The sequence below is a fragment of the Equus asinus genome, chromosome 21, assembly GCF_041296235.1.
Source record: "Equus asinus isolate D_3611 breed Donkey chromosome 21, EquAss-T2T_v2, whole genome shotgun sequence".
Classification (NCBI taxonomy): domain Eukaryota; kingdom Metazoa; phylum Chordata; class Mammalia; order Perissodactyla; family Equidae; genus Equus; species Equus asinus.
Window position 1 is genome coordinate 95,722,617 of NC_091810.1, and position 144,179 is coordinate 95,866,795.

The following is a 144,179-nucleotide window of genomic DNA, read 5'->3' on the forward strand; positions in this document are numbered from 1 at the left end:
TCTGGCCAGCACCTCCAGTACTATGTTGAATAGGAGTGGTGAAAGTGGGCACCCTTGTCTTGTTCCTGTCCTCAGAGGGATGGCTTTCAGCTTTTGTCCGTTGAGTATGATGTTTGCTGTGGGTCTATCATATATGGCCTTTATTATGTTGAGGTACTTTCCTTCTATACCCATTTTACTGAGGGTCTTTATCATAAATGGGTGTTGGATCTTGTCAAATGCTTTCTCTGCATCTATTGAGATGATCATGTGGTTTTTGTTTTTCATTTTGTTGACGTAGTGTATCACATTGATTGACTTGCGGATGTTGAACCATCCCTGTGTCCCTGGTATAAATCCCACTTGATCATGGTGTATAATCTTTTTGATGTATTGCTGTAATCGGTTTGCCAAAATTTTGTTGAGGATTTTTGCATCTATGTTCATCAGTGATATCGGCCTGTAGTTCTCCTTCTTTGTGTTGTCCTTGTCAGGTTTGGGGATCAGAGTGATGTTGGCTTCATAGAATGTGTTAGGGAGTTCTCCATCTTTCTCAATTTTCTGGAACAGTTTGAGGAGAATGGGTATTAAGTCTTCTTTGAATGTTTGGTAGAATTCTCCAGAGAAGCCGTCTGGTCCTGGACTCTTGTTTTTGGGGAGGTTTTTGATTACCGTTTCTATTTCCTTACTTGTGATAGGTCTATTCAGATTCTCCATTTCTTCCTGATTCAGTTTGGGGAGATTGTAGGAGTCTAGGAATTTGTCCATTTCTTCCAGGTTGTTCAATTTGTTGGCATATAGTTTTTCATAGTATTCTCTTATGATCTCTTGTATTTCATTGGTATCTGTTGTGATTTCTCCTCTGTCATTCCTGATTTTATTAATTTGCGATTTCTCTCTTTTTTTCTTGGTGAGTCTGGCTAGGGGTTTGTCAATTTTGTTAATTCTTTCGAAGAACCAACTCTTTGTTTCATTGATCCTTTCTATTGTCTTTTTTGTTTCAATATCGTTTATTTCTGCTCTTATTTTTATTATTTCCCTCCTTCTACTGACTCTGATCTTTGTTTGTTCTTCTTTTTCTAGTTCTGTTAGGTGTCGTTTGAGGTTGCTTACGTGAGCTTTTTCTTGTTTAGTGAGGTGAGCCTGTATTGCAATGAATTTCCCTCTTAGGACTGCTTTTGCTGCATCCCAAATGATTTGGTATGTCGTGTTCTCATTTTCATTTGTCTCCAGATAATATTTGATTTCTTCTTTAATTTCTTCAATGATCCATTGTTTGTTGAGAAGCGTGTTGTTTAGTCTCCACATTTTTGCACCTTTCTCTGCTTTTTTCTTGTAGTTGATTTCTAGTTTAATAGCGTTATGATCAGAAAAGATGCTTGATATTATTTCAACTCTCTTGTATTTATTGATGTTTGCTTTGGTTCCCAAAATATGGTCAATCCTTGAGAATGTTCCATGTGCACTTGAGAAGAATGTGTAACCTGCTGTTTTTGGATGAAGTGTTCTATATATATCTATTAAGTCCATCTGGTCTAATTTTTCATTTAATTCTATTATTTCCCTGGTGATTTTCTGTCTGGATGTTCTGTCCATTGGTGTTAATGGTGTGCTGAGGTCCCCTACTATTATTGTATTGTTGTTGATGTCTTCTTTTAGTTCTATTAAGAGTTGCTTTACAAATTTTGGTGCTCCTGTGTTGGGTGCGTATATATTTATAAGTGTTATGTCTTCTTGGTGGAGAGTCCCTTTTATCATTATATACTGTCCCTCTTTATCTTTCTTTATCTGTTTTGCTTTGAAATCTACCTTGTCTGATATTAGTATAGCGACACCTGCTTTCTTTTGTTCGTTATTAGCTTGGAGTATTGTTCTCCATCCCTTCACTCTGAGTCTGTGTTTGTCTTTGGGGCTGAGGTGTGTTTCCTGGAGGCAGCATATTGTTGGATCTTGTTCTTTGATCCATCCTGCCACTCTGTGTCTTTTGATTGGGGAGTTCAATCCATTTACATTTAGAGTGATTATTGAGACGTGGGGGCCTTCCACTCCCATTTTGTGTCTTGTTTTCCGGTTTTCTTCAGTTTCCTTTGTTTCTCGTCCCATGGTTTAATCTGTTCTGATGTAGAGCTGCTACTCTCTGTTGTTGTCCTTCTACTTATCTCCTCTGCTCTTGGTTTTGTAGCCCCTTTCCTTTTTTGGTTTTTTCAGGAGTGAGGGTTTTCCTGAGGATTTCCTGAAGAGGAGGTTTTGTGGCAATAAACTCCCTTAATTTTTGTTTATCTGGAAAAGTTTTTATTTCTCCATCGTATTTGAAGGATATTTTCGCTGGGTAGAGAATTCTCGGCTGTAGATTTTTGTCCTTCAGATTTTTGAATATATCATTCCACTCTCTTCTAGCCTGTAAAGTTTCTGCTGAGAAATCTGCTGATAGCCTGATGGGGGTTCCTTTGTAGGTTAGTTTCTTTTGCCTGGCTGTCCTTAATATTTTCTCCTTGTCGTTGACTTTTGCTAGCTTCACTACTATATGTCGTGGAGTTGGTCTTCTTGCATTGATAAAGTTTGGAGATCTATTGGCTTCTGTCACCTGCAGATCCATCTCCCTCACCAGATTTGGGAAGTTCTCAGCCATTATTTCTTTGAATAGGTTTTCTGCCCCTTTCTCCTTCTCTTCTCCCTCTGGTATACCTATAATCCTTACGTTGCATCTCCTAATTGTGTCTGATAATTCTCGGAGAGTTTCTTCATTTCTTTTAAGTCTTGCTTCTCTCTCCTCCTCTGCCTGCAACAATTCTATATTGCCATCTTCCAAATTGCTAATTCTTTCCTCCATATTATCGGCCCTACTGTTCAGAGCATCTAGATTTTTCTTAATCTCCTCTATTGTGTTCTTCATTTCCAATATTTCTGTTTGGTTCTTCTTTATCGTATCAAACTCTTTTGTGACATAGCTCCTGAACTCGTTGAGTTGTCGGTCAGAGTTCTCTCTTAACTCATTGAGAATCTTAATGATGGCTGTTTTGAAGTCGTCATCATTTAGGTTATATATCTCATTTTCTTTGGGATTGTTTTCTGTGTATTTGTTACCTTCTTTCTGTTCTGGAGATTTAATGTATTTTTTCATATTGCTTGATGTTGTTGATTTGTGCCTCCGCATGGAGATAGAGTTTAGTTGCTCCTTTCACTTGTTTCAGCTGCTGTGGTGGGGGGAGCCGCTGTTTATACTTCACCAACCAGGAACCCTGTCCGTAGTTGCTAACTGGGCCTGGGCCCCTCTTCGTAGCCACAGTGGCCCTTTGTATTCCCTCCTCTGCCGTGGGGGCCGTCACAGGGGGGCTTCAGGCTGCAGGTGCCTACTGTTGCAGCCCACCTAGATGTGCTCTCTCCTTGGGGTCTGCAACGGTGTTATGGGCTTTTCCAGCGGCCAGGGGTGGGATCACTTATATTTGTTGCTCCGTTGCTCTCTGCACCCACCAAAACTCACTTGTCCTCTATGGGTCGCAGGAGAGCTATTGGCATCTTCTACAGTCTGTGGTTAGTACACCTAGCTATGCTGCTTTTGCCCTGGGGTCTTCCAGCCTTGTGGCTGGCGGCTGGGTGCCTTCTACTGGTGCTGTGCAGAGGCTTTCCCTAAGGCTGCTGTGAGCCTGTAGGGTTTCCCACTAGGCTACTAAGCTGGGTCTCTGGAACTCTCTCCAGCCCCAGTCCTCTCTGAGATCTCCGGCAATCCCTAGCCTCACGGGGCGGGCAACGGCAGCTGGGGGTCGCCCCGCCCTCAGGGCTTCTCTCCGGGCCTCTGCCGGAAGCCCTGAATGCTGGGCGTGGCCCCTCTGCTAATGGCAGACAGAGAGTTTTGTCTGCTGCCTGGCGGAGCTCCGGCGCTTCCCCTCCGGGTCGCAGGACCGGCCTTTGAAACTTCCCCCCGCCCCGGTCCTCTCCGAGATCTCCGGCAATCCCTAGCCCCACGGGGCGGGCAACGGCAGCTGGGGGTCGTCCCGCTCTCTGGGATTCTCTCCGGGCCTCTCCCGGAGCCGTGAATGTTCAGCGTGGCCCCTCTGCTAACGGCAGACAGAGAGTTTTGTCTGCTGCCTGGGCGGAGCTCCGGCGCTTCCCCTCCGGGTCGCAGAACCGGCCTTTGAAACTTCCCCCCGCCCCGGTCCTCTCCGAGATCTCCGGCAATCCCTAGTCCCACGGGGCGGGCAACGGCAGCTGGGGGTCGTCCCGCTCTCTGGGATTCTCTCCGGGCCTCTCCCGGAGCCGTGAATGCTCAGCGTGGCCCCTCTGCTAACGGCAGACAGAGAGTTTTGTCTGCTGCCCGGGCGGAGCTCCGGCGCTTCCCCTCCGGGTCGCAGAACCGGCCTTTGAAACTTCCCCCCGCCCCGGTCCTCTCCGAGATCTCCGGCAATCCCTAGCCCCACGGGGTGGGCAACGGCAGCTGGGGGTCACCCCGCTCTCTGGGATTCTCTCCGGGCCTCTCCCGGAGCCGTGAATGTTCAGCGTGGCCCCTCTGCTAACGGCAGACAGAGAGTTTTGTCTGCTGCCCGGGCGGAGCTCCGGCGCTTCCCCTCCGGGTCGCAGAACCGGCCTTTGAAACTTCCCCCCGCCCCGGTCCTCTCCGAGATCTCCGGCAATCCCTAGTCCCATGGGGCGGGCAACGGCAGCTGGGAGACCTCCGTGCCCTCCGTGTCTCTCTCTGGGACCCTCCGGGCGCCCCGAGCACCAGGCTGGGTTTCCCCGCCAATGGCGGGGAGAGACTCTCCCCGCGGGCTCAGGTGTGCAACTCCAAAGTTTCCCTCTGCATTTAGGAGTAATTGCGGGGGGTTTAGGTAGGGTTCTGGTCACCTGTTTCCACCGTCGCTCCTCTGTTGTGTTCTCGCTCCTGGCCTAGATGTGTGTGGATCCTCTGGGGGTGTCCGTTGGAAGAAAGCCGCTTGCGGGTACTAGGCTGCCCGTCGGGGTCGGAGAGTTTTCACCTATTTCCACATCCTCCCGGAGGAAAGTCCATCCGCCTTCCGATGTATAGTCGCGTGGGTGTCTCAGACGTCCTGAGATGTTGTCTGGATATTCTTTGTCAAGCGATGTGTCCAAATAATTGTAGACTCGAAGGGCGAGAGACAAAGAGGACTACTCACGGCGCCATCTTGGACCAGCAATGTCTTGGTCCCTTTCATTCCTAATCTCTGCTTGTTCTAGTTTGCAGTGTGGGGGATCAGATTTGGCCACACCAAAAGGTCTCTTTGGTTTGATTATTTTTAAGGACAAAAAGACTCTGAAAGAAACTTTTACCTTAACTGCCTAAAAGAATTTAAGATGGGGAAGTCCTGTTCTACGAAGGAGCTAATACCATAAGATAACATTGTCTATACATGGCCCAACAAACACTTGGTTAACAAACATTTACATTTCTATCTCCATGTAAATTGCCCTCCTCCTTTTTTCGGCCCAAAACCACTACCCCCAATATCCTCCTTTGTCTTTAGCTGAACATGGTTTTTAAGGTGGTGGCTTTGGCCATTCTAGTGAGTTACTCAGTTTTCCTGAGTTTCCCCCATGTAGACATGTTGTAAACCTTTGTTTGATTTTCTCCTGTTAGTCTGTCTCATGTCAATTTAATTCTTAGACCAGCCAGAAGGACCTAGAGGGGAGAGGAATTGTTGTCCTCCCCTACACCAGCTACTATTGCTGTTTTTGGATTGGAGACTTTCCCCTCTTTAGCCTCCTTAGACCTTAATGAATCAATTTGTTAGAATGTTTGCTAAATGCCTACTACAAGCAAAACACTGTTAATTTGAAAGAGCATGTCCAGAAACAAATATAACAAATGAAAATGTACAATATGTCAATGCAAATAATCCATAATCAATCTATAAATCAAAATTTGGGTGAGTTTATTATGAGCCAGATCTGAGGTCCAGCCTGGGCCCTCCCTTCCCTAGGGGCACCAAAGAAGTAAGATGTACAGAGTGGCTATGTACCATCTTGGAACAAAGAGCATACATCACACATGATAGGAATGTCCCTTTTACAATTGTCACGAGATGCTTAGCTCACCGCAGATCAGTGGTCAGCAGGTCAGTGGTCACAAAGTGAGTGGTCACAAGGTGAGCACAGCAGGTCAGTAATTAATCCTTAGTTTAGGGAGAGATACTTATCCTAAAGGAAATGACGATACGGGGGCCGTTATGTCCTTATCTTTGGGGGCATCATTCTTGTCTTTGTAAATGTTTAAAGCAGATGCACAGTGTATGTTGAACAGACCATGTCAGGCCCTTTTGGAAAAACAAGGTCAGGCTGAATTAGTATTAAATCAAATGGCTTCCTCATATACTCCAATATATCCTATTGCTTTTCATTTATTTATCAATTAGAATGGCCAAAAGTCCTGGTTTGCCCAGATCAGTCCTGGCTCATGCCCATTTCCATGGTGTGATTAACCAGTTTTACTCCCACAATGTCCCTGTTTTGATAAAGATTACGTGGTCACCTTTGCTTTCTGAGGGTAACTGGAACACATGGGGAGAATTACCTCACTCATGTCTGGAAGACAAAGGGGTGACTCTTCCCAAAGGGCTGTACTTGAGAACAGACCATATGGTGAGGAGACCTTTGCCTCAGGTGTGGGGAAATCACAGGCAGGTCCAAGGTCATGGCAGCTTGAAAATGTGCGAATGCCTGGAAGGCTTTGCAAATCAGAGGTGTCTCTCTCCACTTCTAACTCAGGAGTCTGTCAACTTTTTTACAATTCACTGAAATCATAAATATCTCATTTCAACCTGGCACAGCACCATCATGGTTTGTGATATTTAAGATTTGATAACATGGTGTTACATTTATATTAGGCTTTATAATTTGTATTTCCTCTTCCCAGAGGTAGATTTTATTTCTATATACAATATCAGATTTGAGAGAATTTTAGTACTGATTTCATTCGTAGTTGGAAGTACTCTCTGATTTTTGGTGTCATAGGTTGACGTGTAAATTGATGTGAGACTTTTCATGTTCAGTTTTGAACTCCAGACAAGAAATATCCAGTTCCTGCAGTTCTGAAGGGCCTCGAGGTAAGCAAATCTGGGAGAACGGTCTACCCCTGAGTAGCAGAAACAAGTCACCTTTGGACATGATGTTTTCTGGTATCTTACACCAAAAATATGGATACAGATTTGTGGTAAGGCTTCCCCCTCTCAGATGAATGAAATTACTGTGTACTTCTCTCAGAAACAAGAGCGGATATCAGAAATCACGTGAAAACTTCCTAGTATTATTAGTCATTAGGGAGATATAAATTAAGCAATGATATACTGTGATACAGCTACCAAAATGTCTAACATTTTTTTGAGAGGCCATACCAACTATTGGCATGAATGTGCAGCAACCGCAGCTCTCGTATGTTTCCAGTGGGAATGCAGAATGACTCAGCTGCTTTGCAGAACAGTTTGGTAATGTCATATAAAGTTAAACATACACTTCCCATATGACCCGGCAGTTACACTTCTAGTTATTTATTCAAGGTAAATGAAAGCATACGAATGCCTGAGTACACCGTTTGTAAGAGCTTTGTTCATAATAGCCCAAATCTGAAAACAACCCAAGTGTCTCTCAGCTAATGAGTGGACAAACTGTGGCACATCACTCTAATGAAATATCACGCAGTGACACAAAAGGGGCAAATTGCTAGGATACAATAGCATGAGTTAGTCTCAGAAGCATTAGTCTAAGTGAAAGAAGCCAGATACAGTAGTATACATAGGGTATGTGCCATTCTGCAAAACTATAGGGAGAAACATCAGATGTGTTATTTCCAGGAGATGGGTATGTGTGTTAGGGGTAACGACTCCTAATTGGCAATGAAAAAATGTTATATGTCATTTTGGTGGTGGTTACACGAATGCATGTTTGTAAAAACTCATTCAGCTGTACTGATGAAAAGGGTGAATTTTCCTGGATGTAAAGTATCCTTCCAGAAATCTGACTTAAAATTTTTAAAAATAAAATACTATAGCTTAATATTTCAAGATGAACTAGAAACATTAAGGAAATGATAGAAGAGATGAAAGAAAAACAAAACATTATTAGAAAACAAAGACATGAGTTGAGAGAACTCAAAGAATTTGAAGTAAAAAAATTATTTTGGAGTTGAAGACTAAAATAGAAGCAAGAAAAAAGAAAATAAATTCCATAAAATAATTTTGTAAGGGCCAGCACAGTGGTGCAGCGGTTAAGTTCACATGTTCTGCTTCTCTGTGGCCTGGGGTTCGCGGGTTCGGATCCTGGGTGCAGACATGGCACCACTTGGCATGCCATGCTGTGGTAGGCGTCCCACATATAAAGTAGAGGGAGAGAGGGAGATGGGCACGGATGTTAGCTCAGGGCCAGGCTTCCTCAGCAAAAAGAGGAGGACAGGAAGTAGTTAGCTCAGGGCTAATCTTCCTCAAAAAAAAAGAAAAGAAAAAAAAGTAATTCTTTAAGAAAATAGAAGGCCAAAAGGAATAAAATTTTTAAAATCAAAGAGATAAGAAAAAGTATAAAAATTTAAGGCAAAACAATAAATATAGAAAACAGGACAAGAAAAATAATATACAGAAAATGGAATCCTTGAAACAAATAATTCAAGAAATCATGAATTGAAAGCAAAAGTATAATTAAAGAAATCTTTCTGAAATAAAAAAAATATATATTTGGTTGTGCTTTTCGGCTCACCAAGAGACAAACCCATTGAGTTTGGCTAAAATACCAGACAATGTTAAAGATTTCTGGGGAGTAATGATCAGGGATCTCTGTCAGTGCACATATGGTAGAGTTCCTCCCCTGTTCCCTTAGGAGTGGAAGGCCTTGTTGACCACAAATGAGCGCATGCAGACTTTCTAGTGATTTGCATTTTGAAAGAGTCCCTTTAGGATAAATCCGGAAAATTATGTTAGCCATAGTAATATGTTTACTTGACTTTGTGCAAAGTAGAGGGCAACAGAATCCTTGCTCCTTATGGTGTATATGTCTGAGTAGAAAGATAGCATGTATTGTGACAAGGTTAAAGGAAATGGTATTGTTTCAGAGGGAAGATTTGAGCATTGTTGAATAAATTGATCAAGTTGAAATTTCAGTGACCACCTATACGTAGATTGCTGATGTTTCCTTCTGCTTGGTATTTGTTTAGTGCCCTTACTAGTCAAAGTTTTCCTCTTGTCCATTTTCAATTTTAAGTTGCTGGATTTCAGGGACTTTGTGATTTGGATAGTAAAGAGTATCTGAAAGGCTCATTAAAAATAGGCTTTTCATAAAAAGGAAATAAGTTAGAAACAGTATTTTTGAGCTCCTTTCGTGTTCTAAGTTTTCTGTGTATGTCCCTCTGTTTCCCACTATCCTCTAAATAGATTTGAAAGTTTATAGAGGAGGAAGCTGAGATGCAGAAGAGGTTGCAAAGCTAGAAAGTGAACCCATGTCCTTTCTGCCAAAACAAACCAATTCCTGTAGGGTTTTGGTTTTTAGGATCGTGATGATGGGAGACTAAAAGGAGAAGTCAACGATGGAGAGTTGTTGCCAGTTAAGAGCGAGGACAGTACCTGGAGACAAACCAGGGGGACTAGTGTGCTGGTAAACGTTTAACTGACTCTCCTGAGTAGTGTTTACTGGTTCTGTGCTGTACACACTAGATCCCTGGCTGATTTCAAACGGTCAATGTGATGTAACTGAATCCAAAGTTGGGAACAGATGTGCAGTAGCACACCATTGCATATTTTTTCTACCATGCGTTTACAAGAGACATAAATAAACCCATGAGCATAGATAATAATACATGTCATAAAATTAATCAGGAAGTGATCAGTTTTAAGTATATATTACCTTTGTTTTTAATATAATTTAGTTGTAAGTTTATATAATTTCACTTTTTGCGATGGCTGTGTTTAACAACTGGCTTGCAAAATAGCTGAACATTTACAGTCATTTCTTGCCTGCCAGTCTGAGCTGGCTCCTGTACCTGCTGCCCTGCCTCCCATGAGAGATGGCAGTGCGTCAATCACATACACCGAAGGTCCACTGTCTGCTGAGCCCCTTTTTTCCTAACTGCTTTTAGTGCCTCACCTTCTCCCTGTGCATCGCTCTCACTGACACTGCTGCACCTGGATTTAAAGGGCGTGGAAGAAGTGAGTAAGCAAGTGACGTTCTCACAGAGAAACTGGTAGGTTGTCTCCCCTGATTATCAAATGTGTCCTTAAACTTCAGAGCGACTGATGTTTATTTTTAATTTTTTCAAAAAAATTTTATCTTTTAGAGCAGTTTTAAGTTCACAGCAAAATCAGGAGGAAGATAAGAGATATCCCGTGTATCCCACACATGCACAGCCTTCCCATTAACAACATCCCCCACCAGAGTGGTACATTTGTTGCAATTGATGAACTGACATGGATATATCATAATGGCCCAAAGTCCATAGGTTACATTAGGGTTCACCCTTGGTGTTGTATATTGTATGGGTTTGGAGAAACATATAGGGACATATATCCATCATTATAATATCATACAGAGTATTTTCACTGCCCTAAAAATCCTCTGAGCTGCACCTGTTCATTCTGCCTATCCCCATCCCAATCCCTGGCAATCACTGATATTTTCATTGTCTCCATCTTTTTCAAGAATGTCATATAGTTGGAATCATACAAGATGTAGCCTTTTCACATTGGCTTCTTTCACTTAGTAACAGGCATTTAAGTTTCCTCCATGTCTTTTCACAGCTTGACAGCTTGTTTCCTTTTAGTGCTGAGTAATATTCCATTGTCTGGATATGCCACAGTTTATTTAGCCATTCACCAACTGAAGGACATCTTGTTTGCTTCTAAGTTTTGGCAGTTATGAATAAAGATGCTATAAACATCGATGTGGAGCTTTTGTGTGGACATAAGTTTTTAACTCCTTTGGGTAAATAGCAAGGAATGCAATTGCTGGATCGCATGGGAAGAAGAAGTTTAGTTTTGCGTCTGTTTATTTCTGGTAGTGAGGTGTCAAAGTCTCTAACTACGATAGTAGATTCATCTATTTCTCTTTGCAGTTCTGTAAGTTTTTTTGCTTTTAATTTTTTTATTGAAGCGTAGTTGACATTCAATATTGTATTAGTTTCAGGTGTACAACGTAGTGATTTGACATTTATATGTATTATAAAATGATCACCAAGACTAGTCTAGTAACCATCTGTCACCATACAAAGTTATACGGTATGATTGACTTTATTCCCTATGCTGTACATTGCATACATCCCATGACTTACTTATTTTATAGCTAGAGGTTTGTACCTCTTAATCCCTCTCACCTGTTTTGCCTGCTGCCCCACCCCCTTGCCTCTGACAATCACCAGTTTGTTCTTTGTATCTATGAGTTTGTTTCTGTTTTGATTTGTTTGTTCATTCGTTTTGTTTTTTAGATTCTCCATAGGAGTGAAATCATGTGGTATTCGTCTTTCTCTGTCTGACTTATTTCACTCAACGTAACGTCCTCTACATCTGTCCACGTTGTTGTAAATGGCAAGATTTCATTCTTTTTTTGGCTGAGTAATATTGTGTTGTATACATGTACCGCATCTTCTTCATCCATTCATTTATTGCTGGGCACTTAGGTTGCTTCTGTATCTTGGCTATTGTAAATAATACTGCAGTGAACATAGGGGTGCATGTATCTTTTTGAATTAGTGTTTTCATTTTCTTTGGATAAACACTCAGGTAGAATTGCTGGATCATATGGTAGTTCTATTTTTAATTTTTTGAGGAATCTCCATGCTGTTTTCCATAGTGGCTGCACCAATTTACATTCCCACCAACAGTGTACAAGGGTTCCCTTTTCTCCACATCCTCACCAACACTTCTTATTTGTTGTCTTTTTGACAATAGCCATTTTGACAGGTGTGAGGTGATATCTCATGGGTTTGATTTGCATTTTCTTGATGATTAATGATGTTGAGCATTTCTTAAGGTATTTGTTGACCATCTGTGTGTCTTCTTTGGAAAATTATCTATTCAGGTCCTCTGCCTATTTTTTTTTAATTGTTTGTGTTTTTTTGATATTGAGTTGTTCGAGTCCTTTGTATATTTTGGATATTAACCCCTTATCAGATATATCATTTACAAGTATTTTCTCCCATTCAGAAAGTTGCCTTTTCTTTTTGTTTATCATTTTCATCACAGTGCAAAGCTTTTCAGTTTGTTGTAATCCCATTTGTTAATTTTTGCTTTTGTTGTCTTTGCCTGAGGAGACAGACCCAAAAAAATATTGCTAAAACCAATGTCACAGAGCTTACTGCCTGTTTTCTTCTAGGAGTTTTATGGTTTCAGGTCTTGCATTTAAGTCTTTAATCCGTTTGGAGTTTATTTTTGTAAGTGGTGTAAGCGAGTGCTCCAGTTTCATTCTTTTGCGTGTAGCTGTCCAGTTTTCCCAGCATTATTTATTGAAGAGGCTGTCTTTTCTCCATTGCATGCTCTTGCCTCCTTTGTCATAGATTAATTGACCCTGTAAGCATGGGTTTATTTCTGGGCTCTCTATTCTGTTCCACTGATCTGTGTGTCTGTTTTTGTGCCAGTGCCATACAGTTTTGATTACTATAGCTTTGTAGTGTAGTTTGAAACCAGGGAGTGTGATAGCTCCAGCTTTGTTCTTCTTTCTCAAGATTGCTTTGACTATCTGGGATCTTTTGTAGTTCCATAAAAAGTTTAGGATTATTTTTTTCTAGTTCTGTGAAAAACACCATTGGTATTTTGATAGGGATTGTATTAAATCTGTCAATTGTTTAACAGTATTAATTCTTCCAATCCATGAGCATGGAATATCTTTCCATTTATTTGTGTCATTTTCAGTTTGTTTTATCCATGTCTTATAGTTTTCAGAGTACAGGTATTTCACCTTCTTGGTTAAATTTATTCCTAGATATATAATTTTTTTGATGTAATTGTAAATGGGATTGTTTTCTTAATTTGTCTTTCTGATTGTTCATTATTAGTGTATAGAAATGCAACAGATTATTGGAAATAAACCTACCAAGAAAATAAAGCATGATTATAGAATCCATTATTTTAGATACTAGCATACAATTAAAAAATAATTAAGCCATGTATAAAAGAAGCTGACAGTATAGTGATGGGTTTCAAATGAAGTTACTTTTTTTTTTTTCTGTAAAGATTGTCTCCTGAGCTAACAACTGTTGCCAATCTTCTTTTTTTCTTTTTCTCCCCAAATCCCCCCAGTGCATAGTTGTATATTTTAGTTGTGGGTCCTTCTAGTTGTGGCATGTGGGACACCACCTCAGCATGGCCCAATAAGTGGTGCCATGTCTGCGCCCAGGATCTGAACCAGCAAAACCCTGGGCCACTAAGACAGAGTGCGAGAACTTAACCACTCTGCCACAGGGCCGGCCCCAAATGAAGTTACTCTTATTCTGAAACTCTAAGCATTTGAGATTCCTCCAGAGACAATGGTAATGCGCTACTTTGTGCAGTAATGTCTATATAGTTTTATTTGGAATTAATATTCATAAAATATTTCTTTCCTTTGCTTATTTTCTCCTTTCCTTATTTATTTATTTTTTATACGCATTTACTATGTTCATTTTTTATTTGTTTTCTCTTTGATAGGCTTTTTTTTTTTTCAAAACATGACTCTTATAATTGAGTGTTGAGATAACAGACCGTATAATGGAATTGGGAAAAATGAAGTCTTTTTGGGAAAAGAAAGGTTTTGCATTTAGCTTCTCTGAAAGGGAGGTTAGAGCCAGGTATTAGATGGTTAAAAATGTTAAAGGCAATTTCCTGGAACTCTTAAGGGGACGCTGGGGTTAGGACTATTCCCACCTGCTCGAGACCTTTTCCTTGGCAGCACTCCTTCCCCAGGAGGGTCCCCAGGGCTGTGGCTGCTGCTGTGCGAGCTGGACCAGTGTCATTAATCTGCGACCAGCTAAAGTGTCGCTGCTGCCTCTTCATGCTGCCCGTCCTGCTCCATCCTGGTTGCAATTAGTAGAAGAAAACTTTGATGTTCTCCCTGTGCTGCCTAAAAAGATTTAAAGCCACTTTTAATCAATGCAATGGCCTTTGGAGGTTCATCTTCATACTGTTAGTTCTCTCTAAGTTCTGTGAAATTTGCTTTTGAGGAAATAGGAGTTCAGTTGTCCATAAGCAACTGGAGTTCTTCTCTTTCAAGACTCTGACACCAGGTCTGGTCTTGGACAAAGCCTTACCTGAATCACTAGAAGAGTCTAACTGTGGTGCCAGTTATAAAGAGCTTCCTCTCCAAATGACTGTTAGTTGTGAGATGTTCCAGAACTACCACAGATTTCACTGGCAGTTCTCTTTGTCTGATGCACTGGAGTCTGTCACACGACTCCAGGTAGGTGCCCTGCCAGCTATTGTCTGACTTGCCCTTTGGTGGGAACTGAGTAGTAACTTCCATCGCCGTTCCTCAGGCTGTCAATGTCTCAGGTTAGTGCAGGCAATTTGAAGCCCCTTTGTGTAGCCCTCCCATGTGAACAAGGGCCACTCAAAGTTTCCCAAATATCTCTGAAGGGTTTGGTATTCGCCCTTAGATAACCCATAACATATGGTCTGTTCTGGAGAATGTCCCATGTGTACTGGAGAAGAAGATGTCTTCTATTGTGGTTGGGTAGAATGTTCTGTATATGTTTGTTAGGTCTGGTTGGTTTATTGTGCTGTTACAGTTCTCCATTTTCTTACTTGAACTGTCTATTTCTCTCTTCAATTCTGTCCATTTCTGCTTCATTTGTTAGGAGAGTCTGTTAGTAGATGCATAAACATTTTTAATTTTTATCTTCTTTTGCTATAAGGAAACTGTTACTAATATATAATCTCCTTTTTTATTCTTGTAGCTTTTTGGATTTAAAGTCTATTTTGTCTGATATTAGTATAGCCATACCAGCTGTCTTTTGGTTATGATTTGCAGAGAATATCTTTTTTACGTCCTTTCACTTTCAACCAAACCTTGTGTCTTTGGATCTATAGTGAGTTTCTTGGAGACAGCATATGGTTGGATCAATTTTTTTCTTTATGGAATTTTTATTTTATTTTATTTTTCCTTTTTGTCCCCAAAGCCCCCCAGTACATAGTTGTGTATTTTTAGTTGTGGGTCCTTCTAGTTGTGGCATATGGGACACTGCCTCAGCATGGCTTGACAAGCGGTGCCATGTACGCTCCCAGGATCCAAACTGGCGAAACCCTGGGTTGCCAAAGTGGAGCACGTGAACTTAACCACTTGGCCATGGGGCTGGCCCCAGTTGGATCAAGTTTTAAAATCAATTCTGCCAATCTCTGTCGTTTGATTGGAGGGTTTAGTCCATTTATAATTAAAGTAATTACTAGTAAGAATTAGTTCTGCATTTTACTATTTGTTTTCTATATGCCTTACAGTTTGTCTTTCATTTCCTCCATTACTGCTTTCTTTTGTTTCATTGATGTGTTTCAAAGTGAAACATCATAATTCCCTTCCTAATTCCTTTTGTGTATATTCTATAGATACTTTCTTGGTGGTTACCATGGAAATTATATTTTAATATTCTAAAGTTATAAAAATCTGTTTTGAATTAATACAAACTTTTATAACCATTATTTCTTCAAATAGTCTTTCTGCCCCTTTTTTCCTATTTTCTTCTTGAATTCCCATAATGTGTATGTTGGTCCTCTTGACAGTGTCCCAAAGCTCCCTTAGATTCTATTCACTTTTTATTTTTTCTGTTCCTCAGTCTTGATCATTTCAATTGTCTTATTTTCAAGTTCATGATTCTTTCAATCTGATTTTGGACCCCTCTAGTGAATATTCCAATTCAGTTATTGTACTTTTCAGCTCCAGAATTTATTTTCAATTCTTTTTTATAATTTCTACCTTTTTAGTGATATTCTCATTTTGTTCATAAATCATTTTCCTGTCTTCATACATGTTTTCCTTTAGCTCTTTAGGCAGCTTTAAGATAATTGTTTTAAAGTCTTTGCCTAGGAAGTCAATATCTGAGTGTCCTTGAGGATAGTTTCTGTTGATTTATTTTGTTCCTTTGAGTGGGTATGCCTTCCTGTTTCTTTGTATATCTTAAGTTTTTGTTGTTGAAAAATAGACATTGCAATCTTATAATGTAGTAACTCTGAAAATCAGATTCTCCCCTTCCCCTGGGTTTGCTGAGCTTTATCTGTTTTTGCTTTTAAATTTTTCAGGAGAGTCTCTGTGCCAAGGATCAGCCTGAGGAGAAACTTAAGGTCTTCTCAGGTGTTTTCTAAGCCTACATCTTTCTCTGAGTGGAGACCTTCTAAATTCCCTTGTATATATGGTTGCTTTTGATTAAATGTTTGGCTCCTGAAATTGGAAAAAGGGAAAAAAGAATGGCTTCTTTAAATCCCCTGGAGACTGCCTCACCTATTGGGAGTTGAAAGAATGACAACTAGTCTCTGTGTCATTGGAACACAGAACCCCAGTATTTGAAGGAAAGTATTCTTAATGTCTACCCCAGCTCCAGCAAGCTGCACTGGGAGTGCTGGCATAGCTGCTTCCCCCAGGGCTGAGGAGTGGGGAATGGGTAGCCACTATCGCACAAAAGGCTAAAATTGGCCAAAATTAACCACAACCAACTAGCCAAACTTGCTCCTGGAAGCATCAAGTATTCAAGTAGACATGAGTTCCCAAATAGGTACTCCAGAAAGGCTGCCAGTACAGTTGCTTTCTTGGTAGAGAGATGGATTCCTGGTGCTTCCCATTCTGCCATCTTCCCTGACATCACTTGTTCCTTCATTTTTAAAGGATAGTTTTGCTGGGTCTAGAGTTCTCATTGAAAGGTTTTTCTTTCAGTATTTTGAGTATTTTGTCTACTGTTTTCTAGTTTCCATGGTTTCTGATAAGAAATTAGCTGTTAATCTGATTGAGGATGCTTTGTTCTTGCTGCTTTCAAAATTCTCTCTTTGTCTTTGGGTTTCACAGTCTGATTTTGATGTGTCTAAGTGTCTGAGTTTATTCTACTGGGAACTCACTGAACTTTTTGGATGAATAAATTAATGTAGTAAATCAAATGTGGGACATTCTCAGGCATTATTTTTCAAATATTATTTCTGCTCATTTATCTGTCTTTACTCCTTCTAGGATTCACATTATCCATATATTGCTATAGTGGATGATGTCCCAAAGGTCTCTGAGGCTCTATTCATTTTCCCATTCATTTTTTCTGTCTGTTTCTCAGTTTGGAGTATCTCACCTGGCTTATCTTCAAGTTTACTGATTCTTTTTTCTGCTAGTTCAAATCTGCTCTTGAGCCCCGTAGTGTTTTACATTTCAGTTTTTGTACTTTTCAATGATAGAATTTCTAATTTTTTTTTTTTTTTTTTTGAGGAAGAGTAGCCCTGAGCTAACTGCTGCCAATACTCCTCTTTTCACTGAGGAAGACTGGCCCTGAGCTCACATCTGTGCTCATCTTCCTCCACTTTATAGGTGGGACACCTACCACGACAAGGCTCTTGCCAAGCAGTGCCATGTCTGCACCCAGGATCCGAACCGGCGAACCCTGGGCCACCGAAGCGGAACGTGCGCACTTAACCGCTGCGCCACCGGGCCGGACCCAGAATTTCTAATTTTTAAAAACAATTTATTTCTCTCTATGTGTTCTCCATTTAGTGAGACCCTGTCTTCATACTTTCCTTAGGTTCTTTAGACATGGTTTACTTTAGTCCTTTGAACATATTTAAAATATCCGATGTAATATCTTTGTCTAGGAAGCCAATATATGTGCTTCCTCAGGGAAGGTTTCTATTGACTGATATTTATCCTGTGTATGGACCATACTTTCTTGTTTCTTTATACGCCTCATAAATTTTTGTTCAAAACTAGACATTTTAAGTAATAGAATATGCCAATTCTGGAAATAAGATTCTTCCCTCTTTCCAGTGTTTGTTGTTGATCTCAGATGTGGTTGCTGTTTTTTTGTTTAATAACAAATGGGGAAAATGGCAATTAAAGGATTAAAGTATAAATAAATTGTGATCTATGAATACAAGGACATATTACTAGATGTTATAAGTCACAGATAGTAGACAACTGTGGCTTGAAGTCTGAGGTCAGGAGATGTTAACTGCAAAGAGGCTCAAGGAAATTCTGAGGTGATGGAATTGTGGTATTTATTTTTTATGGTACAGAATTATACAGGCGTATGTATTTGTGAAAACTGTTAAAATTTATACCTAAATGAGTAAAATTTGACATAAATATTTGATTTAATTATAAAATAAAGGCAGATAATTTTGAAAACTGATGAAATCCATAAAGCAGGGTAAATAAAGATGCTCTGCTATACATTTAATATAACTACAGAAAACTAAAGTCAGAAATAATAAAACACACAGACAAAAAAGTTAACCTCCCAGGAAGCAGTAATTAGATGAGCTCACAAAAGAAAAAAATAGCCACAAAGTAGTGGAATAACGTCAGTGCTGAAAAAAATAGGTGTCCACACAGAATTCTACACTCTTTACAGCATATTCTTCAAGAATAAAGATGAAATAAAGATAATTTCACGGGAATAAAAATAAAGAGAATTTTTCACTAGCACACTCAGAATAGGGACATATTAAAGGATGCTCTTCAGGTCCAGATGAAAGCACAAGGATACAAAAGAGAAAAAAGTATGAATATATTTATATTGTATGTAAGCAATGTTACAAATTACCATATTTATCTTGTATGTAAGCAATACTTATGTTTTATTTGTATGCCTAGTAGGCATCATGCATGAATGTCAGTGTTGTTTGGGGTTTTTCTGAGTCCGTTCTGGCTGCTATAACAAAATACCATAGATTAAGTAGCTTAAACAGCGAACATTTATTTCTCACAATTCTGGAGGCAGGGAGGTCCACCCAAGGTGTCTGCAGGTTTGCTCCGTGGGGAGAGCCCGCTTCCTGGTTCCTAGACAAGTGTCTCTTTGCTGTGTCTTCACATGGCAGGAGGTGCAAGGGAGCTCTCCGAGGTCTTTTTGTAAGGGCGCTATCCAATTTATTATGACCTAATGACCTCCTTTGGGTGCCACCTCCTAACCACCTCCTGGTTGTTAGATTTTCAACATGTGAATTTTAGGGGGACACAAACATTCAGTCCATAGCAAGGTTTAAAGGAATATTCATGTGCCCGTATCATTAAGAGGTCAAGATTCATGCCTGCTATGTAGATTCAGTTTGGTTACTGGGACTACGCTAAAAGTCTACACTTCTTCAGGAGAAGGTAAAGAAATGGAAATTGATTAACCTCACTTGTTAGGGATCACAAAAAGCAACATAGAAGGGATTGAGCTGAAAATCAAAAGCAGAAAAAGTATTTGACAAGGGGGTAGGATCAGAGAGAAATTGAGGGGGCTCATTCTAGGAAGAGAGTTGTAACAAAAGCTCCAGAGGGCTTATATGGCTTGTTGTGATAGGGTAACTTCCTTCCAGCACTTGAAGTTGGCCTGGGTTACAAGATAAAAGGAGCGGCACTGTGAAGATGATTGGAAATGTACAATGCTCTCATGAGGAATTTGGATTTCATCTGGGAGGAACTAGGGAAAATATTTCTTACTATAAAGGTGACATGGATAGAACTGAGGTGTGGGAAGGGACCTCCACAACTCCACAGATATTAGTCGACTGATAATGACACTGTGTGATGGAAACCTGTGGGGAATGAAATAAGCACACTCTGTCCTGAACTGTGCGCGTGGTGCTTTATAACCTCACAAACCAAAAGCCCCAAATTGACAAACTATCATGCACGTAAAGGCCTTATCCTTACTTCATTTAGCGAGTGAAAAAAGATAAACATTAAGGGTGACCGTAGAACGATGCTGCTGACAGCTCTGTGAAGTAGGAAAAGACCCACAGCCGTGGAATCTGGGAGAAGATGGGGTGAATTTCATCCCTTCTTTGTGTTGTGCATCTGATCTGTTCTCCTTCTGTACTAAACAATGGTGACCCAAGGGACGTGTAAGATTGTGAATGTAAGAGACCTTCAGCACCCAGGGCTGAACCTCAGGAACTTCAAAGTAGACAAATTCTTCGGACGTGTTTTGTCTGCACCCCTTTCTCTAGGTCCCCAGGTGCTTTTGACCTGTGACTGCGGTTGGGGATCTAAAGTCCCCCTGGAATCCCACTATGCAGTCCTGGACCTTCTTGAAGGGTCTTATGCTTTCAAGTTACCTCTTTTCTGTGACCTCAGCAATAAGAATAAAAATAATATTCACAATAATAATGACAATGACAGTAGGTAATATTTCTTTTTTTTTCCTAAAGATTGGCAGCTGAACTAACATCTGCTGCCAATCTTCTTTTCTTTTTCTTCTTCTTCCCAAAGCCCCTCGTACATAGTTGTATATTCTAATTGTAGGTCCTTCTGGTTGTGCAATGTGGGATGCCACCTCAGCATGGCCTGATGAATGGTGCTAGGTCTGTGCCCAGGATCTGAACTGGTGAAACCCCGGGCCACCAAGCGGAGCGTGCAAACTTAACCTCTTGGCCCTGGGACCGGCCCCAACAGGTAATATTTCTTGACTGCTTACTATGTGTTAGGCAAACTGCTCTGGTCTGATTAAGTAATTCAGTCTTCACATCACACGCCTCTGCTCATCTTTCCAAACATGAGAAGAACAGTGTCAGCCACATGATATGTGGCTTTTGATAGATTCCATATACCTTCTCTAAACTTCTTGGTATATATTACTTGGTATATATATATATACCTTCTCTAAACTACTTGGTATATATATATTAGCAGTGTATCTGCTAAATACTTGTGGTTAGCACCTCCTCCTTCTCATGGCTATAGCAAATATTTAGCTTCCTAACCTCATTCCTCTTTCTTCTCCAGCCCCAAATTCCGTTCATTTGCATGTGTGTGGGTGTGTGTGTATGTGGTGGTGTGAAGGCAGAGAACTTATCTTCACCTTAACTCTGTATTTCTCTTGCTCCTGTCGTCACTGACCATTTCTGATTTTAGTTTCCATATGCCGTTGCTGTTGACGGATTTGAGATTTCCTCCTTCTTAGTATCCACAAGCGTTAATTAATCACTTAACCAGGACATCCATTAATTTATATAAAATGTACATCTACATGCAGAGCATTGAGCACTTAGAGTTTACAAGGATAAAAAAAGTATGATGTCTTCCTTCCTTGAGAGGGCAAGCATACAAATTAAACTAAATTGAAAGAGTTAGAATTAGGTTAAGACTCTATGTCCCAGTTTGTCCAGGACAGTTCTAGTTTATCTGAGTTATTATTAACAGTGTCTCTTTCACTTTTAACGATGTTCTACTTTGAATGATAAACTCTATTACTAAGTTATGCCTAGGGGATTCAGGGAAGACTGCAACATAGATGAATAAAAATAAACTTTTTTTTTTTTTGGTGAGGAAGATTAGCCCTGAGCTAACATCTGTGCCACTCTTCCTCCATTTCGTTTGTGGGTTGCCACCACAGCATGGCTTGATGAGTGGTGGAGGTCCACGTCTTGGACCCAAACCTGCAAACCTGAGCCGCCAAAATGGAGCACGCTGAACTTAACCACTACGCCATGGGGCCAGCCCCCAAAATAAACATTTTAACAATTAAGTTTATGATAGACTTCGTAGTTAATATTTCTACTTTCAAGAGATCCAATATATACTTATATTGGACAGCTGATTGGATTGAAATCTATCACTAAAAATTACTTCCCGTAAGTACTGCTTCCTGGTTGATGAGCTTGAGAATTGTGGGTTTATTGACCTGTGACTGTTCATTTCTTTACTAGGTCCTGACATATCAGATGGAAAATCTCTAGTTTTTGCATCTCTAAAGAACTTCCAGGTGATCAGCTTCATGCCCAGATCTCTCTCAGGCTCACAGTTTGTGGGAGGCATGAGTCCAGTATTTGTCCTTGATGTTTCCTGACACCCTAGGCTGAGTTTTTGATGTAGATTAATTTGAAATATTTACCACTTAACCATATGAATGGAGTCACTATGTAATCCTTTAAAAAAACAGTGTTTTCTGAGACACTGATACCAAACCTTGTGGTGCTTCAGTCTATGAAAAAGTTCCAGTTTGATGATGATGGAACTTAGACAAGACGCTACACCCCCTATCTTTTGGCCCAAAGCTTGGTCCACCACAACAAGCAGGGTTTGTTAACATGGTTAGTAATCCATGCTAATGGCATTAGCCTGGAGTTTGACTAAATATCAGCTAAAGTTTTTTTTGAACTTCTTGCAAAACGTTGCAACCCACCAATCACAAAATTTTCCTCCATGGCTTCTTCAGCACTGTCATTTAGGCTCTTGTTTATGTCTTAACAATCAGGCTGTTTCAAAATGACAATGGCATCCCAGGTGAGGAAACATTGTGCAAGTTTTTAATCACCTGCTAATAATACAGGCAAGAAGTGACAAATTACACCACCTGTCTCAGAGTCTATATAGTTGCAAAACAAGTTACTACTGAGCTGTAAAATTTGGATTGAAAATTAGCTGTCTGTTGTTCAGAAAACCATACTACCCAAAAGGGTTCCCAGTCTGTGTTTGTTCTGCTCTTTATTTAGTACTCATAGAAAAGTTTTAATCTCGGCCCTCTGAAGAGGCTGGAAGAGGGATATCATGACATTCAAAGCTCTCTGTTTGGGGCTGCTTTGTGTTCTCTTTGCTTTTTATATTTGTGTACCTGTACCAGGCAACATTGAAGAACCCTGGAAAGTAAGGGCCTTGGATGCATTTATTAAAACTATTGATTTTGTGGTAAGTCACATTTTTTCTCCTAGATATTGGGATGCCTTGTTGACTAAAAATCAGTGCCTATGAACTGTCTGTTAATTACTGTTTTAAAATAATCATTGCTTGTTTCTTTGTTAGCATAAATCAGTTACATAAAATTAAGTAAATAAAACTTGCTGCATCTGTGCAAAACTGAGTGAGATAGATTTCTTGTTCCCAAGGACTTTATGTCTAAATGTAAATACCCTGTATATTGTGCTATGCATAAAATAAATGGCATTGTTGAAGGGAAAAGCTTTGAAGTTTATTTGATAACTTGGCTTAGATTTGAGTGGTCAGGGACAACCTAGTCCTGTAATTATCTTATAGTGTACAGGTAAGCATTATTAATGTTTGTACCTGTTTGACATTCATGTAGGGCTCTTACTATTTCAGTGGCTTCCATTGTGCATCTTCAGTTTTTAATTGCTGGATTTCAGGGATTGTCCGACTTGGAATATGCAGGATGGATTATGAATTCAAGCAAAAATAGCTCCTTAGTAAGAGGGAGTATGGTTAGATACTAACATTTTTGAGCTCTTCAAATGTATAGGCTTTCTAGAATATGTACCTCTTCTTATCCCCACTATACTCCAATTATTTTTACCAATTTATGGAGAAAGAAAAAGAGGCTCAGCAGAGCTCATGCAGCTAGAAAGTGACAGCTCCAGAATTTGAACTCAGGACTGCCTCATTTCAAAACCATGCTCTCTGCCAAACCGGGTGGCTGCCAGGAAGGTTCTTCCATGGTAATAACAATAAGAGGCTGAAAAGAGAAGGGAACACCAGCAGCAGATGATCGGAGAAGAGAGAGCAATCCATGGAACAGGAGGGAGGGGCTGTCCTGTGGTGCTTTGTAAGCAGATGACAGTTCTGTGAAACCACAGCCAGCTCCTGTCTGTGTCTGCTGAGTCTTGATATTTCTCTTTCTGATCACTTCTAGAGGCTCTTCACCATAACTTTCTTTCTCAACGCTCTTACTCCTTGAATTTACATAAAATGAAAGAATATGTGGATAAGCAAATGTCGGCTCCACAGAGAAACTGCTGCTATCTTCCTTGATTATTTCATACATATTTAAAACTCAGTGACTGATATTGATGTTATCACCAAAAATATAACATTAGCATAATATCCAACTCTAAACTTCTACTCTTACTTTCTCAGCTACAAATTGTTCTTACCATTATCCATCTATAGTAAAATTATGCAATTGATGTATTTGATATTGTATATGCATTACCCTTTATATTAAAAAATATAATAATAAACCACACACATAGTTACTTTAAAGATTATTCTACAGTCTTTGGTTCTATGGAAAACAATTTTATTCTTGTCAGTACTGAATTTTGTAACTCAAAGTTGTGATATCTGTAAGAAAAGTTAATTTTTCAACATATGAAAGGGAAGTGAAAATTAAAGTTCTTGATAAAGTGGCCTTCAAAAATGAATGCATTACTTTGCAGTCGTGTGTTAAATCAGAAGGTGGGGCTGGGTAGGAGAAAGCATTCCAACCCTGAAAAATTTCCTTTCCCCTTCATTGTATGTTGTTTACCTATAAACAGGGATACTAATAATAAATGCTTTGCAGGATTGCTCTGAAATTAAAGATCATGTATGCTAGAAGAGTACAAAATAATCTGTAAAGTGGTAGTTTTTGTTATGGTTTTAAAAATACTGAAGTGTCTGCTCAAGATAGAAAATATCTGAGAAATGACGAACAAGGCAATTTGGCAAAAATCTTTTAAAAGCCACTTCACCAAATGAAAAATTAACCTAATTTACCAAAAACTTGCTTTCAGGGGTGCTCTTAAATTGATTATATTCAATTAGCATGAAAATACTTAAGAATTCTTCTTAGCGAAGGAAACTTAAGAAAAGATTTATTGAATCCTGACATGTGCCAGGCACTCTTCTACGGGTGGTAAAAGTCCTAACTCACTTAACCTCTACTACAACCCACTGAGGGATTTCTTACTGTTATTACAGTTGTGTAGATAAGGAAACTGAAGCACAGAGAGCAAGTAATTGGCTTAAGGTCGTGCAGGCAGTGAGTGGCAGTACAAGAGGCTGATCTAGGAAAATGGGTGCAGATTTGGCTTTGACGCTTACTGGCTGCAACTGAGAGCTTTTGATTCTCTCCCTATCCTTAATGTCTAGGGGTTAGAAGTTCCCTAAGACCGTGTAACCTAAAACTTTTTGGAATAATTGTAGTATTGCGGCAAGAAAAGTTGTTTAATATACTATCGACCACATAATTTTTAGAGTTTTTCTTTTGAGTAAACTGTCCGGTGACATATCACAAAGGTCCTAGAGAAGCTGGTTAGAAATACCAAGGAGAGCTTTCTTCAGTGATATCAAATATGGGATTTTGGGGGGGGGGGGCGTGTGCAGCGGGGGAACGAAGGACACAAATGTATTTGGAGTTGAAAACAGGATATTTGAATCGTTAGTAGTGTGGTCACAAATGACTTAAAATTTTGGATTAAATAAAATGAACAATAAAAAAAGGAAAATATGACAGCATGTCTGCAAAAAAGAAAAGATGTTATAAGACATGGAAAATTTTCAAATAAGAATTTACAATTAAGAAATAATTACAATACACATAAAAACTGCCAGTAAATTGAAAGCTTTTGAATGACATCGTTATCTAAAATACAGGATACTTGAGATTTTCAAAGGCAATAAGATTATGCCATAAGATCTATACAGTATGATTTGGAAATAATTTTTGCAAACATTCTGTTTATTTATTTTGTTTGTTTTTTAGTTTTCTCCTTATATGCATTTGATGTTATTTAAAGATGGAAATGTTTAATTTTGTTTTGCTCTTACAGGCCACATGTTTTGAAAATGCAGGTATTATGAAATATGAAGAGTTTGTATCAATCATATTCAAGCTGGACCATACCGACCCACTTTCAGATGAACACGTCACAGTGATTGAGACAGCATTTGCTGATATTCCAGTACGTTTGTACACGCCAAAGAGAAAGTCCGAAATGCCACGACGAGCTGTAATCTATATTCATGGTGGCGCTTTTTGTTTTGGAAGTTTCAGTAAGTTTACTGTATAAGGAAAACGTATAACTGGCTGTATGTTTTTGCTGTAAGAACTATTTTATATAAATATCCATACTTATGTATACAAGCATATATACCTACTCATATGTGTAAGCAAAGCTATAAATATTAGATATCTAATAGAGAGAGAGACATAGACAGATTTGGCGAAAAAATATTATGGAGATTATGACTTCTGTTTTTGCTTTGCTTTTTGGTAATCACTTTCTTTCTCCTCAGGTTTTATATTGAATAGAGTTACATCAAGTGAAAGTAGGACGTGGACAAGTCAGTTAGTAAAACTTTTTTCCTTTGGGATCAGAATATGTTGAAGAGCAGAAACACTGAAGTGATGGGGATGTTGGAAACGGTCATTTGGGATCACACGCTGTTGGCGCTAAAAGATCAACTTTGTCATTACTGATAACGATGCTCACTGTGGTAAAGCGCAGAATGCTTGCTAACCTTGCTTCTAAAAGGAAAACACAAATAGAACTAGGCAAGAATAAGCTCTTCCCAGGAAGTCCAGTTTCCTTACCCATCTCTGGCGATGATTCTAAGAGGCATAAATGGCAGATTCAAAACAAAAATGTGGATAAATATACCTTTATGAAAACTCCATCATAGAATGCTGGCATATGAGGGCCACTGTTCTATTTAATTCACATCATAAAATTAAATGAATAGAACTGAAGAAAGCCACACAGGTAATTAATGAAATTTTTTTTTTTTACCTTTTCTCTTTCTCTAAGTCCCATTTGGTTCCAAATAGTTTGAGAACCTTATAAAGATATCTACAATATAACAAGCTACACTTAACCAAATATTAGTAATGAGTAATCAAAGAGAAGATAAATATGGAAAATTAACAAGGCACAAAGACTCAGATTAATGTACAAAGCGCTAAAATGGTTTGGCTGCAATTGTGGCTTTCTAGTTTTCCTCTTCCTAGCTTTCTGACAATTAACATATGGGAAAAAACCATAATCAGTTACAAATTTCACAGTGACTTTGTCAAAAGAAAATGACTTAGGTGACTCTAAAAGAGATTAAATACTTTCTTCAGGTGAAGAGCCTCAGGGAGCATTTGAAGACCACGTGGCTCCTCAGTTGAAGAAGGGTTATGGATTTTTTGTGGGCTGGGAAAAATTGAATGCAACCCCCTGCAGCTTCAGCTTAGGCAGCAGTACTCAACTTTGACAAAAACTCATGGTTGGGGGTCACTCCTCTGTTCATGTCCCTTGCTTGGATTGGTTGGTAGAATCCTGAAAACCATCACAAGAGTATTGCTTTCCACAAGCAATCATAATCACAATTACAAGAATATTGCTTTTGCGAGCCTTATGTCTTCTCAGCTGCTCAACATTCACAGTGTGGGGAAGGTAGCTAGCCATAGAGTAGAAACAAGGGGCTAAATGTAGAAGGCCAGGGGAAACAGGGAGCCTCTCGTGTTTGTTTTATTCTTTTTACAGTCTACAAGGTGAAAATTACAAAATATAAAACTGGATAATTTGCAACACTGAGATGAGAAATCCAGCTCTTGTGCTTTAGAAAAAGACTTTCTATTCTAGATAAACATCTTAAAACTCTTCGTACAGTTAGCTGTTGATTGTTATGATCATTCTTATAAGTATAGGCTGATAGCATGACTCCAAGGCATTCTTCTTTTCAGTTGCTTTCCTGTCTGCAGATTATAAAAGTAACCAGCCCCAAATAATCCTCATGCCAAAGAGATGTATCTTGGGGTGGCCAATTCCAGGGCCCCACAGGCTTTAAACATGAAAGTCAGGGGGTTTTTATATCTTGTACCTTTTGGCCTTCATCTATGCATGGACTTTCCTTGCAAATTATTGACGCAATTTTTAATGAAAACATTATTTTTCTACTTAAAAGACTAGGTCATTTACTTTTCTGTTTTCAAGGTTGTTACACAGCTGTATTTAATTAGTTTTCAATTTGAAGTTTTGCTACTATGTGAGAAGATGCCTTGGAAAAGTTTGAATTTGGATCACAACTCTAGAATTCTCTGGATTTCCAGAATCTTATAATAAATAAAGTCATAGCAGATGTCACAGATTTGCCAAGGTGTTGTTGCTGGGGCACTGATAAACTGGTGAGAGTACCTGGGGAGAGAAGTGTGTGTGTGTGTTTGTGTGTGTGTGGGTGTACGTGTGTGTTGCAGGGAGAGCTGATGGCTTGTGTGCCAAGCATGCCAGAATGCATATGATGAGCATTATTTTAGGCTGGTTACTTTTAAAAATTGCAGATGGGAAGGAGGCTCTGAAAAGTAGAATTTACTTACCCTTTGTTAAGAGGCACTTACATTGTAAAGGAAATCTCCATCTGTAAAGGTGTCTCCCTCTCTGTACCAGGAAGAAGAGGGGATGACCTTATCTCTAGAAACCCTTAATCAATGCCAAAGGCAGGGACTTAAATCTGCATTTCCTTACTGTTCTTGTGTGGTAATCTCCCATGATGACTCCCCCTCCACTCCCAACATCCTCCTTTGTCTTTAGCTAAAAATAATATTTAAGGTGGGGGCTTCAGCCATTTACTTAATCTGGTTTGATTCTTATCTAAGACCACTCAATAACCAGACCCCACCTGCACTGATACCATTTTAACAACTTATTTTTACATATTCTTTCCTTTGTCTTGTAAAGAGATAACTCACATACCTATGCCTTAAATTTAGCCCTACCCTCAACCCATGTTTGCAGCAGCTCTTTACTGCCCATGGGTCTTGTCCCCATGCAATTCCACACTATTCTCTGAATAAAAGAGCATTACTGCCAGACCTTGAGAGTCCAAGAAATCTTTCTTTTGACTCCGTGGCTCACCCACCCCACATCAGATAAGTACATCTAAGTGCACACACTGACTTGTCAGAGGCTCTCTCAAGATCTCTATCTTAAATGCCAAGGTTGTTGGACCATTTCATAATGTGGGATATTTAAAGAAAATGGAGGTTTTGAGGAACCATGTTATTGAGTGTTGCAGTTTGAGAGAGTCAATGCATCTATTAGTACTTTCTTTCTCCCCTGAATTCTAAACCAATTGAAAGATTATACATGGAATTCAAGTAAATGAAAGTCAAAACATGACCATTCTTTTATGAAGGCTTTGGAGAATGCATGTGTAGGTGTTGTTGATAGTCAGTCACCCTTGCACTGGAGAGATTAATCCGTCTGTAGTGGCCAGTGCTGCTGCCTACATCCTCTGCCTCCTGCTTGTGACACTCATTGCCTGGAGGAGCTGAGGAGAGTGGAATGCCCCAGGTGACAAAGCATTCTTGGGAGGATCATTGTGTGCAGACAGCAGAAGGTAAGAGAAAATTAGAATGGGCTGAACCTAGTTTTTCCTCCCCAAAATACTGATGAGCCATGTTATCTTCCCACCCTTGGAAAGAGTGGCTGAAGAGACACTCCTGCAGACCATGCCATGCTGATTCCGGTCCCTCGCGTAGAAACGGGTGGGAAAAAAGATTCCTTGTAATAATGACAAATCACATTTGTTTCCAAGTTCATAGTTATAACATTTCTATTGTTTTTTAATTACAGGGAGTATTTTGATTTTAATTACAGGGAGTATTTATTTCTTTACTTCAGAGCAGATGTCTTTTGACTTCCTGAATAGATGGACAGCAAACAAACTTGATGCTGTTGTTGTGGGACTGGAGTAAGAAAATGATTTTCTTTGACCCATGTGATTTTGCCCTTCACCAAGTAGGGGTTTGATTTCCAAATCAAGGCAGTTATGCCTCAAATACAAATTTTTTTAATTAATACATTTTATTTGTCAGCATTGCAATCCTCAAAGGGGTCAGTATCTCAATATTCTCCTGTGATTGTGGGAATCTCTTAGTGACAGCCCAGAGCGATCGTTTTTGGAAACAGTGTTGCTCTAGACACACAAAACTACTAAAAAACTAAAGGCCTACTTATGCCCCAAGTAACATAGCTAGACAGGAGGAAATAAACGATTACAGATTTTTGGATGTTAGGTTGTATTTGGGCTAAGAGTAATTCTTGTCTAGAAGAATGTAGAAGGTAAAGTTTGAGATCAGCTGAGAATTTTAAGCCACTCTCAGGAAAAGTGATCTGACATTCTGGATTTTGCTACGACATACTAGAATGTCTTAGGATGGTCCAGTAGTTTCTTACACTAGTATAGTTTGGATTTCTGAAGCTGACATCCTCAGGAGGATTTTTTTTCTCCCATCTCTTCCATAGTAACAAAAGCATAATTAGAGACTTTTAATCCAGTAGTTTTTAGAAGACATTCTGACATAGTTTTTTGTTTGTTTGTTTAGCTAGGAAGCTATGGAAGTTTAGAGAAAAAAACCAAAGTGAAAATTTCATCCATTTAAAGAGTGGTTGCCATCATTGTCCTTATGGTTACTTACAGAACCTAGAAGGACTTCCTGTTTTTAGGGATATTTCTAATTTATAATATTAGACTGTTGTCCTTTTTACCTCCATAGTTTTTGAGGTAATCTAAATCTTATCAGTTTAAATCTTTTTTAATATAGTGATACGTTTGTGCATGGCTTATATATTCTATCAAATCCTTAGATTTGTGTTGTTTTTTGCCCTAAAAAGTCTAAATCTACTACATTTAAAGCAATAGATACCAACCTCTTTTTGGTACATACCTGTATTTAAATTATACTTTTTAGGACTTTCTCAATACGTACAGTTTATAATAAAATTTTAAGGATCATCTCCCCAACAGTTAATGTAAAGTACAGTTATTTATGACGTTTAGCATTCTGAAGATCAGAAAGGAAGTTAGCCCTGAGAATAGATAAGAGAGGTATTCTCCTGTTTTTACTGGCCTAAATATATAGGGGAAAAATCCACTTGTATCCATTAAAAAAATGATGTGATAATGTGCCTTACACATGAATCTACCAGAAACAAGCAAGCTCCCTAGCATATTTAAATGTTATTTACATTTCAACATTTTTATCTAGAATCAACTCCTCAGCATTGTCTATGATGAGGTATGAGCATTGCCAGCACGTAGAATTTTTATCTAAGTGATCTTGAAAAAAATAGGACACTGCTTAGAATATGCTCTCAGATCTGCAGCCTTCAAAAATCCATGGTGCTTTTCTAATACTGTTTTTCAATGTTTCGATCGCCAGTTACACTGAGAGTATGATGTAAGCTACAAAGCCTCTCTGATCCAGAATGTAGCTGGACTAAAAATTACACTTACGACCTCAGGGAGTTCTCAACATTCTCCTTACTCCTCACACGCAATGCCACCTGTGGATCTGAGACACGAGGTTGACAAGCTGTATACCAGTTTTCGTTTTTTCACAAAATAGGAAGTTAGTAGAAAGCTCAAGTTTGATTTTTGGAAGATTAAACAACAGAACCTGGTGTTAAATTATGTCTATTTGGTATTTGAAAGCCACATAAATGGTACTTTTAAAAATTGTCTAAATCAATTGTTCTTTTTTTAAAGCTATAGACTAGCTCCTCAACACCAGTTTCCTGCTCAGTTTGAAGATAGCTTTGCTGCAGTCAAGTTTTTTCTTCAGGATGAAGTTCTTACAAAATACGGAGTGGATCCCACCCGAATCTGTATTGCAGGAGACAGTTTTGGGGGCACGTTAGCAGCTGCAGTGACTCAACAGGTACATAATATTTATCTTTGTGCTCTGAAGTAGAGGTTGGAGATCCTTTTTTTCTCTCATGCAGATACCCAGTTCTTCCAGAGACACTTGTTGAGAAGACTGCCCTTTCTCATTGGATTACAATGATGCTTGAATCTAAAAATCAACTGACTGTAACATGACTATCTCTTTCTGAATTTTCTCTTCTGTTCCATTGATCTATGTGTCTCTCCTTATGCCAATACTGAGCTGACAATAGTTTTGTTCTTTTTTCTAAATCCATGTCTTTTCCATCAAAATATTAGGCTATCTTTTCAATTTATAAAAAATAAAGGCTAATTAGATTTTGATTGCTATTGTGTTGTGTTGAATCTATAGATTTGGGGAGAATGGACATCTTAATGATATTGGAACTTCCAGTTAATGCACGTGGTATATCTCATATTTTATTTAGGTCCTCTTCAATTTCTTCAGTACTATTTCACTGTTTTCAGTGAGGATGTTTTGCAAATCTCTCAAATTTATTCCTGAGTTATTTTGGAAAATTTCATTTAAAATAATATTTTCCAAATGTTTATTGAAGGTATATAGAAATACATTTGATTTTTACATTGGTCTTTTACAATCATGTCCTTGAAAGATTCACTTATAAATTCTAGTAGTTAAATTTTTTTTACGTTTCCTAGGATTTTCTTCACAAGCAATCATATCTTCTGCAACTAGGAACAGTTTTAATTCTTCCTTTCCAATCTTTATGCTTTTCTTTTCTTAATTAGCGCACTGACTAGGGCCTTCAGTACAATGTTGAATGTAATTGGCTTCCTCTGTATCTTAGGAGAAAATTGTTTAATATTTCAACAATAAACATAATGTTAACTGGAGGCTCTTCATAGTTGGCTTTGTCATGTTAAGGAAGTTCCTTCTATTTCTAGCCTGCTGAGAGTTTTTGCGTAAGTGGCTATTGAATCTACTAAATGTTTTTAATGCATTTATCGAGGTGATTGTGTGATTTGCCTCCTTTATTCTTTTAATGTGGTATGTTATATTAATTGACCTTCAGATATTAAATTAGGCTCACATTCCAGGCACTTGGTCATGATGAATTAAAATTTTTATACGTTCCTGTTTTCCACTTGCTAAAATTAAAGATTTTGTGTTTTTTGAGGGATTGATTTCCATGTTTTAAAAATTCTTTGTTCAGTTTTGATATAAGCCCTCATTAAATCATTTGGGAGCATTCCAACTCCTCTTTTTAAAAAATATCTTTCCTCTTAAGCATGAAAATAAAATGCTCAGAATTGGAGCACTTAGAGGAAGATTATACATGCACACACAGACATATATTTATTTGTTTGTATACGCCTATGCACTTGCCACTGTATACACACACACACACACACACACACAAATAGATCTATATAAGTACATATGCATATGCTTTATGTGTGTACTAATCTGTAACACACATGCACATGCAAAGCTCTTGTGTGGAGCCAGAGTGGCAGTGGTGGCAAAGCTTCACATGTCACTCTGTACCCTCGGCCTCCTTCAACCCCACATGCTCCACTTTAATTCCCTTTCTGTTTAGAGTTCTATATACATTTTCTTAGGGGAAAAAAATAAAATAGAATTTCATCACCAAAAAGAAAGTTTACAAACCGTTAGACTTGTTGATTCCTGAGGCCCTTTCAACCTGAACTAATTTGCTGTGTATTTGAAATAATGTCTCTTATCTGAAGGATCTTGCTGGGGTGGAGTGGGGAGAGTGACGGGGAGTGAAAATTGGAGACTGTCTTGCTTTGAGATTTTTACGCTAATTGCTCTGCCGAGTCATATAGCAATCTGTGATCTTGAATTTTATCTAAAACTGGTTTTGTGGATGTAGAGATTCTGAAAACTGTCCAACAATTTCCCAGTAATCATCATGCACCATCTCGCCACACTATAATCTCGGCTTGCGCACTGTAATGTTTGCTTGGCACTATAAGTGAAGAAAGCTTTCAAAATAATGATTAGATGGTAGCCATAGAAATTTATTAAGAAATTTATTAAGAATTTATTAAGATGTGAAGACTGGCCTTACAGTTTTCTAGCAGGGCAATCCTGAATATTAACACAGCCACCGAAACCCGACACAATTCTCAATAAAATTTGTAGGGCAGTACAGATTGTTCTCTGGAAGTGAATTAAAATTTGACATTATTCTATTCTTTGAATTAGCTCATTAAACAAGAACATAGTATCTATTTAACTTCCTGATCTATCTGTTCGACGAGATTGTTACAGCTGAAAGTACGACATCAGAACTCAGTGTGCTTAGTGTGCTTACATAGCACAGAAAGGTGATTTCCATTATCTTTTCTTATTTATTTTTATGGTCACATTCTAAGTTACTTGTTCTTCTTGATCTGCCAGACTTTCTACACGAGTTATATTTTCATCCAAAAGTTTTATTCCCTGCGCTAGGTTTGTGCTTGATCTGGGTCACTAGGATCAACTTTTACTTTGTTATTATTATAAATCTTTTTTGTTTTAAAGTCTCATGACCCTATGATTAAGAGTATGTTATAGATTTATGGCTTGAGGAACTCAGTTTGAACAAGAATACACCACTGAGAGATCAATATTGTTGTGGACTCTGAGAAAACTTCAAGAGAATATATTAGATTTGTTTTCCTATACAGATACAAAAAAAATCACTCATTGTCTCATATAGAATTCACAATATAAAAAGATGTTCTCATAGGTTAGGAGGATGAGTAGATCTGTAATTTTCTTTTGAGGACTTTGTCCACTTTTAAATTATAGTCCCATTATTAGAAAGTATGAAAATCATCCGAGATCTTCTGGAAACCTCATATAAAGTATTCTAAAATCCTGATGTTGTTTGCCTGTCATGATGATCTGGACAGTCACTACAGGAAAGGAAACTTTTCTGGACATCGTTTCTTAATCTTTAATTAAGAGGAACAAATATTTTTAGTTTAACCATAGCATTTAAATCCAATTTCACAGCCATCTCATTCAATTTTATTTTAAAGTAATCTCTGCATTGCTTTTATTTATTGAGGATCATAAATATCTTCTTCACTTTGGAAAATAATGTGAATTGATTTTAGACTCTGAAGTAATTGTGAAGTCCCACTTTCCTTAATTTTTAAAAACTATGTATTTCAGTATAGTTAATTTATAAAGGAAGCTATGATATTAGCTATCTGTATTTGCTAAAGTTTATAGTTTTGGTCTTTCTAAATACCCTATTCCTGCTAATTTGGATCATTTGTCATAACGTGGTAATGTGGACTTGTGATCTGATTTCGACAATATTTCTCTGGCATCTCACTACCATATTTCTCTGGCCACAAAAGAGCTTGCATGTTTGACACTTCAAAGATATTTAAAAATTTTCTTTAAAAAACAGTCTTAATAGTAAATATTAATAAGACACTATAATTCATGATGATACTTTAAAAAAAACTTTGCTGACGCTCACCACCCTTGGACATGGGATGATTTTCAGTAGTATGGATGCTAGTTTCTGCCATTTTTGTTGCTTCTCTCTGTGTTATCACAACATCTCAGTGTTATACAGACTACCTGAAATCCATTGAAAGCAGAAACATCTGTCCTCTGTTACTTTGAATCTTGCCTCACCACTGCTCTGGAAGCTTCTATCCGTCTGTACTAACCAAATCAAGATGAATTGCAGAAGCCACTGTGTAGTCCCGGGATGGTCTCTGTCACCATTTATTAGATCTTGAACTGAGTAGCCCTCTCCTAGGATTGAGAGAGCTTCCTCAGCTCCTCTCTTATGGGTCAATCAGCAATATGTTAGTCAAGTGGAACACTTGTCTTAGGAGGTACCCCTCGCCTTCGGTAAAAAGATACCTCAGTAAGATTGCTACATTAAAGAAAAGATTGGCTAGCTTCTTTAGTCTGTAGAACTCACACACCCTTATCAGTAGTGCAAGTTAAGCCTGTACTGTATAGGGCTTTGGAATTATTACCTTTTAACATTTGAAGGCTGTTCCTGATACACCGTGGCAGCAAAGTTGCCTTATCCTGAAGTGACAGGTGGACGTCAATTTGGTAGATAAGAAAGTTGTTTTGTTCCAGCCTGACATCAGAAATTCTGTTTCACTGCCACCAAATTTTGGATTCCAGTTGGTCCATGATTATGTTGAGGATGGTTTTAAGGAGGCACTGTTTTCCTTAAGTAGCCAGGGTTTTTGTTTGTTTGTTTTTTAAGATTGGCACCTGAGCTAATATCTGTTGCCAATCTTATTCTTTTTTTTTCCTTTCTCCCCAGAGCCCCCCAGTACATAGTTGTATATTCTAGTCGTAGGTCCTTCTGGTTGTGCTGTGTGGGATGCCGCCTCAGCATGGCTTGATGAGTGGTGCCATGTCCACACCCAGGATCCAAACCAATGAAACCCTGGGCCGCTGCGGCAGAGAGCGTGAACTTAATCACTCGTTCACGGAGCCGGCCCAAGTAACTAGCCAGTTTTTTGCATGGAAGTTTAAAGGTCAGAGACATTCATGTTAGCCAGATAAAGAATAATGTGTTAAGAATTTCTCTCTATCTCTCTGTCTCTGCCTCTTTCCCTGACCTCCCTATCGCCTCCAAAAGACCTCCAACTTGAAATTCGTTTTGACTCAAGTCTATTGTCTATGAAGTGAAATGTATTTTCTTAAAGAGGTAATGAACAAATGGGCACCAGACATGCACTGCTTTTAAATCATGTATTATTTCCAAAACCAACAGACAAATCAACCAACCATCAAAGAAATCTCCTCTGTGTAAGTTCGCATGTGTACTGTCTTCTCTGTTTCTTTGACTACCTAAATCATCCCGCTACCTCTGCTAGATCGGGGCCCTCCCACCTCCCACCTCCCACCTCCTCAGGGATCTTTCGCTGGAAGTTATTTCCTTTCTTTCCGCTTTCTTCAAGATCTCTAACTTTATTTGCTCTTTCACGTCAGCATGTAGTCATTTCTAGGCTTTCTCATCTTAAAATCAAAAGAAAAAAGAAAGACAAAGCTAACAAGCCTTTCTTAACCCTTTATCCAATCTTCCATGCTGTCACTAGTCTTTCTTTTTTTTTTTTTTATTAATGTTATGATAGATTACAACCTTGTGAGATTTCAGTTGTACATTTTTGTTAGTCATGTTGTGGGTACACCACTTCCCCCTCTGTGCCCTCCCCCCACCCCCCCACTAGTCTTTCTTTTTGTACTCAACTTCAATGAAAAGAAAATTATACTCTTTTCCTACATACTCGAATGTGCACCCTCCTCACTTTGTCACTGTGTTCTGCCCTCCCCATTCCTTTCCAATTGCTGTGGCTAAGTTTGTCAATGATTTCTTTTTTTCTAAATCCAAGGGTGTTTTTTGTTGCTGTTCTTTTATATAGCTTCTTATCCTCATTTAAAACGCTTGCTGAATTTTGTCTAAGAAAGCTCTTTCTTCCTGTGAGGTCTACAATAGTGCTCCCTCCTTGTTCTCTTCCAGTGTTATGTGAGACAAGCTCCTTCTCTGTATACTCCTTTAAACCTGGCATTTCCTGGGGCTCATCTCATGCTCATTCTGTCTTTTATCCCACTCTCTGCCCGGTCTCAAGGCTTTAGCTCTGATTTATCTGCTGAAGGCTCTCAGATCTGTGCCTTCCACTAAGACCACTGTCATGGGCTCAAAACCCAGATATCCAAATGGATTTCTCCACTTTGATGTTCCCTAAGCTCCAGAAACATCTCCAGGCAAACCTCTTCTATGCTGCATCTACATTACCTGAAGTAGTTTATACACAGTTACAGTAGAGAGATTATTCTATTGTTTGTTGCTTGTGCATATCCCCAACTAGAATCTAAATGTTTTGGAATCTGGGACAATAATTTTTTTTAATCTTTATATCTCCAAACCGTGACATCGTGCCTGTACTCCTCCCATCTTCTTCCTCTACCCTTCAGAATATCTCAGGGTTGACCTCTGCCTCTCTTCAACATGTTTTACCTGATTAGCTACTTTCTCTAAACCTGTCCCATTGCATAACAGAACACAGTCTCACAGATTATCCTTAATTTGTCTTTGTGGAAAAAATTTAGAGGTTAAATAAAGACACTACCGTGCACACAGCTGGAATGAGCAGCACCCAATTACTCATCTTTGGAATCAGGTTGGTTTTGCTGTTTTCTTGAGAGGAGTGTAGGTGGATTCATTTTGTCCGCTCCCTGTTTATGTAGTCACTGTTTCTTCCCCTGGATCTTGGTGCAAATAAAGGAAAGAAGTCCATAAACGTTACATCAGAGGAAAGGAGGGTGAGCAATGAGGTACGAAATGTTGGCAGGGGCATGTCATGGAAGGGCCTTGTGAGATTCTTTTACTTGACTCCAAGAGCATTGTGAAGTCATTGAAAAGTCTTAATCACGTTTGTATTTTTAAAAAATACTATTCTCACAAAATGGAGAATAGATTGGAAGGTGAGAAAGGATGGAAAGGAGAGCATAGGGAAAGAATTGCAATAGTTTGAGCAACAAATAGAGTGTTGTGGATCCGGATGGCCGCAGTAGGAATGAGAAAAGCGGACAAATTAGTGAAATAAAAAGCGATGGAATCGACAGCCTGGAGGACTGTCAGACTGGGGACTAATGAATAAAGAAGAGTCAGGTAGGTTGATGGGAAGTGGGTTTTAGTGTTCCGTGATATATGCAAGAGGAAATTCCATGTAAAACACTAACCAGAATGTCTCACTTGTAGCAATTGCTCGTTGAATATTAGCAATCATGCTTTCTCGAAAAGTAGGTGGCTTCTGATCCAAAGTAAACTTCTGGGAGCTAGGTTTGTGTTTGAAAGTGGAGGTCAGGCCAGTCAAAAACATCTAATCAAGAGAAATAAGGGAAATGAAAGTAGGAAGAACTAGATAACAGACTAGATTAAACAAGTGATTAAAATGGTGAAAAGAAGCAGTGTATGATGATGATCCTCCATTTTACAGCAAGACTTACGTGGGGGAGCCGCCCTGTGGCCAAGTGGTTAAGTTCGTGCGCTCCGCTTCTGTGGCCCAGGGTTTTGCTGGTTGGGATCCTGGGCGCAGACATGGCACAGCTCGTCTGGCCGTGCTGAGGCGGCATCCCACATAGCACAACCAGAGGCACTCACGAGTAGAATATACAATTATGTATTGGGGGGCTTGGGGAGAAGAAGAAAAAAGAAAAGATTGGTAACAGATGTTAGCTCAGGTGCCAATCTTTAAAGAAAAAAAGACTTACATGGAGTTCGGGAGCCTATGGTTTCAGAAGGCTTCTGCGGTCTGAGCCAGGGTTTGTACAGGAGTTATTAAAGTGTTTTTCCAGGTCAGACACCGCCTCTGCATCCTCAAACAAGATGGAGCTGAGCCAATATTTCCTATGGTTTGCCTGCTGGAAGATCAACAAACATTTTCTGAAGCATTCCAAGGATAGGCTGTTGGGTTCCTTTTACATTTGTTTCAATGACAATAAGAAGTATAACTAGAATTTACTGAGTGTTTACTGTATGCCCAGAACTGTGCTATAAACGTGTTATCTCACCCCCACAAAAACCATATGCCAAATTTACTAAGGTCACATCAATTTTAGCAATCAGGAAACTGAAGCTTTACAAGGTGAAGCAACTTGTCCAAGGTCATAGAGTTAATATGTTATAAATCCAGGGTGTTTACCTGGACACGGGTATTGGGTATTGCACCTGGACATGGTGTTACCAGGAATCTAGTCTTTTTGAGTCATACAATCTGTCTCACTGTCCTGCTTCAAATTGGGTGGTCTAATAAAGAAGGACAGTGAATAATTTACGTGGGAGAATTTTACTTTAAATATCATAAATTTGAGATTAATGGTGTTTAAGTATAAAAGGAAAGTTCAAATGCATCATATCCATTGTGTTCTCATTGAAATAATGTTATTTACTGAAAAAGATTAAGAATAAGGATGGGCTTTGTTGAATATCTTTCATAACCGTTTAATGACTGAGTTACTCAAAGGTCTTTATTATACTTAAAAAGTAATAAAAAATGTAAATGGACAATTTAAGTTTAGTCACATGTTTCTAAACCTCAAGGATATTTCCACAAGCAGGATACGTTCTCTCAACTTTGTTGATTTTGTACTTTCATTCTTATTGTTTCAAAGTAATAACATCCTGAGATGAATGCCTTGTACATATATATTTTTTGCTCTCACGTACATATGAGTTGCCTACAAAATGAGGAATACAAATCCATTCATGTGATATTCATGTCCACTCTATATGATGGTCCATTCAGGGCTTTTTCAGTACTAATGTTGATGGTTCAGAATTAACGTTTATTTACATCTTTGCTCTCTGAATAGCTAGTTATCTTTGAGTCTATGTGAATCTAGAAGTAAAGAACTAAGCTATTGATAGTTCAATAATTTAGAGTTATTGTTGGGGCCTACTTGTTATATATACCTGTTACTGCTTCTTGCATCTTATGACTTCTGGTTCCAAAGATAGTGTCTTCTTAAAAGAATTATAAACTGAAAGCAATATTCATTCACTCATTTTTCTATTTTTTCACATTCTATTGAGCACTTTGCTATCTTAGACCCACTAAGAGAGATGATAACTTAGATATTGAGTCAGCGTTTATAGTATTCAAAATCCAGTAGAAAGATCCATTATGTACATTTTTATAAGAAAAGGGGAAGTGATATTGGCCTGAAAGAGGTAAAGAGTTTTGGAAGTTTAAAGTAGACAAGAGAAAGGTAAGTTAACTTTGATCAGGTATTTACATGCATAATCACACATATATGGTTATAAGTATATATAAAATGTGTAGAAAGTATCTGAAAAGATTCACACCAGACTGATCACATAGTTATTCGGACTAGGGCAAAACTGCCAGATGTGCAGGATCCGATCAGCAGGTGTTCTTCCAGTATCTGGAGGGGCGGACTTTGAAATGAGTTTTGGAGGAGAGCGGAGAGAGAAGTAAAAGTATTGAATGGTAAAGCGACAAATGACATCATAGGGACAGCGAGCTGACAAATAGTGGCACTTTTGTGGGAAAGCGATTTATTTCACATGACATCCCAGAAAGGAAGGTCAAGCTAGGTCAGGGGTGGGTGGATTCTTTTTCGCCCCACCCCTGGGTGTGTGGTCGCTGTTTGTTTCTTTTCCTGGGTTTGGGACGTTTTCCGAGGGTGGGATGTTGATAGAGGACTTTTGCTCAGTAAATCTTCTGCCTGAGGGCCTTTGGGAGAGACTTGCCATCTAGGGGAGTTTTTGTCAGGAAACTTTGTCCCAGCTCATTCTCATTCGAAACTTGTGAAACCTCTAGCATCTTGGGCGCTCCTTGGGGAGGTGGTAGGTTGTCATTTCCCGTCCGAGGTGCCTCTTGGATTTCAGTTTATTCCCTCCTCGGGGTTCAGCCAGCGCTGTGGTAAGAGTTTGACTTAGAGACACGTCCTCCAGTCTTGGACTTTTCACTTGGAGCTGCACCGGGGGTTTTTCATGGTCCAGATGCCGTTTTCTCAGATGTCACCCTCCAGCTGACACACTTACTCCTTGGAGATGATTTCAAGGTTCTGTCCTGCAGTCTGCAGGGTCATCAATGAGACCTCAGGACACCCTTCACCTCTGGAGAGGAAAAAGGGCTCCTGGTCAAATATGCCTCATTTTCTTCTTACGCATCAAACTTAGTGAATCTCAATAAGGGTTTTTCATAGTTTTATCCCTTTGTTTCTCAAACACTTCACTATTTTTTCAGAATGTAAGTTACAGATCTGTTGGCTTTTTTTTGTTTTATATGCTTTTGCGCTTTGATAATGTTTCTTCAAATTTATCGTATTATGTTGGGAACTTTTGCTTGATAGCCAAATAACATTATTTTAAACTTAAATTGTAGTTTTAATACTATTTATTTTGAATTTCTTAGATTTTAAAATGAAATATTATTTTAATAGTTGTATTTATTTATTCTGTTAGCTTCGGTTACTTTCAGTCAAGAATTTTTGCAAACCTGTTATGTACTGTTGATTTCCCCCAGGACTATTATGTTTAGGTTGTTTCCATTGGTGATTTTTGACACAAACATCATTGCATGTATTTATCTCCCTCTCTCTTTCTCTTTCTATTTTGCCTCCTTGCCCGCTGTACCAAACTCATGCTATGCACCAACTCAACTGATGTTAAGGCACCGATTTGTTAAAGCAGATCGAACTGTGCTTTACGCCATTACTGTGGTCATGGAGCCAGCTTGCTGCTATTTCTCTCTCCACCTTGGATTGAGGAGCTCACTGTGGCTGCTGCTTCCCGACCCCCAAATTGTTCTTGAGTATAACCCAATAGTGCCTCACCTTCAGCTATATGCCTTTTAAAAAAAATTTTATTGAGGTATAATTGACATATAACATTAGTTTCAGGTGTACAACCTAATGATTTGATATATGCATATATTGTAAAATGATCACCACAATAAGTCCAGTTGGCATCTATCACCACTTATATTTACAATTTTTTTTCTTATGATGAGAACCTTTAAGATTTACTCTCCTAGCAACTTTCAAATATACAATACAGTAATACTAGCTATAGTCAGCATGCTGCACATGACATCCCCATGACTTATTTGTTTTATCACTGGAAGTTTGTATCTCTCTCTCTTTTTCACACACACAACCAAAATTTTTTAAACTTTACTGTTGAAATGAGCTTCACATTTTTTCATGCCACTGAAAGACATCATCAATATTGTGAAAATAATTATAACATCCAACAACTTATGTAGATTTGTTTACCTCAAGATTGCTTAAATTATTAAAATTAACTCTCCTTGGTGTTTTGGAAGTCTTTGTCTTATCATCATGTTTTTTCAGGTGCAGAATAATCTTGAAATACAACATAAAATCAAGCTACAAGCATTGCTTTACCCTAGTTTACAGCTGATTGATTCTTACTTGCCGGCTCACCGAGACAATGAGTATGGTTTAATTCTGACAAGGAAAACAGGCATAAAACTCATAAGTTTATATCTCACTGCCAGTGAAACATTATCCCTGGCAGTCCTGAGAAACCAACATATGCCTCTGGAATCAGCACATCTCTTCAAGTTTGTTAATTGGAGTATTCTCTTACCCAAGAAGTACAGAAAGGACTACGTTTATACTGAACCAGTTCTTGGACGATGTAATCATTCACTTCCGGCATTCATGGATATCAGGGCATCACCTTTGCTGGCCAATGATTCCCAGTTACGGAATTTGCCATCAACCTATATTCTTACCTGTCAATATGATCTCGTGAGAGATGATGGCTTTATGTACACTTCCAGACTTCAAAATGTTGGAGTTCAAGTCACTCATGACCATCTTGAAGATGGAATTCATGGAGCTTTATCGTTCATGACATCACCACTGCATTTACATCTAGGCCTCAGGATAAAAGACAGGTATATTAGTTGGCTGGATAAGAATTTATAAGTATCTTTTATAGAAAATATATATAGCCATCACTTACTGGGTTGTAATTTTTGATATTTGTAGTTGTAAATGCAAAGAACAGCGTCACTTGTGTAAATTGATATTTGAATCACAACGGTCTCCGTGTTTCCTTGAACTGGTTATTAATTTCTCTGACTCACAGAACCTGCATGTGTAAAATGTATATAATCCTGTTTATTTGGCCTTTACTTAGAGTTTATTATAATTATGCTGGTCTCAATAGAGACCAAAGCTTATTAAACTTGAGAAATAAAAATAGTTACTGGCAAGTTAGCAAAGATAGTTTCCAGACAGGTACAGAAATTGTAGTAGTGGGTAGAAAGAGGAAAAATAAGGGAAAAAACTGCAAGGTAATTGTATTAGTTTTCTGTGGCTGTTGTAACAAATTACTAAAAATTTGGTAGCTTAAAACAACAGAAATTTATTCTCTCAGAGGTCAGGGGGCCTGAAGTCCACAAGGAGTATCACTGGGCCAAAATCAAGGTGCTGGCAAGAGCCACGCTGCCTCTGGAGGGGGAGGTCGAGCTCCTTGCCTCTTTTATCTGGTGGCTGCCATATTCCTCACTGTAGCCACATCACTTTAATCTCGCAGGCCAGCATTTTCAAGTTTCTCTCTTCTCTATCTTCACAGGACTTCTCCTCTGCCTCCATCTTAGAAAAATATGTGCGTTTGCGTTTGGGATCCACCCAAATAATCCAAGATAATCCCCCCATCTCAAGATCCTTAATTTAAGTACATTTGCACATCCCCCCCTTTCTTCCCATGTAAGTAACATTTACAGGGACTAGAATTTAGGTGTCTTTTGGGAGGCCTTATTTTTTTAACATTTTCAGTCAAATTTAATTTTTTAAAAAAGGCAACAGATCAACATTACAATCATTATAATTCAATCTAATCTACATCTGAACAATGTAGCCCATCTGAGTATGGAGTGAGAAAAGTTTTCCCAAAAAACTGTCAAATACATCATCTCAAAATACTCAAATAATAAATCACTTCTGCCAGCATTTTGTTGAGTGTAATCATAAACTAAAAACAAAGGTTTATTGCTGTAAAAACAAATCTGTACTTTGTAGGATGAATCTTGAGTATTAAGCGTAATCAGTTGAATCAAGTTAAGAAATTAAAAATGCAGCAAGAAATGTATGTGTGTGTCTGTGTATGTATGTGTCTGTGTGTGTGTGTATGTGTCTGTGTGAGAGAGTGTGTGTGAGAGTGTGTGTGTGTGTGTGTGTGTGTGTGTTGGGGCGGGATCTACAAGCCAGTTGACCCAAGAGCAGCCCAGATATCAAACTTGTTCAGTTGAGACCAGACGTTATGTCAAATCTCCTTTTCTCACAAGGCAATTACAAATGGCAATTTTAACTGTCCGCAAACCACATACATTTTTTGAAATGTAGAAAGAAATGAACTATTTAAGAAGAACCACTTTTCTTCAGCTCAATATCAGCACCCAAAGGATAAAAAAAGCATACATGAGTATCACAAATGAAAACAAAATGAATGTCACTGGAATCAGCTATGTTTCCCCAGTTAGGCTTGCAAAACTGATACAGAAATTTGATACCATAACAAATTATATTTTCATAGTTCTGATTTAATTTCCTTTAAAGTCTTTTAAAATATATTTTTTGAGTTATGAAAATGTTTTGTTCATGATACTGAATCTTTTTGATTCAATACTCATTTGAATATTATGGTCAAGCCATTAAGTTTGGAAACATCCAAGCAAAGGTCATCAGTTATTGGCAGTGGGGAAGACCTGATTACATCCCATATCATGACCGATAAAATTTCCAAGCTTTTCGTTATCTTTTCTAGCTGTGTTATCCAGACATTGATGTGTTTCCACATTTCTTATCTCTCCCCAAAAGAAATAGTGACATGGAACTTGAGAATCAGGATGAATATTCTCTGGGTACCAGGAAAAGGGTTTGCGTTGTGGTTTGTGTCTTAGACCAAATCTTGTTGATCTAGCTCTGTAATCTACTTTTGTAACATCTGGGGAAGTTATATACAAGAATTTCCTGATTTCATCTATCCAAACTCTGCAGGTTATCTGTTATTTTTATTGATAATCTTCCCTGTGCCTCCCGGAAACATATAAAGTGTAGATTTCCAAAACACATATCCAAGGTGTAAGCAAGTAACAATTTCCAAAGTATGTCAACAGTGTCCAACACTAAAGGAAATTTCTAGGTTTTCTCCTCCTCAAATATCCATTCCAGCACTGTATTAATTTGCTACGACTGCCATAAGAAAGCACCACAAATTGAGTGGCTTAAACAACAGGAATTTATTGTCTCACTGTTCTGGAGGCTGTGAAGATGTAAAATCAAGACGGTCCCAGGTCATTCTCCCTTTGAAGGGTCAGGTGATGTGTCTATTCCAGGCTTCTCTCCTAGCCTCTGGTAGTCCTTGGTTTGTGGCAGCTCAACTCCAATTGTCACACAGTGTTCGCCCTATCCAAATTTTCTCCTTTTTATAAGAACACAAATCATATTGGATTAGGGCCCACTCTAATAACCTCTTTTTAACTTGACTGCTTCTATAAAGACCCCATCTCCAAAAGAGGTCAGAGTCTGAGGTACTTGGGGCTAGGACTCCAATTGATCTTTTATGGGGGACACAAGTCAACCCATAGCAAGCATGATATATTCCAATTTCTTAAAAGTAATTGTTACCAGCTACAAACATAGGTTTTTACCCACCACACAAGAGGGGCCAAGTAAAAACTGGAACACCAGGCCTATGGCAAGGAAAGAGTTTTTATTTTGGGTGACATCAGCCGAGAGACAAGAGTGAGACTTGTTTCATCTCATCCCCCCGAAAGAGAGGAGGTGAGGGGTTTTAAAGGTTTGTGAGGAGTGTGGCTGCTTATGGATGAGGAGGATCACTGGCCTTGCTGGTTGGAGCTTTTCCACCAGCCTGTGTTCAGCCTTGGGACACTGCTTACGGGGAGGGAGGGGATGATATGGAATCTGGGTGCTTATCCTTGGCTGTCTGTCTCCATGGCGGATAGTGCATTCTGGGGCCAGGGAGCCAGGGAGTAAGCAGGGAAAGAGTGCTTTGGTTTTAACCCCATATATGCTGGGTTTAATGTAGGGGAACTGATATCAGGGCCAGCATCTATGATCTCTGATAATCTCTGTCTATTGAAAAAGGGCTCTTGCCAATGATGATGGTCTGACAGGAAGAATCCGATCAACTCTCCTCAGTCCTCCTTCTCTTTGGGGAACAGGTTGTCAGCAAGAATTGAGCTTCCAGTTGAATACAATGTAGGTCACATCCTAGCCTGCCATTTATTCCAAAGTATCCGTGATGTATCACCTCATTGATAAGACATACTGCCATTGTCCTGTCATGTCTGATTCAGGCTAAGGGAGGCTGCAGCCACCCTGTTGTACGCTCACAGCATGAAGGTGATCCTTTGCCTTTTAGACACCGCAGCTCCTTTTTAATCTAGCTCTGACCAATCCAGAACTTTGTTCCATTTGGATTACATGAACCAGCAGTTTTTAGTTTTTTCACAGAACTCTCTAGAGGTTCTTTCGAAAAGTCTCTCATTGATATCAGTGACCAGGACAATTTCTTCTAGCACGTGCCTTGGTGAGCGACTAATGGCGCTATGGACAGGAGACTTCTGCAGAAGGGTGCTCCAGGCCTTGTCTCTGGAAGCCATCACCAACCAGCTCATAGGAAGATTAACTGGGTACATGTTTGTTTGACACCATCTCTAGCGGGAAGCTCTCTCTCCTTTTTTCCATCCCATGTGTTGTGTTCACTGAAGTCAAGCAGCAGGAACCTGTGCAAGAGTACCCAAATCAAGGAGGAGGCTGGGTCCACCTTGTGATATGCAAATTTTCTCATGTCACTTTAATTCAAATGTAAAATTTAGACAGATGGTCCTGACTTACTATTTTTTGACTTAACGATGGTGCGAAAGTGATAGCTTTCAGTAGAAACCATCCATCACAGTTTGAATTGTGACTTCTTCCTGGGCGCACAGTATGTGATAGGATCCTCTCTCCCCATGCTGGGCAGGGCAGCAAGCCGCAGCTCCCAGTCCGCCACACAATCACAGGCTTAAACAGCTGATACACTTAAAATCCTTCTGTCCCACACAACCCATTCTGTTTTTCCCTTTCAGTGTAGTATTGAGTAAATTACAGGAGACATTAACACTTCCTTATAAAACAGGCTGGTGTTAGATGATTTTGCCCGACTGTAGGCTCAAATAAGTGTTCTGAGCACCTTTATCAGGACTAACCCCAGGTAAGTCTGAAACTGAGGATGAAGGGGTGAAAATTTCCCTGCATTAGGGTAAAACTGTGCCTTGTGCCCACAAGGTTAATGTGGGAAACAAAATAACCCAAGTTTCTGAGCTTACCCTGCAGAACAGCAGGAGGACGGCTGATAGAGAGGAACTTTCTAACAGCCCCCTACCTGGCTAAGCATCTCGTAGCAACCTTCAGAAGCTAAAATGACCAATTGTGAACTTTAGACGTCAAAGACTGAAAATCTACCACATGCAACACAAGGAGCAGGCAGTCCCACCTGTCCAGAGGACTCAGAACTCCAGCCCCCAAGGCCGCATGCTCCCCATCCCCTACTTAAATCCCCAAATAAAAACCCTTGCTTGTGGCTCTTCAGTGAGTTCAGGATGCTGCCCTTTCTCCTTGCTCAGCTCTTTGCAATAAAATTCCTACTTTCTTCCACTACATCCAGTGTCAGAGATTGGCTTGCTGCAGGATGGGTGAGCGAACTCACTTCAGGTCTGATACCAAGTTGAGGAAGATCTGTATATTGACATGTATATGTATATACATATGAAGCATGAAAAATACAACTATACAAATATCATCATTGAAATCATTATTTCATCGTTATTTCCATTCATGATTTCATCATTAATTCAATCCACTTGCATCGGAAACCACTTTCCTGCACCATCCCCGGGGGCAGCCCGGTCCTTGCAGTGCTCTGATGCCTGCGTGCTGGTGGGGAGGCTGCCCAGGCTTGGGTCTTTGTACCTAGCATGATAGTTGTCAGGAGGGCATCGTTATGCTCCCTTCAAGTCTATTTATGCTTCAAAAGCATTCAGGTTAACTGCTCTCAGTGTGACATCGCTTCAACTTTTATGTAAACTCAATGAGAAAATTTGCTTTCAATTGTATAACTGTGCTTTTTGCTTCATCTCAAAACATGTTGTGTTCACTAACCTTCTTGCTGTTGTGCACTGATAAGTCAGTCTTCAGACTCAAGTTCTGAGCTGCTGCGGCACTGCAAAAAGGCTTTGGTTGACCTATGTTGTCTTTCCTATTAGTTGTCACAAGGTACAGTGAGCATGACAGGGTCAAGTGTATAAGATTTTGTATTTCATCACCTTTGAGGCTATTTATCATTCCACCTTCTTCCATTAGTGTGACTATTTTGGTGTTAATTTTATCATAAGATACGTAAAATATTTCCATAGAGACTAAAGGGAAATATTTAACCAAATTGCTGGTGTCATAGTAATGTTACAAATGTTTATATATTTGAATATAAATGTGTCTGTGTGTACATATATAGTATTTTGGATATACACAGAAGTGAATATCCTTTAGAATGTTTCCCTACAATTAAAATATGGGTTGTACTTTGCCATTTGTGAAAAACAAATGAGGGATAAACAAATCAAAGATGATAATTTTTCTTGACCAATAAGACAAATAAACCCCCCTCCTAGGTTCATAAAATAAAGAAAATGCACCATTAGAAATGAAAAAAGACATAGGAAATGTTAAAATAATTAAAAGTGACTGCTACATGCTAATGAGGGCAAAATAGTTAAAAACTTAAGAGGGCATGAGTAAGATATAAACAGGTTAAAAAATAACCCTCCCTCAATTTGTAAAGTTGGAAACAAATTGGAAAATCAACCAATCATACATCGCTAGAGAAGACATCAGGGCCAGATGGATTCACAGTAGGGTGAGTTTTATCTAAAACTAGTTAATTTCAATGTTATTAAAATTATTCCAAGTGACAGAAAAGCAATTCAAGTCTCCCTGTTCCTTTTAGGAAGCAATCCAGCAGTGTATCAACAGAAGCGTGTAATTTGACCAAGCACGCTTTCTTCAGGCTGCCATAGTGACTGAGCACGAGAATATGTATCAATGTAATTTATTATATCAAAAAATTAACCCAGAAGGACCAAAAGCGCAAAAGACTTGAAAAAGGCATGATAAAGTTAATAACTGGTCCTAATTGATATAAATCTAAGAAAAATAATAAGTGAAAATTTGTTAACACAATAAAGGCTAAATTGCCAAATGAGAGAAAAGATTATCATAAATAATAAATCGCTGAAACATTTTCAGTTGAAATTGTGAACAGGAAGTGATGCATATTGCCACTATTACTGTTTATTCCTTGGATAAAATACCTCATGACTATTTCCAATTCAAAGCCAGGACTGCAGGGTGTTTATGAACATTTCCACTTGACACCTCTGTCTCCTTTTCGTCACAGCGAGATTCCTGGTTCTCATGTACATGGGAGATGACAGAATTATAATTATATTATATAAATAAAATAAACTATATTAAATATAAATAACTATATTAAATACATATATATATATCGTTTCATATATATCTCGTTCATCTGCTTTATCCCACATTACACAAAAATCGTTTCCAGACTAACATCCTACCACCAGCAATGTGGTTATTGAAAACAGTTTGAAATTTTTGGTAGGTTTTCTTCCTATTTGCTTCCCATTTTTAAAACTAAGCTTTCTATTTTGAAATAATTTTAGATTCTCAGAAAAGTTGCAGAGATAGCACAGAGAAATCCTGTACACCTCTCACCCATTTTCCCCGATTGTTAACATCTTACGTAACTGTGATATGTTTATCAAAACTAAGAAATCAACATTAGTATATTACTATTAACTAAACTCCAGACTTTATTCAGACTTCACTGCTTTTTCAAGTAATGTCCTTTTTCTATTGCAGGATCTAATCCAGGATACCATATTGTGTGTAATTGTCATGTCAGTTCGCTCTTCTCTGCTCTGTGATAGTTTCTCAATCTTTGTTTTTCATGACCTTGACAGTTTTGAGGAGTACTGGTTAAATAGTTTGTACAACGTCCCTCACTTTGGATTTGTCTTCTGTTTTCTCATAAGCAGCCTGGATTATGGTCCTTTGGAAGGAAGATCACAGAGGTGAAACGTCCTTCTCATGTCATCATATCAGGGGATACAATGCTGTCAACATAACTCAGCTTATGATGTTAACCTTATTCATTTGGCCAGTGTGGTTTTGGTCGGATGTCTCCGCTGTAAAGTTACTTTTTCCTCCATCTTTCCATACTCTATTCATTGGAAGCAAGTCATTAAGTCCAAATACACTCAGGAAGCAGGGAGAATTAAACTCTACCTCTTGTTGGCAAGATCTACATAAATTATTTGGAATCCTTCTGTGAGGAAGACTTGTCTCTTCCTTCCCACTTGTTTATTTATTCAATCATTTACTTGTATCACTGGGGACTCACATATGTTTGTTTGGTATCTGGGGTTATAAACCAGTACTATGTTATTTATTTTGGCACTCAAATTGCTCTAGCTTTGGTCATTTGCAGCTTGTGTCCCTTTGACACATCCCTATCCTTTTCATTTTGAGCACTTCCTTATTTCTGGCACCGCAAGATGCTCCATGCTCATCTTGTATTTATCCTGCCCTAGTCCAAGAATAAGCCATTTCTTCAAGGATTTGGATAACAGTATTTAGGAATAAACATCTGGCAATGGGTATGCTCATTGCTACTTTTTAAAATAGTTGTACTCTAGCTGTATTTTCAGAGCATGTAGACCTCGCATGCTATACTCTCTCATAGCCCTCATAGTTCCACGTGTAAATACATACTTAATGCTCATCACGAGTTTTGTTTTGTTGTCTCCCCAGCAATGTGTCTGTTTGATGCTTCTTCAGTGCTGTCTGATGCTTTCACGTTGACTTCCAAAGGAAGAACTAGTGAGGATGATATTTCTGGCGTTCTTGGATAGTGATGGTCATTTTTCTTCAGCCTTTATACTTGAAATTAATTTTGGCTGGATAAAAAATCATTGAGAGATATATATTTTTTTCCTTTTGGCCTAAAAATTGCTATAAAATATCTGAAGACCTTTGGTTTTTTCCCCCATAAGTTATTTGATTTTTTTTCTTTACGTGCGAAAGATTCTTATTTTTTTTCTTTAAAGTCTAATAATTTTTACTAAACTATGTCTCAGTGTTGGCTATTCTGATTTGATTTTTCCCAGGTATGTCATTTACCTTATCGATATCTAATTTCAAATGTATGTATTTTTAATTTTGAAGACGTCTTCTTGAATTACAGTTTTTAGGAGTTGTTCCCTTCTCTTGCTTGGGTTTTTCTTGGGTGGGAAATTTCGTCATATCGGGGTTGGTTGTTCTCTCCCTGTGTTAATTATTTGTTGGTTTTGAAAATCATTTTAGGGGCCAGCCCAGTTGCCTAGTGGTTAAATTCACATGCTCCACTCGGCAGCCCAGGGTTTGCGGGTTCGGATCCCGGGCATGGACCTACCCACGGCTCATCAAGCCATGCTCTGGTGGCGTCCCACATACAAAAAATTAAGAGAAAGATTGGTGCAGATGTTAGCTCAGGGCCAATCTTCCTCCAAAAAAAAAAAAATCATTTTACTCTTGTTCCCAATCTCTTCTTCACATTCACTTTTTTACATTTCCACACTATTCAGTTCACTATATTTGCTGTACAAGCCTGTGTGTTCTGACAAATGCATGCCCTCCTGTAGATTCCTCCAAGGAGGAGGCATAGACAGCTGCATCCCCAGACATTTCTTCCTGCAGCCCCTGGTTCCCAAAACCTACTCATTTATTTTCTATCTCTGTGAGTTCACCTTTCCTGGAAAATCATATAAATGCCGTCATATCATATGTGGCCATTAAATTCCTTTTTATTTTAAACTTTTTCTTAATTTTCAGGCTACATTTCCGCTATGACATTTTCTGTATTCTTTGTTCTTCTTTGTGTCCATTCTGGTCTAGTCTTCATTGTTGAGATGTTGTTTTGTTTCCTGAAATATTTTTTGGGTGTTAGTAATTAATTTTTGAGTTTTTATAATTTTGGATTATGTTGCTCATTAGCATTGATGATCAGTGTCTAACTAACTTTAGGCAATTTTAAAATATGAGGGTATGGTTTTCCTCTGATTTTAGGGGAGTTTTTCTGCTTTGCTTTCATTGCCCAGAGGGACGTTGTTCTGCTTGCTCTTATGTTAAATCTGAGTGGTATTTAACTCCAGTCATTTTCTGATGCTCATTTCTACATGAAATTGGTCATCTTAACTTTTCAAAGGGGGGGTGTGATTTTATATATTTTCTGACTCTGTGACTCTCGAGCTCCCTTTTCTGTCATTCTTGTGAAATATTCCATTTTGTCATTTAGTCTACACTGTCTTTCCCCAGTCCTGCTCTGTTCCCTGTGGTCCCTCCTCACTGTGGAGGTCTGTCCTGGAAGAGGCTTGGGCTGCTTAACGTTGAGGGGTGGTCCGGCCCGCTCTCCCGGCCCCTTCAGCTCTAACTGCAGATGGCTTGTACTCACCTACTAACAGGATGCACAGATCCCTGCCAGTGTCACCTGCTTTCCAGATTTGTTCCCAAGGTGCGTGGTGAACACGTGCTGGTAAGCTCTGGGCCTGTCATGGGCTCCCTTGCTTCCCTCTGTTTCCTCCTGCACAGGCACTCCCGCCACACAGGCCTCCGAGGGCTTGGTGGGTTGTTCCTGCCACTCGTACTGGGAGGTTTGTGCACAGACTTTATATTCTGGCTCATATTTTCCTTCATCTTATGCTGTCCATAGATTTTTGGTTTTATCATCCAAGTTTCTCTGTGGGTTTTTATGGGGAGATTTGAGGATTTTTCGAAAGTTAAGGACCCATAGTGGAAGATTTTAACTCATTTATTTTCAGTGGCTGATAGAAAAAACAGACGAAAATTAATGAGAGGATTTCAACAATGCAATTAATAAAAATAATTTAATTTACACATTGAACCCAGTAGCAAATGATGTCATAATGCACATTCTTTTCAAGTACACATGAAAGATTAGAAAATATTCTTGGCCATAAAACAGTTATTATCAAATTTAAAATGATGGGAACCATGTAGAGAATATTCTCTGACTACAGTGAAATCAAGCTAGAAGTTAATAACAACATGGTAATTAGAAAATCAGCAGTTTGAAAGTAATAAACATACTAAGAAATAACTTATGGTCCAAAAACTTCACTATAGTAATTAGAAAATACTTTGGATTGAATGATAATGAAAACACATACATATCAAGACTTGTGGGATGCAGATAAGCTGGTCTGAGAAGGGAGTTTATAACATACATTATAATTTCTAATGCATACATTAGGAAGAAGCAATGTCAATCATCAATTAGCTAATGATCCATCTGACAAAGTCTTCAGCTTGTATTTCACAGAATCCCCTCTGCCTTTCACAGTCTAGTCATCAAAATACTTCAAGCCCCCCAGTCAAACCAGACTGTCATGCCTATGGGCTTGTGCTCATACATACCCCTCTGCTTAGAAGACCGTCCTTTTAGCTTCCTCCTTTGCATCATAAATTGACTCCCTGTTCACGATCTAATCTCAGTGCAGGACTTATTGATACCCTTTATAAATGATTACTACTTTTGTTTCGCCTCCATTTTTGCTGTACAGACTTCTGTCAGTCGCTGTAGTGTTTTAATTATTTGTGTAGGGGAATATGGATCTCATTGAAGTAGTTCCATTCTTTTCAATCTTTTCTTTTTCTTTTTCCTTTGGAGCTGGAGGGATAGTTTGGCTGAGCAGCACAGGGGTGTGGGGTGGGAGAGCGCCTATGAGAGCATGAAGGCCATGAATGGCCTCTGTGTCTGGCTCCCACCGATTACAGATGGCCTGTGCTGGTCAGGCGTGAATTCATGGGGCCGGCCGGGTGGCACAGCAGTTAAGTGCGCACGCTGCGCCTCTCAGCGGCCCGGGGCTCGCTGGTTTGGATCCTGGGTGCGGACATGGCACCACTTGGCAAAAGCCATGCTGTGGTAGGCATCCCACATATAAAGTAGAGGCAGATGGGCATGGATGTTAGCTCAGGGCCAGTCTTCCTCAGCAAAAAGGGGAGGATTGGAAGTAGTTAGCTCAGGGCTAATCTTCCTCAAAAACAAAACAAAACAAAACAAAAGAACTCTTGTTCACCATGTGACTGTGGGCAAAGTCCTTATTCCTCCCTGATCTTCAGCTTCCTCATTAGTGAGAATTGGTAAAATAATACACACTGTTAGAGCAGTTTAAAGTTGAATGAGGAAATCACTGTAAAGCCCGTAGCACTGAACCTGGCACATCGGTGGGCTCTCTTCAACCATTGCTTCCCTTTGGTCTGGGTCTCGAAGTCATTTAATCCTCTCCACTACTCTTCCCAAGTGAACACATGCACAGAAAAATTTCAGAAGTTAAGTTTATTGCCAGGCAAACTATACATAGTAGAAAACAATTGCACTGGGTAATTTTCTGAGGGGAAAAAGTCAAAGTCAAAGTTCAAACTGAAGTGTTAGAAAGGAAAGGGAGAATAGTTCATGGAGATAATGGTAATTAATGATTAATTAATGATTGAAATTAATTTGTGATTATGATATTTACAAAAATAATTAATGATTGCAAACTAGGTCAAAGGGTAGGACATATGAGTCCACAGGTCTGTACATTATTGGTTAAAACAAGTTTCATTATTCCTTGGTCCAGAAATAAAAATCTTCAGTTACTGTCAGTAAGAATCTGACTTAGTAAGTTTATTGAGCTCTTGGTTCTTTCAGAGCATTAGTGTTGGAACAGTTGATGTGAAATACTACAGCATTTAGCAACTAATGCTCTAAATTGAAAGTTTTCATTTTACACCACCCCTTTTTCCCTGTGAGAATCTCTTTAGTGGAGCAGAAAGAATGGTCATCCAACTTTTAGACAGTAAACACACAAAGTCCAACCAATAAGGATCACTGCAATACACAAATGGAAAAGATAACGATCAGCCACAGTTGTATATTAACTGAGATAGAACTTGATGTATGAAAGAGTTAGTAGTTAGATATAAAACTGAGAAATTTCCCTAAATGTCTTTATTTTAAAATAATTTTAGCTGGAAAATGTTTTTTTTCTCTAACTCACTAGCCCATCACCCTTTCCAAAACATGTGGCTCAATGCAACCTATGCTGTAAACCTTTACGATTTGCATGTTAGTGTTCAGCTCTTCTATTTATCTACATAAAGCCTTCTATAGGAATTCCCTCAGCCCCTCACTCCCAGCTTCAAGGGGGCGTGCTGACTTAAATGTGCTCCCCGATAGGATATAAACTCTTTGAAATCAGAAAATGTATTTTCATCTTTGTATTCCCAGCACCTCACAGCAAGCCAATCATATGGAAGGCAGCTGCATCAGTGTTGGCTGCTGGAATAGGGTCTGGATGGGTCTTGAGAGAACGGCACTTGTTTAGAATAACCAATGTGGAAATGGAAAAGAAAGCTGATCAGGGCAAGTCAAAAAATCACTGACCAGTGTGTTCATTAATTATGTTTGAGACCACCCTGAGATTTTCTCCCTAGGATTCCCAGGTAAATTATAGACATATCAAACTATCGCAGGAGGCTGTCTGTAAAGAAAGAAACAGAATCACATCATTTGTTAATTCTCAATAATACTTTGATTTTATTTTTTTTTATTTGAAGTCTTTTTCGGTATGATCTGTCAAGATGGACAGTAGACAGACTTGAGGTGTTGTCAAGTAACTTCAGGGTTGGTTATCCTCTAGGCCAGGTGCCCTATTGACCAAAATACTCTCAGTTTTCTTGAATACTTTATTATGCCCCAAATAAATTTGTCTCCCAGATGAAGCTGAGTGTGGAAAGAGAAGCTGATGTCAGTACCTGCCCAGTGCTGAGTTAGAGAGAAAAGGCAGAGACAGGTAGGAAAAGGGGGATGCAGGTGCTGAAAGTTCAAGCAACAGTTCAAATAAAACTAAACAGTGATGCTACACGGATGTAACTAGCTCCTGGGAATTCCCACATCTCATTAATTTGCAGACTGTTGAGAGTAAAGACCTTAGAGCCAGAGGATCCAGGCTAACACAACAGCTTTGGAAACATGTAATGATGTGACCTTGGGAAGGAAAGCAAACGTCTTGTCATGGTAGTTCTTGCCTTCCACTGGTGACGTGAGGACTGAGTGATACCATACATTCGACACGATATGAGGATTAAGTCATACAATACTTGAAACTTGGCATAAAACTTACTTGCTCCTTAAGAAAATTCTTAGGGAGTTTGAGCAACTGAACTCTTGGGTCACTCAGCAATCCAAAGGACCTGTATTTGGTGATGCCACCGTTTCAAAAGATAGTCTCCAGGTTTTGTGGATCTTAACTACTTCTGTCTGGAAGTGACACACATGAACTTCTGTCAGATCCCTTTGTCCAGCACTAGTCCCATAACCTCACTTAACTGCAAGAGCAGAGATCTAAAAAGCACAGGGGGGCGTGGACACTCAGTGAGCAGTAAACGTCTCTCACACTACTACTTGTTTTCGTAGGACCTTGACAAGTTACTTAAGCTTCTGATCTCAGTTGCTTCTCTGTAATCTGAGACTAATTAAACTCTGGGACAAGGGCGGTTGAATGAGCGCTCACGGAAGACTGTCCTGGCTTCGCTCTGTACTGCTGAACGAGCTCGTACAACTCTCTAGACGTCCCTCAGTCTCAGCTTCCCTCTCTCCCGTATGACAATAATCCTATTGAGGATTAAATAGATTGAATTGGTTTAGCACACTGCTTGGGGTACAGAGTAAGTGCTCAAAAACTGTTAGCTGTCTCTATGATTGTTGTATAATTTTAACATAATTAGTATTATTCATTGATTATCGTAATTGTTGGAAGACAATAAAAGATAATATAAACTACATGCGACCAGATCCATCTTACGTTGTAAAAGCTCTCAATAGTTTTACAACGTTTGTTTGCCTTCCTCCACTCTGAGGTTTGTTATTTGAATTTTTCTATGGCCTTTAAAAAAAAATAGTTAAAGTTTTCTGCATCTAGCAGTTGTGAAATGAATGTTTGTTTTTGACTGCCTAGCAACAACCCAAGGGTGTTGGGTTTGACAGAACTTCCAGACAGCAGGTTCTGTTTGTTTTGCATAGTCCTTCCTTTGTGCTTTGACTAAGTTTAGTTATTTCTGGATGGCCTATGAAACGACAAACTGACCAGTGAACTTTGTGTTCAAGAAATTGGGTAGCACTATGATCTCTACTGGGTATAAAATAATCTTTCAATGTTTCAGAAGCGCACTTCCTGTGCTGCCAAGTAGAAAGGGCAGAGAGAAACATCATGGGAAGAAAGACTATTTTGCTCCTGACCATGGGCATCCTCGGGGCATATTACGTCTACACCCCTCTACCAGATAACATTGAGGAACCATGGAGACTGGTGTGGGTGGACACGGTTTCGAGAAGTATAAGAAATTTGGTAAGTATAGAATTTTATCGACTCTGAATATTTAACAGTTTAATCAGAAGAAAAGTAATTTTCTGTTTCATTATTTTTTAGAATTTCTACTGTCTTGGAAATTCTGCTCTTAAAGTTTGCTTGCTGATTGTAAAAGCTTTTTTGCAATTTAACTCTTCCTTAATGCAGACTCCTAACAGAACGAATATGGAGGAAGTAGTCAATAGTTCTGATTTTAAATATTAAAAGGCAAAACATGCTGGCTGGGAAAAACAAAAGGTCTTATTGTGAGTTTTACGGCACGAATGCTGCCAGAATGCGGCATTTTAAAGTATGAACTTCGGAAATGGAAGAATTTAGCAGTATTGTGATTACTTAGAGAATTCTAGGCCATAATCTTGTATTCAGACATGAAAATACGTTCTCACTGAAATAGTTGTAAACAGGTCATTGGTAAAAAGCCAAGGGAAAATGGACGTGTGTGACTTCCAGCTGTCGAGGTTGAGCTGCTGAGGTGAAGGGCAGCTGCTGGCTGGCTGCCCACCGGGTGTCCGTGGCTGGTCCTGGGAGACCCGCGGTTCGTTTCCAGTGAAACTCATTGCTTGGAAGGGAAACCATATGTTATCTCTCTTAAGCTTCTCTGTAGCAAATTGCCTTCCTGTACCGAAAAAAAAGAAAAGAAAAGAAAAGAAAAGAAAATTCAAGTAGAGTTAGCCTGGGTATTATAACACTTAGCTCGTTTTATCTTTCCTTGTGTATTGTTTTAGGTGTTTTAACACTCTCTTCTGACATTTAATGTAGCTCTGAATAAGTGTGATACATGTCTTATTTTCATTTTCTTATTAGTGATTTGATCATCTTTTAGTATTCTATTAGGACATAGGTTGTAGCTGAATTTGGGTCAATCTCACTAGAATAGAATTTCAAGTCTTAATTTTTTAAAAGTTATTCTTGGGCCAGCCCCAGGGGCCTAGTGGTTAAGTTCGGTGTGCTCTGCTTCGGCAGCCTAGCTTTGGCTCCCGGGTGCAGGCATACCCCATTTATCCATCAGTGTCCATGCTGTGATGGCGGCTCATGTACAAAATAGACGAAGATTGGCAACAGATGTTAGCTCAGGGTGAAACTTCCTCAGCAAAGGAAAAAAACATTATTCTTGAATTGTATTTAAAAATAGTTATTTTGGTTCATTGTTTTGATTTCTCAGTATTTGGGTAAATTATGTGTATATATATTTATATACACACCTTTGTACACACATATAGTCCTCTTTGTGTGTCTTCTAAAGCAAGGTCGTTTTCTCTTTAGTACTTTTTAATCTTTTTCTTCGTTTTTCTTTCCTTTTGTTTGCTTTTCTTATTTCTATCAGATAGACTACCTTGGGTTTCTTTTAATTTGGTGTTTCTTTCTGAGATTATTTTGTTTTTCTTCTTCTCTTCTTTTTCTGAGTTCTACGGGACCAGTTTTCGGTCTCCCATCATTTTGACTAGGGATCCCCTCCGGATATCGCTGTATCTTCCTTGGAGATGTGTCTTTCTGCTTCGTAATATTTCTTCTTATGTTATTTTAAAAATTCCTTTTACAATATCGTGTAACTCATTGCATCTGCCTTGTAGCAACTTTTTTCTAGTTTGTTTTCTTCGTGTGTTGGAGCCTTGCTATTTTTTATAGAACATAACACCTTGATTAAATGTTGTGAATACAACTTTTGTGTTATTTTTATTTGAATGAGATGAGTTTTCTTGGACAAGCTATTTCAAGAATGTGCTGGGGAGCAGAGGTAGGGTCAAGACATTTTTCTTTCAGTGGTTTTTGTGCTCAAGGACTCGTATTGCTACAGTTTGTTTCTGTGCCTGGATACCTGGAAATTCTCACCTATTCTTCCTCTCCAGCTCTCCTGAATGCCCTGGTCCCTCACTGACAGCTGTTAGCAAAGGATCCGGCCACGCCCTCCCAGTGTAGCCCTCCCCTTGGAAGTTCCTTCTCAGCTCAGTTTCCTGGGACCCTCCTGGGTGGCTCTGCGTTTCGAGGGCTGTGTCTCTCGCCATCAGGCCGGTTCCTTCCTGTCCTGCTCCTGGGAAGCTTTGATTGTGCAGAAGCTCTTTCATTCTGGGAGTAGATATTTCTTGTCTTTTTCTAGGATCTGCCACTTTTAGGGCCCTTCGCTCTCCTTTCTGGCCTTTCATACTGTGCTAACACCAAGGTTTTCTGGGCAGTTCTGCTGGTTTTGGCTGCTTTGGTCCAATACTGCACGTAATTTGTAGTTCACGAGTTTTCTGTGACTCTTGGTTCTTGGAAGAAATGGAGTTTATCTTTGTGATTATTTATTTGCTGTTTTCTTTCTTGCTCTGTGTGCTTTCCTACAGAAGAAAAGTGTAGGTTTACCTTAAAGCCCTCATGCCTTTTTTTAAAGAAAAAATCTAATTTGTTTGCTAGGTGTATGAGATTACCATACAATATGGCATCTTTCCAAAGTCCTTACAAAGCCCATTATCTACTGATGAAGTTGTCAAATTTTCTCCCATCCTCCTCTCCTCTCCCCAAAGAAACAAACCTTAACAACTTCTTACTGGAACTTAATGTTGTCTGGTCCTACTCTGTGCTCGACCCATCAATTTGAGCATAAGATAAAGAATGGCAAGACAAACTTTTAATAATTCAGTGATGGAGACCAGTGGGAGTCATGGAATGGAATCAACTGTTGACTGATCTGGGATGCAGCCTTATCTCCTAGGACAGGAATATCAAATATGGGTAACGACAATGCCAGTTCCCCTAGACTTCTCAGCAGTACCCTGAAGGTCCCTGAGGTTGCATGTAGGCTTGGTAACAAAGAACACTGCAAGTAAATAACACCATCGGATTTATCTCAGGCTCGGGATTATATGCACCTATGAAAAGTGTTTTCTGCCCTTAAACTGGGTTGTAAGGTTTTTATTAGTTGCACTGGGACAGTTTGAAGCTTCTAGGTTTGAGGCAACTCCTGAATATATGTCTATATCATAACATTATTGCTTTTCAATCAAATTAGTCTGAGACACGAAATTAAATAATACAGAATAACTGGAAATGACCTTTCAATATATGAAGTAGAAAATTATAAATAGATCATTGTCAGTTTAACTCTTAGATTATGTTCCAAAATGCCCACATTTTTAAAAAAATGTATTGTTTTAAGTGATTTATTTGATGATTATATTTAATGATCCATTTATATCATTTATGTTGTTGTTGGCTAGTTATAACACGTTAAGCTGCTTGTTAATACTTACAAAGAAAGAATGGACAACTGTGCTCTGAAAATAGCTCCCCACAGTGCAGCCTTACTGGTTCCCAGTATAGATTCAGCCATATAGTCCAAGAAAGTTGGTTAGCTTCCAGATAAAGTGCTTTTCATAAGCACCTTTGAAATTCCTGTCCTTCTGGTCTTTGATCAAATTTTCTCTCCTTTCTCATTAAATATAAAAATTTTAAACTCATAATTTTTCAGATCTAATGTTGATTCTGAGATCAGTGGAGCGCCCATCAGAAACTTCCTTTGTGTTGGTCAGTGAGAATCGATGCCCCCCTCGTCCTACCTGAGTACCTGTTCAAGGTCTTTCTTCATTCTGCCTTTTACTGGAGATTGTGTGAATGTCCATTTTTACCAATGGTCCATGAAGGCTGGAACCTATATCACAGGCATCTTGCATTAATCCTGCTTTCTAGCACTGTGCTTTGCACATAGTGAACATCCAGTACATTATGTGAAGTTATATCACGTTCACTTGCATTGAAGAAACTTGCCTTCCAGGGACCGCCCCCCCCCCCCCCCCCCCCCCGGGTTGGCCTGAGTCCCTGCAGAGACGTCATTGCTCCCAGAGGCCTCTCTGCTTCCTTCCCTCTGGGATCCCAGGGGATTACTGCTCCCAGTGCTTTTAAAGGGGACTCTGCTCAGTGAATTTGCCAATACGGTAAACACACAGGTTAGATGTAATTTCAGTGTAGCTTTTCTTTTAAAACCCAGGAAGGCTGCAGGAAATACAGTTTATGTAAGAGAAAATGAGAGTTCGGGTAGGAGTCTGTAAAAAAATAGGAAACTTTCCAAAATGAACATCAGAAAAAGAGTGTAAAATGATAAATTTTATAATAGTTAAAATGTAGAGGTGTGATTATTTTCATGACTATTTCTCTGATGCCAATTTTGTTTTGGTGAATCTGGAGTCCTTGGAAGGTTACAGAGACAGTGGCTAAAGGAAGAAACTAGAGATTTAGTTACTGCAACTGGGGGAAAAGAGGAGTATGACAGCATAGGAAAATCCCGGGGCCTGGAGTAAATCTGCGCACAGGGGAATGTTAACTTAGCAGGATATGTGTGTGTGTGTGTACTCACACATACACTCATATATAAATACACTCATATATATGCTCATATATATAAATGAATGCACCATATATATACGATTATATGTAAATATATTTCTGTCTTTGTATTATGTGCTTATGAACTATAGACAAGCATGAGGAAGCGTAGGAAAAAAGGGATGCAGATGACTATGAAGGAGTAAGGCAGCTGCATTTTCATTTCATTGGGAAGTTGTATAAAGTGTTACCAGTACTTAAAAGCAAGCCAGGGTCATATCTCAGAGGAAGAGGAATGGATTTGCTCCCAAGTCACCAGTTCCTGAGCTCCATACCACAACCCCAGCGGCCCCAGACCCTTTGATCCGCATTGGATCTGCTTGGGGGCAGAGCAATTTGCAGTGCAGCCTGGACCCGAGGCAGAGCCTCCCCTGTCTTTAGTTCCCGCTCAAAGCCAGCGGGCTGAGGACCAGGCTTCCTGGGTAAGTAATTGGGAGTATTTTGCTACCATAATCTGAAGTGGGTCACGCAGCCTTTTGCCTTTTAGTGGTGAGGGTACAAGATGTAGCAACTTCCTCTCCCTGTGGAAAGAATATTGCAGTAAGCCCCAGACTTACCAACGGCCAGAAACCTGACCAAAGGGCAAGTCCCTAAATTTCCATGAGGTTTACCATGCGCCCTTTGTTACGCATATGTGGCATTTGCTACTTCCTGATCACCAGATCCATAAGCTTGATGCCCAGTGGTGTGGACCAGTGTGATGTCCTGTGGCAGAGAGAGACAATCAAGGCCCTTGTGGACAAGATTATGCAGGGAGCAGGAGGCTCCCACAGACTGGAAGCAAGATGGTGATGGTGCACTGCTTTCTTTGCTGACTGGTAGGGAAGGAAAACCCTCTTGAATCACAAGCTGCACCCTGCATGCCAGGGGCTGTGTTGATTTGCCCATTAAAGAGGTCACATCTGGAATAGCAGCTGCAGTGGAGTTACCAACTGAAGACGTTTAGGATGGTTCCACCATCTTTCTCAGACATTCGTCTGTGCTCTGCACAAGTTATGTAGTCAACACACCCTTTACAAAATAAAACAGAGCCGGACACTTTACCACCTTGGTTAAAGCGATCAGGACAGATTTCAATCAGTAATATACTCTTGTAACAGGGAAGAGGCTCCAGCGTGACCTGAACAACTTCGATTTGAACAGAGGTGGCTGGGTGTTTTAAAGGGAGAATGGGAGTAGAGCAGGCAGCAAGTGAGTGCTCAGTAGAGGCAGGAAGTGAAAAATGACAAAGGTTGGTCAGTGTAAATGCAATTAGGCTGTCTGGGTCTGTCTGCGAGCTGGCAATTATGGAAGTTAAGATTCTGTTGTCCCACAGGCTGGGAGACAGCGGCCCTGTTCTTCCTAACAATTACATTCCGAAGGAGGGGCTTTCAGGTCCTTGGGAAAGATACATACACATCTCAAAGGGACAGAGGAAGGACTCACTATTGTAAGGCCTTCTAGCAAAGGCTCTAAGAAAGGATGGTCAGGGGCTTATCTGTCAGGTGTTGGCTAGAACCAACAGTTCATTTTAGGGGGAGCATTGAACTTTCTCAGGCAGGCGCTTTAAGGGGTTTAGGGTCATCCTAGCGATGGGACCTTGAGCTTGACCTTCTTAGAAACTATGTTAGTGTTTGTTTAAGTCTTCTAACGTGGGGAGATGGGGGTGGATGAAACCATTTGTGTTGAGAGTCTGTAGTTTTTATAGGCCAGGCTGATGCCTAGTTGGGAAGGGGACTCTTAGGAGCTTGGCTAGTGTTTGGTCAAGGAGAGAATCTTTGTCACCTCGAGACTTGCGACAGAAATCATCATGTCTGAACTTTTCAAATCTTTGATTGTGGCACTGATCTTTGCAATTCCCTGGGATGCACTATTGCTTTGTTTCACTGTTTCAGTAGGGAGGAGCAGTTTCAAGTGTTGCTACATGGTCCTGACCTCCATAATGTCTCCCAGTTGATGGAACAAGGAGCCAATGGAAGGACACTGTCAGTAACCAAGTATGACTAATTCAACTACTCATTGAGAGAAACTGGGGGAATAAACACAATGTGGATTTTCAGAACCACTGGACTCATTTTAACATGGAATCAGTCTAACGCACTGTTTCACACTTGATATCCCCAAGCCCCCACTCTGCTTAATGGCCACAGTTGCTCTGGAGTTCCCAGGAATTAATACCATTTCAGAACCAGCGCCCAGTATTCCTTTTCCAAAATCTGAGTGTTCCCCTTTTCCCCAGTATAAAGTCATCCAAGCCAAAGGTCTTGTTTTTCTTTGGGAATGCTAAGAAGCTGACTTATAGTACACATTTGTAACAGTGTTGCATGGACCTCCCTTAGGGCACCCTGACTTTCCTTCATTCAAGGGATCTGAGTCTGTGAAGTGGCTTAGCTCTGAAAATTGTGTGAGAAGCCATAACAATACAGATTAAGTCGGACTTCAGTCCATTGCCCAACCACAACAGCCTTCCAGACATCATGATCACTTAGTTGCTGACAGAGATCTCTGAGATTATGTCTCAACACTGCTGCTCGTTGCAGCAGCTACATAAACCTTATATTTGGGTTTTAATCTCTGCTGCTTGGCCTACAAGACTTTGGGAATCTCGTCGTCCCCACTGAAATCAGAAAGTCCATGTCAATGTCAGAATCTCCCACTGTCATTGCTGGACAGCAGATGACAAGCATCACAGGTAGTTTTATAAGATGCCAGGGTTCCACTCAAGAATATATTTCCAGCGTCTTAGTATAGAGTATGCTCTGGACTTTGGTGAAATACACAGTGTTGGGGTGGGTTATGGGTTATGATAATAAATTAGATCCAATATTACTATTTTCCTAGGGCTTTGGATTTCTTCCTCTACAATTTATAGAAATTTGCCCTCTAATCTTCCTTGAATGCATCCACTGCTGAGGCTGGTTGCTATTGCTTCTGCTGGGGGAGGCTCAGTAGGATATGGGAGTTTAGGGTGTTCTAAATCCATATAAGTGTCTCTAGACCTGTACTCAGAATATCACTTAGGTGTCAAAGATAGACCAAACTGTGACATTCAACTAAGACATCTGGCAGGACTGTGACTTCATCTTGCAATGTAATTCCACAATCTGGAAGATCAGAAAGAGATGTCAGAGAGAAGAGATTTCTTTTAGGGAAGGTGTGCAGAGTCTCTGCTTTACTGAGTGTGATTTCAGCTGAAACACTAAAAACTTGAGAACATAATTTTTCTTTCAGTAAACTTTCAAGTGCAGTCAATGCTTGAACTCATCATTTTTGCTGTAATGTTTTGTTACAACAGCTACTTGGTCTCTCAAAACTCTCCCTTATTAGGGATGATTACAAATTTTAAATTTAATAATTGTTTTGCTATTACATTTCATGCATTAACAGGTCCCATTTTACATTGGCAATAAGGCCATCACTATACTTAAATCTAACCAAGTCAGTTATCTAATTCCAACATGTGTCTTAAGTGGTCTCCTTTCTGAGAACTCCTTCTAGACTTTATTCTCTATCTATCATGGCTTTGTTAGAATATCGACACTGCTATCAGTATCACAATAGAAATAGATTAAGAATATGGAGTTTGAGATATACAACTTTGAGAGTGCAGGGGTGAAGAGAAGGCACCGATAATTCCAGCTGCCTACATCATTGAAGTGGTAGTTCTCGGAAGGACAACCAGACGCATCGAAAGCCACATGTTTGTCAATGTCCATATGAATGCCCACGGTGGCTCAGAGAAAATAATGGCTTTCCTTCATTTCTGCCCTCTCAATCTTGTGAGAGTCTCTCTGTGGCGTAGTTTCATCTGGCAAGGTGCTGTGGGAAATGTGTCTCCCTGACTCGCCTTTCAGGAACAAGGCAGGGATGACTCAGTGTTGAAAACAGACAATTTTGCTCATTCGTTTTGTAGTTATTTTATCTTCCTATATTGGGGCAACGACTGACCCAGCTATTTAATTGATCACCTAGTACCATAGTCCACATGTTTTCAATTTAAGATTGGAGAATAAGGCTATTTGATTCTTGGAATCCCAACATTGTAAGTCCGTTATGATTTGGCATACACTCACCTCTTGACGTCCCTTTTCTTTCATGCATCCTTGTGTGGACCACACTTCACAGCCTTACTAAACTACCTGCATTTCTCCAATTGTAATAGGAGCGTCCCTCTGTCTGTTCCTTTGGCCTAGAGTGAGATTTCCTCCTTTGTTTGGCCAAACTCTACTCCCCTTTCAGCACTCATATCGGAGTCCACCTATTGTTTGAAAACTCCCCAGGTCTCACATCTAGGCAACTAGTTTATCTCCCCATTGACCTTTGCCAGAGTTCTTTGTACATGTCTGTGAGATGTGCAGTTGTGTTGTTTTATAACTGCTTATGTATTCATTTCTCCCACTTGACTCAGAGCCTCTCTGAGTAGAGAACTTACCTTGTTTATCTTTGTACACAAAGTAGGAAGCATAGAATCTGCCAAGTTGTAATGCTTCTTTGATTCTTTATCTTTTTCACCGGAGTCAACTATTGTGGTAGAGATTCTGGATCTCCAGTACTTTTAACTGTGTCATTCAGATCCACCTGTGACAACATGACCCGGGACCAGTGAGGGCATATATGCACACTTCTATGTTCATGAACAATGTTGGCATTTGATATTTGTAACCTGGTGCTAATGGATTTTTTTCTCGCTCTCACTCTCCTTTTAGGGTCTGTTTGTTGAACTATTGGGAATCACCCATTTTATGAACGTTATAACGTTCTTTATGTGGTTTCAAGAAGTTCCACCCACATCTGATGAAAATGTCACTGTGACGGACACAAGTTTCAACAACGTTCCTGTCCGTATGTATGTACCAAAACGAGAGTCAGAGACACTAAGAAGGGGTTTATTTTTTATTCATGGTGGTGGTTGGTTCTCGGGGAGTGCTGGTATGTGCCCATTGTTGAAAATTTTAGTTTCTCATATAGCTTACATTTTATTAAGATGTTGCCTCCAACATATCAAGAAGATATATCTGTTAAACATTGTCACAGAAAACAGAACACTTTAGCTGTCTGAAATTTATTTCTTTGGAGGTATGTTAGTCTATAGGAATTATTTTAAATCTCTTTCTGAAAGGGAATAATCAATACCAACAGCTGTAGCAAATCTCAGGTAAGAAGAAGAAGTGTTTCATGAACTTAGAAACGTATTGTTAAATGCAGAAATGATGAAATGTTGTAATGAAAACCAAAATGAAGCGAGTGGAATAGTGGATATGAAATGAGGAAATGGAGATGCTTACTCCAGTCTTTCCCTAAGCTTAGATATGAAGCAAATGAGAAGAAAGGTGTTAGATAGAAAAGAAGTACAGAGTTGGGTAAAGGTATTTTTATTTTTATTTGACATAAAATACGTATACTTTCAATTTACTTTATGTATTTTCTATAAATAGATCTAATATATAATATTTTATCAAATATATAATTTTACTTTATGTAACATAAAATTATATTTTATTTATCTATAAACATATTTCATATTACATATATTTTAAATTTATATATGGGCAGTCTATGACCATGTTTATAAGCTGAAGGTAAAGATGGCAGTTAAAAGCAGCGCACTGAGGCAACGGGGCGGGGCGGGGCTGCAGGGGGATGAGGTTTGCCTGACCTAGAGGATCTGGGAGGCAACTGGATTCACTGCAGAGGGGAAGTGTTGGCAACACGCGGGAGAAGGAACCCAGCTTTTCCTCTGGACTCGAGGAGAAGAGGTGTTGATAGGCATTGGTGTAGGTTGGAAATGTAAATTGGAGCAATAAAGGCTATGATCCTGTCTATCATTTTCTATAAATTCAGGCAGCACAGTCATCAGCTGGCAATGAAGTGATGTTTCTAAGACAAAACCTGACTATGCCATGATTCAGTTAGTTCTCAAGTCCCTACTGCCCAAGGCACTTCTTTAGAAAGCTATCCATCAAAGTACCCATGAAGAACAGGACTATGCCTACCAAGGTAAAGGAGCTAAGTACCAGCAAGCTCTGGAACACAATAGTATTTGCCTCATGCTTTCTATTTCAATATTAAATAGAAACACAAAAATGTGTGCTCTCATTCAAAATATAAGCATGACTTTATATAGTAAGTGTTAAATAAAAATTTAAAGCTTAATCTGTATTTGACAATTTAAGATTATTCAGCACCTGACTTTGGAAGCATCACAAGGTAATCTCTACTCCCCTTTTTGCGGCCCACATGACACAACCTTTGTGACAACCTCATATCCTGATACTTCTCCTTTAGCACTTTATGATTTCTCCCTCTTCTTGTTACTAGCAAAAGCTATTTTATCTACTTAAAATTTTCTTATATACAAAACGGAGCACTTACCCAAGCCCAATAGCAAACATGTGTGACCCATCCCCACCCCGTATACATGGTCAAAAAACTCCAGAAAACACCTTCCTTCTTGTCTGCCTGGAAAATATGAATACGGAAATCATGTCTCCGCTGTCTCTTCTTCCTCTTTACTCTTCTTTATCTTCCCCTGGCAGTTTTGATGAAGTCTAATACTCTTGCCATGCAGCTCTTTCTGTATCCCTCCATTAAAGCAATTACTATTTTGCATTATTGCTTTTTGTTTGTATGCCTGCCCCTCCCTGCCCCTGTTTCCAGTAGACTGTACTTCCTGAAAGTCAGGCCGTTCATGTTTATGTGTTTGTACTTTCAACACCTAATGCCTGCTGAATGAAGGGAGAAGAGATTAATGTTAAAGAGAATGAAGTTGGTTTAAATTATCCAGTGTGAAAATGGGGGGAAGGACAGGAGAGCAGACAACATGCATTAAAAGATCACTGAGTGAAGGATTCACATTCCATAACGATGATGCAATATTAGACATATTTTCCCCCGAACATTTCAGTGAGGAACAAGGTGTCGTAGTTGGCTTTCTGCTGAAGGAAACACCCATCGAATCACTTGTCAGTCTCTGATTTTATTTTCTTTTATCTCTGCTTGGTTTAGTTATGACCTTCTGTCAAGACGGACGGCTGACAGACTTGATGCTGTTGTCATTTCAACCAAGTAAGAGCACTGTTGGTTTGCTTGGGTTTTGGCCAGCTGCCTAATATAGTAAAATGTTCTCAGCTGTCTTGCTCACTCCTGGGTTATGCCAGGAGTGTCTCAAATGAAACAGAGACGGTGAGAATAGAGAAAGTAAGCTTGAGTATGACCAGAAAAGGAGTCAGAGAGAAAAGAGTTGTGTAGTTAGGTCAAGCATGGATCAAAAACAGGAAGTCAAGAAATTGTTAGAATAAAATTAAACTATTGCATCTTATGGACAAATGACCTCCGCTGGATTTCTAGCCTACTCCTAATTAACAGAGTGAATAAGAAGGAGAGCTTTGTAGTCAGGGAATCCAGTTCAAAGCCTCATTCTAGAATTAATTAAATGACTTTGTGCCAGTTAAATATCATTTTAGCTCAGTTTTCTCATATGTAAACTGGGAGTCATATAATATTTTCTATATCATAGAGTTGTTTAGAGGTTTAGGTGATAAAATACATTTAAAGCAATTAGTATAGTATATTTTTGGTATAATTCATCATTAAAAGCAATTAAGCATCAAATAACATATAGGAATTCAGGCAAAAGCTATTTCCAAAAAGTATTCTAGGGGCTGGCCTAGTGGTATAGTGGTTAAGTTCATGCGCTACGCCTTGGGGGCCCTGGGTTTGCAGGTTCAGATCCTGGGTGTGGTCCACCGCTCATCAAGCCATGCTGTGGTGGCATTCTATATACAAAGTAGAGGGAAATTGGCACAGATGTTAGCTTAGGGACCATCTTCCTCACCAAAAAGAAAAAAATGGCGCTCTAGATCAATAATTAATAATAGAATATAAACCCAATGGGAATGAACAGAAAAATGAAGAAACTATGACAAAAAACAAACCAGTAACTACATGTGAACTTGATCATTAGATTAAATTGGAATGGAATAAGTCCTAAGATTTGCTTGCTATTTATTGTTTACTAATAAAGTATAGTAATTACAAAGAAAATAACATCTGGGGAAGTTTATTTAGGGGAAATTATTACCTGGGTTTTCTTTTTTTTTCCTTAAGCCTAATCCAAGTTTTGCATTCAAGCCTTTACTTGTGTAAAAATGACTTTCATAAATGCCTTCACATCAAGCATTGACATAAGGATAAAGTCTGTCTTTGAATTTGTAATGGCTCAAAATATCAGGTTTGCTAAAGCAAAATTTTACTTTTGATTTTAGGGTTAGAGCTGCACACACACACATTTTTTTATTAAAAATAATTGACTTGAAGAACATTGTTGTTCTGCCCACAGCTACAGACTGGCGCCTAAACATCACTTTCCAAATCAATTTGAAGATGTATATAATGCGACAAGGTGGTTCTTACGCCAAGATGTGCTTGATGAGTGCGGTGTAGATCCCGAGAGAGTCGGTATTTCTGGGACGAGCTCCGGAGGGAACTTAGCCGCAGCAGTGGCTCAACAGGTATGGTGCTCAAATTTGTTTCATTTTCTGAAAATATCCTGTACTTAAATATATTTATTTCAAATGTTAAAATATCAATGCCATTATGTCATTATATTAATGTATTAGAGATCATGGATACATAGAGATTAATATGAAAGCACTTTTATGTGCCTGCTGCTTTTATTCTTACCTCCTGCCAGAGTGTTTTTAATAAAATGATAACATCCCCTTTGTAAGTCATTAGTTTAAACAAAATTAATATGGTCAGCTAAGTATCACACTGTTTTGTTATATTAATGGATCTATTTGTGAAATCAATCAATGACACCAATCACCGTAACTAGAGAATCAGATGATTTTAGTATTCTTCAGTAGAATAAGCTAAAATTTGCATGAAAACTGTTGTTATCAGAATAATCAAATTGCCCATAGACAAAAATTTTAGCAGATTCACAGATATCGTTTACTTGTGGAAGGAATTATAATTTTCAGATATCAATTTTCATCCTATTTCTATGACATCTAGCTAAAACTGGACACTTAGTTACCAGTTTAACATGGTACGTAATTATAATTAGTCTAATAGATTATGAGTAAAATTGGTTTTGATACTGGTTATCTGACTTAAGAAATAAGCCAGGCACTAATAGATTAGAACAATGTGGCTATAGGAAAAACTTCCTTAGAGATTTGCAAGTGAATGTCTTCAATTTAATAATTGACTCTAATCACAAATATTGCACATTAACTTGTGCAATGAAACAAAACTTGCTTTGATTTTATTATTCACTTTTATACACATTTTAAAGTATATAAGCTTTGGCTTCCAGTACCTTTAAGATAACCTTCTCATGATTTCTAGCCAAAGGAAAGATGTGAATTCTGTGATTTGTTCTAAATATACTGCAGAGCAGATATCTGCTACTTTCCAGAAATTGAGTTCCATGTTCCCTACTCATTGTTGCTCCGAGAGGCATATTGATGAATACAAAGAACACACATCAGGAGACAACACAGATTTTTGGAGCTGAAGGAATGTCTAACTGCGACCTTGGACAAACCTAATCTCCTCAAGCATCAGAGTTTTTTTTTTTTTTTTACTGTATTGCATAATAAGCCCTTCCTCTTATGTAGGTCAGGCCAACTAATTCTGACCCATAATTATTAGAAATCTGGATAAAGTATTCTGGAAAGCATCAATGAGCTAAGAAGATATGAAAAATTGCCAGGCCAAAGGTTTTTTTTTATACTTTTTGTTTTTGGAAAGGAAGATTGGCCCTGAGCTAACATTTGTTGCCAATCTTCCTCTTTTTGTTTCTCCCTAAAGCCCCAGTGCATAGTTGCATATCCTAGTTGTTAGCATTCTAGCTCTTCTATGTGGGATGCCACCACAGCATGGCTTGATGAGTGGTGTGTAGGTTGGTGCCCAGGATCCGAACTGGTGAACCCCAGGCCGTCAAAGCAGAGTGTGTGAACTTAACCACTCAGCCATGGAGCCAGTCCCCCGAAATGTTTAAAAAACTAGAAACAAAACCCTACAACAATAAACCCAGGACTCAATGACCTCTCCACCCTAAAGGCATCAAAAGGATTCTGTTCAATCAAGGTGAGCTCTGGAAGCTTTTCTCTGGGCTAGAGAGTTGAAGTCAAATTCCAGGGCCCTCCAAATATGGGGACACACATGCATCCAATTAACAGGAACATTTTACTACACCTCAAATATATGCATGTTAATTTGTAGATAAATTTGTCTTAATGCACTAGTGTAATTTGAATATTTAGAACACATAAATGTTAAAATGAATTAGACTTTTGCCCAAGATTCATCTGTTTAATGTCAGAGCCAAATTAGAATTCCTAGTTACATGATCTTTCCCTTAAATAGGAATGTCTGTTGGTATAATAATATATGTACGTAAACTTTTTGCTTAAAAAGAATCAGTTTCCTCTGATTGCCGTTCTTGGTCGGGAGAGTAGATCACAGAGCAGACGTCCTCTCTCCCACTCCCCATGAGGAAAGTTGTACACATCACTTGGTCTACATTCACGGTATTTAAGTATAGACACCCAATCTTAGATATAATATTGAAAATTGGAGAGTTTTTTGAGACATATTTCTTGTTGTTTTTGATTATCTTTTTGAGATTCCGAATTTACCTCATGTAAACCTATTGTTTTTAAATGAAAAAATATATTTCTAAATGAAAACTATTCTTTGAGCAACTTATGTTAAATTGTTTTCAGCTCCTAGATGACCCAGATGTCAAGATCAAACTCAGGACCCAGTCTTTAATGTATCCTGCCCTTCAGTCTCTTGATATGGACTTGCCATCATATCGGGAAAACGCACATTTTCCGCCTCTGTCCAGATCATTCGGGGTCAGGATCTTGAGTGAATACTTTACCACAGACAGATCACTTGAAAAAGCCATGCTCTTCAATCAGCACGTACCAGTGGAATCAAGCCATCTGTTCCAGTATGTTAATTGGAGTTCTTTGCTCCCTGAGAAGTTTAAGAAAGGGCAATTTTATAACAGTCCAACTCTTGGTAGCTCTCAGTTGGCTAAAAAAATATCCAGGGTTTCTAGACGTGAGGGCATCCCCCTTGTTGGCTGATGACAGAAAGTTGCATCGTTTACCCTTGACCTACATCATCACCTGTCAGCATGACGTGTTAAGAGACGATGGATTCATGTATGCCTCCCGACTTTGGAACGCTGGAGTTAGGGTGACCCATAACCACGTTGAGGACGGATTCCACAGAATACTTTCCTATCATGAATTTAAAATTGGACATAGAACACAAAATCAGTATTTGAACTGGCTAAGTGAAAATCTGTAGTAAAAATCTGAGCAGTGGTTCATAAAAATACACAAACCTCAAGATAGGAAACAAATTAGTGAGAATCAAAGGGTGTTTGAATTGCTGTGTATCCCCGTGACCTTTCTAAGTTCCTCATAGCTATAGCGTTGTTGGTTTATTTTTTTAACTCAGCGGTTTCTCCTCTATTCCTTATTCTGTGTTGTTTATTCACTTCTATACCTTAGAAAATATCTACTTTCCCACATATTTTTTTCTTGCTATTGTTACTCCTTTTTTCTGTCTCTAATTTACAGCCCTAGTTTTTCGATTGCCTGGTAATATTGCTGTTGAGAAGACAGTTTTGAACAAACATGTCTGGCTCGTGAAGTCCCAGAACTTCAATTAGTGCGATGTGGAGCCTCCAGATGCCGCCTGGTGGGCACTAACATGAGTTGTGTGCTAACTCTTCTTCAAAGCGTTTGCCTCAGTATAATGTCTAGCACTATAAAATTCACTTCTTAATGCAAACCTGTGCTACGAAACAAAAATAATGCCAGTGATCTCTCAGGTACTTTAGGGAAAAGCAGCTCTATTCTTGTGAGCAATTAGGAACACTGAAGTGGGAGGCGGTACCTCCACATGTAGCAGTGATGAGTGGAGCTGAGGACATGGTAGAAATAATAAAACTGAATTGAATAATTTGAATCTCTGAAAGTTCTTATGTCCATATGGGCATAGTAGAGGGAAAACTAAGATTAAATTGGTGTGTTCTTGGACTATCTTAGACAGTTTGGGCTGGTAAAACACAATACCAGAGTGGTGGCTTATAAACAACAGAAATTTATTTCTCACGGTTCTGGATGCTCAGGGTGTCAGCATAGACAAGTTCCAATGAGAGCAGTCTTCTGGGTTGCAGACTGCCAGCTTTTCACTGTACCTCACATGGCAGAAGGCAGGAAGAGGAAGCAAGCTCTCTCATGACTCTTATGAGGCCACTAATCCTTTTCATAAGGGCTCTACCTTCATGACCTCATCTAATCTTAATTACCTCCCATGGGTCCACCTCCTAATACCACCACATGAGAAGGCAGGGCTTCAACATATGAAATGTGGGGAGACACAAACCTTCCGTCTATGGCATGTCTATGGAGAATAGACTGTAGCAGCCACATGTTACGCAACGTTTGATAATTCTGAGGAAGCACTGAGGAAGGCAGCTCAGGGCTTCTCACGGTCACCAGAAATCAAGGCTATTGTCAGACAGAAAAAGGTGTTGTTTGGGGGATGGGAGAATCACAAACTTTCATTTCTATTTTTATTAGGAAAAACAGTAGCATTCCTGGAAGTCCCACCCAATATGTTTCTCATTTTATGTCTCATTTTACAGAATTTCATTTCCACGTGGACACCCTTAGCTGCCAAGGTTGCTTGAGGAGTCATATTTTTTAACCTGTGCACATCATCCTGAACAAAATTAGTATTCTTTCAAGTAAAATAATAAGTGAGGAATGGATAGGCAACTAGCAGATAGGCCACAGATTCCATAGGAATAAGTGGCGTAAATTACTTGTGGAAAATACATAGGAATGTTTGGGGTCATATATTACATGGGATGGAGGTACAAATGAATCGTATCTGTGGTTCCCAATGGAACATCATTGGGATATTTGTGTATTGTAATATTTGTATATTCAGTTAGTTGAACAGGGCTTTCCTTTTTCCTTTTTTACTTGCGTCTCTATGTCCCACTCCTTTACCTCCTTCAATCACCTACCCATCAATCAAAATAATCTGTGTTAATTTCCATGTGTGGACATAGTCTTAATTTGAAATAGGAAGCTTCATTTAAATATGGACACGAGTCATGAAACAAAATAGCTTGTTAAAGCTATGCACATAATAATGATGCAATGACCTGATATTAATTGGACTGTGTTTTTCCAGAATTCCTGCCTGAAGATACAGTAGAGGGCGGGAGCACTAACTAACACAGCAACAGCAACGGAAGAATTCCCTGTTCTTCACCTACAGGTTAAATTTTTTTTTTTTTTTTTTAAAGATTTTATTTTTTCCTTTTTCTCCCCAAAGCCCCCCGGTACATAGTTGTGTATTCTCCGTTGTGGGTTCCTCTAGTTGTGGCATGTGGGACGCTGCCTCAGCGTGGTCTGACGAGCAGTGCCATGTCCGCGCCCAGGATTCGAACCGACGAAACACTGGGCCGCCTGCAGCGGAGCGCGTGAACTTAACCACTCGGCCACGGGGCCAGCCCCCACCTACAGGTTAAATTTAACCTACAGGTTAAATTTCTGGTACAAAAGTCGATCCAGATCCCTACTTTTGGTTTCTACAAGGTAAAAAAGATGAATAATTATAGGCATCCCCACCTCACCAGGAGGCTTCTTGCCAGACTGTTCTCTCTCCTGACAGCCTCCTGTATCATGGTGACCAACTATATCACCAATGACTCTTCCATTATGTAGTCATCTCCTGGCCTCTGAGTACTGGCTCTTGTGTCTCAAAGATTTCACCTTTCAGCTCACTGTTACTATCTCTAATATTACAACTGGGGATCAAAATCGGGATGGATGATACAACTAGAGACACAGACTTTAAGTTGTTTGACTTGCACCTCCCCCGCAACGATCTTGTCCTCCATTCTGCACAAACCATTTGCCCTTATGATCTTCCTTAGACCTCATTACTGACAAAAACTCAGTAACAAATAGGGTAACTGTCACCTGCTGTCTTTTCAGGTCACTCCCACTAATACTCCCAATTTCCACAATACTCCAATTTTACAATTCCTCATTCTGCTCTTATTTTTTAATTTTCTTCCCTACTCAGATTAAGTTCTACAGTCAGTCATTATAATCAGTTCCTTGCACACACCGCCTGCCCCCCCGCCCCCCCCAGCTTCCATCTGTCTCTTCTTCTCAGTCACATTTTCTGCACTATCCTTGTTCCCTGATCTCTTCTCAGTGGAATGTTTCTAGTCTCAGGACTCATGACTTTCAATGATATATAAGCTGAAACCCCAACTCACATCTCCAGCCTGGGTCTTCTTGACTCCAGATTAGTATCTACCCATTTGCATACTTGAAATCTCCAGTTGAATTTAAATAAACACCTCAAACTCAAATTTCTGATCTTCTCTCAAATAACTACCAATCTTCATCTCTCTCATTTCTGTAAATGGCAACTCCATATTTCCAGTTATTCAGGCTAAAACAAACAAAAACAAAACAAATGAACAAGAAACACCTCTCTATCTTTGGTTCCTTTCTTTCGGTCACAGATATTATTGAATCCTCTCAGCCAAAATAAATCCCTGTATTTGATCCTTTTTTATTCTTGTTTCATTGCTGACACCTTGACCTAATGGACTCTTAATTTTCACTGGGAATAGTCCGATAGAATTCTAACTGATCTCTCTTCTTTCACCCTGTGCCCTTCAAGTCCATGTGCAACATGTCAAGCAGAATGATCTTTGTGAAATGAAAGATCATGTTACTCCTCTATTCAAGGCCCCCCAAGGTCTTCTCAGCTCAATAAGACTGAAAGCACTAACCACTAACCACTCTAACTCCTCTGGCCTCTGAGTTCATCAAACATCCCAGGAGGCTCCAACCTCATCATGAAGGTTCTGCTATCTCTGTGTATTCAATGCTCCTTCCTTAGATACTCACATGACTCACTCTCTTACCTCCCTAAATGTTGCTTTGTAAACTCCACAACAACCACCAAAATAATGAGATATTGCTAATAAGCCTTAAGTGAAGGCAAAAGAGAATCATAGAAATACTCAATTCAAAATAAGGCTGGAAAAGAGGAAAATGGTACAAAGAACACATGGGATAAGTAGAAATCAAATAGCAAGATGTAAGCCAAACCTGATCAATGATTACATAAAATGTAAATGGCCTATACATCAAATTAAAAGTGAAAGATTGTCAGACTGGATTAAAGTGAAAGCTCCATCTGCAATCTAAGAAAAATCCCCTTTAAATTAATAACTTAGATTAAAAGTAAAAAGATTGACTAAGACATACCATACATCTTGTATTCATAGGAAATCTGGAGTGGCCGTATTAATATCAGATAAAGTAACTATCAGAACAAGGAACAAAATCAAGGAAAAAGAGAATATTTCAAAGATAAAGAGGTCAATTCATCAAGAAAACAAAAGCATCTTGAATGTGTATATACCCAGTGGCAGAAATTCAAAGTGAGGGAAGCAAAGAGTGATGAAATTAAAAGGAGAAATGGCAAATCCATAGTTATAACTGAAGATTTCAAAACTCCTCTCTCAGTAATTGATAGAACAAGTAGGGAGTGTCGATACAAGTAATCAATAACCAATCTATGGATAATAAGAAAGATACTTAATGAGCTAATGTGAGGACTAGTCCCTTCTCCAGGGAAGAAAGCACTCTGGGCAAATGTAGTTTACAGCATGGTTTTATACCATTTCAGAACAAAGAACATCCATCAAGCATGACAGGAACACAATTTCTTTTTCCCCCCAAAGTCACAAGGAGAGGTTTTGCTGAAGTTTAGCTCGTTCACAGCAGGTCAACTTGACCTTGGTTCTCTGGGAAGAAAAGCTTATCTTTAAAGAAATACTGGTATTGGCGTCAGATAGGGAGACATTACATCCCTATCTTTAAAGAGTGCATCCTTTGCTTTGGGAAAATGTTTGAAGCAGATGTACAATGCACATTTGGTGAGCCATAAGTCAGGCCGCTCTGGGAAAAACAAGTTTTAGACTAAATCAGATTTAAACCAGAATGGCTTCTCCATATACCTCCATATGTGAAAACTTATTATCATTCTTATTATTTTCATCAGGAGCAAATTATAAGTTCTTGAATAATACCACCATCCAACTTGACCTAAATGATATCTATAGAACACTCCACCCAACAACTGGAGCATAGACATTGTTTTCAAATATCTATGGAACGTTCACCAAGATAAACCACAAGGTGTACTGACTCATACAAGTCTCCTCGCCGCTTTTAGTTTTGTGTCAATATATATTAATTAAGCATAGGCTTGGGAGTGTTAGGTGCCAAAAGATTACCAATAATCAGCAGGTTTTAAAGACCCAAAAATGAGAATGAGAATACTATATATTTCAGATATTTAGTTTAGAGAACCAGAAGCATATGCGGCTTGTAGCTACTGAAGAGTAGATTCATTATCAACTTTGTAATAAGCCTGGACATGCTGTTCTCGAGTCGTGTTTAATAACGATTCTAAAGGACCTTACACAGTGGAACCTGGATACAAGCATCATTATCAGTCTGTCAGTATATAATCTTGTAGTGACAGGACATTGTATACAAGCCACCTGGGATATATTTGATGCAAAATTCAGCATGACAAACAAAAACATAGTGGCCTATATAAGAGGTTTCCATACTTCAGGATTTAATGAACCATTAAGATAAAAAAGGGGTGAGGGGAAATGAAATGAGGTTTCAAGGTTTTAATTTTGCCAAAAATAAAAAGGAAATTCCAAAGAAGGAAAGAAAGAAAAGAAAAACAAAAATCCAAAGTGTTATCTAATACTAATTGAAAAAGGAAAGCTCTTTTTAACACTAAAGATGTAGGGTTTTTCTAATCTCTGAAATTAAAAAATAAGCTTATAAAAAGCTTATATTCAATTTTGTCTTCAATGGTGCAGCAGCTAAGATGTCTAAGGAAAACCTTTAGGTACACACAGCTCCAACTGCTCAATGAAATATATAATGAATTTTTATAAATCATGAATGGGTTGGGTGAAAAGTTGAGGAATGTTCAGTGGCAAAAATGTTAAGAAAGTGCAAACCCAGATTCTTACCTGAGATTTCTCCCTGACAGTGTAAGTGACACAGTGAGTATCGCACGTCTAAGGCGATCAGGTGGCCTTATGTGGTGGGAGCTGTGTGCACGATAGCCCAGTAATAGGTGAGCCATCTTCTTTCATCAGGTAGTTTTTGAATCTATAATCCTGTTTTAAAATGTAGGTTTTATTACTATTCAGGTATGGCGAGGCAAACAGATCTGGAGACTACTGCCATTGGAAAGGTAGCTTGTTACGTATGCCAAGAGGAGGGGACACACCACCCCATGGGGGACTGCATGGGGAAGCACCGGGATTGGTCAGGATGCAGAGGGAGCAGGAGGAAATGTGGGCAAGAACCTTTTTTTGTGGTTTCCGTGGGAAGGCACAGGCAAGATAAACAGGAATAGGATCCGCTAGTTTGAATAATTTCAGTGGGCTCTCAGGAATAGTGGCTGTCTTAGCTGTCTGACACCTGGTCCTAGGGTGACTAGGACAAAGGAGTAATGGACCAAGGAGGCTGTGGGATATGGGTTCTGCACTGGTGGGATTGCGTGTGAAAGGTGTGCCAAAGGTGATTTGGTTGCTTATCTCTGGGCATCAGCTGACCCGGCCAAGGGCAGTCCTTCCCTGCTTAGCAAGACCTCAGATGTTGACAGACTAAAGTATAGAAAATAAAAAGACATCATTAATATAAACCCCAAAGCCACTGGGTAGCAACACGGGAATTTTATCAGAGACTCTGTCTGCACTTGTCCAAGTAGCAGACACCTCCAAAATTGTCCAGGCATGGACTACAGAAACTTTTAAAACACTTCCAAATACATAGAAATTATATTTCAAAAGTCTCCTTAACTTCTGAAAAAAGTTATTAAAATGAAACTTGCAAAATAGAAAATAAAATCTCTCATTCTCTTTATATACATGTATATATGTGGAAAGGTAGATATATAGATATATGGGCATATACTAAATATCATCCAATCTCGAGGATAAACCTGTTGTATTGAAAGGAAACTTCACAGTCTCATATACCTATAACAATATGTAAAAAAAATAGGCTCAAATTTACACTCAAGATGTTAGAAAAAATAACATAAACCCAAAGAAATCAGAAAGAAAATTATTAAATTTTAAAAATATCTAAATAAATAAAATTTGCAGAGTTAATTAATGAAATTTCTGGGTCTCTCTAGGTCAATAAGATTGATGAACCTAATCAACCTGTTATCCTAACTGAGAAGAAAAAAATGCACCAAATAAGAAAGGATAAATGAAAAAACACAAACACAAAAGAAATTTGTGACTTGGTTTGCTCAATAGAGACAATAAAGTTTTAAAATTGGAAAATAGATATTTTTAGCAAAATAAACATGAATCTAAAATGTATTTTCTATCTAAAAAGGTACATTACCAACCCAAAAATTTAAAAAGAATTTTGACCATGATCAGGTTACTGCCTTTCCCACCACAAAAAAGCAGTGTTCTGGGGTGGTCTAGAGCAGAAAATCCACCAAAACATAAACACGCAATTCCAGGGAACATTTCTGTCTCCACTTTATGAAATAATTCTAGCAAAACTAGAATGACAGTAGGAAATGAGAAAACTACAGATGCATTTCACTCAGGCATAGCAATGAAATATTCTAAAAGCAAAGAGAACACATTAGCTGATTATAAGACTAATACATTATGACTAAGAAGTTTTATATAAGGAATGAAAGGATTGTCAATATTTTTATTAGCAATAACATGGAAAATCATATGCATATCTCTAAATATAAGAAATACAAAAATTAATATTCACTTTTTAATTTTTATGTAATTTTAATAGAAGGATATTTTCATGGCTAAATATAAGGATTATAATCCAAAATTAGTTTCATGCTAATCTCTATTAAAGTTAAATAGAAATCGTGAATATCCATTATTACTTTTACTATATTTTATTGTTCTGGATAGATACTATCCATCTCCATTCCACAAGAAAATAAGATTTAAAAGACGAAACAATTGGAAAGGACTTAAATTATGATTATTTCCAATAATGAATAAATTAAGATAACCAAACAAGAAGCTACTAAAATAGAAATTAAGAAGGGTGGCAGTTAGGAAATTTAATAAATGAAAATTGGTATATTTCATATAAACAAAAAACCACCAGTTAGAATAAAAGTTAGAAAATATTTACCAGTCTTCTCTTTTCTCTTTCTGTTAAGCCCCGTGTCCGTGGGCCCCTCTCTCTCCTTTGCCATCCCCTCCCTCAGTGCTGTCCTGCAGTGAGCAGTGTGCACCTCTTATTGTCTCTTCACTTTAGCGAGTTCTGTGATTTACTACGACTCATACAGAATTGTCACCCTTGGGCGTCCCTTCTCTTTTGGGGTAAGGGTGGGTAGTCATACCTCAATCTTCTGCCTTTCATTTCCTTCTCTCTTCTGGGTGGTTTTTCCAGATATGTCTCTCCTGCATCCCACTCTGTAGAGATTTGAGGCAAGAGCTTGAGAAATGATTGCTCTAATTTGTTGCTTACTCTTCTATTTACAGGTAATTTGACATTTGAGGTCGTGTAGTTTTACTTGTTCTTGTTGAACTGTGTAGTTTTTTGGGAAGATGTTTCCTGAGACGTAAATTTTTTTGGTCACCAATATCCCTGACTACTTGGAACACTAACAATTGAAAATTAGAACATAAAGGATGGTTTTAACAACATACTAAATCCAGTGGAAGTGAATATTAGAGGACTAAAAGAGATCCAAAGAAGTGGACTGCATCACAGACTGAGAGAAAGATGTGGAAGATTTGAGAAATTAAATACACGGAGAACGAAGACAGTAAGTACTGGCGGCTAATTTGCGATCCTTGCCCTAATGCATAGTATATGGTTAGGGCATATTTAAATTTATTTTTCCATGAGCTGCTAGTTCATAATCTTTCTCTATTTTTCTATTAAGTCATTGCTATTTTTATTATTAATATGTAGGAATGTGATATATAGTAAAGGAAATTAATCCTTTGTTGCTAGATGAGCTGTCACTTTCTTTTGAGATAGTCATTTGTCTTTTGACAAAATTTGTCTGCATTCTGTAAAATTTGATGTGCTATTATTTTAAAATCAATTTCAAATTTTATTGCATGGTGATAATACATAATCTAATATGTCAAAATGCTTTAAAAATGGTGAATTTTTAGTATGCAAACTATATTTCAATAAAGCAGTTATTTTAAAAGTGGCATCAAAAAACCATGACATATTTAGAGATAAATTTAGCAAAACATGTCCGAGACATGTTCACAGACAAACGAAAGCTTTTCTATGAGAAATTGAACATGTCCTAAATGAATGGAGTGCAATAACATGCTCACTGTTCTGAAGATTCGAGACTATTTAGATGTCAGTTCTATAAATTTACCGTGATCCAAGTCTAGCTCCCCAGAGGCTTTAAGTTAGTTTTTTAAAGGAAATGTCATGTTTATTCTAAAACATGTATAGAAATAAAATGGATATCAAAAAACTATTTTTTAAAGAGAAAATATTTAGAGACCTTACAGTCCATGATTTCAAGAAAAATAAAGCTACTATAATCAAGGTAGTATGGTATTTCAATAAGGGTAGGCAAATAGATAATAAAATAGATTCCAGAAATTAACCCATACATGTACGGTCAATTTTGGAGACAAAGTTGCCAAAGTAATTCAGTTCCAAAAGTATAATAAATTTTTTAATGGTGCTTAATCATTTGAATATCCATTTAAAAAAATGCTTACCCCTGACCCTTACTGCACACCTATACAACACAAAAATTAACTCAAAATAAATCAGGAATTTAAATATAAAAATCTAAAACTTTAAAATTTCTAGAAAAAACACAAGAGAAAAATCTTTGTGCACTTTATTTAGGCAAAGATTTCTTAGACAAAACGTGGGACAGAAAAAGTCACCAGACATAAAAGGAAAACAGATAAATTGGATTTTATCAAAATTCAAACCCTTTACTTCTTGAAAGACACTATATAGAGAACTAAGATGAAGGGAAATTACTTGCAAAATATGTGTGCTAATGCACTTGGGTCCAGCGTACATAAAGAGCTTTTACAATTATATAACAAGAAAAAAAATATCTGAGGAAAGAAATGGATGGAATATTTGAGCAGCTACTTCACTGAAGAAGATACATGAATGGCCAGTAGGCACATGAAATAAATTCAACATTGTTAATCGTTGATAAATAGTTTATCCATTTCTTATAAAGCTAAACAGAGCTTATTAGATGGCCCAGAAATTGCATTTCCAAAAAAATATGAAAATACATATCCTCATAAATACATACATATATGTTCAAGACAGTTTTAGTTGTTATGGTCAAAAGCTGAAAACAATCCAGCTGTTCATCTCCTGGGGAATAGATGAACTGCCACATCCGTGCGATGGAATGCTGCCGAAGGGTGCGAAGGAGCAGAAACCAACATCTGTGACAACGTGCAACCACTTGCAACAACACGGGGGATTCTCAAAAGCACAATGCTAAGTGAAAGAAGTCAAATAAAAAAGAATACATACCATGTGATTCCATTTATATCTGAAACTCTGGAAAAGGCAAAGCAATGGGACAGGAAGCCGATGAGTGGTTGCCACCGGCTGTAGGTTGAGAGAGAAGACAACTCCAGTGACTGTTAGAATGCTGTACGCGTTTGTCAAACTTGAACTCTACCTTTTGAATTGACGAATTTTACTGTATGTAAATTTGACCTCAATAAAGCTACTTTTTCAAAAAAAAATGATGGGACACCAAGAGAGGGAAAAAAATAGTGACTATGCAACACGTTTGAGTATGTTTGAGGCAAAGGAAAGCAAAGGATTGCATGACAGACTTCAGGCTTCCCGTGTCAACAGAGACAACATAACATAGAATCGTAATCAGGTGTGGACTTTATCTTACTGAAGTGTGTAAGTAAACTTTATCTTCTTGAAGAATGGAAAGCATTTATTCCTAAAAAGAATAATATCCATTATGCTAATATGTAGATCTACGAAAATAATCTGATCAGTACAACTTTCCAAATGCATAATTGCTATCTTTTAGATTCTGAAATGCTATCATTAAGCCAATCTATTTTAAAGGAAAATTTGTTAAACGTCACAGAAACTTTAGATTAGCATTTATAGTGAAGAGAAAATAAATGTTTTACATAGTTTTCAAACTTAAATCTAAGTTTATTCAAATAAAATAAAATAAAAAATTTTGTTTCTCAACAAAACCCTTTATTTTTTGAACAGGACTACATTTTACCTGGACTGTTGTGTCACATAAGCCATCAGTGCACTGCAGTGTCTGGTGTGCGCATTGTTTCAGTACGACACAAAAACACGATCTAGGCAGTGTCCAAAGATTGATTTAGTACAAATTATTTTTTCTAAACACTGATGTTGCACTGTCTTGTGTTTATTTGAATATTTTCTGAAGGAACTAGAACTTACAGTGATATTTTTGTAAATCTTACTTGGTAATTACATTGAACTACTTATTGTTATTTTGATTACAATTCTGTGATTTTTCTAGTATGAAAAAATAAATTGGACACATTTTAACACCTGAAGTGAACTCATACCACTGATATAGAGTCAAATGGAAATGCATAAGCTGGTGCAATTCCTGGGACCGTCACACAAAGAAGAAACTGGAAGAAGGTGTGTTGCAAACTTTGCAGGAGGCGATAGCACTTTTCTGTAGCAGAGCAAAACGAGAGGGTGTTTGTCTGTTGGACAAAACAAACTTGGATAATATCAGCAGAAATATTTAGCAAATGCATAATTTTAAGAAGTTCCTTTTCAAGAGTCAAGAAAGAATCAATACAATTATTCACCTGAAATCAGAATTAAATATTCAACCAAATTTTTGTAAGTGAGTTTTAACATGACCTGAACTTACAACTTTGGCCTACTATAAAATAGTCTGCATTTTTATGCAAAAAAGAAAACCATTTTTAGATGGAGAGATGGCTAAAACTATGTATTTACATAAACAGCATGTATATAATACATATAATATATATGTATTACTTATTACAGTTATGGAGTTTGTGTTAGAGGATTATGAGGTAAAGACTAAAAGTGATAGTTTAAAAGAAGTGAAATATCTTCGTTTAAGCCACCAAACAATTACATGTAGAATACAAAACTTTTGTAATAATACCAAATGTCAGTTGATTAAAAATTTGAAAAATTCCAGCACTTTGTTTTCGTTTTAGGTGAGTTGTGTGACATGAGACACATCACTTCCCGATGAATATTTTGGGTATGTTCTGTCTCAGAAAAACTCCACATTTGTCAATTTGTGATCAAAAATATTGAACTTATGGCATAGACATATTTGAATATTTTACATCCATCAAAGAATAATTTTAACTAGACATGAAAAAATTATCATGACAGAAAGTGCTGCAGTTATGTGAGGTCAAGTTTCTAGACCTACCAGAATTTTAAAACAAGAGACTAATATTCCCCACGTGATACACACTGAAAAGATTTGACTCAGCTTTCTGAAGACAACTATGAAAAGCACCACAGATCCTATTTTTAAAATCGTTCACTATATATGTGGAAATGTTATGAATCATTGCCAATTTACGGATCTATTGCAAGAAATAGAATACAATGATTTTAATCATCTCATGTTCTTTGAAAATGCTTGTTGTTGAGTGATTGAAGAGTTTTGCAAAGACTCACTGTACTGTTAATTCCAAATCAAGATTTTCTTGAAATGAAAAGAATGTTTGCCAAGTGTGCAATTATCACGTGCAAAGAATAACAGTGTGACTTGTTTCTCTCTTATGAATGAGCTAATTTTGAAACTCCAAGTAAAGAAAAGCTTACTTGTGACCTAGCTAGAAAGGTACAAAATTTTGTACCGAAATTCATTTTTTTCATAATAAAAATCAGTGAAAGTGATTTTCACATTTTTCTAAGAGGAATCAATATCCAGAAGATGTTAATACACAATATTTGAAGAACATGCAATAGATATTGACAAATTTAGAGTTGCTTTTCAATTTACTCACCACTCCTTTGAATTTAGTGTTAATTATATTGAGTTCACACAAGAGTTATTGAATTTTCTTAACTTGGGCAGACACAGTTTTGAATACACTTTTGCTCAAAAGGCCAATCAATTTTACAAAGATAAACCAATCTCGTCAATATAGATGAATATAAACATTAAAGGACAATGATTTTTCTTTTTTTTGAGGAAGATCAGCCCCTAACTAACATCTGCTGCCAATCCTCCTCTTTTTGCTGAGGAAGACTGGCCCTGAGCTAACATCCGTGACCATCTTCCTCTACTTTATATGTGGGATGCCTACCACAGCATGGCTTGCCAAGTGGTGCCATGTCCACACCTGGGATCCGAACCAGCAAACCCGGGGCCGCCAAAGTGGAACATGTGAACTTAACTGCTGCGCCACTGGGGTGGCCCCAAAGGAAAATGATTTTTTGATATTCAGTTCAGTTATTGAAAAAGTTTTGTGTGCTTATGAAAATTTGGGTATGTGATTCTACAGTTTCAATCAATTTTATAAAGGTTTAGTACAAAAATATCTTATTTTTATATTGATTATTATATATTAGTAAAATTAATTGAAGCTATTTTTACATTTTATTGAGGTTATGCTAGAAAGTTGACTATTTATACTAGAAAGTTATACTAGAAAGTTTAAAATTCCATATGGCTTGCATGGTGGCTCCCATTTTCTGATGGACAGCAGTGATATAGATGATTCTTAACTTGTTTTCCTTGTGGATGCAATTTATTAGAAAGTTTACTTTAGCATATTTTATTTTTTTCTTTAAACTAGTCATAAGTAATGTGTGTACATTTTGTTGGAAGGCATGTAGAAGTTTCAAGTAAATTAGTTATCTTTGGCTAGGAAGAGACAATTGGGAGTATATATATATATGTATATATATATATATATATATTTTTTTTTTTTTTTGATGAGGACGATTGGCCCTGAGCTAACATCTGTTGCCAATCCTCTCTTTTTGCTTGAGGAAGATGGTTGCTGAGCTAACATCTGTGCCCATCTTCCCCTATTTTGTGTGTGGGATGCTGCCACAAAATGTCTTGATGAGCGGTGTGTAGGTCCACACTGGGGATCCAAACTTGTGAACCCCGGCCCACCAAAGCCGAGCATGCAAACTCAACCACTGCACCACCGGGCCAGTCCCGATGGGAGTATATTTTAAATGTTAACTTACATATTTAGAAATATCCTAATGTACATTTTACTGTCCTGTTTCTAATTGAATGTCTCATTATATGTGTAGTTACAACTCACTATTAGAAGAGATACTAAAAAGAAGGCAAACATTTAAAAAGAGCTTTAAATCCCTTGTCTGCGAGAGAGGCATCGTAATTCCCTAACAGCTAAAGGAAAATTTATTCATTAAGCGAACATGTGCTAGAAGGCCACTACACACCAGCCTCTGGGTTGGGATTGGGTTCACAGCCAGGAGACAAGCTCTCAATGTTAAGCCTCTGTTGAGAGAGAGAAAAAGAGGGGGAATAATTAAAACACGGCATGTGCTGTGATCGAGATTTGCCTGTAAATGTGCAGGCTCACGGGTTAGACTTGAGCCTGTTTTGCTGCTCTCTCCAGAGCATAGGGAGTAACTCATATTGCAAACCCCACTGCACTTGCAATATTTCTGAAGCCACCAAGCTTGCCATTGTGAGAGAATCGCAAAGAAAAGTGAGGACATAGCTGTTTCTTTGCCCGTGTGCTGGCAAAGTCTTGGCACTCAGAGGCTGAAGGATGACAGAGCTGAAAATCTTGACTGTGGGAGAGAAGTTCCCCAAAATTCTTCTGCCCTCCCTGACCCACAGCTGTGCGGGCCAGTCCATGAAGGAAGTAGTCAACTTGTCCACTTCCTACTCCACAGTTGTCTCCTGCTTCCTGTCACACGGCCGGTGGCCCTGCCAGGTTGGGGCAGTACATTGCAATATTAATAATTGCCTGATTTTGAAGGGCTTATGTGTATGTGCATGCATCATGATTTATGTCAGCGTTTGCCTGTGTCTTTCTGCAGCAATAAATGTCGCTTCAGTTAAGTCCCTTTGGTCCATCAACAACTAATGACAGCCCATCTGATAAATAGATTGCTTGGAGTCGAGCTATTTTTCCCAGATGGGGTGAGAAGATTGAAGGGAGGAAATGCAAACACCTTCTTAAGGGATTTCTCTCTCTCTGAGATCTTTTGCAATAGCCGCGATGATATTTCAAGGTCATGAGCAGATTTCTGTGTCCTTGGAAAGAAAGATAGGTATTACTTGAAAAGCTGAGATGAATTTGGTGAGAATCATACACTCTCAAGTCACAGTCATTTTCTAAGCATGTGAGAAAAGCCTTAATTTGCTATTGGAAACATATTTAAATCTTAACACTGAATTGGGTCACAGAATATAAGATCCTAAATTTTAGTTATTATTTAAATTTTAAAAGCATTTCTGTGAACATTTTGGAAACATTCGCAGCAGCAAGATTGGAAGTCACACACATCTCCTGCCTGGGTGAAACTTCCTTTGAATATGAGTGAAACTGAATATCAGAAAAGTCAGGAATCTGGTTCACCAACAAGCTCTTATGTCACTATTTTTACAGGGTTGTGTCTGGTGCTCTGATGTACCATTATTTTTATTTCCTTTTTTTCTTCTCTAGTACACAGATTCATGTAAGAGAAAAATGTCCTTTTCCTGGTGAGCAGTATTCTTTCCTTTCTTGTCCATGCACCATGCTCCTCTCAACTCAATACCTGCTCATAGGTGAGGAGAAGAGTACCCATGGCTCACTCCCGAAAGCCTGACTTGCTTGAATCTTACCTAGTGCGTACTATCTGAAAGGGAGGGTGTGAGCTAGGGGACAGTGGGGGGCGGGGGGAAATCAACAAAAACTTTTTCATCTCTGTGTAAAAGCTGCATTCCTTTAATTTCTAGATTTTCACTTAGCGTGCATTATCCCTTTTCTCCATTTTTTAACAGATGAATAATCCACCAGCAGTCAAAGAGAAGAAGGTTTTGATTCTCATTGGTCATTATGCCTTTTTTCTACTACGCTGTCTGCACTCTGCAATCTTGGCCTTTGCTATGTGGCCACCCAATTTGCAGGAGCAGTTCTTAGGGTCCATGCATTAAATTGCCGCACTTGACATTTCAATCCAGCAGTTTAGGCAACAACGACGGGTAAAATTTTTTTAAATGAGGGGTGGGTTAATTCAGATTCATCTGGGCATGAATTTTAATTACGTTAATAATAATAATGTATACAGTGATACTAATAGTAGTTATAACATTACCGTTTATTGAGGACCTCCTAGATGCCCAGAGCTATGCTTCATTCTTTGCATTCATTCATAGTTTAATTCAAACAGCAACCCTATTAGATAGGAATTAACATGCCTTTGTCATAAAATTATTGCATCGAGTGATCTAAGAACTTTCCCTTTGATCCTACACCTAGTAATTATGTGTTTCAATTACCTCATCTTCGAAATAGTAAGCAGAATATAGACTTACCATATTTTTTAAACAATATATACCTTTATTACATAGGCTTTGATTGGACAGAAGAGGGTTTATTTAGTTTTCTGTACCTCGACCTTACTCAGAACTCCAGCTTCTTGATCTCTAGCACATGGCAAACTCGATTGCACTGGGACTGAACTGGCCTCAGGGTGGTGGATGCAGGAGTGCACCTGCTGGAATTCTAGCTGCAGTCCACTGGTCTCGGCATCCTTTCTTCTCATTGCTCTTGAGCTCCTCCCTTCCTTCTTGGGATTCTGTTAATGAAACATAGAGACTGGTTAGATAGAATTCACTAGGGCTTCTAGCTCGGGCAGAGAGAGTCATCAAGAAGACTACCTGCTCAAAATTGCACTATTTTGAAGAGAAAGACACACACAAACACAAGATTGGGGAGAATCCTGAAAAAACTTCCCTTGTGGTGTAACCTTGGGAAGGGGACAGCAGCTTCTCCAGAAGAGTGACAGAAGTCGAGCAGGACCCTACCCTTGTTCTCTCTTGTGTGAAATGAAACCTTAATAAGCAGGTGAGAAGGGTGACAAGGCAGTTGTCCTTTGGGCTTTGGTGAAGACATTGCAGCTGTCAGAGGGGACAAAAGCAGCAACAGCAGCAAGAACAACCACTTTCTGTATGGGGAGGGGCAGTATTTAAAATGAGAGCAGCACAGTTAAGAAAATAATCTTTTTTTTTTCAGCTTTATTGAAGATAATTGACAAATAAAATTGTAAGAGGTTTAAAGTACGCAATGTGATGATTTGGTGCACGTATACATTGTGAAATGATTTCCCATATGGAGTTAATTAACACGTCCATCACCTCGTAGACTTAGATATTTATTTTTGGTGAGAACATTTAAGCTTTACTCTCTTAGCAAATCTTAATTCTATAGAACAGTGTTGTCAACTATAGCCACCATGTTTTACATTAGATCCTCAGACTTTATTCGTCTGATAGCTGAAAGTTTGTACCCTTTTACCAACCTCTCCCTATTTCCTTCAACCCTCAGCTCCTGGCAACCACTTTTCTATTCTGTTTCTCTGAGGTTGACTTTTTAAAAACAATAGATCACACATATAAGTGATAGAGTAAAGTGTCTGTCTTTCTCCGTCTGGCTTATTTCATTCAGCATAATGTCCTCCAGGGTCAACCATGTTGTTGCAAATGACAGGATCTCCTTCTTTTTTAAGGCTGAATCATGTTCCACTATATGTGTATATTTCACATTTTCTTGATCCATTCATTTGTTTACAGACACTTTGGTTGTTTCCGTACCTTGGCTGTTGTGAATAATGCTGCAGTAAACATGGGAGGACAGATATCTTGACAACGGTCCTGGCAATGATTTTTTGGATTTCACACCAAAAGCGAATGCAACAAAAGCAATAATGAACAAATGGGACTACACCAAACTAAAAAGCTTCTGCACAGCAAAGGAAAGCATCAACAAAATGAAAGGGCAGCCTATGGAATGGGAGAAGATATTTGCAAACCACATATCCAATAAGGGGTTAATACCCCAAAAATACAAGGGCTTCATTCAACTCAATAGCAAAAAACCAAATACCTCTATTAAAAAATTGGCAAAGGGTCTAAATAAACATTTTTCCAATAAAGACATACAAATGACCTACAAGTACATGAAAAAATGCTCAACATCACTAACTACCAGGGAAATGCAAATCAAAACCACAATGAGATATCACTTCACATCTGTCAAGATGGCTGCTATCAAAAAAAGACAAGAAATAACAAGTGTTAGTGAAGATGTGGAGAAAAGAGTACTCTTGCTTACTGCCAGTGGGAATGTAAATTGGCGTAGACACTATGGAAAAGAGCATGGAGATTCCTCAAGAAATTAAAAAGAAAAAAGAAAAGAAATCTGAATAATGAAGTTTAATTTTCACATATCTATTTTTATCTGAGAAAGGTTTGCTTTTTGATAAGAAAATGATAGCCCACAATTTCTATTACTTACATTTATTAGTGTGACATCACACATTTTCACTCTAATGTTCTTTGAAGTATATTTTAAAAAGAAGCTGTCTTGAGTAAGGAAAAACAAAGGGAGAAAGAATAGAGAGAAATGTGATAAGTGATATTCAAACATTTTCTGCTGGGCCTTAAGCTGCCATTTATTCCTGTCCACTGCTTCTCCCTACTGTCAAATAATAAAACAAAGACTATCTGGTTTTTGGTTTTTTTTTAATGCTGAGTTAAATGCCAGGCAAAGTAGACTCATCGGACAAGAAATTCACTGAGTAATTTCCTGAGGAGGAAAAGCAGACATTTTTAAGTACTTAGAAGTGAAGGGACATGGTTCCCAATGGCTGTGGTAGTTAAGAATTGAATACTAGCTGTCCATGTAGCACAGATGAGTCCATATGTCTGTACACAACTGGTTAAAACAAGTTCCAGTGATCATAGACAGGAAAGACTCTTCAGTTAGATTCAGGTCAAGGTACTTAACGTTCGTGATTCTTTAAGAGCATTAGTGCCAGAAGAGCGGAGGTGAAACAAACATTGTTTTGATTCTCTCTTGGGCAAGTGCTGCTGTAAATTAAAATTTTTCCTTTATACCACCCACCCTCCCTGCAGGAATTCCCTTGATAACACAGAAAAAGGTGGTTATCCAAATTCTTTTTCTTGCTTTTCTGGAAAGCAGAACAGTGACAAAGAAAAAAGTATTCTTCTATTCAAGTCAGCAGAACCAGCTTAAGGACACATCTAGGATGTTTTTATTTCTGGTATGTTTCATTGGAGTTAACAACATATCAATTGGGGTTATGTATTAACCAGGATAGAACTGGAAAGAACAAGAAGTTACATATTAAGCTGAGAAATGCACTTTAAAAGTTGGACTTAGAACCTGTGCTGCAATGCCTTTCATCTTACGAGATCCTTTAGCCGGCTCCAGTCTACCAAACTAGGGACCTTTCTTAAACTTGACACAAAGTTACCTTTGCAGGTTCTCCATTATTCACTCTGAACTACTCCAGTCACTTAAGATATTCAATTTGCATGCAATTATATGGCTTTTCTTAAAGATATATTAAAGATAAAGATACATCATTAAAATATATCAAAACTTTTTTAATGAATCTCTTTGCTTGTCTCTCTTCTAGGGGGAATGTACTGCTACTGTATTTTCCAGGACCTTTGAGAATTAACATATTCTTCTCCAGGTTGGTGTTCAACAGATATTTGCCCAGTGACTATCTGAAGATACAATATATGGAGAAAAGAACACACACACACACACACACACACACACACACACGTTCTTTTACATAACCCATTTGTTATGTGTATAAATAAACCATAGTTTATTTAATCAAGCCTATTTAGGTGGAAACTTTTGTTGTTTTTAGTGCTTTGTTATTAGAAACAACAAAATGATATCACACGAATAACGTTTAGAGGCAGTTTTGTCTATGATAAACCCATGAGGTAGAATTGTTAGACCAATTAATTATTGCAGAATTGCCCTGTGATAATTTTCCTCTCTTACCAACATGGCATGGGAATATCTGTGTCTTGTCAGCTTCTTAGCAAAGTGTGTTGTGATTTTTCTGGATTTTGTTTTTCCAGTGTAAGTAATAAATTGTATCATAGTACAATTTTATTTTATGTTTCTCATATTAAGGGTAAGTCTTATAATCTTTTACGTTTAAGAGCCATTAGCATTTCTTCTCTTTGAACTTTCTGAAAAGAAAGCTCCTTAGGCCCAATTTTTAATTGGGCTTTTGTTCTTTTTTATTTCTTTTTATACTAGGGGGATTAGGACTTTGTGAAAGGAAGTGCAAGTTTTGTTCCCAGCTTGTCTTTTGTCTTTAATACAATAAATTGGCCATGATGAGGTATTTCTTATTATTCTTCATGCTTTAAAAATTATAATTTATCAATATTTAAATTATAGCTTCTAGACTTCGATGAATAGTTAGAAAGGTGTTCCTCAAGACTGTAGGCGAATTCACTCAGAGCCTCTGCCAGTACCTCCCTGGCTTCCTGTTTGCATTTACATCCTTGTTCCAACTGGAATTTATGTTGATAAATAGTGAGAGATATAGTTTAAACTTTACTGTTTCCAGTACCATTTCTTTTAAAGTCCATAGTGATTTGAGTCCAATACAAAAGATTCATGCAAGTCAAGCCTCTAGGAAGGAGCCAAAAGGAAATGCCTCCTACAACATGCACTAAAATATATTAGATAAAGATAACACGGTGACTAGTGCAGTGCTCTAAGAAAAAGGGTGCTGGTGCATTCCATAGAGAGGGGCCACATTCCCTTAAACACACAACAGGTGGCCAAAAATGAGAGCAAAAATGGCAGTCCAGGGCACCATACTCAAGAAGGCTGGAAAACTGTGTCAGGAGCCCACCATGAACCCAAGTCCTGGAATTTTTTTTCTTACATTTAAAGGTTCACTTGCATTGGATGGAGTATTCACCCTGTCTGGGAATGTCTATGACTTCCAAACTTTCAGCTGTGATAAAGGTCCCAAAATTGTCCAGGAAAATGCTTTTGGAAATTAAATGATAACTAAATCTAGATTTTGTGTGACTCTAATGGATGCCAGTGATTAATTATGCTTCCAGTAAGCAAATCAAGGCTTTTCTCAAGAACTTGGGAAAATATTCAAGTTTTGATTAGTTTTATGATTCTTGCCAAATTCATCTCTGCTTCTCAGTAAACACTTTCTTCTCATTCTGAGAGTCTTGGAATCTGCTGACAAACTTGGAACATCAGGTTTTGGTATCTCTGATGTTATGGACATTGAAGAGTTCTAATTGAATAGAGATACACCAAATTTGAGGTACTTCATCTTGGGCAAATAGCTCGAGTGAAAAAAGTATAATTTATGAAATGTACTCTTGTTGGAGATTGGAGAACAAGGAGGCCCCCTAAGAAAGCTACCTTTATTGTTATCCTGAGAATCTGTGTAGAAACCACATCATGGGGACTTGTCAATGAGTGTCTGAGCATCCAAGGACAGCAGTCCATTCTTTCTTCATATAAATATTAACATTCTCATCACCAAACATGAAAAATATATGGCCCATAACAAGAAGAAAATTTTATCCAAAGAAATAGACTCAAGAATGAATTAGCAGATATTTAATATAAAACAGCTATTATTAATACGACCAAGGATTTCATTAAAAAGGAAAAATAACGAGGATAGAAATGAAAGCTATAAAAAGCAACCAAGTGGAAATTCTAGAGCTGAGAAGCAAAACATCTGAAATGGAAATTTCAGCGTAATAATAAAAAGCAGATTAAACTCTGCAGAAGGAAATATTAGTGATTTTGAAAACAGAAAAAAATAAACTGTCAATCTCAAGTAAAAAGATTCCAATTCTAAAGGGAAGGGAATATTAAACACTGGATCTTGAGTTTGATCTTGGCATCTGGGTCTTCTAAGAGCTGAAAAACCAATTAGAATATGTTGCTTAAATAAATCACTTTAATTTAAAAAATAAAATAACCACAACACAAAAAGCTATTCTAAAACTTAAAATCCCTAAAAATAAAATGTACACATCTCAATAAAAATCATAATATTAAATAACTTTTCGTACTAGATGTTCATAAATTAAATGTAAGTTTTAATTTCCAAAACAAACAAAAAAATCAATACCAATCTCCCCAAAAAATGTGAAGGAGGATCTTTTTTTTTTTTAAGATTTTATTTTTCCTTCTTCTGCCCAAAACCCCCCAGTACATAGTTGCATATTTTAGTTGTGGGTCCTTCTAGTTGTGGCATGTGGGACGCTGTCTCAGCATGGCTTGATGATCGGTGCCAGGTCCATGCCCAGGATCTGAACCAGCAAAACCCTGGGCCATGGAAGCAGGGCACGCAAACTTAACCACTCAGCCACAGGGCTGGCACAAGGATCTTTTATTATAATGTGAATTTCATACTTATGTAACTCGGGCTTACAATCTGAGGTATTGCATATGTTTGATCCTCTTTCTTGCTATTAAGAATATTTTAGATATCAACGAGACTTGAGATATGGGAAAATGCTATTTCTTTTTTTAGCTCTGATACTAAAGAGATGTTAGATCTTGGATAAATCTAGATCATGTGGAACAATTAATTTTTAATTTTGGGGGGCATTTCTCTGTCTTTTCTAGGTATAGTCCCTTTCTTTTTCCAGGAACAGTAGAATTTTACAGTTTTCTTCAAGCTAATTTTCCTGTGATGTGCTTCTGCTATTGGGACAAAATGATTATGGTACCAGTCAGAAAATATACACCTATTAGCCTATGATTTTTTTTATATAGTGATGTTTGGGTAAATTACTTACAATTTTCAGACTTTGAAAAGGTTGTCTTTTTCCAAACACTACCACGTTTATCTTGCATATGTCTGAAGCACTGGCATACTCAAGAAGAGTCAAACTGATTAGCAGACAAAATTGGTCGTAGTCTCTTATCGGTTAGAGCACTGGCCAGGATCAGGTACAATTTTAAATAGAAGTTGTAGCCTCCCCTGATGCGGGAAGGGTTAATAATCACTGGAAAAGGCTTGCCAACAAACTGTGACCCAGAGGTGAGAAGGCCGGTTAGCCAATGACGGGTAAGACCTCCACGGGGAGGCAACCTAAGCTAGGCATGGTCACCTGGGGGCACAGATGGAGACACGATATGGGGAGCAGGAGGGGCCGTTGCCTAGGAGGCCTTGCATGCTTCGAGACAAAAAAATACGAGCACAGCAATAACATGATAATATCAAAACAGAGGCCGACGGAGGGCTCCTTGAGAAATCACTAAGAATTCTTCGCATCTGCTAATTACATTGTCCAGAACACCTGTGTATGTTTAACAGCTGTAAGCTATGTATATATTGAAACGCTGGTTATAATAACCTCAGAGTGGCCATCAGCCTTCTCCGCATCTATCCTGATGTGTACATTGGATTGCGACACCGACATGTGGTGACCCTGACGTGATCCAAGATCGGCGGCATTATTGGTGAGTAACGATATTGGGGAATTTCAACTGCCTTTCGGCGGTCCGCCGTGAGAATGATGGGCCAACAATTGAGGACCCAGCAGAAATTATACTTTAAGACACTTCAGCGGCTGCTGAAGGTGATTTCAGTTTCGGTTTCTCCCGCCGAGTTACAGAAGCTGTTGCTAGCAATATCTACACATTGCCCCTGGTTCCCTGAGGATGGTACCTTGGACATTGAGCTATGGGAAAGGGCTCGCAAGGCACTAAAGTCTCGCTTTGAGCATGGCCTTTTAAAGGATGTACATACCTTAACGACTTGGGGAACAGTACGTACTGCGCTGTTCCCTTTGTTGGATCTATCGGATGAGGAAAAATCGGCCTCTTCACCTGAGCGCCCTTCAGGCAAAGCTGAGGAGGCGCCGACACTGCCTCCTCCGCCTTGCTCGCCACCAAGAGACTCTTAAAAGGGCCGTTAGTAAATCTCAGACAAATTTTGAACAAACGTCCTCAGACAATGACGCTTTACCATTCCCCCCTCCTTTAGAGAGGCGTTTCGCCTTCAAGAACCCTCCTGTCTTGCCTACTGCTCCTCCTTGTACTCCACCCGCCCCGTATGTTGATTCCAGGCAGTATAGTGTGGTTCATAATTGCCTTCGGGAAGGATTAAACAGTGGAGATCCTGATGTTTTTCCCTGTGCCTTCCCCGTAATGGTCAATCGTGGGCGAAGAGAACTTCCTTTTTGGGTGTTTAAGGAGCTGAAAAAGAGCATTAGAGAGAATGCAGGGCAGTCACCTTTCACTGTTGGGATGACAGAGGCACTGGGAGCTGGTTATAGTATGCTACCCTGTGATTGGCTTTTGCTCGCAAAGACTCTTTTGTCGCATGCTGAATATACTCTTTTCAGGTCTGAGTATAATGAAATATCTGTATCCCAATCTATGGATAATCTGTCTTTAAACCCCCTCTCCCAATCAGTGCCGACATGTTACGGGGTGGGGGTCGGCCAATATGCGACGCCTCAAGCACAGGGTGAGGCAAATGGAATGTTTCATAGACAATGTTCAGAGGTGGCATTAGCAGCCTGGAAGGCAATTCCCCCTTCAGGGGCAGACAGAGCCACCAATTCCTTTGTGAATGTCCGACAAGGGCCAAACGAGCCATACATAGAATTTATTGACCGTCTCCAGCAGGCAATTGAGAGACAAATAGCTCATCCTGAAGCAGCTCAAATTATCCTGTTGAAAATAGCCTTTGAAAATGCTAATGCTGATTGCCAGTCTGCTATGTCTCACCTTAAAGGGCGAATTCATACTTTAGGGGATATGCTGCGAGCCTGTCAGGAAGTAGGAACTCAGTCATGTGGCCAAAGTAATGGCGGCAGAGTTTTCGCAGCTGCCCAAAGGTGCTTTTTGATAATGCCTGGTTTAAGTGTGGCATAACAATGGACACCGTGCAAAACAATGCAAGTCCGGTCCAAAAGATATCCCTGGTAAAGGAGGGCCAGCCGATATTAAAACGCCGCCTTCTAAACCATGTCTTTGGTGCTGAAGGGGATTCTATTAGGTGAATCAATGTTGCTCTAAAATTAACGTAGATGGTAATCTAATCAACCGTGACTTGGCGTCGGGAAACTCGAAATGGGGTACACTCCCCACAGCCCCGAAAAACCAAGTTTGGGGAGCTCTCAATCAGCAGGCCGACTCTATGTGAATGATTTCGTGGCGGCCTCGTCAGGAAGTGCCGGAGTGGATCTCATGGCCTCAGAGACAGTTGTCATAGATTGTGCTGACAAAACCTTTCTTGTTCCTACCAATGTATGGGGACCTTTACAATCAGGATATTTTGGGTTATTAATGGGACGCTCTAGCTCAGCTTTGAAGGGCTTAAACATCATTCCCGGGGTAATTGATGATGACTATCAAGGTGAAATAAAAATCGTGGTCCGTTCATCTAGTTATTATGTGATAGAAGCTTTGACGAGGATAGCTCAGTTAATATTAATACCTTACTTGTCCCCTGCTCACGCCTCCGCTGCCAAGAGGGGTGCCAGTGGCTTCGGCCACACTGGCGATGGTGCTTTTTGGATACTGTTATTAACATTAAATCAGCCCATTCTTACAGTATACATACAGGAGATTCCCTGTGAAGGGCTCCTGGATACTGGGACCAATAAAACCATTAGAGCCTTGCCCACTTGGCCTCCCCATTGGCCTAAAATCAAACCTCTGCATCTGTACAAGATGTAGGGGGGCTTATGATGCTTGAGGGAAGTGATCTCGTACTCAAAGTCAGAGGACCCGAAAACAGAATTGCCTTACTTACACCCTACATTCTTCCAACTCCATACTCCCTATGGAGGTGAGATTTGCTTTCTCAATGGAAATTATCTCTAAACGTTAAGCCTTTTTCCTAGGGGCCGCTGATGTTATTAACATTCCTCCCATACCTATTCAATGGAAAACAACTACGCCTGTATGGATAGATCAATGGCCCCTTCCAAAAGAAAAATTACAGGCTTTAAAGATGCTAGTAGAGGTACAACTAAAATTAGGCCATATTGAACCCTCAACTAGTCCCTGGAACACTCCAGTATTTGTGATAAAAAAGAAATCTGGAAAATGGAGATTACTCCAGGACTTGAGGGCAATTAATGCTGTCATGCAACCTATGGCGGCTTTACAGAAGGGATTGCCAAACCCTTCTTTAATACCTGAGAATTGGCAAATTGTTGTTATTGACATTAGAGACTGTTTCTTTTCTCTACCTTTGTGCACTGCTGAGAGGGAAAAGTTTGCATTCACTGTCCCAGTTTATAACAATCAAGAGGTCCCTCAGAGATATCAGTGGAAGGTCTTGCCTCAGGGCATGAAAAGCAGTCCTACCTGTCGACGAAAATAATCCATAACCAATATCTATAAATGAAAATTTGGGTGAGTTTATTCTGAGCTTAAATTTTAGGATTATAACCCTGAAGAGTCTTTCCACAAAGTAACAGACCACTAAGAAGTGGGAGTACACAGGGTGGTTATATACCCTCAAAGAGGGTGTTTCACATATGATTGAAATGTCCCTCCCACAATAGTCACAAGATTGCCCTGTCGGCACAGCACTTGATGGACACAGCAGGTAGTGGGTCTGCTATCTTGGTGGGCATAGCAGGAGGCAAGTCTATTGTCTCCAGCTGGGCGGTCACAGGTGCGGGCAGCAATCAGTTTCTAGCCTAAGGAAAGATACTTAATCCTTAAGGAGACGCCAACGTTGGGAGGGGGAGGGAAGTTGCACCTTTATCTCAAGGGCCTTTTGCTCTTGCCATAGGGAATCTCTAAAGCAGATATACAATGCATGCTCAATGGCCTCGGTCAGGCCCTTTTGGAAAGACAAGGTCAGACCGAATTAGGTTTACACCAAATGGCTTCCTCATATATTCCAATATATCCTATTACTTGCCATTTTTATTTGTCATACCATATGCCAACAATTAGTAGGACATGTGTTATTAAGTTTTCGAAGCAAATACCCTACTATACAACTTTACCATTATATGGATGATATTTTATTAGCAGCACCAACTAAAAATTTATTATTAACTGCATACCAACAATTAACTGAATTGCTAAAAGGCAAAGGCCTGCTATGGCTCAAGATAAGGTACAGTTTACCTCCCCCTGGAAATTTCTAGGATTAATGATTGATAGAACCTGGTAAAGCCATTCATTCCCTCTATTTCCATACTCAATACTTTAACATTAGTTACATTGCAACAGCCTTTAGGAAATATCAATTGGATACGTCCTTTTCTTGGCATCCCGACACATTGTCCGAGTCACTTGTTTTCCTTGCTACATGGTGACTCTTCCCCCTCTTCTACGCGCACTCTTATCCCTGAGGCAAAACAAGAACTAAGCCTCGTAAACAAGGCTCTAACCTCCCAATTTTTAAATCACTTTGATCCGGAAATTCCCTTATGCCTTTATGTGATAAACACACCTAAAAGTCCTACTGGTATCGTCTTTCAAAAAGCGGGCAAGGTTATAAAATGCTTGGAGTGGATATACTTGCCCCACACACCAGCTAAGGTACTCTATACACATTTTGATGGAACAGCAGAGGTTATTCAAAGGGGACGTTTACGGTATTTACAATTGTGAGGCGCTGACCCTCAGACCATTTTTTTACCTTGCACGTCTTCTCAGTTTGATCATGTTATGATGATCAATTCACAAATACAAGTGGTTTTGCAATCTTATATGGGTGAGATTTCTTTTAAATCCCTGTCCCATCCACTCTTTCGTTTTTGTACACAAACTCCGCTTCACTGATGGCTCCGGAAAAACCAGAATAACCAGTATAGCTTGGTTTGCTAATAATGACTGGCAGACCAAAGTCTCTCACGGATATTCAACTACTCAAATTGCAGAATTGGCAGCTGTGTATCTAGCCCTGTGCACCTATCCTTCTGTTCCTTTGAATATTCTTACAGATCCCGCTTATGTAGCTAATGCTGTCCCACTTTTGCCCTCCGTTTTATACTTTCATCCATAAAACTGGCATCCTCTATAATTCTATGGGACAAGCTATTATTGAGCAATGTCATAGAACACTAAAGGCTGCTTTACAAAAAATGAAAGGGGGAAATGAGTATTATAAGAATGATCCACAGGGTATTCTCAATCACGCCTTATTTACTTTAAATTTTTTGAATCTAGTAGAGGATGGCACATCAGCTACAGAAAGATATATGGGTCAAACTCAGAACGATATGGCCCAGCAAAGGCCAGCATTACACACATCTGTTTCAACACAAAATCTTGGCAAAGTGTGGATTAAACGTCCTTATATGGATATCTGGGAGGGGCCTTTTATGGTTAAATGTGGGAAGAGAGGAGCTCTTTGTGTTTTGACAGATAAAGGCATTAAGTGGACTCCATCAAAACGCACACAGCCTGCTCTGGAATTACCGGAAAATGGACAAATGGATAAGTAAATCAGTTTTTGTCTTTTTCCTCTTTTCTTCTCTAATGCGTGTTGAGGTAATTTCAGAGCATGAGAATCTCACATATTGGGCCTTTATTCCTAATCTTCCTCTCTTTACTCCGGTTACTTGATGGCATGCTGATCCCCCTATGTCCTCTAACGATTCTGATTGGACAGGAGGAACCGGGGTACCTCCACAATAACATACAGGCCTGCGCCGAAAGGAAGAAGAACCTCTGCGATGTATGCTAATGATTTACCTTTTTGTATGGTTTTATCAAAACAAAAGCACAACATGTGTCACCTTTCAGGAACAAATGTATTTATATTACCAACCTAAGAAAGGACAACAGGCAGCCAATCTGACATACATTACTGCTATGTCAACATCTTACGAAGACAAAAGTAATGTCACACAAGTTCCTTCCGTCCCAAATTGCCGTCTAAAATCTGATTGGCGTTACCAACATTACTCAGTACAGGGTCCCCTTGCCATACAGCATATCCAAGGCGGGGCAACATCTTTGGGGCCAACATGCTGGATTGGGGACCTCATGGACGTCTTTTGAGTGACAATCATACTTGGGCCTTCAACAGATCAAGTCAGAAACCTATAACATGGAGCGAACACAGCCTATCTGGACCCCTGTTACAACTATCTCACAATGAGACAGTGTGCAGCCCCCTCACAAAGGAATATGGAGGGTCGGGTTGCCTTTTATATCACGGGGATTGTCCCACGGTAAATATGAGAATGCAACTGGCAATTATTCATTGACTCTGATTCGAAATGTTTCTGATACCGTTATGATCTGTACCACCCATCCTTATGTGTTATTATGGGGAAAAAATGTCCCTACTATCGAAGAATCTTCTAGTATGTGTGTAGTTAATATTTCTCCCTCGTATTGGTATTCTGATTGTTTAACACATTGTAATGTAACCTCATTGAATGTGACCTATGTAATGGTGTTAAAAAGAAGAGCGTGTATTTGGTTACCTGTTTCTCTAAATCGGACATGGTCTGAAGAGCGTGCTCTGCATATCCTCCTTGAGTCCATGAAAAAATTACGCCCTAAGCGGTTTTTGGCTACGCTAATCACGTTCATTGTGTCTGCGGTGATTATCATTGCATCGGCCGCTACAGCTACTACTGCCTTGGTTAACAGTGTTCAAACAGCCCATAAAGTGGAGTCCGTCTTGGTAAATGTCACTCAAGAATTACAGACACAGGCGGATATTGATAAAGGGCTAATGTCACGATTGCAGGCATTAGAGGCAGCAGTAGAGTGGCTGGGAGAGCAGCAAAATGCATTAAATATGCGTATGAAACTAAAATGTGACTGGCAATTTACCATGCAATGTGTTACCCCCTACCATATAATAGCTCGCTGACATCTTGGGAAGAAATAAGAAAACATTTACAAGGGGCATTTAATACCTCCCTGGCCAATGACATCACTGGGCTATAAGCTCGGTTAGAGAGGCAGTTACAAGAAGTACATAAAGTGTTCTCTCAACAAATATTTCAAGACATTGAAAATGGGTTACACTGGCTAGAGCCCTCCAATTGGTTCTCGGGCCTCAATTTACGCATATTTGTTAATGCTGGTGTGATTTTGATATTATCCATGTTAATAGTTTATGTTTTACATCTGCTGTGCTCCCTGAAAAAACAACAAAGGCAACAAGAGCAAGCATTGGTTATGATGGGCCTTCTGGCCTCAGCACAACATGACGCCTTCCTTGCTTTAAAAAACCAAAAGGGGGAAATGTAGCCGCCCCTGACTCAGGAAGGGTTAATAATCACTGGAAAAGGCTTGCCAACAAACTGTGACCCAGAGGTGAGAAGGCTGGTTAGCCAATGACAGGTAAGACCTCCAGGGGGAGGCAAGCTAAGCCAGGCACGGTCGCCTGGGGACACAGATGGAGACATGATATCCAGAGCAGGAGGGCCCGTTACCTAGGAGGACTTGCATGCTCTGAGATAAAAAAAAACGAGCACAGCATAACACGATAATACGAAAACAGAGGCCGAGGGAGGGCTCCTTGAGAAATCACTAAGAATTTTTGGCATCCGCTAATTACATTGTCCAGAACACCTGTGTATGTTTAACAAATGTAAACTATGTATATGTTGAAACGCTGGTTATAATAACCTCAGAGTGGCCATCAGCCCTCTCCACATCTATCCTGATGTGTACATTGGATTGCGACACTGACAGAAGTGATGGTAGGGCATATCCAATTTCAAGGAGAAAATATTTAATGACTATTAAGTATGATGTTTCCTGTAAGTGTTTTTGTTTACATTCTTTTTCAAATTTAGGAAGTTCATTTCTGTTTCTAGTTTGCTAATTTGTTTCATCTTTATAGATGCTGAAAATTATCTGTAAACAATGTGCTTTTATGGAGATAATCACATGATTTTCTCCTTTAAATCATTAATTTTGAGAATTGTACTAACAGGTGTTCTGCTGTAGGACCTACCACACTCTGCTAGAATAAACTCAAGGTGATCATGATATATTACCCTTTTAATGTATTGTTCAATTTTTTTTGGTAGTATTTTAGTTTAGGATTTTGCATCTATGTTCATAAATGTGAGTGCCTGTAATTTTTACTTCTCAAACTGACCTTGTCAGGTTAAGAATCAAAGTATGTTAGCTTCTTAAAAATACAACTTTTACTATTTTTTGGAATTTTTTTTAGGACTGGCACTATTTCTTTTTAAAATATTTGTTAGAATTTGTTTTTGAAGTTGTTTGATCCTAGAGTGTGTGTATGTGTGTAACTAATAATAAAATTATCAGTCAATTTATTTCAGGGTAATAGGATATTCCTTACTTTTTATTTCTTCTTGTGTCAATTCTTTTTTCAATTAATCTTTCCATTTCATGTAAATTTAAATGTATTCCAGTAAAAGTGATCAAAGTAGCCCCCTCTTATCTGCAGGAGATACATTCCAAGACCCCCATGGAAGCCTGAAACTGAGGATAGTGCCAAAACCTATATATACACACATACCTATGATAAAGTTTGATTTATAAATTAGGCACAGTAAGAGATTAATAGTGCTTTGGGACCATTATTGAGCAAAATAAGGATTACTGAAACACAAGCACTGTGATGCCATGGCAGTCAATCTGATAACCGAGACGGCTACTAAGTGACTAACAGGTGGACAGGTGGTAGTGTAGATAGTGTGGACACATTGGACAGCATGATGACTCATGGTCTCAGGTAGGATGGAGCAGGACAGCACGAGATTTCATCACACTACTGGGAATGGCATACAATTCAAAACTTATGAATTGCTTATTTCCAGAATTTTTCCTTTATTATATTTGGACCACAGTTGACCACAGGTAACTGAAACCACAGAAGGTGAAACTGTGGATAAGTAGGGGTGGGCGGAGGGGGACACTACTCTATTGTATTTTTAATATCTGCAAGATATTTAGTTATATTCTTTTTTCATTCCTTATATTGGTTTATTGTGATTTCCCTCTTTTTGCTCAGTCAGTCTCATCAGAGATTAATTAATTTTGTTACTTTTTTCAAGGAACTACATTTGTTGACTTTATTGATCCTATTGTGTTTGTTTTCAATTCATTTTTTATGTTCTCATCTTTCTCTTCTTTTCTCTCCCATTTCATCTTTCCTTTTACTTTTGAGACATTATTTTTCTTAATTACATGAAATGAGTGATTACTTGTTAATTTCAGTCATTTTTATATTATTTAATACTCTATCTTTTCCTCTGGATATTGATATAGATGTATTTCGTAGAGCATAATATGTAATATTTTCATTATAATGCAGTTCCAAATATTTTCAAATTTCCAATATGATTTCTTCTTTGACACTTGAATTAATCAGAAGTATCTTAATTTCAGAACAGGTAGGATTTTCTAGTTATATTTTATTAGTAATTCAAAGCATAATGATAACTGTGGACAGAGGACATAATCAAAATAATTTGACTCCTCAACTTTTACTATGCATACAAATCATTAGGAATTCTTGTTAATGTGCATATTATTATTCAGGAAGTCTGCAGTAAGACCCATGATTCTCTATTTCTAACAAGGCCCAGATGCTACAAATGCTGCAAGTCCACAGCCTGTGCAATGACTAGCAGGAGTCAATATGCTGTCGCTCCTTTGACATTGTTTGAGACTTGGCTTATAACCCCAAGTATACTTGATTTTAAAAAAAGTGTTTTGTATGTTTGAAAACAATGTACATTCTGCTGTTTTTTTATAGTCATTAGTTCAAATTTGTTAGCCATGTTATTCTAACAATTATTGAAAGAGGTTTGTAAAATTCTTCCATTTTTGCTATTAATTTGTCTATATTTGCTTTATTTCTATTAGTTTTGCTCTACGTATTTTCAGGCTATGTTATTAAGTGCATGCAAATTCATAGTTTTTTTCATCTTCCAGGTGAATAGAATTATTAGGAATGTTGCACGTTAACTCTAGTAATAGTTTTTGCATCAAAGATTATTTAATCTGATGACAAAATAATTATACTAGTTAGTATTTTCATGACATACTAGTTAGTATTTTCATGACATACCTTTTTTCTTTCCATTTTATATATATTTATATGCAATACTTATATTTTATTGCATTTCCTTTACACAACTTATATTGGATTTTTAAATTGTCTCTAGTTTGGCATTGTGTGTCTTTTACTAAAAGTTTTAGTCCATTGACATTAAAATTTTTATTAATCTTTTAGGTTTAAGTTCACAATCTATTATTGTGCTTTCTGTTTGTCTCACTTGTATGATTTCTCTCCTCCACATTCTTTTAGAATATTGTTTTGTTATTCCATTTTCCTGTGATATCTTTTTATTTGTACATTCTTTTTAGAATTCTTACATTAGGTTACACTACAGATTAAAATAAAATTCATTAATTTATCAGTCTAATATCAATTATATCTCTATTGTCCTCTTGGACAATAGAAAATTGTTAGAACACTTTGATGTTTTGATCAATCCCTTGATGCATTGGCTGTTTTCTTTGTGTGTATCAATTTCTTTCTAATTTTTTTTTTTTTTTTTTTTTTATTAATGTTATGATGGATTACAGGCTTGTGAAATTTCAGTTGTACATTTTTGTTAGTCATGTTGTGGGTACACCACTACCCCCTCCGTGCCCTCCCCCCACCCCCCCTTTTCCCTGGTAACCACCGATCAGATCTCCTTCTCAATATACTAATTTCCACCTATGAGTGGAGTCATATAGAGTTCGTCTTTCTCTGACTGACTTATTTCGCTTAACATAATGCCCTCGAGGTCCATCCACATTGTTGTGAATGGGCCAATTTCGTCTTTTTTTATGGCTGAGTAGTATTCCATTGTGTATATATACCACATCTTCTTTATCCAATCATCAGTTTCTGGGCATGTAGGCTGGTTCCACGTCTTGGCTATTGTAAATAATGCTGCGATGAACATAGGGGTGCAACGGACTCTTGAGATATCTGATATCAGGTTCTTAGGATAGATACCCAGTAATGGGATGGCTGGGTCATAGGGTATTTCTATTTTTAACTTTTTGAGAAATCTCCATACTGTTTTCCATAGTGGCTGTACCAGTTTGCATTCCCACCAACAGTGTATGAGGGTTCCTCTTTCTCCACAACCTCTCCAACATTTGTCGTTCTTGGTTTTGGATGTTTTTGCCAATCTAACGGGGGTAAGGTGATATCTTAGTGTAGTTTTGATTTGCATTTCCCTGATGATTAGCGATGATGAACATCTTTTCATGTGTCTATTGGCCATATTCATATCTTCTTTTGAGAAATGTCTGTTCATGTCCTCTGCCCATTTTTTGATCGGGTTGTTTGTTTTTTTGTTGTTAAGCAGTGTGAGTTCTTTGTATATTATGGAGATTAACCCTTTGTCGGATAAGTGGCTTGTAAATATTTTTTCCCAATTAGTGAGCTGTTTTTTTGTTTCAATTCTGTTTTCCCTTGCCTTGAAGAAGCTCTTTAGTCTGATGAAGTCCCATTTGTTTATTCTTTCTATTGTTTCCCTCAACTGAGGAGTTACAGTGTCCGAAAAGATTCTTTTGAAACTGATGTCAAAGAGTGTACTACCTATATTCTCTTCCAAAAGACTTATTGTCTCAGGCCTAATCTTTAGGTCTTTGATCCATTTTGAGTTTATTTTGGTGTGTGGTGAAAAAGAATGGTCGATTTTCAATCTTTTGCATGTGGCTGTCCAGTTTTCCCAGCACCATTTGTTGAAGAGACTTTCTTTTCTCCATTGTAGGCCCTCTGCTCCTTTGTCGAAGATTAGCTGTCCATAGATGTGTGGTTTTATCTCTGGGCTTTCAATTCTGTTCCATTGATCTGTGCACCTGTTTTTGTACCAGTACCATGCTGTTTTGATCACTGTAGCTTTGTAGTATGTTTTGAAATCAGGGATTGTGATTCCGCCGGCTTTGTTTTTCTTGCTCAAGATTGCTTTAGCAATTCGTGGTCTTTTGTTCCCCCATATGAATTTTAGGATTGTTTGTTGAATTTCTGTGAAGAATGTTCTTGGGATTCTGATTGGGATAGCATTGAATCTGTATATTGCTTTGGGTAGTATGGACATTTTAACTATGTTTATTCTTCCAATCCATGTGCAAGGAATGTCTTTCCATCTCTTTATGTCATCGTCAATTTCTTTCAAGAAAGTCTTGTAGTTTTCATTGTATAGATCCTTCACTTCCTTGGTTAAGTTTATCCCAAGGTATTTTATTCTTTTCGTTGCGATTGTGAATGGGATAGAGTTCTTGAGTTCTTTTTCTGTTAGTTTATTGTTAGTGTATAGAAATGCTACTGATTTATGCACGTTAATTTTATACCCTGCTACTTTGCTGTAGTTGTTGATTATTTCTAATAGTTTTTCTGTGGATTCTTTGGGGTTTTCTATGTATAAGATCATGTCGTCTGCAAACAACGCGAGTTTTACTTCTTCGTTACCTATTTGGATTCCTTTTATTTTTTTTTCCTGCCGAATTGCTCTGGCCAGCACCTCCAGTACTATGTTGAATAGGAGTGGTGAAAGTGGGCACCCTTGTCTTGTTCCTGTCCTCAGAGGGATGGCTTTCAGCTTTTGTCCATTGAGTATGATGTTGGCTGTGGGTCTATCATATATGGCCTTTATTATGTTGAGGTACTTTCCTTCTATACCCATTTTACTGAGGGTTTTTATCATAAATGGGTGTTGGATCTTGTCGAATGCTTTCTCTGCGTCTATTGAGATGATCATGTGGTTTTTGTTTTTCATTTTGTTGATGTAGTGTATCACGTTGATTGACTTGCGGATGTTGAACCATCCCTGTGTCCCTGGTATAAATCCCACTTGATCATGGTGTATAATCTTTTTGATGTATTGCTGTAATCGGTTTGCCAAAATTTTGTTGAGGATTTTTGCATCTATGTTCATCAGTGATATCGGCCTGTAGTTCTCCTTCTTTGTGTTGTCCTTGTCAGGTTTGGGGATCAGAGTGATGTTGGCTTCATAGAATGTGTTAGGGAGTTCTCCATCTTTCTCAATTTTCTGGAACAGTTTGAGGAGAATAGGTATTAAGTCTTCTTTGAATGTTTGGTAGAATTCTCCAGAGAAGCCGTCTGGTCCTGGACTCTTGTTTTTGGGAAGGTTTTTGATTACCGTTTCTATTTCCTTTCTTGTGATTGGTCTATTCAGATTCTCCATTTCTTCCTGATTCAGTTTGGGGAGATTGTAGGAGTCTAGGAATTTGTCCATTTCTTCCAGGTTGTTCAATTTGTTGGCATATAGTTTTTCATAGTATTCTCTTATGATCTCTTGTATTTCATTGGTATCTGTTGTGATTTCTCCTCTCTCATTCCTGATTTTATTAATTTGCGCTTTCTCTCTTCTTTTCTTGGTGAGTCTGGCTAGGGGTTTGTCAATTTTGTTAATTCTTTCGAAGAACCAACTCTTTGTTTCATTGATCCTTTCTATTGTCTTTTTTGTTTCAATATCGTTTATTTCTGCTCTTATTTTTATTATTTCCCTCCTTCTACTGACTCTGGGCTTTGTTTGTTCTTCTTTTTCTAGTTCTCTTAGGTGTCGTTTGAGGTTGCTTACGTGAGCTTTTTCTTGTTTAGTGAGGTGAGCCTGTATTGCGATGAATTTCCCTCTTAGGACTGCTTTTGCTGCATCCCAAATGATTTGGTATGTCGTGTTCTCATTTTCATTTGTCTCCAGATAATATTTGATTTCTTCTTTAATTTCTTCAATGATCCATTGTTTGTTGAGAAGCGTGTTGTTTAGTCTCCACATTTTTGCACCTTTCTCTGCTTTTTTCTTGTAGTTGATTTCTAGTTTAATAGTGTTATGATCAGAAAAGATGCTTGATATTATTTCAACTCTCTTGTATTTATTGATGTTTGCTTTGGTTCCCAAAATATGGTCAATCCTTGAGAATGTTCCATGTGCACTTGAGAAGAATGTGTAACCTGCTGTTTTTGGATGAAGTGTTCTATATATATCTATTAAGTCCATCTGGTCTAATTTTTCATTTAATTCTATTATTTCCTTGTTGATTTTCTGTCTGGATGTTCTGTCCATTGGTGTTAATGGTGTGTTGAGGTCCCCTACTATTATTGTATTGTTGTTGATGTCTTCTTTTAGTTCTATTAAGAGTTGCTTTACAAATTTTGGTGCTCCTGTGTTGGGTGCATATATATTTATAAGTGTTATGTCTTCTTGGTGGAGAGTCCCTTTTATCATTATATACTGTCCCTCTTTATCTTTCTTTATCTGTTTTGCTTTGAAATCTACCTTGTCTGATATTAGTATAGCGACACCTGCTTTCTTTTGTTCATTATTAGCTTGGAGTATTGTTCTCCATCCCTTCACTCTGAGTCTGTGTTTGTCTTTGGGGCTGAGGTGTGTTTCCTGGAGGCAGCATATTGTTGGATCTTGTTCTTTGATCCATCCTGCCACTCTGTGTCTTTTGATTGGGGAGTTCAATCCATTTACATTTAGAGTGATTATTGAGACGTGGGGGCCTACCACTCCCATTTTGTGTCTTGTTTTCCGGTTTTCTTCAGTTTCCTTTGTTTCTCGTCCCATGGTTTAATCTGTTCTGATGTAGAGCTACTACTCTCTGTTGTTGTCCTTCTACTTATCTCCTCTGCTCTTGGTTTTGTAGCCCCTTTCCTTTTTTGGATTTTTCAGGAAAGAGGGTTTTCCTGAGGATTTCCTGAAGAGGAGGTTTTGTGGCAATGAACTCCCTTAATTTTTGTTTGTCTGGGAAAGTTTTTATTTCTCCATCGTATTTGAAGGATATTTTCGCTGGGTAGAGAATTCTCGGCTGTAGATTTTTGTCCTTCAGATTTTTGAATATATCATTCCACTCTCTTCTAGCCTGTAAAGTTTCTGCTGAGAAATCTGCTGATAGCCTGATGGGGGTTCCTTTGTAGGTTAGTTTCTTTTGCCTGGCTGTCCTTAATATTTTCTCCTTGTCGTTGACTCTTGCTAGCTTCACTACTATATGCCGTGGAGTTGGTCTTCTTGCATTGATAAAGTTTGGAGATCTATTGGCTTCTGTCACCTGAAGATCCATCTCCCTCACCAGATTTGGGAAGTTCTCAGCCATTATTTCTTTGAATAGGTTTTCTGCCCCTTTCTCCTTCTCTTCTCCCTCTGGTATACCTATAATCCTTACGTTGCATCTCCTAATTGTGTCTGATAATTCTCGGAGAGTTTCTTCATTTCTTTTAAGTCTTGCTTCTCTCTCCTCCTCTGCCTGCAACAATTCTATATTGCCATCTTCCAAATTGCTAATTCTTTCCTCCATATTATCGGCCCTACTGTTCAGAGCATCTAGATTTTTCTTAATCTCCTCTATTGTGTTCTTCATTTCCAATATTTCTGTTTGGTTCTTCTTTATCGTATCAAACTCTTTTGTGACATAGCTCCTGAACTCGTTGAGTTGTCGGTCAGAATTCTCTCTTAACTCATTGAGAATCTTAATGATGGCTGTTTTGAAGTCATCGTCATTTAGGTTATACATCTCATTTTCTTTGGGATTGTTTTCTGTGTATTTGTTGCTTTCTTTCTGTTCTGGAGATTTGATGTATTTTTTCATATTGCTTGATGTTGTTGATTTGTGCCTCCGCATGGAGATAGAGTTTAGTTGCTCCTTTCACTTGTTTCAGCTGCTGCGGTGGGAGGAGCAGCTGTTTATATTTCACCAACCAGGAACCCTGTCCGTAGTTGCTAACTGGGCCTGGGCCCCTCTTCGTAGCCACAGTGGCCCTTTGGATTCCCTCCTCTGCTGTGGGGGCCGTCACAGGGGGGCTTCAGGCTGCAGGTGCCTACTGTTGCAGCCCACCTAGATGTGCTCTCTCCTTGGGGTCTGCAACGGTGTTATGGGCTTTTCCAGCAGCCAGGGGTGGGATCACTTATATTTGTCGCTCCGTTGCTGTCGGCACCCACCAAATCTCACTTGTCCTCTATAGGTCGCAGGAGAGCTATTGGCATCTTCTACAGTCTGTGGTTAGTACACCTAGTTATGCTGCTTTTGCCCTGGGGTCTTCCAGCCTTGTGGCTGGCGGCTGGGTGCCTTCTACTGGTGCTGTGCAGAGGCTTTCCCTAAGGCTGCTGTGAGCCTGTAGGGTTTCCCCCTAGGCTACTAAGCTGGGTCTCTGGAACTCTCTCCAGCCCCAGTCCTCTCCGAGATCTCCGGCAATCCCTAGCCTCACGGGGTGGGCAACGGCAGCTGGGGGTCGCCCCGCCCTCAGGGCTTCTCTCCGGGCCTCTGCCGGAGCCGTGAATGCTCAGCGTGGCCCCTCTGCTAATAGCAAACAGAGAGTTTTGTCTGCTGCCTGGGCGGAGCTCCAGCGCTTCCCCTCCGGGTCGCAGGACCGGCCTTTTGAAAGTTCCCCCCGCCCCGGTCTTCTCCGAGATCTCCGGCAATCCCTAGCCCCACGGGGCGGGCAACGGCAGCTGGGGGTCGCCCCGCCCTCAGGGCTTCTCTCCGGGCCTCTGCCGGAGCGTGAATGCTGGGCGTGGCCCCTCTGCTAACCGCAGGCAGAGGGTTTTGTCTGCTGCCCGGGCGGAGTTCCGGCGCTTCCCCTCCGGGTCGCAGGACCGGCCTTTGAAAATTCCCCCGGCCCCGTCCTCTCCGAGATCTCCGGCAATCCCTAGCCTCACGGGGTGGGCAACGGCAGCTGGGGGTCGCCCCGCCCTCAGGGCTTCTCTCCGGGCCTCTCCCGGAGCCGTGAATGCTCAGCGTGGCCCCTCTGCTAATGGCAGACAGAGAGTTTTGTCTGCTGACCGGGCGGAGCTCCGGCGCTTCCCCTCCGGGTCGCAGGACCGGCCTTTGAAAATTCCCCCCGCCCCGGTCCTCTCCGAGATCTCCGGCAATCCCTAGCCCCACGGGGCGGGCAACGGCAGCTGGGGGTCGCCCCGCCCTCAGGGCTTCTCTCCGGGCCTCTGCCGGAGCGTGAATGCTCAGCGTGGCCCCTCTGCTAATGGCAGACAGAGAGTTTTGTCTGCTGACCGGGCGGAGCTCCGGCGCTTCCCCTCCGGGTCGCAGGACCGGCCTTTGAAAATTCCCCCCGCCCCGGTCCTCTCCGAGATCTCCGGCAATCCCTAGTCCCACGGGGCGGGCAACGGCAGCTGGGAGATCTCCGTGCCCTCCGTGTCTCTCTCTGGGACCCTCCGGGCGCCCCGAGCACCAGGCTGGATCCCCCCGCCAATGGCGGGGAGAGACTCTCCCCGCGGGCTCAGGTGTGCAACTCCAAAGTTTCCCTCTGCGTTTAGGAGTAATTGCAGGGGGTTTAGGTAGGGTTCTGGTCACCTGTTTCCACCGTCGCTCCTCTGTTGTGTTCTCGCTCCTGCCCTAGACGTGCGTGGATCCTCTGGGGGCGTCCGTTGGAAGAAAGCCGCTTGCGGGTACCAGGCTGCCCGTCGGGGTCGGAGAGCCCTCACCTATTTCCACATCCTCCCGGAGGAAAGTCCATCCGCCTTCCGATGTATAGTCGCGTGGGTGTCTCAGACGTCCTGAGATGCTGTCTGGATATCCTTTGTCAAGCGATAAGTGTCCAAATAATTGTAGACTCGAAGGGCGAGAGACAAAGAGGACTACTCACGGCGCCATCTTGGCTCCTCTCTCTTCTTTCTAATTTTTAATCTCACAGGACATAATCATTATTATTTTATAAAGTCAATGTTCATTTTGGTTTATCAATACATTTACAACTTTTTTTCCTGCTCTTTATTTTGTCCTGCCTCCTTGATCTTTTATCGGGGACTGACGTTCTTCTATACTTGAAATATCTTATTTAAAGTCCCAAGTGTCAGTATGCTGGGTTGTGAATTCTCTTGAATTTTGTTTGTAAAGAAAAGTCCTCATTTTGTCCTCAGACTTGAAGAGTATATTTATATTAGCTTTTCTCACGATATTCTTGGTGTCTATTCTATTTTGTATGTTTTATCTTTTAATCTGTCTGTTCATTATTATGGATAATTTTTCTGATCTGTCTTCCAATTTGCTACATTGTTGTACTGCAGTTAATATATTAACAAACATCTACCTTGCAACACCAAGAGTGAACTCTAAAGGATACTATGCACTTTGGGTGATTATGATGTATGAAGGTAAGTTCATCAATTGAAACAAATGTACTATTCTGGTGGAAGATATTGATAATGGGTGAGTGTATGCATGTTTGGGGCAAGCGGTATATTGAAATTTCTTATCTTCCTCTCAATTTTGCTGTGAACCTAAAATTGTTCTAAAATATAAAGCGTTAAAAAAGTCCTACATTGAACATTTAATTTTTATGGTTAGTGTTTTCATTTTTTGAAGTTTTGTTTATTTTTCAAATCTCTCATATCATCTTTTATAGTTTCTCCTTCCATGAAGATATTCTCAAGGTTTAAAATATATTTTTATTTATATTAAGTATATATAATACTTAATGTAGCATCAAGTCAAATGCCTACCAGCACAAGTCTGGTTTCCATCCATCACCATACAGTTGGCCCCCTTCCCCCATTTATCCCACTCCCTCAGTCCCCTCCCCTCTCGAAACCATTAATCTGTTCTCTGTATCTATGAGTTTGTTTTTGTTTTATTTTGTTTGTTTTGGGTTTTTAGAGTCCACATATGAGTGAAATCATGTGAAACTTGACTTTTGCTGTCTCACACTCTTCTTTATCAAGTTCTGAATTGTACACAAGAGGCTTGGAAGGACAGTGAATGTACCTTGCAAACTTTGGCTTTAGTGTCAAATACATTAGCCCTACATCTGTCAGAGATGTAATTTTGTCAGGGCAGGAATAGATATCTGGATTTCTGATGGTGCCATGAGCTGAATATCTAAAGGCTTAGTTTTATAATTTTTTCTTTCAGTAAACTTTCCATTGTGATCAGTACTTAAACTCATTATTTTCACCAAAATATTTCTTCGCCACAGGGACTTGATGTCCCAAACAGGCATTTCTGTAGTCACCATAGTTCTGTAAGAAAAATACCAGCTTTCTATGTATCTCTATCAGAATAGATAAAGAAGGGAAAATTAGATGTGCAGAACCATTCGTACGGTTTGGGGATAAAAGGAAGATGCTATTAATCTCAGTTGCCTGCCGCACTGCAATGCTATTGTGTCTCTGAACATAAGATATTTCTTATGGAGACATCATGTAGTTGGTTCTTACTTTTCATTCAATATGACAATCTCTGCCTTTTTATTGGAAGACTTGGTCCTTTGTCAATGGAGTAGTTGATATCGTTGGAATTATATTTGCCATTTTGCTCTTTGTTTTCTAAATGGTTTGAGTCATTTTTCCCTCTGTTCCTTTTGAATGTCTTATTTTGTGTTACTAGTTAAAACTTCTATCAATTCTTTAAATATGTTTGAGTTATTTTCTTAGTGGTTGTTCTATGAATATGCACTTTTAATTTATCACAATCTACTTCTGATTAATACTGACTAAATTACAGTAAGATATGGAAACGTCACTGCAGAGTAACTCTATTTACCATCCCCTTTTCAGCTATCAGTGTTATGTATTTTATATCTATATATGTAATAAACATAACATAGCAAAGAGAAAATAAGTACACACAGAAATAGGCTAAAAGCAAAAGGAAGGAAAAAGATATACCATGAAAACAGTAACTATAAAAATACTGGATGTATCTAATAATATCAGAAAAAAATAGGCTTTAAAAGAAACATTGTTAGAGACATAGAAGGTCATCCACACAAAGTCTTTTCTGTTGGCCAATATGTTTATGATTTCCAGTGCTCCTCATTCCTTCTTGTGGATTTGAGTGACTGTGTTGTACCATTTCCATTCAATCTGAAGGATTTCCTTTAATATTCTTTGAAGGGCAAGTCTGAAAGCAACAAAGTCAGTCAGTTTCCATTTATCTAGTAATGACTATATTTTGCCTTCATTTTGAAGGATGGTTTTTCTGGATATAGAATTCTTGCTTGACAGTGTATTTCCCCCAGCACTTTGTATATGTCATTCTACTGTCCTCTGCCTGCATTATTTCTGGTGAAAAGACAGCATTCTCTTAGAGAATAGATTTTGTATTAGTATCACGTGTAATTAGGTGACTAATTGCTTTTTTTTGGAAGGCTTAAAATATGAAAAATTGCTATGCATTTTCAGTATATTTAATCACTTAATCCTCAAAAAAATCCTATGATCTAAAAAGCATTATGGTGATTCCAGTACACAGATGAAGAAAGCCAGAGAGATATTTAACTTACACAAAGTCACTCAATTAATCTGAAAGACAGAATTTAAACCTCATCTTCTGTCTCTGGAACCCTCATTCTTATTCACTCTGATAATTAATGATTGACTAGAAATCCAAAGATAGCAATTTTGTCCTTGAGATGTCATATTTTAATTTTATTAAGACAGCTTGACACCCTGCCATTGACTCCCATTTACATTCACTATATCACGTTTTCTCTCTAACTCCATGCTGACAGACTCGAGCTCACTTTTTCTATCCCCAATCATGCAGTTTCATCAGTACCACAGATTTATAACTATAGTTATAGCCACAACGAATTACCATGGAAGCTGAGAGTGTCATCATATATAAAGCCTTTAGCTTAAAACCAAACCAACATAGAGCTCTTACTTGGTTGACATGACAACAGAATCCAACAAGTGTCCCAGCTATCTGTTTTCATAGATCACAATTATACAAAACTGAAAAGAAAACAAAATGAGGATACTAGTTGGAATTGACAAACAAACTGATGGTTGTTTCCTTGAGCCGAAATCCTACAGTCACGTTTTTATATTTCCGCGGAATGGCAAATCTACAGTAATGAACGCTACAGTTATGTTTTTATATTCCCTTAACTAAAACTTTGCTCTTCATTGACATGCTCTGGAGAAAATCAATCCAACATTAGACTCATCATAGCTGCGGATCGGGCAGTAGCAGAGTCTGTCTCCACCAACTGCTCCTGATTTACTTGGAGACTCACGGTTGCCTGGAGAATTGCACCTCATGTATGTCAGCAATTTTTGTGAGTAAATTTTGAAATTGATGTGGTGAAATTCTTGTTGTTTGGCTTCTTCTCTTGTTCCAACTGCTTCAGAAGAATAGCTAAAAGTAACAAGCAAAGAAAGCCTGGCATGTACAACTGTGACAAATGGGCACACAAATGCATTACTCATTTGTATTGTCAGGGTCCAGACAGGAAATTGAAAGCATGCAGTGTATCAAACAGAGGGAATTTGATACAGATCATTATCTACAAAAGCATTAGAAGTTTAAAAAAACAAATCGCAGAGATTGGTAGCTGCCAGAAGCAGCGAGCCCTCCTAGGGCCAGGTGAACAAAGGAAGAGGTAGTGATCAGAACCCACGTGTGCAGAAGGGCTGTTGCGCATCTTGGGGCTCAGACCCCCCAGGGATGCCGCATGGCCCATGTGGAGACTGCAGGAGCTTGGCCCTTCAGCAGGCAGGGGTCTGGCTCTCGCTGGGAGTTCAGGAAGATGCTGCAGCAAGTATGTCTCTGGCTGTTAGAAGGCTGCCAAGAGAAACCAGACGTAGGAAGAGGAATCCCTTTTCCTCTTTCCCATCTGCCAGTCTCCTGCTCGTGCTTACCATTGGCTGAAACTCACCAGCATCCAGAGGACAAGGAGGTTTGGAAACAGTCTGTAGAAGACCAACCCTAGCATTACAGAGAAGAGTACAGAAAGGCGGGCTAGAATCAGAGACACTGTAAGGATATTGCTAACCGACATAAAATTAAATTAAATATAAAATATTTCCAGAAATTAAACAGAAACTGAAACTAATGAACCTGACCACATATTCCATTGGTAACATTACACAAAGAATGAATGTCTAGTGACTTTATTGAGTGCTTGAGTCAAGTAGATGAATTTAAGGTAGAAAGTTCTATAACTAAATTTTTATGGTGATTTTACTAATTGCAATAGTGTTATTATTGATATTTTGAGACAATTTCTTATATTTCAGGTAAAGCAAATATGAAATAATATCAGCAATAAAATTTTAGGATAATAAAGATATATAGCTAATGCAAGTCCAGACTGGCTGGTTCCAAAGAGAATATAGGATGAGGAAAGATATAATTCCACATTTAAGAAATAGATTCTCCATTAGTAATAAGAAACTATTACGGTAGAGGTAGATAATTAGCTGTATGCCTTTGGTGAGCTAATTAACCTTTCTGTGCAATAGTTTCCTCACGTTTAATATGTAGATAGTGCCAATTTGTCAAGGCTTTGGAAAATTAAATGAGAAAACCATATGATATCACTAATGTTAGCAAAAATTATTATTATTACTACTGATAACTTTATTTATGTGAAGAAACCAACTCCAATGCTGGACTCTCCCTTGAAGAAAAGACTTTACGAGACTTCCTTAAATGGTGAGGACATAATACCTAGAGGCCAACAAAAGAGGTTCTATAACAAGTGAAACAGAGTCAAGCATCTCGGGGGTGGGTAAGCTTCACCACAAGACGGTGCACACTCCAGAAATTAGAGGGCGCACAAACAGGCAGAATCCAGAACGTGCACAAGCAGAGATGTCTTCGAGTCAGGCTCCTGGGTGACAGTTGGTCTGTTGCATTAATTTTAAAATCTACTCTAATATTGTTATTATATTGCTTCTACACCCAAAATGAATACATAGAAGGTATAAAAAGCACCCATGCAATTTAACTGTTTTTGTCAGCACGCCGCTTAAAAGCAGTCGACTGCATGGAGCACATTAAAGGTTTTTTATTGTCCTTTTTGCATATCAGAGTTTTCTAACCTTACAGCAATAGCACATAAGATTCCAGGAATATAAAATGCTCACTTAGAAAACGTTATGAAATTACAACAATAAAGAGATTAAGGAACAATCCTGCAGTGTTAAATTTAAAATCATTATAAACATTTTTTTTTTTTTAAAGATTGGCACCTGAGCTAACATCTGTTGCCAATCTTCTTCTTCTTTTTCTTCTTCTTCTCCCCAAAGCCCCCCAGTCCATAGTTGTATATTCTGGTCATAGCTCCTTCTGGTTCTGCTATGTGGAATGCCGCCTCAGCATGGCCTGATGAGCGGTGCCATGTCTGTGCCCAGGATCCGAACCAGCAAAACCCTGGGCCACCAAAGCGGAGCGCGCAAACTTAACCACTGGGCCACGGAGCTGGCCCCTCGTCTATTTTCTTAAATCTATATTTTCTAGCTCTGTACCCTAAAATGGCCTGGCATCAATGAGTATGTCTAGTGCCAATTTTTTTTTCTCTACTTTCATTCCTCACTAGAGGAAACCAGAACTCCTTGAAGAAGTGGTTTGTCCAGGTCTCAGGTAGAGAAAATGTGGTTATATAGAAAAAAGATAGAGCAGGAAATACACTAAGGTGTCAACAGCAGTGATCTCAGTAGAGATGTGATTTATATTTATTATTTTCCTTTTGTATTTCCAAATATTCTCGGAGGTATATATAACAGGCCTGGGGGGGGGGAAAGTTGTTTAAAAAGTTTTCTATGTACTTTCTTAGACACGTGGATTTTTCTGGCTCCAATATTTAAACTTATATGACGTTGGCCAAGTTATTTAACCTTCTGAAAACTCATTCTACTCATTGATGGGAAGACAATAATACTGGTCTTGTAGGTTTATGGTTTGGACTGATGTAGATTACATATACAAGTCATTTAGCATAGGGCCTAGATCGCAATGTAAATGATTAATAAATGCTCTCTATTACTGTTATCATTATCACCGTCACTATTTGTATAACTCTTCTCTCAAAAAATGATCAGGCTTAATTGCTAATGTTTCTGTTTCCTGCAAGATAATGTAGATTCTGCAGGGCAGAGATCATGGCTGTCTTGTTTCCTACCCTCTCGCTTTAAAAATGTGTATGTCTGTTTTCTCTTGTTCTGTGGTAATTTACTGTAGAAAAAAGATTCTGCAACACGTGTATTTAATATGGACTATTCTCTTTGCATTAAAAGACTCTTTCCCAAGCTATTGTTCAATCCCTGTTTGTTTACTGGAATACAAATAAGAGTGTGTAGTTCACACAGCTTGCCCAGGTCTCTGTGATTCACTGAACCTTGAACGCTTACTCAGTGTGATTATTTCTGGATAGCCAATGAAGGGTAAACCTTTTGCCATCCCCCAAACTAGGTGAGCAGCTCTATATTCAAAAAGGAAGATAAAGCCTCTGTGTGGAGCTGAAACTCAGTACACTGTTCCTGCATATCAAGTAAGTTTACTCTGTGATTTGGAAGACAGAGGAGCGTAGGAGCTGCATCATGGGAAGAAAATCACTGTACCTTCTGAGCGTGGGCATCCTCTTAGCGTATTACGTTTACACACCTCTCCCAGAGAATTTTGAGGAGCCATGGAGGATGATGTTGTTCAACACATATCTGAAATCTGCAGTGCATTTGGTAAGTTTGGGGTTTTATGCATTTAGAAGTGCAGATGCAACCATTTAATCTGGAGAAGTAAGTTTTTCAGGATTTGGGGGTTTTTTCTGTTTTTTTTTTTTTTTATTGATTCACTTTTGAAAAATAAATGCTGTATTTTTTGTCTATTGACTGTTTAGAAGTGTTGCTCCCTTGTTTGTTTGCTTGCTTTCTAGTTTATATATCAGAATCATGTTAAACAGTATCAAGGAAAACAAGCGAGGAGGCATTTGAGTAGCTTTTACTAAAAAATGCTTTGTTTAGGGAGCATTAACGTCATGAGAGTGTCAGTTGTTTGAAATGCCTATCTTAGAGGTAGTTTGCTCTGTAATTTTGTCAACAAGTCAGAGATCATCTGACTCTGTGGCACTCTGCTGGTTATAGACTTTTCTGCAATCCTTTTGGGATCCAGAGTCTAGACTAAGGGCATGTCAGTAAGTTCTCAAGGAAGTGCCCTGTAAGCAGGCAGGTTGGCATGTGCCCAGGGTTAACCATGAGAGTCATGACACTCAGAAAAGGAAGGGGGCACCCTGGGGTGTCCTGGCAACTGGCTGCCTGCCTGAGCGGCTCTTGGGCTGACCTGCAAAAACGGGGCAGATCTCTCTGCCTCCTTGGGGATGTTTTCCCATTACTTCTTTGATTATTGTATTCCCTTCAGTCTCTAAAAGTCTCTTTCTAGAGACTGATCTTTTATTTCTCACATTGAACAACTGAACTATATTAAATCCTATTGGAAAAACAAGGAGTCTGCCGCCACAGAACTTCCATTCAAGTGGTGGAGAAAAATAACAAACTAAAATCAAATGACTGAATAATTCATGAGCATGAGCAGTGCCTAGAAGGAGTCAAGCAGGAGGAGAAAAGAGTCATTCAGGCAAATGGCAGGAGCAGGGCTGTATGATCAGAGAAAGCCCCTCTGAAGAAGAAACCCCTGATTTGAGACCAGAATGATGAAAAGGAACCAGCCACCTAAGTGTTAAGAAAGAGTGTTCCAGCAGAGCCGGCAACAAGTGCAAAAGTTCCAGCTGCAAAACAGTGACAAGTTCAAGAAATCACGTGAGCCAGTGGGATTGTGGGGAAGTTCTTGGAATTTAGCGAGGAGAGGCTGGATGTCATGTCACGCATGCTCTGTGGGCAGTGGCAGGAGGCTTTGATTGAATTCTGTGCGCAGAGTAGAGCTATCAAAGAGCTTCAAGAAGCCAAATAATTTTTTTCTCATATTTCCTTTCTTTGCTCTGCAATCTGTGAGAGGATTTGGTTATTGTTTCTTTGAGTCTTGCTATTAATTACTTTTTAAAAATTCATTTAAGCAATTCTATTTCTACGTTTTTGAGCTTTTCTTCTTCTCCAGTCGCCTTTTTTTTGCAGTCTGTCCACCATTTGTGAGCGTAACATATTTTCAGGGCTCTCAGAGGATATACATTTTAAAAATTGTTTCAACGTCTTTTCTCATTTTTGATTTACCTTTTTGGTTTGTTGGTTTGTTGTTTAGGTAGTGAGTTATTCTCTTGATTTGTCTTGTTTTTCCCGATTAGTTTGGCTGGCTTCCCTCACATGTCTGGCAGTCTTTGAATATCTTTTCACATATTTATTTATTATGCTATGAACATTAAATCAAGACTCAAACTACTGGATTTCAATCCTGGTAAATACGACTCACCAGCTGTGTGACTTTGAACTACTCATGTAACCTTCCTGGGCTCATTTTCCTCTTCTCTGAATATATAATATTACCTACCTCATGTGCAGGCTAGTCATTAATATTATTAAGATTAATCCACGTAAAGGGCTTAGGACACCGACTGTTCTAGAATGAAAAGATGGGATGCAGGTGGCAGGCTGGCCCTCCCTTTTTGTCCCGCCCATTGCTTCACTCCCAGTGTGACCCAGCTTTATAGCTGTACCTCGGGGGATCCATAAGGGCCTCCCTATCTCCAAACTAAATTAGTTTCTCTGTCTGGAAGGGTTTTTTAATTTTTAGTTTAGCCAAATTCTTCAGAAAAGGCCTTACTTTTAAGACTCAGATAAAATTGCACTTCCTGCTTGAAAACTGCTCTCCGTTTGCCACGCCCAGGGAGCTTTTGTAATCATGTGCTGTCTGCTCCCAAAGTACATGTGCAGAGATGTAGGGATGTATTTACATTGTTTTTCAAACAGTTTCTTCTTTGTCTTTCCCACTTAACTCTGAGGTTCTCGAGAACAGCCTTTCTCATGCTCAGCTGTGTAACCCTGAAGCTTAGTGTGGAACCTGACACATTTTTATGGAATAAGGACTAACTGAGCACTCACTCTCCTTTTTAACAACCACTGTAGGCACAACTTCTGACTTCTGGTTCTTCTAAAAGGACCAAAGAGGGTTCATGAACAAGAATTTAGTTCATTTCACTTGAGCTTATTAAAGGACATCGTGTACTTGTTCATAGCTCTCTTTGGAACTTGAATTCCAAGGTGGGTGTGAATTTCGTTTTTAGGCTACATTTCTGGAGATGCTGGGACTCAACCATTTGATGGATTCCATGATGATTGGTATGAGTTTTGATGAAGTTCCACCAACCTCAGATGAAAATGTCACTGTGACTGAGACAACATTCAACCATATTCCTGTCCGTGTGTACGTGCCCAAGAGGAAGTCAGAAGCCCTGAGGAGGGGTGTGTTTTACATCCATGGCGGTGGTTGGTGTTTGGGAAGTGCTGGTAAGTGAATGCTTTGAAAAATCTCTATCACTAAGATAGTTTGCAAAAATTTTATTAGAAAACAGCGTCTCCAATAGGTATACAGGGCTCTTCTGCCGGGACACTGCAGTCTCTTTCGTCTTCTCTTGCTTTGTTCTCCTGCCTAAGTTTTACTCTTCTTTGAAGCTTCAAATTATTCTCTTCCACATATACTTTTCTCTTCAATCCAGGTAGAATTGAGAAGACAGTGTTTTCATATTTATTGCAGCGACTCTAAAAGAACAGACTTTGCTATTTCTGCGTTTCTCCGTCTGATATGAGAGGACCAGCTGACATGTCAACCCATTTACTCACATATTTGCTACATGACTGGCAACATTCTAGGAGCTCTGGATCTGTCTCTTTGAATAGACAAGACTCCCTGCTTCTTGGAGCTTACATTCTAATGGAGATAATCTCTAATCACTGGATAAATAAATAAAGCACACAGTGTGTTTAAAAAAAAGTGATAAATTTAGCAAATAATAGACCAGTGTAATCAAGATTGAATGTGCAGGTTGCAAATTTCTTGATGAATAGGATTATAGCAGAAAGAGGACCATACTTAGAAGTGAAAGCACTGGTTTAAAGGTCCCAGTTGTGTGACTTTGAGAAAATCACCTCACCCGCCTGAGTCCCAGGGTGCTTGATACTCACCTGCTTACCTCAGATAAATGGGATACAGATCAGTTAAGGAAATGGAGATTGAATTGGGCTCTAATTAAGAACTCTGAGCTCTCTCAGAGAGGAAGAATAAATTAGTCCAAATAAGAAATGTTACAGGCTTGAAATTAAGCAAAATTTTCAATTGATGTGCGAAGTTAGGAGGGAAGGAGAGGAGAAGAAAGAGAAAGATTGAGAGGGAATCTAAGATGATTGTCTTGCTTCTGATGGGGGGACTGGGAGGGTGAGGACAGATGCCTGAGGAACAGAGACATAGCATTGGCTGAAAGAATAAGCAACCAGCAAGGCACTGAGAAGTGGCCAAAGAGGTAAAAAAATGAAAAGAAAGCCAGAAGAGGTGAGAGTCTCAAGAAAGAAAGATTAATAAAAACTACTGAATGGTGTAGAGGTGCCAAGTCAGGACAGAAGTATGTCTCTTGGGTGTTGAATTTTTTATGACAATATTGTTGCGGACAGATTTGACAGAACATTCACATAGAAATGCATTGCAATGAGCAAAAAGTGAGAGGAAAGGAAATGGTAAGAAGGATTGATGGCCTTAAAGGGACTTAGTTAAGAAAGGAATAAGCAAGAAAATGATAAATTGAAAGGAGAGTTAAGTAAGAGCATTTTGTATTATTTTATTTTTTTTATGTGGGAAAGACATGAGCAAGTTGGTAGACTGAAGGAAATGAAGGCAATAAGTAGATGCGTGCTAGAATAGGTGGGCTTCAAGGGTTGACCAATGAGGAACATCCCAGAGGAGATAAGAGGGAAGGAGAGTCAGAGCAGTGGTAAAGTATTGGATATGGATAGGAGGGTTGGAGACGGTTAAGAAGAGCATCAGGGGGCCGGCCCCGTGGCCGAATGGTTAGGTTCAGGTGCTCCGCTTCAGCGGCCCAGGGTTTTGCCAGTTCGGATCCTGGGCATGGACATGGCACCAATCATCAAGCCATGCTGAGGCGGCATCCCACATAGCACAACTGGAAGTACCTACACCTACGATATACAACTATGTACTGGGGCTCTTCCGGGAAAAGAAGGGAACAAAAAAAGAAAAGATTGCCGACAGATTTAGCTCAGGTGCCAATCTTTATAAAAAAAAACTAGAAAAGCATCAGTCTTCCTCCTAGACAAGAGAAAAAGAGGCAAAGACAGAGCTCAGCTAGATACATCTTTAGGATAGCAGTGTGGATGCAAGCTGTAAATGAGGGAGTTCCAACTCTGTGTGTTAAGGGGGCATAGTTCTACCCCCCTTATTTTCAGATGTTTTTCTATTGTCCCATGCAGATTTAGGGGGTCCTTCTATGTTACCACAATTCTGTTTATATCTCCTTGGCTCACTTATCTAACAGCACATTCGTCAAGTCAGTAACTTGTCTTTTTGTCTTAACTACTCATCACCTAACACAGAGTCAAGTCAATATCTCTTCCAGTAAGGGAGATGAGATTAGTCTTCCGGAGAATAAAGCTGGCTCAGAAGAGCCAAAGACAAAATGTGAAGGACAAAAGATAAAGAGAAGAACAGCGGTGAGGAGGTTCTATGTGAAACTCAGATTCTACTGAGTTGTGGATGGGTGGTTTCCTATGGATAAGTCCAGCACTTCATTTGTCTCCCTGGTATTTCTGTGCAGAGCAGATGGAGAATTCTCAGAATATAAAGCAAGCACAATGGGATTTTTGTGAAGGAAATATCCTGTCTTCATTTGTCCATTTTCACTAAAGTCCTGCTTTTTTCCTTTTATTTCAGCTTTAAAAGGTTATGACTCACTGTCAAGATGGACAGCAGACAGACTTGATGCTGTTGTCATATCAGCTGAGTAAGAGCTGTGTTTCTTTGTTTTCAGACCAGATGCCTTACATGCCCACAATCACTCAACTTCATTGGTCGATGCATGATTATGCCAAAATCAATGTTTCTCAGATAAGATTAAGTAGGTGATAGAACGTGAAGTCTAGACTACTCGGATCAGAGTCAAGAAAGAAAATACGTGTACATATGTGTGTGTATGCTCTTAAGGCAAGAAGGAAGAGCTAAAAGTAAAGGGTTTTTCACGTAAATTTTAACTGTGTTATCCATGGACATAATTACTTGGACTGGATTTCCTCTCAATGTTACACTGACAATCTTTAGGATGAGTGCCTTGGCGTCAAAGAATCATCTATAAAAGTGTGTCATAAATAGTTCCTACTTGAGGTGGTTATTGTGAAGATGAAGTGGTAACATTCCTGGAAGGGACTCAGCCCAGTGACTAACACTTGATTAGTCCAAACAATTAAAATGTATTATCAAACTAAACAAACCAAGCCGATAAGTTAGTGTAAAATAGCATGTTAGACCAATAATCCGCACTTGAAAAGAACACTTAGGGAGAGTAAAATCAGGTGGTGAATTAGCAGGCGGACTATGTCAGAGCCACATACACCTGTATAAACTTAAACTCCAGGAAATGAAGGAAAAGTTAAGAGTTAACAGTCGTGGCCATTTATCAAGGTAATTCATTATTATAAAATTGAATTATAGTCATATAGTGATTAGAATAAAAATTTTTTAAATCCAAGCTTATGCAAAATTTTGTATTCCAAGTTTATTTTTAAAGATGATTTTCTTAAAGACGCAAGTCAAATGACGCCGTTAAGATATTCACCTATGTTTGGTTCATTAAATTACTAAAAAATCACACATTCTTGAAAAATGAAATATGCTTTCAAATTTTTATGCAAACACAGGCCTTGCCTTTTAATACACTTATTTTATTTGTATTAAAGGTAAATGACACTCTTTAAAAATTCAATAATTTTGACTCTAAAATTATAATGGCCAATAAGCACATGAAAAGATTCTCAGCATCATTAGCCATCAGATAAACACAAATCAAAACCACAATGAGAATTTCACACACACAATTTCACGCACACTAGGATGAGCATAATAAAAAGATAGATTACAAGTTTTAGCAAGGAAATGGAGAAATTGGAACCCTCCATAATGCCGGTGGGAGTGTGAAAGGTGCAGCCACTTTGGAAAAGCTTTTGGCTGTTCCTCAAAAGGTTAAACAGAGTTAGCATATGACTCAGCATATTCACTCTTTAATATATATGCAGGGGAAATAAAAACATATGTTTACAAAAACGTGTATATGCATAGCAGCATTATTAATAAAACCCCGAAAGTGGAAAAAGCCCAATGTCCACTGACGCATGAAAGGATAAATAAAATGTAATATACCCGTATAATTGAAAGATGAATGCTCATTGTCAATAAAAAGGAATGCTATAACATGGGTAAAGCTTGAAATTAGTATGCTAAGTGAAAAGCCAGTCACAAAAGGCCACCGATTTTCTGATTCCATTTATATGAAATGTCCAGAGTAGGCAAATCTATAGAGACAGAAAGTAGATTAGTGGTTGCCTAGGGCTGGGGGTGGAGGATGAGGAGAAATGAGAAGCAACTACTAACGGGTACAGGGGTTATTTTTGGGGTAATGAAAATGTTCTAACATTGATTGTGATGATGGTTGCACAGCTCTCTGAATACACTAAGAACCATTGAACTGCACTCTTTAAGTGGGTTAATTTTATAGTGTGTGAATTATATCACAATGAAGTGGTTATATTAAAAATTAAGAAAACATATATGTGCATATTAAACATTAAGAGAACATATATGTGTATATAAGAATGTATTTCTTTAATCCAAAATATATAGACATCTACCACTTAATAGAAGTATGGAGGAAAAAGCTCAAAAAGACAACGTACAGAAAAGGAGATCCAAATCACCAATAAACATACGAAAAGTTAGTTTACGCCAGGAAAGTACAAATTAAAATGACAAGGAAATACTTCTATACACTCAGTATTATAGCTAAATGAAAAAGACATAAATAAGAAGTGTTGGTGAGAAGATGTATTAACAGGCACTTTCATAAACTTCCGGCTCAAGAATAACTTGGTACCACCACCTTGCAAAACTCTTTGACGATATTAAGTACAGCTAAGCATATACTCTGTGACCATCAATAACACTTACAGGTATATGTCAGCAAAAATGCATACGTATGTTCATCAAAAAACACGTGCTAGGATATTCACAGCATCACTGTTTGTGAAGGTCCAAGAGTGCAAACAACGCAAATGCCCATCAACATTTTGATGGATAAGTGAGTTGTGACATAGTCACACAGTAGAGTATCCGACACGAGGTCAGAAGCACACAGCAAAGAGGATGAGGCTCCAAATCGTCATGGTGAACAATGGAGGCCAGACACCTGGGAGTACAGGCCGAATGATTCCATTTGTTGAAAGGGCAAAACCAGGCAAAATTAACCTACGCTGTGTGTCAGGCTGGTGGATGCTTCAGGGCTTGGGGAGATTAAATGGAAGAGAGCTTCAGGGAGGGCTCTGGCAACCCTCTATTGCATGGTCCAGGTGTTGGTTATATGGCTGTGTTCCATTTGGAAACTGAGTTGTACACTTGAGATACATGCATTTCTGACATGCGTATTATGCTTTCATAGAAAGCAAAAATATAAGTGACATGAAAAGCATGTTTTCTCTCCACAGCTACAGATTAGCCCCTAAGTATCATTTCCCAACTCAATTTGAAGATGTGTATAATGCCTTAAAGTGGTTCTTACATGAAAAAGTTCTTGCAAAATACGGCGTGAACCCTGAGAGGGTTGCTGTTTCTGGAGACAGCGCGGGAGGAAATTTAGCGGCAGCAGTAACGCAACAGGTACGATGCTCATCATTTCTAGGTTTGTCTTTTTTTTTTAAATAGTCTACTTATAAACAGTACTTTAATAAATATATTAAAATGTAAATGCAAGTGCAGACGGTCCCTGACTTAGATATTTCGACTTTACGATGGTGCGAAAGCGGTGTGCATTCAGCAGAAACCATACCGGGAATTTTGAATTTTGATCCTGGGCTAGCGATATGCAGTACAATGCTCTCTTGTGATTCTGGGCACGGGCAGCCACAGCTCCCAGTCAGCCATGCAATCACGAGGGTAAACCACTGATGCACTCACAACCCTTCTGTACCCACGCGGCCATTCTGTTTCTCACTTTCAGTACAGTATTCAATTAATAATGTGAGATACTCAACACTTTATTATGAAATAGGCTTTGTGTTAGATGATTTTGACCAACGGTAGGCTAACGTCAGTGTTGCAGGCGTGTTTCTAGTAGGGAGGCTGAACCAGGTTTCTGGGTAGGTTAGGCAAGTTAAATGCATTTTCCACGTAGGAGATTTTCAACTTGAATGGGTTTATGCGGAAGTAACCCCATCCTAAGATCGGGAAGACCTGTATAAGGATAGTGATTTTGGGGGAAATATTAAAGAGAATGTTGAGAAGAAATGTCTAAAATATCAAAATGTGAATCGCTACTCCTGTCATAGGTTCCTTTCTTTCTTAATGAAATGATAATTCTCTAGATAGATTGTTGATTTAAAATTATATACATGTCAGTAAAATATTATACTAGTGAGATGAATGAGTTTATATACTTGTGTGACCGAACACTGATCTTATCACATTGTTAGAGGTGCGGATGGACTCGGTCACCTCCAGTGCGGTCTTCCTGGATTGCCTGAAGAAGCACACTACTTTTAGAAACTAACAGCACATTCAAAACTTTCTATGCCATTTACAAAGAAGAAATATAAAGTATTCAAAAAATTTCTTTGCTTACATAAAATCAGTTGTTTTTATCTGTCACTTAATAATAGTAATATAATAATAATAATACATAGCATATTTTATCCCAGATTATATGTAACATGAGTTTAGTTTCCATGAACAGAAAAAAAAAAACCTGCTATTGATTGTTTAAAATCCAAGCTGTTTTCCCATTTAGCGGTGGAAGCCAGACGGGGAAGCTGCCTGTGGACTACAGGTGTAGAGTCTGGATTTTACTAGTTGATTTTAATTATAAAGGATGGATTTAGAGCAATTAAAAAACATTGCTTTATTTGTCTTGTTGATGATATTCATTTATAATTATTTTACACTAAAAAGGTATTTTGGCCACTAGAGTTTCTTGTACAATATTTCCAAAAGGAAAGAGTGTTATGGTGAGGCTTTGCTGCAACCACAATGTGGAACAGGAGTTTGAAACTTCCCAGAGCGGATTTCTGATTGTTGCCTTAGGTTTCAGAGTATAGCAGAAAAAACACGAAATTAGACAGCAGAAGACTTGGATTTTCTTGAGAAGCAGTCATTCTACATGTGATCTTCGCCAGTTTACTTAATCCCTGTAAGCACCCATTTCCTCAACTATGAGACAAAATGAAACCTTTCAACTTTACAGAGTTGTTTTTAGGGGCACATGAATAAATTTATATAAAAATACCTGGTAACCTGTAATGATCTTCATAAATGGTCTTCAAAGTGTCCAAAGAGGTCTACTTTGATTATTATGTTACAACATGGATAAACACTATTAGCAAAATATTTGAGGAATCCAATATCTGTATTTTTATGTAGAAGTTATATACTTTTTTTTACAGTATAGTATACTGTGTGTTTTGAAAACATATAAAACTGCATTTTAAAACATGTTTTCAAAAATTGAAATATGTTTTGAATTTTTATTCTAACTTATGGATCACCGTTTTGGCCACTATGGTATTTGTGCACCTCTCTGCAGACCATTGACCTTTACAAACATGAGCACCTTAGGCCTGATATAGGAAAGAGTCATTTTAACAGAATGTTTCACACAGAAAGCCTGCCCAAATCCCTCAAAATACGACGTCACTGGCATCAAAGCCAGGTCAGAAATCCCTGTTAAGTGATCCTTTCTTTCCATGGCAAAGCCTACTGGCATAGTAGACTCTTTTAATAAACTCTCATATTAACAAAGGAGTAAAAAGGTCAAATTTATGCATGTTCTTCTGGTTGTCATTCTTTGTAGAAAGGGTAAGACATTAACTTTCTAATTATTGCTTAGATATTTTGCATTATCCATGAGAAGTATGAGACAGATGATTATCCTTAAGTTAAAAGTACCCTTTAATTAAAGAATATCTAGTTCTAGAATCCTATTTTGGATATTTGAAATTTTGTTCAGATGGTGTATTCCAATTATTACTTACGTCTTTCTGAGATTATGAATCTATATATAATTTTGTTACAGTTATTTTATTGTTTTAAAATGAAAATATTTCATGCAAGTAATTTTAATTATTTCTCAGCTCTTAGATGATCCGGATGTCAAGATCAAACTCAAGGTCCAGTCTTTAATTTATCCTGCCCTTCAGCCTCTTGACGTAGATACACCATCATACCAAGGATATTCGCATTTTCCTGTTCTGTCCAAATCACTCATGGTCAGGTTCTGGAGTGAATATTTTACTACAGATAGATCACTTGAGAAAGCCATGCTTTCCCACCAACATGTTCCTGTGGAATCAAGTCACTTATTCAAGTTTGTTAATTGGAGTTCCTTGCTCCCTGAGAGGTTTCTAAAAGGATATGTGTATAACAATCCAATTTATGGCAGTTCTGAGCTATCAAAGAAATATCCAGGATACCTGGATGTGAGGGCAGCCCCCCTGCTGGCTGATGACCACAAGTTGCATGGTTTACCTCTGACCTACATCATCACCTGTCAGTATGACGTGTTAAGAGACGATGGACTCATGTATGTCTCCCGACTTCGGAACGCTGGAGTTAGGGTGACCCATAACCACGTTGAGGATGGATTCCATGGATCATTTTCACTTCTGAATTTTAAAATTGGTTACAGGCTCATCAATCAGTATATTAGCTGGCTAAGTGAAAATCTATAGCAGAATATTTATCAAAGATATATTTTAAAAATAAAGCAAATTTCAATACATCAGAAAATCTAGATGTTAGAAATTGGCCTTTCTTGGTCTCTGTAAGGTCTATGTATAGCATAATGATTATTTTCTGTTTTACTTTTTGACTCTGAGGGATTTCGTTTAGTTTTCCACATTGTGTATCTGGTAATTCAATGAGGTTTTTCCTCTTAACGAATATAATCTTTTTAAAATATCTTATTTTCTTGGATACTCTTTTTGTGTATGTTGGCTACTACTTACTATTTACAATTGCGAGAGGATAAATGCAAGCAAATATTGCTCATCTAAATAATGTCAAAGTTTTAATTGATGTACATTTACAGTCTGAAACACTCCCAGTACCTGATCTAAGTGCCAACTCTGAACATAGTTGCCTCAACATGGTGCCATTTTATTATCACTGTAAATTCTTCTTTTTCTTTGCAACACCTCTAGAATCCAAGTCGCAGGAGTTACACTATTTAATGCTAAAAATCACTGTGGTACTCTGGGGAACTAGCTGCTTTACACTTGGGGAGGAGTTAGAGAAAGTGACATTTAGTAAAGATGGAGGAAGTCTTTAGAATGGGCAATGACCTAGTAACAGCCAGAGACTACAGACGTGGAAGCAACTGACCAATGATAGAAAAAGCACAGAAAAACTTAATCTGTGAAAAGTCCATCCTGACATTGCAGGGAGGAAGGCAAAATAAAGTGGATTGTTGAGGAGCCAGCCCGGTGACATAGTGGTTAAGTTTGCGTGCTCAGCTTCAGTGGCCCAGGGTTCACAGGTTTGGATCCTGGGTGCAGACCTACGCACCGCTCATCAAGCCATGCTGTGGTGACATCCCACGTGAAATAGAGGAAGATGGGCACAGATGTTAGCTCCGCAATAATCTTCCTCAAGCAAAAAGAGGAAGACTGGCAACAGATGTTAGCTCAGAGCCAATCTTCCTCACACACACAAAAAAATGGATTGTGTTTCAAGGCTGAGCAGAATTATTTGTATTGGCCACGAGCTGTGTGACGTATTCTAACTGTGAAGAAGCACAGCCACAGTCAGTCTTCCAATGGTGCGGGAGCTCCACATGGCCCTCAGGGACCAGGGCTCCTTCTATCTTTGTACTTCAGCACACTCAGTGTCTGTTTTTGTGTCCATACACACAATTATTGTACTTTTGAGTATCATCTGAATATCCTATCTTGGCAGAGATGGAGTATGGTAAAAGCTGAGTCACATTTGAGGCCATTCCATTTTCTTAAGGAACCAGTAGCTATCCCAGAAGCTCCACCCAATAGACTTCTCTATTTTGTTTTCTAGGACTGAGTCACAAGAAATTTTGCAAAACAGAAACTTTGTAGTTGAGCAAATGACATTTTCTTGTGCTGAGGAATAAGAAAATAACAAAGCAACTAGGAGAACATGCTATACATATCTATAGCAGTAAATTGTCAAACAGCAATTGTGGGATAATTTTCTGAGTAAATAAGTAAAGAGAGTTGAGGATTAATAACAAATGTACTGAATATATATATGTCGGATCTATGGTCCCAAATGAATCATCGATGTACCATGTATAAATAAAAGAATATGTTGATTGCTTTGAAGTAAACTCTTGAATGCATCCATGGTTGGTACTTGCTATTCTTTCCTCTGAACTCTCCTTAAGGGAGCGGGTGATGACACTAATATAAATGTTTACAAGCAGACATCTGATTGACCAGAGAGCTGGGGACTCAAATAGCATCTATGATGTTTTCACATTAAGCAAACATTCTCTCTGACAATTAAAGTCATGGAGGCAGACAAGAGGAGTGGGCCAGAGGATCAATTTACTGAGATTTGTGAAACTAACATTCTAGAAGTTTTCGCTATATCTTGATAAGAATGATAATATTTTTAGATCAGTTTAATTGTTAGTATTGTTAGTCAAATTGAGTAGCAGGGATGCAATTTTCAAGCACAGTGATCCCTTTAGGGGGGAAAAAAAACTCCTGAAAATTCCAATGATCTGGCAATTCCACATTCAGATATTTTCTCAAAATAAAATGAAACAGGGCCACAAAAAAGGACTGGCGCAGGAATGTTTATTTTAGCTTTATCCACATCAGCAAAGAATTGGAGGGAAAATTCCTTAACTTCTTGTTTTTTCCTTCTCTTAAACTGCCTACAACTGAAATATAGTATATACTCCAAGACGTTGCTTCCCTTATTTTTCCTTATACTGCAAGAGCTGGAGGTGAGGTAAGGCTTACCTATTGCTCCTTCCAGACCATCCTCTCTCCTCCACCCTTGTTCAGGGGTCAGCAAACTACAGCCTGCAGGCAAAATCACTTCTGTTCCTGTTTTTGTATAACCCTGAGCTAAGAACGTTTTATTCTTAATAAATAATAATGTTATATAATAATATAATAATGTAATATAATAATGTTATAAAGCATTATGGAAAAAAAAGAAGAGAAAAAAAGGAGGAGGATGGGGGAAACACCTGTGACTTGCAAAGACTAAAATATTTATTAGTTGTCCCTTTACAGGAAAAGCTTACAACACACCATATCTCACTACCTTCCTCGTTGTAGTCATCTGCTGAGCCCACGGACATCTTAGCCCATGTCGTGTCTCCAAAGATTTTTATCTTTGAGTTTACTGTCAATATCTTATGAACGTATTGGTAATCTCAGTATTTATTTAGATAATCCATGAAGCACCCTGGACTCCTAGCTGTTTGGCATGCTCTCCTGCGAGGATCTTGTTCCCTCCTTGAATAAAACACTCTCATGGCCATACCCTGAGATGTATCATGACCAACAACTGTGCCCCCTTCACAATCTCAGTACTAAACACTCCGGTTTATTCCTCCTTAGTCCTCAATTTCAATAATATTTGAAACATATGGATCTTAAAATTGATTGACTATACCAACACTCCACTATTCCTCACTTTTCTCGTATAATTTCTTCTCCTTCTTGTCCAAAATATATTCTTTGGTCAGTCAGAATAATCCCCCTCCTGTGTACATCATCAGCTCCCTTGTCTCTCTACTCACCTCCTTGTCTATCATAACCCAAATCTGAATAAACCCGTCTTTATGCCTACTCTGCACTATGCAGCTACTGCCTGTGCAGCTGAACATGGTTGAAGAAAAACAGAGAGGCATGCTAGAATTTGCCACTTTAATCAAGACTGCAAACCTTATGTGTGTCCTTAATGATTCCCAGCCATCATACTATGGTTTTCCAGTCAAGTGAGCCTTCTAACCTGCTTAATTACTCAAATCTCCTCTACCTCCTCCTCCATCCTTTATCTCAGCTAATGATCTTGTTTTCTATTTTGCTGAGAAAACAGAAACCACAGAAGCAAAGTCCCACAAGCTCTCACCCCATGTTGACCCCTGCACCGGTATCCTCACCCACATAGTCTAACTCACCACCTATTACTGTAGATGAACTAAGGATTCGCACTTCCATGGAAGCATTGTCTCCCTCTATTTGTGCACTTGTTCCCTCCTCTTTTGGGTTCTCAAGGCATTCCTCCAGGAGTTCTCTCCTTGCAATCCTGCACCGTCAATTTCTCCCTCTCCACTGGATCATTCCCATTAAATTACAAATAAATTTCTTTTTCACATATCTTAGAAAACAAAAAGCAGACGAAAAAATAACAACGAAACTTTCTTGACATCATTTTCCTCTCCAGCTTCCTCCCTTTTTTCTCTGTTTTCTTTCACAGCAATACTCTTGGGGAGAGTTTTCTGTCCTTGCTGTCTCTGTTTCCTCTCACTCCATGCTCTTATATTTACTCCAATCAGTCCTTCTTTTTTCATGAACTACCAAAATTGTCTTGTCAAGGTTAGTAGTGACCTCTGCGTTGCTAAACTCAAGGGTTGATTCTCAGTCCTCATCTTACTTGATTCAGCCAGTCACTCCCTCTTCCTCGCAGCACTTTCTTCACTTGGCTCAGGATCGTCAAATGCTCCTGGATTCCCTCCCACCTTTCGGGCCACTTGTTCTAAGTCTCGTTTGCTGTGTCTATCTCTGTTCATTCTCAGTGGAGTGCTTCCAGTCTCAGGACTTGGACTTCTTCTCTCTCTGTACTCACTTCTCTGGGGATGGCCCTTGGTCTCAAGGCTTTATGTGGCCTATAAGCTGACACCCCTAACTCACATCTGCACCATGGAGCTCCTCAATTCCTGATTAGCATATGTCCAACGGCCTACTTGACAACATTTGGATGTATAAAGACATCTCAAATTTAAATTTCTGATCTTCTACATGAAATAACTCCTACTCAAAGATGATCTCATTTTAGTAAGTGGAAAACTCCAAAATTCCTCCTGTGGGCTCAGGTCAAAAGAACATTAAAGTCAAACTTGATTTCTTTCTTTCTGTGTGTCATATGTCCATACATTATCAAATCCTTTTGGTTGTATCTTCAAAATACTTGGAGAATTCAACCATTTCTTAGCACTCACGGCTAACATCCTCTATGATACACCATCATTCTTCACTTTTATTATTCCCACAGCATCCTAATTGGTCTGGCTTTACCCTATCCCCATAGATACTACTCTTAACACACCAGCCAGGATGGTCTTTTTCAGATGGAAGACAGAACATGTCACTTCTCTGCTCAAAATCCCCAAAAGGCTTCTTATTTGAGGCAGACTGTGGGTCTTTACGACGTCTGTAAGCTAGTTCTTACAATGACCTACTAAGTCTTACACACTATGTAGGCTATCATTTATCTCTTCTTTCAGTTCATATTGATGCAGGGTCGGTGAGCCAAGGAGTCGAAAGAAAGACTTCTTGGACTCTCAAGGTCTGGCAGTAGTGCTCTTTTATTTAGAGAATAGTGTGGAATAGCATGCAGACAGGACCCATAGGCAGTAAAGAGTTGCTGCTGCCGCTGCTGCTGCATGAGGACAGGATGCACGGGCACTCAAAGCTGCTGCTGCCCGCATGGGGACAGGAACCATGGGCAGTCAGAGCTGCTGCATGGGGACAGGACCCATGGTCAGGTGGAGCTGCTGCTGCCGGAGTGGGGACAGGACCCATGAGCAGTCAGAGATGCTGCAGCTGCTGCAAATGTGAGTTGAGGGTAGGGCTAAATTTAAGGCATAGGTATGTGAGTTATCTCTTTACAAGACAAAGGAAAGAATATGTAAAAAGAGTTGTTAAAATGGTATCAGTGCTGGTAGGGTCTGGTTATTGGGTATACCGTCCTATAACTTTTAGACAAGAATCAAGCCGGATTAAGTAAATGGCAGAAACCACCGCTTAAATATTATCTTCAGCTAAAGATAAAGGAGGATGTTGGGGGGGTTCAGTTACATGAGGTTGCCAGACAGTAAACAACATAAGTCCTTGCCTTCCCCATTAAGAGTTTCCAGAGACAAGGCCATCCCGCCTTCCTCCTGGTGCAGAGAGGGAGACATCCCCCACAGATGGAGACTTCCTTCACAAATGCAAATGTCTCTCATCAAAGGGCAAGCAAATTCCACTCCTCAGAGCCTCCTTCTCATCTTCAGTTTTAAAAATTAACCAGCCTAAAATCCTCATCAATGTTATTGCGTTCTACACTTCAATTCCTCTAGCCTCTTTGACGTTCTTCGAATTCCAATCTCAGGGACTTTGCTTCAATAACCCTCCTCAGATATTCACCTCCTCACACGTCACTTTCTCATGGAGGACTTTTGCCATCACTATTTAAGATCATCTCCCATCTGTCCTGTACCTACCACAGTGCATGATCTGTTTTCTCTTCTTCAAATAGGTCAACCTAATCCCACCTGTTTGATTGGTTCATAGAATGTATTACTCTCTGAGGTGATCTTTTTCCTTTATTCACATAGATTAGTGTTATTGGTTTTATCATTTGCACACCTTGCCATATCTTTACAAGAGGATCATTAACACATAGTTATATCTATGCTTCTTCAGATTAGTCTGTAGCTAGAAGCAGAGAATGTCACATCTATTAGCTAATTTCTTTCCTCATCAATATTCCCATTTGTATGTGAGAAAATCAAACAAGTAATTCAACTAACAGACAAAATTGTTAACAAAGATATCATTGTTAGAAAATTTCCTATGATTTATTTCACAAACTGGCCACAATAATGAGCAAATTCTGAAATAATGACTGAATTGTTACTATAATAATGAATTGTTACTATAATAATGTCAAAAGTTGGGATAAGTGTTGGAAATGGAATCCTAGTTGTCAGGCATAGTAAACTCAGGTAGTACGGTCTCCATTCATGGAAACAAGTGTCCATTAGTTCTCTTGTCCGTTTCAAAAGAGAAAGCAAGGGAACTTTGCAAACAATGAAGCTTTATGCAGATTATTTGCTTCCCATAATCCACTCCCTTAGTGCACTTACACACGCTAACATTTTAGAAGTAGCAGAGAGCATTTATTCCGTATTGTTAGAGAAAAAACAGCTTGTCTGATCGCTATCCATTTCCTATGAAAAGGAAGTATTCTTCAGTCCACTTTTAGGGAATTTTCTCAACAGTCTTCTCTAACATGGAGTTAAACAAACATTCTTTGGACATAGGATTTTTCCAATCTTACTCTGCCAGCATTAATTATTTCTTTGACAGTTTATGGACATTTCCTTATACTCAAATATTAGTAGACATCCCTAATCCCAGCTCTAGTTTTCTTTAAAAAGATTTTTTATAGAGCAAGATACTTTCTTAAGTATTCATATTGAAGGAGCACATAAGATAGAAGGGTAGTTCTCAAACTTTTGCGAGCATCAGAATCACCCAGAGAGCTTGCATATATACCTGGGCTCCAACCCAGAGTCTCCGATTCAGTAGGTCTGGATCAGGGCCAAAGAGTTTGCACTTCCAACAAGTTCCGGAGCAATGTTGATAGTCCTGCTCCAATAATTACATGTCAATGATTACGGATTTTGATATTTTCAAATTTAGTGTGAAATAAGAATCATCGGAGAGAGTTCTTTTAAAGAAAAAATTCTGGGATACCATCACCCTGAGTTTTCATTCTTCCAGAAGCCCCTCAAATGATTCCAAATAAAGAACATTTTGAAATAAAACCAATCTGGTGACAGAGAAAGAGAAAAATCAGCCACTTCAGTTGATAACTGAAGATAAAGATGATAACTCTATATAAGTTGATATAGTTGATAGCTATAGATAAGGATGCTATTATTCAGTGGAGAGAGGGGGAGAGGCATACTGCCAAGGAACCCTTCAGGAGACTCGGCACTTGCCCTGAATTTTGGCCAAATAAGAATGCGCATTTCTAAAAACTTCCTCAGTGATGCTGATGCTTGTGGTCCAAAAACCACCACAAGTGACTACTGATTTCAACGTCTCTTCAAATTTAGTGTGAAGCATGAAACAGTTAACTACCTAGGTACCTCAGGCAAGTGCCAAGGTTCCTGGCTCTGCCCCAAAGCTCTACAGTTCCACTGGGGATGGCGTATCATGTAGATCATCAAGTGTTAATTATGCTTAATTGTCCACCATATAAACCAAACCACACCTTCAGTCAGAACATGTTTCTGATGTACCTCGACAGCGTAAACAACATTTAACGCTCTGCAAAATAACCACTGCCAATACTGTGGCAGTAAGTATTCTTCCTAAGAGCCTAGCTCAGGCTGGCTCTCGCCCCAAGTGTGTGTGTTGGGGGAGGAGCAGGAGAGCTCGACCTGCAGAAATACCCAGTGTGCTAGGAAGATGCTCAGTGTTCGGAAACTCACCAGATTCCAGAAGGGGCATGAGGCACAGGAGCCAGAAGAAAGGATTTAGATTTCCTCTGTGCTCTAAGCATTTTAACCTGGACCAGAGGAGAATCTGCCTAGCAACCTATCAGAAGGAAACAGAGGGGAAAAAGCCACAAAGTTGTGGCTAGTGGACACAGAACATTTTAGCGCAAACAAACACAGCAGCTCTTTGTCATCGAATGCTGGGAAATCACCCACGACGGTTCATTGTGCTACATAATTTATACTTACCCTTCTAGTCTTTAAAATTTTACATATTTTGGCATGCCTTCTTCAAGTTTTTTTTTTTATATATTAGAGTTTAAACTGGAGTCTAATCTTGGGTAGGCACTACTCTAGACGGGACTGTCTTCCCAGACTGGTGTTCACTTGTTTTTCTTGGGTAGGGCTGCAATTATTTCTGATGGTATTGCTAGAATTCTCAGCTCTTCCCTTTCCCTAGGCTCTGGGCTAGGGCATCATTAGACAATAAAAATAGAACCCTTTTTGGAAAGCCTAAGACCCCTTAAAACTCAAGTCCTGTATAAAAGACTGTAGAATTCTCACCGGAGGCTGAATGTGGGCTTGCCGCTCATTTGTCAGTTTCTTGAAAATGGGAGATTATTATTATTATTATTATTATTGCTATTATTATTATTATTATTTTGGTATGTTTAAGGCTCTGAAGAAGATGGGATGCCTACATAAGAAGAATGAACATTCATTCTAGCACTGTTTTCTCTCAGCGAACATCTCTTGACTCCATTTGGAGGGCGTCTCTCAGTAAGAGATCTCTTTTGCAAGTAAAACCCTAAAAAGCTGACTCTTTGTCAGACAAACATACACTCCAGTTTGTCTCTTGACAACATGCTGTCACTCTTCTCTTCCAAATTGAAGCCTCGGATTCTCAGAAGGCCTCGACCTCCTGTAAGTCCTCATGAGGTGAGTCACTCTTCCGGGAGCCCCACGATTATGCCAGTGACAGGACCCAGCACGCCTGCAGGCTCCTGCTTCCGAGACCTGGAGAGAAAGGTCCTGATTGCTTCTGGATGGGCCAAGCACACCACTATGATTCATGTCATCCAAAAAGGGACTTCATGTTCTTTTTAACTCTAAGCTACTGAAGCTGAAAGTTCCATTCTTCTGATCCTAGCAGAGCCTCCAACATTCTGCCGCCTGGAGATTAAACTCCCTCCCTAAAAAGTGGCTGAATTTACGGGATGATCATGATTTATCAGCGTTTGTCTCGGGCTTTAAAATTCTATGCCTGAAAAAGAACAGAAGGTTAGAAAGTGTAATTCCTCTTTTTCAAACACTTCTCCCTAACTTGTGTGAGGTACGATCATTTCAGCAAGACGAAGTGTGCGTTGGCTCCTCAGCTATGAACAGGGCAAATTCCAGCACTCTGTCTCCTGCACGCCTTTTATCTCTAGGTCAAGATGCACGGTGTCTAGTTAGATCTAACCACAGTTTTGCATCTTTAAAGATCTTTATTTTATGAATTAAACACCAAATTTAAACAAGTTTTTTTTTTTTTTTTTATCGAACAGAAGAATTGACAACGAGATTAAGTTGTGACTACTTAGAACGTAGGAGGCATCATACCTGTACTAGAGTTCAATTAGAAATTTGGAATTGGAGACAGGGGCTAGTTGAAGAGCAACTCTCATACTTTATAATAATTTAAGCGACATACCTCACTCGAACATCTGTGGGCTGTTAGATGACTTCCACCTTTAAGTCTAGCTGAATTTAGAAGCAATAGAGATAAACGTATTAGCTAACTCATTTATTTATAGTAGATCAAAAGGTTGACTTCAGTGAAGACCTTTTGAATATTCCTTTAATCACGCAATAGTGAATTTGTCCTTCTTGTGCCAGAGAATGGCTTTCAATGGCTTAGTCTCATAGCTGTTACACAAGGGCTATCATTTCTAGATAGATGAACACACAAACACAATACCTCTTTGAAAAAATAGCTCCTCTTGGAAAATATTTTCCCAACTAATCAAATGATCTTCAAGCAAATATAAAGAGATGTTTAAAAGTTTTAGTCAAACTATGAAGCCACAATAAGAACGAGAGAAATACAAGAGTACTCAAACCATTTTTTTTTTAAGATTGGCACCTGAGCTAACAACTGTTGCCAATCTTTTTTTTCCTGCTTTTTTCTCCCCAAATCCCCCCAGTTACATAGCTGTATATTTTTTTAGTTGTGGGTCCTTCTAGTTGTGTCAAACCATTTTTTGTTAAAATACTGATCTATATAATTGGTACAAAAACAAATAGGGCATTAGTTATGACTAATATGACTCTAACTTTCTTTTGAAAATAAGCAAAATATTATAAGGAAAATTAACTAGTGGAAAATAGCGGAATGGAAACTATGAAAATTTACTCCTCCAGCTTAATGTATGACTTCAACACAGTTATTCTCTGTCTTAGAAGAAAATAAGAGCTAAGATACCCATGGTCAACTGAGTTTAGTTTTTTAGTGCTCAATCAATCTTCCAATGTTGTTAAAGAAACTAGGAAATTGCTTCCACAGTCAAGAGAAAATGAGATAAAATTCAGTAAAAAGGAAATAAATAAAACCGGATCATTCAGTTTGAAGGTGGCTTTTCACCAGAGGAGGATAAGAGGCTACAAATTGAGGATTTTCTCTCGTTTGTTCTTGGTCTGTCCCCTGGTGGTGGTCTCCAGGAGGCTGTCACTCACGTGAGCTAAAACAGGAAATTGATTAACAGTCTCGTAATAGATCTCCAATAAGATCAAGTTTTAATATTTCTTTTAAAGCAGTTTAGAAAAACGTCTCAGCCAGCTTCAACTGAGCAAACAAAAAATATTTAAAACTAGAAATAAATACCTCAAACCAACATCTTTGAATAAATTGAAGGAAGATATTTCCTTTAATTTCGAAAATACTTTTTAAGAATGAAAATGCTATATAACTATAGACATTTCAAGAATTCAAGATTTTTTATGTCTATGAAGTTAATAAAGATAAACTTTCTGAAGCGACTGTCAAAAAGTGCTCTGTGGAGCAATTTGGATTTTTTGCATCCATTCAACGTCCTGTGCATAGATTGAAAGCATTTCATTATCACTTCTTTACAAAATAAACTGCTATGATGACCTGAGAGAGGAAGAGGCACGTTAAGGAGCTACTGCCGCTTGTTGTCTCTGGAAGCTGGTGTGATGGAGATATGGCCAACCAACCAGATGTGGACTCCATTGCTGATGCTGTCGTCATTTCCTGATTTGTCTAAACTTTAAATGTCAATGTTTGTAGGTTGTCAAAGGTGTCCAGTGACAACTACCTCCTGCCATATTTTATAACTAATAGGTCAATATTGATGATGGTTCTTAAATTCTGAGTATTTAAACAGGTAATCTCTAAACTGTAATATTATCGATCAATATTATTCTTGATTTAGCTTCTTATTGCCTATTCCATATCTTTCATTTTATTTTCTACATTGCATGAATTAGGAGATTTGTTCTTGTTTCGTGTTCTTTTTCGGCTGGGCAATGGGTTTTAGCTTTTCATGTTTGAATGGGCGAGTGGATTCTTAAACGAAATGAATAAGGAAAGAGCAAACACAGATATTGCACTTAATGACAATACTATTTTCCCAAGTGGTGCTCTGGGAATCAGTACGACCATAACCTTTAAATAAAGAACAATGCGTTGTTCCAAGATGGAAAGCAAAGGAAATCCAGGTGACCACAAAGCCTGCTATCTGCACGCACAAGCACACGCCTGTGCAACCCGGTTTCTCACCAAGGCTTCTCCCTCTAACTCCCTGGAGACCCTGGACAAGCCCCCCCTCACCTCTTTGTGTTTAGCTTTCTCACCTACAAAACGATAGTGTAGGAGCTGGTCGGCAATCCTAGAACCGAGGTCTACAGATCGATTTCTAACGTCCGCAAGTCCTCCAGGAGAATTTTTAAGTATTTTTTTCACAATCATGATAATCTAAATACATATGCAAATTGTGGATAATTTTCATGACCACCTTATAACCCAGCACAGCCGTGGAGCCAAAACCTAAAGCAGGGCCTTTGAATTTGTAAAAAGAGTTTCTCAATATATAGTTTGACAATCTTTGTGATCCTCAAAGGTATTTTTGATAGTCTACAAGTGCTCAAATTTGAGAAACATTTATTAAATTCCTTTCGGCATTTAATAATTTATTTTAAAATACGATATCCAGTTGCTTTACACGGAGCTACCAGTAGAAGGCAGCACAACACAAAAGAAAGACCAATTGGTTTTTCTCTATTAATTTTGGGAGCTCAGCTCCTATAAGCTTCAAAAGAAGCAAACGGATTTAGGAGACTATAAGGCAGGGGATGTCCAAAGCAGAGCTGTGACAATGCTTGTGAAAGAAAAGTGAGAGCTTCCAGGAAATGTTCGACCGAAGCACAATGAGGGTGATGTGTTGTGCCCCCTGGTGGGCTAGGAGGATGAGACGCCGTGAACTTGGAGAGAAAACAAACACCAAAAAATAAAATGTGTATGTGATATTATTGATACTCAAGAGAAAAACGTGAAGCGTTTCAAGGAAATACACTCCACAAGCCCACAAGTCATTCCAGGAAGCCTTCAAAAATAATTGAGCTTATGCAAAGATGAGGATATGCACAAATGGACTGGACAATAATGAGAGCAACCGATCAAAAGACGAACTGGCTGCTGATCAGATCCAGAATGAACATCCACCAGAGGAGAAGATGGCTCAGCGTATTTGGACTAATCAACTG

At 38.9% G+C, this 144,179-nt stretch overlaps 4 protein-coding genes, 1 long non-coding RNA gene and 1 pseudogene across 9 annotated transcripts; 4 read left to right on the forward strand and 2 right to left on the reverse strand.

Annotated features, from left to right (window-relative positions):
• The first annotated feature begins 20,342 nt into the window (after nt 1-20,342).
• On the forward strand, nt 20,343-44,045 carry AADACL2 (arylacetamide deacetylase like 2). Of its 3 annotated transcripts, XM_070493682.1 has the most exons (6): nt 22,387-22,719; nt 25,578-25,800; nt 29,412-29,481; nt 31,279-31,450; nt 42,305-42,876; nt 43,560-44,041. In XM_070493682.1, the coding sequence occupies exons 1-6, from the start codon at nt 22,582-22,584 to the stop codon at nt 43,582-43,584; spliced, it is 1,200 nt and encodes a 399-aa protein (XP_070349783.1). In that variant the 5' UTR covers nt 22,387-22,581; the 3' UTR covers nt 43,585-44,041. The 3 variants fall into 3 exon arrangements, with proteins under 3 accessions (XP_044610742.1, XP_070349783.1, XP_044610741.1); XM_044754807.2 differs by lacking the exon at nt 22,387-22,719 and adding an exon at nt 20,343-20,487 and having other exon boundaries at nt 42,305-44,045; XM_044754806.2 differs by having other exon boundaries at nt 22,389-22,719; nt 42,305-44,045.
• Nucleotides 44,046-44,612: 567 nt separating this feature from the next.
• On the reverse strand, nt 44,613-46,799 carry LOC106836593 (polypeptide N-acetylgalactosaminyltransferase 1-like; annotated as a pseudogene).
• Nucleotides 46,800-57,156: 10,357 nt separating this feature from the next.
• LOC106836595 (arylacetamide deacetylase-like) lies at nt 57,157-73,633 on the forward strand. Its single transcript, XM_044755050.2, is given in 6 exon segments — nt 57,157-57,519; nt 66,582-66,721; nt 68,881-68,940; nt 70,214-70,385; nt 72,612-72,932; nt 72,934-73,633. Coding segments are annotated over 6 exon segments (1,107 nt in total). The 5' UTR covers nt 57,157-57,381; the 3' UTR covers nt 73,210-73,633.
• LOC139041483 (uncharacterized) lies at nt 73,003-89,780 on the reverse strand. The gene is made up of 4 exons (XR_011496702.1): nt 89,643-89,780; nt 83,556-83,633; nt 81,400-81,472; nt 73,003-73,139 (listed from the first exon to the last, which is right to left on the reverse strand). It is a non-coding gene; the product is annotated as an uncharacterized lncRNA (long non-coding RNA).
• Nucleotides 86,994-104,908, forward strand: LOC139041482 (endogenous retrovirus group K member 24 Gag polyprotein-like). 2 transcript variants are annotated; one of them, XM_070493684.1, is made up of 3 exons: nt 86,994-92,315; nt 92,694-92,753; nt 96,450-104,908. In XM_070493684.1, exon 3 carries the CDS (start codon nt 96,896-96,898, stop codon nt 97,970-97,972), a length of 1,077 nt encoding a protein of 358 aa, XP_070349785.1. In that variant the 5' UTR covers nt 86,994-92,315; nt 92,694-92,753; nt 96,450-96,895; the 3' UTR covers nt 97,973-104,908. The 2 variants fall into 2 exon arrangements, with proteins under 2 accessions (XP_070349785.1, XP_070349784.1); XM_070493683.1 differs by having other exon boundaries at nt 92,694-104,908.
• Nucleotides 104,909-116,910: 12,002 nt separating this feature from the next.
• Nucleotides 116,911-133,286, forward strand: LOC106836588 (arylacetamide deacetylase). 2 transcript variants are annotated; one of them, XM_044754880.2, is made up of 6 exons: nt 116,911-117,045; nt 120,200-120,465; nt 122,955-123,177; nt 125,609-125,678; nt 128,425-128,596; nt 131,062-133,286. In XM_044754880.2, exons 2-6 carry the CDS (start codon nt 120,328-120,330, stop codon nt 131,656-131,658), a joined length of 1,200 nt encoding a protein of 399 aa, XP_044610815.1. In that variant the 5' UTR covers nt 116,911-117,045; nt 120,200-120,327; the 3' UTR covers nt 131,659-133,286. The 2 variants fall into 2 exon arrangements, with proteins under 2 accessions (XP_044610815.1, XP_014705074.1); XM_014849588.3 differs by having other exon boundaries at nt 116,928-117,062.
• Nucleotides 133,287-144,179: the final 10,893 nt, after the last annotated feature.

What these genes read in the sequence shown, in the direction of transcription:
- LOC139041482 (XM_070493683.1), top strand. Translation starts at nt 96,896, where the DNA reads ATGAGGAAAAATCGGCCTCTTCACCTGAGCGCCCTTCAGGCAAAGCTG.
- LOC106836588 (XM_044754880.2), top strand. Translation starts at nt 120,328, where the DNA reads ATGGGAAGAAAATCACTGTACCTTCTGAGCGTGGGCATCCTCTTAGCG. An exon ending in TTGGTGTTTGGGAAGTGCTG is followed by an intron (nt 123,178 to 125,608) that starts GTAAGTGAATGC and finishes CTTTTATTTCAG; the next exon opens with CTTTAAAAGGTTATGACTCA. An exon ending in GCTGTTGTCATATCAGCTGA is followed by an intron (nt 125,679 to 128,424) that starts GTAAGAGCTGTG and finishes TTCTCTCCACAG; the next exon opens with CTACAGATTAGCCCCTAAGT.
- AADACL2 (XM_044754806.2), top strand. Translation starts at nt 22,582, where the DNA reads ATGACATTCAAAGCTCTCTGTTTGGGGCTGCTTTGTGTTCTCTTTGCT. An exon ending in GCTGTTGTTGTGGGACTGGA is followed by an intron (nt 29,482 to 31,278) that starts GTAAGAAAATGA and finishes CTTTTTTTAAAG; the next exon opens with CTATAGACTAGCTCCTCAAC. An exon ending in CAGCTGCAGTGACTCAACAG is followed by an intron (nt 31,451 to 42,304) that starts GTACATAATATT and finishes ATGTTTTTTCAG; the next exon opens with GTGCAGAATAATCTTGAAAT.